Below are 144179 nucleotides of genomic sequence, written 5' to 3' on the forward strand. Positions count from 1 at the left end.
CTAGTGTAAATCCTAGTGATGATCAAATTAGTTGTTGCAATTAATTTATCTGCTTGGTGCCATTTCTTCTGGCTGCAGTTATTCACTAACAGAGTCTGAATTTTACATATTTGTTCACTATCTGTAATTGTGCATGTGGATTTTTTTTTTACACTGGAAGTTAATCATAATGATCATCCAGTTTGACCTGCTGCATAATACAGGCTGGAAGATTTTACATTTCCTTGTATAGTTTCCCTAAAATGTAAATCAACTCTTTTCTGGGAATATGGGAATCCTTATATTTCTGACATGAGAATATGTGCCCTCGGAAAAGATTGTGATATCTTAACTATTGACACATGAGATCACAGGCTGTACATTCAGAATCATAAGTGCTAAAGGAGGAACAAAAAAAAAATCAAATCTGCTGAAGTGATATAAGTAGGAAATGAAAATATTTGCCTTTCTTGTGTTTACGTGCCCAAACAAAACCTAGTTAGAGTTGTACAGTAATAATGTAGGGCCAGATCTTCATCTGTAGATTTGTAAATTTGTAAATTGTTGCAATTCTAGCGCGAGTAACATCAAGCTGTACCAAATGAGGATCTGGGGTTATGTACATTTTATATTATTTGCAAAAAGACCACAAGCAGATATATCTTACACTGCCCACATAATAATCAAAGATCTTAGTCTTACATAGGTAGGTTAAACTCAAGCAATCTCAACTGATTTTTGAAATGAAGATCTTTATTTTGAAATTTTCCAGTTATTTTCTTTTTTAATTTGTATCTTTCTGTTATCTTTTTTGAAGCAACTAAATTGTCTTGGTAGCTTGTGATGAAGAAAAGAAGGAGAGAACTTCAAACATATTTGGAGGATCCATTCAGTACATGAAAACACCAAAATGAACACAAATTCTTATTGGTTTCATATAAGCCAGGACACAAGAACCTGTGCACACACAAACTGGGTTTCCTGCACCAGATTTAGTTGGTGTTGGTCCTTCTTTGAGCAGGGGATTGGACTAGAAGACCTCCTGAGGTCTCTTCCAACCCTAATATTCTATGATTCTATGATCACTTCCTGCAACATTCCCTATTTCTGATTTATTGAGATATGTATTATACTGATCCCCCAGGACTTGTTGCTATTCTGCGGATCAGCACTTGTCCTGCTGTTCAAGCAGGCAAAGCATTAATTGTTCACATGGATGTTCTTCCATCGGCGGCCAGAGTGACACAAACTCCACAGGACTTCATTTGCCAGCATGAAACTAGTATCAATGCTTTTCTGCCACTGGCATGGTACTGAGCCTGTTTTCATAGAAATGAGCTCTGTTCTATAATAATTTTTTTGCCAGCTCCTGAAAATGATAATGAAAAGCATTTTGAAATAAATAAATCACTTTAAAACAACTGGGGAAAAAACAACAAGATGATTTCAGTAGCAGTGACCAATTCCATTTGATAAATCTGGATGAGAGCCCTTAGCTCTCTGCCTCTAATCTGAATAAACACTTCTCAGTTAAGGACAAATGGTTGGCTATGAGCTGTTTGCTTACTTTTACAGATGAATACAGGATGGGGATATAATTCAAATACTTTTTCATTTGGATTCCTTGGGACATCAATGATATTTTTGATGATCACTTTGTTTTGTTCCAAAAAAATAAAATCTGTCCTTTTCATTAGTCTAGCATTTTAAACCAACAATATCAGCACTATGAAGTAGATAAGGTTTTTTTGCAAGGTTTTATGGTCCCCATTCACCATGTTCACAAAGACTGTTGCATTTTAAAGATAAGGCACAAGGAAAATCAACAGATGTTCATGCTAACTCAACTGCCTTCCTGCTGGTGCTTTCATTTGAATCCAGCACTAATTGTCTCTTTGTACATATACAAAACAGAATCTTTTCTACAATGGCCTGAACACAATGCAGATTTGCAGCATAAAACATGATGAAAATACCTGTCTGGTTCCTCACTTCTTGGCCTGCTGATTCATAGACCTCCCTTGAAGGAAAGGGAGAAATTTCAAACTAGTTAACCCCTGATAGAGCAATAATTTAGATATTGGACCCAATAATTTGTAGTTAGGAGATTGGTTCTATGCACTTGTACTCTTAGGGTTATATTCCGTCCTTAGGCACAGCCCTAAGTAGGGTTGGTGCATAAGTTTCACCACCCCAGAAGTAGCTCTGGGAAGTAGTGTGATTGAGCATCCGCTGAAGTGAGCTGTAGCTCACGAAAACCTATGCTCAAATAAATTTGTTAGTCTCTAAGGTGCCACAAGTACTCCTTTTCTCTCTGAGGTGCAAATTCCTCCCTACTTCTCCCTTCCCCATGGGGAGTAATTTGTTGCTAGTTTATACTCACAGGAAATTGAAACATCCCGTGAGAGGTCAGCTGCACTCCCATATGTGTTGTGTGTGCAGGGGGGAATTCTACCCATTACTCATCCCAGATGGGAAATAAGTAGGCATGCCCACTAAAGACCTGATCTGCTCCCTTGAAGTCAACAGGAGTTTTGTCATTGACTTCAATAAGCACAAAATCAAGCCCATACTCCTGTGTGCCTAGGTCCAGATAGCACACACAGTGTTGTAAGATAGTGTCTGGACAGGTAGTTTAAGTCATAGTCTACCCATTAGTGATTTCAACTATAGTTTCACAGTCCATGAAACCAATTCTGCTCTCTTATGTACTGTAAATCCAAAGTAAGTCAATAGCAGCCTTTTCATGGGACCCTGATCTGGTTCTTAGTGTCTATGCTTAAAGTATTTAAGGTTTGCTTTTTATCCATCCATATAAGTTCATTTCCTTTCCTCCTGCTGGTAATAGCTCACCTTAAGTGATCACTCTGGTTACAGTGTGTATGGTAACAGCCATTGTTTCATGTTCTCTATGTATATAAATTTCCCCACTGTATTTTCCACTTTCCACTAAAATTCCATTTTGCAGTCGAAGACAGCTGCCTTTATTATCTGTTCACTCATCTTTAATGTAGTTACAAACATGAGTCTCTCTTTAGGGTGCACTTCTTGACAAAACATGCAGAATCTCCAGTTCATAGTTTTCATAGAACTTGACTGTCTTGTATTATGGACCCTGATGTGTTTATTGGGATCACAACAGTTTGCTAAGTGTGATACATCAGCTGCAAATGCTCTAGGTTTCTGTAACCTCTGTATTTGCCTTTGTCAGTGTATTGGGTGCCATAGTTTCTGTGCCACATGACTGATACTGTCCGTTAATGAAAGATGGACTCGATTCTGTCAACTCTGTATTTGACACCTTGTAGTTTCTTTCTAATGGTGATTAACTCCCTTATTCTATGTAATCCTTGTGCACGAAACAGGTGAACACCTTCTTTACTTGATTCTTGGCAAATAATGCAGAGACAGTAGGAAATTGGTGTGGATCTCTTGAGATTTACTTTCGTTTCCATGATACACCTGTAACTGTAAACCAATTATAGCGTCGCAAGCTGCCACCTTATCTAACTACTGTTGCTCTCTCTATTTGTAAAAAAAAATACTATCATGACCACTTCTATGTTAAGTCTACTCTAACTACAACATATTATGTACTATAAAACAAATACTAAGCACGCAAGAAAATGATTTGACATATTGCAGCAAAAATAACTATTATGATTAACTTATTTTGAATATTACAATATATGGATGACTAAACAAAATAAAAAGTTGAATATTAGGGTGCAGTACGTGTTAATGCCATAATATGGGACTTCTTATTTCTGTTTTAAATGGACTGAAAAGGAATTATGCTAAACAGTTGGATTTTCTTGACAAGTTCATGCACATGCTGTTGGTATATCAAATATTTCTGGTGAATTTTGGCAGCCATATTTATTCGCAAGTTTGATCATCTAAATGTCAAAACTCAGGTTGGCAACAGCCATTTCTGAAGTCAGCAGTTTCAAACTATGTTGTGACCAAAATTAACAAAAAATGCCTCTAGGCCCTTCATAAAGGATTGATTCTGTCTATATAATTCATGGAACTTCCACAAAAAAATACAGATATATGCAACTCCAGGAGTCTGCAATTGCAAATGGGGGCAAACCTGGCTGTGTCCCACCATTTGAATAGAGCGGTGACAGGCAGCCGAGATGATCCCAGACAAGGGTGTGCACCAGGGTGCAAGCAGGGGCAGAACCCCCACAAAGAATTGGCATGGGCATAGAACTCCTCTGGCCCTGGGGCTAGAGCGGGGGCATAGAACTCTTCCGGCCCCTGGGCCAGGGCAGGGAGAGTGAACTCCTCCAGCCCTGAGGTGGGGAGACCAAGCTTCTCAGATCCTGGGACCATGGTGGGAGATGACAGTTCCTCCAGCACTAGGGCCACAGAAGGTGCACAGAACATACCCCTCCAAAAGCAGTGAAATTTAAATTCCTCCACATGTTTCTGACCCCAGAGCAGTAGAGGCTACACAGGTAAGCAGACAGGTTGGTTCTGATGTGAAACAATGCAATGTGGGATAGATGTTGGAGGACTATCAAATCACTGTGAAATAAGATGCATCTACATGAACCTTACTCTGCACAAACTCATTCCGCAACTGATTTAATCCACTTTCAAAGCGGATTATCCAATTCACAATAACTGGCCAGTTAATTCTCAAGAATTAAGAGCTTTTGATATGGCCTTAATCATTAAATGTCACATGTGGATGCAGGTCATTTTAATTTGAAAAATACAAAAGTTATTGTGAGGGGGAAAAAATTGTAAACAAACCTTAAGTTGCTTGAATCACATGCAAACAAAACACAACATTGAGAGTGTAATTTTTCATGTCCACTTCGTATGGAACTCCCTAGTCATTTAGAGGAGCTATTTTGGGAGAGGGGGGAAACAGTTATTTCAACAGTAGTCCTGTTACAGAAAATACAACATGGATGTAAGTAAAGTGCCCAGTAAACCATTTTATGGATGCATAGTGTCTCTTTGTCTTTATTTGTCAGTGCTATTCATGCCAATCCAATATTTGTTGGGATTAATTCAGTGTTGCAGCTAATTCAGCATAAAAGAGCATGCTGGGTTTTGATTATTTTATAGTTTTGCAACAGCCCTGTGACGTACATGTTATTATACCAGTTTGAAACTAACTAAAGTTTCCAGATCACAGGCCCTGGTTCTAATGGGGGACTTCAATCACCCTGACATCTGCTGGGAGAGCAATACAGAAATGCACAGACAATCTAGGAACTTTTGGAGAGTGTTGGGGACAACTTCCTGGTACAAGTACTGGAGGAACTAACTAGGGGCTGTGATCCTCTTGACCTGCTGTTTACAAACAGGGAAGAATTGGTAGGGGGAGTAGAAGTGGGTGGCAACCTAGGCACCAGTGACCATGAGATGGTTGAGTTCAGGATCCTAACAAAAGAAAGAAAGGAGAGTAGCAAAATATGGACTCTGGACCTCAGAAAAGCAGACTTTGACTCCCTTAGGGCAGGATGGGCAGGATCCTCTGGGAGGCTAATATGAGGGGGAAAGGAGTCCAGGAAAGCTGGCTGTATTTTAAAGAAGCCTTATTTAGGGCACAGGAATAAACCATCCTGATGTGCAGAAAGAATAGCAAATATGGCAGGCGACCAGCTAGGCTTAACAGAGAAATCTTCGGTGAGCTTCAACTCAAAAAGGAAGCTTACAAGAAGTGGAAATTTGGACGGATGACTAGGGAGGAGTATAAAGATATTGCTAGAGCATGCAGGGGTGTAACCAGGAATGCCAAAGCACAACTGGAGTTGCAGCTAGCAAGGGAAGTGAAGGGTAACAAGAAGGGTCTCTTCAGGTATGTTAGCAACAAGAAGAAGGTCAGGGAAAGTGTGGGACCCTTACTCAATGTGGGGGGCAACATAGTGACAGATGATGTGGAAAAAGCTGAAGTACTCGATGCTTTTTTTGCCTCGGTCTTCTCAGACAAGGTCAGCTCCGAGGCTGCTGCACTGGGCAACACAGTATGTGGATCAGGTGAGCAGCCCTTAGTGGTGAAAGAACAGGTTAAGGACTATTTTGAAAATCTGGACATGCACAAATCCATGGGTCCAGATCTTATGCATCCAAGGGTGTTGAGGGAGTTGGCTGTTGTGATTGCAGAGCCATTGGCCATTATCTTTGAAAACTCATGGCGATTGGGGGAGATCCCAGATGACTGGAAAAAGGCAAATATAGTGCCCATATTTTAAAAAGGGAAGAAAGAAAACCTGGAGGACTACAGACCAGTCAGCCTCACTTCAGTCCCTGGAAAAATCATGGAGCAAGTCCTCAAGGAATCTATTTTGAAGCACTTGGAGGAGAGGAAGGTGATCAGGAATAGTCAACATGGATTCACCAAAGGCAAGTCATGCCTGACCAACCTGATTGCCTTCTATGATAAGACAACTGGCTCTGTGGATATGGGGAAAGTGGTGGATGTGATATATCTTGACTTTAGCAAAGCTTTTGATATGGTCTCCCACAGTATTCTTGCCCGCAAGTTAAAGAAGTATGGATTAGATGAATGGACTATAAGGTGGATAGAAAGCTGGCTAGATGGTCGGGTTCAACGGGTAGTGATCCATGGCTCAATGTCTAGTTGGCAGACAGTATCAAGCGGAGTGCCCCACGGGTCGGTCCTGGGGCCGGTTTTGTTCAACATATTTATTAATGATCTGGATGTTGAATGACTTGCACCCTCAGTAAGTTCTCAGATGACACTAAGCTGGATGGGGAGAGGTAGATATGCTGGAGGGTAGGGATAGGGTCCAGAGTGACCTAGACAAATTGGAGGATTGGGCCAAAAGAAATCTGATGAGGTTCAACAAGAACAAGTGCAGAGTCCTGGACTTAGGGAGGAAGAATCCCATGCACCGCTACAGGCTGGGAACCAACTGGCGAAGCAGCAGTTCTGAAAAAAAGGACTTGGGGTTTACAGTGGATGAGAAGCTGGATATGAGTCAACAGTGTGCCCTTGTTGCCAATAAGATCAATGGCATTTTGGGCTGTATTAGTAGGAGCATTGTCAGCAGACAGAGGGAAGTGATTATTCCCCTCTATTTGGCACTGGTGAGGCTACACCTGGAGTATTGTGTCCAGTTTTCATCCCCCCACTACAGAAAGGATGTGGACAAATTGGAGAGAGTCCAAAGGAGGGCAACAAAAATGATTAGGGGGCTGGGGCACATGACTTACGAGGAGAGGCTGAGGGAACTGGGGTTATTTAGTCCGCAGAAGAGAAGAGTAAGGGAAGATTTGATAGCAGCCTTCAACTACCTCAAGAGGGGTTCCCAAGAGGATGGAGCTCGGCTGTTCTCAGTGGTGGCAGATGACAGAACAAGAAGCAATGGTCTCAAGTTGCAGTGGGGGAGGTCTAGGTTGGATATTAGGAAACGCTATTTCACTAAGAGGGTGGTGAAGCACTGGAATGGGTTACCTAGGGAGGTGGTGGAATCTCCATCCTTAGAGGTTTTTAAGGCCTGTCTTGACAAAGCCCTGGCTGGGATGATTTAGTTGGTGCTGGTCTTGCTTTGAGCAGGGGGTTGGACTAGATGACCTCCTGAGGTCTCTTCCAACCCTAATATTCTGTGATTCTATGATTCTGTGATTGACAAACTGGAGGACAGAGAGTTAAAAGACTTGACTGAGGCCACTTAGCAAAGTGATAAATTGAGTAATAGAACCAAAGAGATAAACATATTTAAAAAATGGGGGTCTAAGGAAGGACCAGAAGTGAAAATTCACAAGCTGCATTAAAGGTTAGACATCAAGAGGACAGTAAACATTTGAGGAGGTTCAAATCTCCCTTATTCCTTAAAATGGCTGTGCCCATGGATAAAACACAGAGATCTTGGTCATCTGTCTCCTCCCTGAGCCACTAAACCACACCATAAATCCACAAATGTCGTATCAAATTACAGCCTCATGGTCTTGGGAGAAAACTGTTTCCTTTTGGATTTGACCAGTCAACATGCACTCCAATACACTTCAAAAGTATTGTCTGTGTCATTGCTTGACCCGAGTTTATGGTGGATAGCAGGACTTAACAGTGGTCGCTTCTCAAGCCAAACAACACCTTATAGCCAGTGATGAGCTGCCAAAATCTTAACAACCGGTTCCCTATAAAAAGTTCTGATTTAAGGGATGTGCCCCAGTATGTATTTTTTGTACCAACAGGGTTACCATATGTCCGTATTTTCCCAGGAGTTTTAAAAATTCCTCCCGGACGGTGATTTAAGAACCAAAAAGCCTGACCTGTCCGGGAAAATATGGATGTATGTTAACCCTGCCTAAAGTTTTTTTTAAAAAGATGGGCCTGAACTAGAAATGAGCTCCGTTTCCCATGTGTGGGTCCCCACCACTCCCTGGGGGTGTGCTAGGGTGACCAGATGTCCTGATTTTATAGGGACAGTCCCGATTTTGGGGTCTTTTTCTTATATAGGCTCCTATTACCCCCCACCCCCGTCCTGATTTTTCGTACTTGCTGTCTGGTCACCCTAGGGTGTGCACATGTGTGGGTCCCAGCTGCTCCCTGCCCCCCTCATTGAAGCAGGTGTGCAGGGTTACTGCCCTGGAAACTGCAGGGCACCAGTGGACATGGGGCTAGCTGCAGACAGGGGCATGAGGCAGGGCTAGCAGGAGGCAGGGGGTGTGGGGCTGGCTGCAGGCAGGGCAGGGGGTGCGGGGGTGGCTGGAGACAGGGGCTGGCTGCGGGCAGGGAGTGCGGGGGTGGCTGGAGACAGGGGCTGACTGTGGGCAGGGTGGTGGTTGCTCACGGGGAGAGTGGCTCGGAGCAGCCCGAGCAGCAGGATGCAGCCCAGGCCCAGCAGAACAGCCGGGGACCCACCAGGCAGCAGCGGGAACCCCAGGGCCAGGGGTTGGGGCAGCAGCAGCAGCACCAGGGCTTGTGTCCAGGACCAGGTGGCAGCCCGCAGTGCAGTGCCCCTGGTGGCTAGAGGAGGAATTACATCACTTCCCGGCTGGAGCCCATCAAAGCCTCAGCGCCCCCTGCAGGGAAGTAGGTTAACAAACAGTTCTAAAACTACTTCAAAATTTAACAACTGGTTCGCGCGAACCAGCTCCAGCTCACCATTGCTTATACCACAGAAGGTCCCATGTTGGATCAAGAAAGGCAATTCCTGTTCCAGGCAGTCTCTAACTATAAGTAAACAAAGGGTAAATCTAGAATGTATTTCATACTATTCAATTATTACTCTGCATAGTGGAGGCTGGTGATTGCCTTTGTGGTGAGTGATGATGACCTACAGGATTTGTTACAGGGTCTTTGAGTTTAGTGCTTGCTTCAGACCTGAGGTTGAGATGCATCCTCAAGGTCCTCATTAGGATTGATTTGTAGCCTTTGATACTTCTGCTTGAAGCACAGAGGTTACCTCAAAGAACAGGGGCAGATAGAAACTGGGAGTGAAAATATGGCTCAACCGAAGTCAAAGGGAGTTTTGTCATTGACTTGAGTGATGTCCTGGATGTTCAATATGATCTAATGCCAATATACGGTGGCATACTAGAATTTATGTTGGATCCACCCGATTACCACTATTAAGCCAACCACGACACAATTGTAGGTATTAAGTTCCATTGCTGGCAAGAACTGAACAAATACAATATTCAAAAGCAAGTAAAACATTAAAATGTTCAGCTTGGCTCCACATACACACATAATTTTCCTTGAAGAGCTGTGCCACATGCTTTTAAATGAAGAATCTTGTTGCCATTTATTTATCTTTTTGACAAGGAATTGTTTCCCAGACTTACAGTATATGTGCAATCAGACCTTTTTTATGCTTAAATTGTGTACTGCACTGTTGTTTGATTTCTATATATTTTGCCTAAAAGGTAATGAAAATGATTGACATTAATTTAGTTTTAATTGGGCCAAAGTTAATTAAGCACTTTGCAATGGGAAATGTTAAATTTTAATTTAGTGATTTAATTTTGTAAAATCTCTTGGAAATATACTATCCTGATGGGAAATCTATAAAGCCTTCTGGTGTAAAAGAATGCAATGAAGTAAATTACCAACCTTATGTTCTGAAGTAGTCATTTTCTTGCTTTACTATAGACCTTAGAATGATAGTGTAGTGGGGCAGCTGCCCCACTCCTGCAGAACTGGGGGGTTTTTTTTTTGAAGCAGAAAAGAATTTTATTTGTGTAACACTTACAAAGAATCACCAAAGGGGATAAAGCAAAAGTATGCAACAAAACAAAAGCAAACAGAAGGTATGACACAACAGCCTTCAGGAGGGAGAAGTGTTCAGGCTAGCCTGGGCCCAGAGCTGGGGGGCTTCCTCGACACTCGTGGTCTTCCACCATCCTGAGTTACCTGGTGGCCTAGAGCGGGGGGGCTTCCTCGACACTCGTGGTCTTCCACCCCCTCGAGTTACCTAGTGCCACGCCCAGTGTCACCGATTATTCCTCTCCTGAGAGTGCCCGACAAGATGGGCATGGCTGCGGGGTGGGCGGTTTGGGGGTGGGGAGACGTACATCCACGTGTGATAGGACCCCTCCTAGGTGACAATGATGATGGTATCCACAGCGGCAACGGCTGGGGCTGGGGTCTCTCGCTCTTCCCCTCAATCAAAGGGTCAGACGGAGGGAACCGGATGGGGTCACTGAGCAGAGAACCTCGGACAGCGCCCACCACTCCTCGAAGGTGTCAAGGGAGTCGGTGGACGCCGCCCAGAGGAACTCTGCCCGGATACGTGAATGTACTGAGGATCGGAAAACGGCCCTACAATCGCAGGACGCTTCATTAGCCAACCTCCCCTCTCTGGTTTTATAAATTGCTGTTTTAGCTAGGGCTAGGAGGAGGTTAACCAGGAGATCTCGCGATTTTGTGGGGCCACGGATGGGGAGTGTGTAGATAAAAAGGTGAGGGGAAAAGTGGAGCCAAAAGCGTAATAAAATATTCGTGAGGAGCCGGAAAAGGGGCTGCAATCTGGCACACTCTAAATATATGTGCGCTAGGGTTTCCCTCACGTTGCAAAAAGGGCAAGTATCCGGGATGGGGGTGAACCGTGTCAAAAACACGCCCGTGCTCACAGCTCCGTGAAGGAGACGCCAATTAATCTCCCCGATGGGCCTTGGGACCAAGGTGGAATACCGGCTGGCCCACCGAGGTTGCTCACCCTCCAAAGGTGGCAGGAGGTCCCGCCACTTTGTATCAGGGCGGGACCCCAGGGTGTGGGCATGAAGGGTGTGAAGCATGAGTGTGTATAAATATTTCCGTGGCGTGATTTGGAAGCTGACCGGCTGCAGTTCATGCAGCCGGCTTGCAGTGAAAGGGTGAGGGGTTTGTTGGGATCTACGGGGTAGGGGCCCAATTGAAAGGTCCGGCGGGCCTGGGGTAGAGGGTGGGCGGGGTGCGCCCTCGCACAGGGCTCGATTGAGATAAGCCCGAGCAGCGGGCGTCAAGGCGACCTTCACCTCCTGAAGTACGCGCCGGGGAGTACGGGGGCTGGAGAACCCCATGCGCCGAGCGAGCGTCAGAGGATCCAGCCAGTCTCTCCGGTCGTAGTCCAGGAGGTCTCCGACCCTCGTGACTTCCGCCAGGACCAACCTCTGGCGCACCGAGCGGGACTCCGCCACCTGCACACGGAGTTGGGGGTTGTGTAGCAGGGGCTCCGTGAGGAGATCTGCTCCCACGGTGGCCGCCACGGACCTGGTCGTTAGAAACAGTTTCCAGGTCCGGAGGAGGTCCTGGTAGAAGACCGGCAGCCTGGAGAGGTCTCGCGGAAAACCTCTCGGACAAAGGTAAAAGAGCTGCCGGTCATATCGGAGCCCTTGGAAGCGGCGCAGGAAGGCGTGCACCAATATGCTCCACGTCGAACTACCTGCACTGTAAAGGAGCCTCTGCAGGGCCTGGAGGCGGAAAACGCGGACCTGAGTGTACAGACACTTCAGGCCCTGCCCTCCTTCCTTCAGGGGTAAATGAAGAACTCCAACAGGGGCCCAGTGCATTCCTGACCAAAAGAACTCTAGAATCAATCTCCGGAGGTGGGTCAGGAAACCCGGGGCCGGAGCCAGGGTGTTGAGCCGGTACCAGAGCGTGGACAGGACTAGTTGGTTAAGCACCAGTGCTCTCCCTCGGAGGGAGAGACATCGGAGTAGCCTCGTCCATTTCCGGATCCACTCTATCACCCCGCCCTCTAAATTTTGCCAGTTCTCCGGCGGGGAAGGGTGCGTGGCGGAAAGGTAAACGCCGAGATAGAGCAGAGGACCCGCGCTCCACCGGATGGTCTGAAGCGCGGGTGGGAGGGAGCTTACCTGCCACCAGTCCCCCACCGCCAAGCCAGAGCTCTTGACCCAGTTGACTCGGGCGGAGGAGGCTGCCGAATAGATGGCCTGGCATGCCTCCACTCGCGCCAGGTCGCCCGGGTCCTGGACCACAAGAAGTACGTCATCGGCGTACGCCGACAGGACCAGCCGCAGCTCCAGCTCCCGCAGCACCAACCCCGTCAACCTCCTGCGGAGGAGACAGAGGAAAGGCTCGATCGCCAGAGCGTACAGCTGGCCCGAGAAGGGGCACCCCTCCTGCACTCCTCGCCCGAAGCTGACCGGTTCGGTCAGGGTCCAGTTGAGCCTAACCAGACACTCCGCGAAGGCGTACAGCACCCGGATAAGACTCACAAACTGAGGTCCGAATCCAAACGTCTGCAGAGTGCTCAGGAGGTACCCATGGTCTACTCTATCGAATGCCTTCTCCTGATCAAGAGACAGGAGGGCGAACGACAGACCGTCTCTACGCCCGAGTTCCAAAAGGCCTCGGACTAGAAATAGGTTGTCAAAAATGCTGCGACCCAGGACTGCAGAACTGGGGTTAAAAGTAGCCCTGGAGAGGCTAAGGAAAAGGAGTGAAAGCAGCAAATGTAGGCTGATTAGGGAAGCAGCCACAGCTGTGACCACCTCAATCAGGGCCCAGCTGACCTTTATAAAAGGGCTGTAGGCCAAGAGCTAAAGGAGTCTCACTCTAGCCCTGGAATTGGAAGGGCTAGCTGCCTGAGAGCGAGGTACCTGAAGTGAAGCAGTGCTGGCGAAGGGCAAAGGGAACTGGGGAGCTCTAGTTTGGTAAAGCCCTAGGCTGCAAAGGCCTACAAAAGTACTGGGGTCAGGCAAAGGCAGCAGGTCCTAACCCCTTGCCAATGATGAGTGGCCACTACAGACTGCAGTTTGCCCCAGTGAGTGGGGGCTAGATGATGACAGGCAGTAGCCACTGAGGCAAGGTGGGTTTAGAGGGTTGGGGGTTCCCCTGGGGACGGGAGACCCAGAGTGTGGAGGTACTGCTGGGGCAGAACCCTGAGGTAAAGGGGCACCGGGGTCTGGGTCGAACACAGTGTCAGTGCCAGGCGAGACACTGGCCTGCAGAGGGTGCTCCGGAGTTGGTGAAGAGCTAAATCCCAAGATGACCAGTAGGAGGTGCCACACCAGTGAGTCTTTGCTTTGCTACAGATGGCTATGATCAACATGATGCTGACACAGCCATCTTTTTCACTGTGTTTTTTTTTTTTAAATAGAGGATTTGTTCATTTCTTCATGTACTAAACTGTCACTTTAGAACAGTCTGTCTAAACTTTTGTATGCTTATTTGTCTAAACATATTTAAAATTCTCCTTTGGGTGGTTTAAAATCTATCATATTGCATAATGTTTATTCTTTGCTGTTTATATCGTTGATTCAATCTTTTAAAACAGTCTCTGGAGAATTTCAGAACCTGGAAACTCCTAACTTTCATTTAAACACCACATTCATTTACTTGTGCGGTGCACTGAATTATCATAACTAAACACTGCTCCATAGATGCTACACCTTAGCACCCATTTATGATTCTTTTAAAAATTAGTTCTCAACTTCTAGGACATTTTTAACAAGATATTGCAACTTTATTCAAACCAGCAAACTTTCTAGGCTAAGCCATAAAACTGTAAGGAAATTCTACAGAAATAGAAGATTCAGTGTGGCACAATTTAAACACTATTACTTTTCATATGAGACATCACCGGATGATTCCCAAAGACTCTAAGTTAATCACATGTTTAAGTGCTTTGCTGGATAGGGAGTGTAAGACTTTGCATTCCCTTATGTCATGGGACCATTTGCAGTTAAGTACAACTCAATGTGGGGAAGCACCAGAATCTGGTCCTCTGAAAGGATGTTGGTGCTCCCTATTGCGCTTTTGTCAAGGTTCCTCCCCCACTCTGAACTCTAGGGTACAGATGTGGGGACCTGCATGGAAAACCTCCTAAGCTTATCTTTACCAGCTTAGGTCAAAACTTCCCCAAGGTACAAAATATTCCACCCTTTTTGTCCTTGGATTGGCCGCTACCACCACCAAACAAATACTGGTTACTGGGGAAGAGCTGTTTGGACACGTCTTTCCCCCCAAAATACTTCCCAAAACCTTGCACCCCACTTCCTGGACAAGGTTTGGTAAAAAGCCTCACCAATTTGCATAGGTGACCACAGACCCAAACCCTTGGATCTGAGAACAATGAAAAAGCATTCAGTTTTCTTACAAAAAGACTTTTAATAGAAATAGAAGTAAATAGAAATTAAAAAAAAATCCCCCCTGTAAAATCAGGATGGTAAATACCTTACAGGGTAATTAGATTCAAAACATAGAGAACCCCTCTAGGCAAAAAACCTTAAGTTACAAAACAGATACACAGACAGAAATAGTTATTCTATTCAGCACAATTCTTTTCTCAGCCATTTAAAGAAATCATAATCTAACACGTACCTAGCTAGATTACTTACTAAAAGTTCTAAGGCTTCATTCCTGGTCTATCCCCGGCAGAGACAAAATATAGACAGACCCACATACCCTTTGTTTCTCTCCCTCCTCCCAGCTTTTGAAAGTATCTTGTCTCCTCATTGGTCATTTTGGTCAGGTGCCAGCGAGGTTACCTTTAGCTTCTTAACCTTTTACAGGTGAGAGGAGATTTCCTCTGGCCAGGAGGATTTTAAAGGGGTTTACCCTTCCCTTTATATTTATGACACGCCCCCCAAATCTCAGCTAGGGTGAAACACTGGCTGGGATTTCTTCCTGGAGCTCTAGGAAAAACAGAGTTAATAAGACACTTGCATCTCTAAATATACTACCAAGTACATAAAGACTAACAATATTTTCCACATCTCAAGGACAATTTTAACCAGTTGATTCTGGGAAACTTTCACGTGAGAGTGCATCAGCCACTTTGTTAGAAGCTCCTGAGATGTGTTGGATGTCAAAATCAAAATCTTGGAGAGCTAAACTCCACCGAAGAAGTTTTTTGTTAGTTTCTTTGACGGTGTGAAGCCACTTCAGTGCAGCATGGTCGGTTTGCAGGTGGAAACGCCGTCCCCAAACATATGGGCGTAGCTTTTCCAGAGCGTAGACAATGGCGTAACATTCTTTTTCAGTGATTGACCAGTTGCTTTCCCTCTCAGACAGTTTTTTGCTGAGAAACACTACAGGGTGGAATTCTTGATCAGGTCCTTTCTGCATTAAAACTGCTCCCACACCACGCTCGGATGCATCTGTGGTTACTAGGAACGGTTTGTCAAAGTCTGGGGCCCTTAGTACAGGGTCAGACATGAGTGTCGCTTTAAGCTTGTTAAAGGCCTTCTGACACTTTTCGGTCCACTGCACAGCATTTGGCTGTTTCTTTTTGGTTAGGTCTGTCAGTGGGGCGGCGATTTGGCTGTAGTGCGGTACAAATCGTCTGTAATAACCGGCCAAGCCTAAGAAGGATTGAACCTGTTTCTTTGACTTTGGGACAGGCCACTTCTGGATAGCATCCACTTTGGCCTGTAGGGGTCTGATAGTTCCTTGACCCACCTGGTGTCCAAGGTAAGTCACTCTGTTTAGGCCTATTTGACACTTCTTAGCCTTAACAGTTAGTCCTGCCTCCCTTATGCGCTCAAGGACTTTTTGTAGATGTTCCAGGTGGTCTGCCCAGGAATCCGAAAATATGGCCACATCGTCAAGGTAGGCGACTGCATATTCTCCTAATCCCGCTAGGAGACCATCTACAAGTCTTTGGAAGGTGGCGGGTGCATTTCGCAGCCCGAAAGGGAGTACATTAAATTCATACAGCCCGAGATGTGTGGTGAAGGCTGACCTTTCCTTGGCAGACTCATCTAGCGGTACCTGCCAGTACCCCTTGGTTAAGTCCAAGGTAGAGATGAACTGGGCCCGTCCCAGTTTCTCTAATAGTTCATCTGTGCGTGGCATTGGATAGTTGTCTGGGCGAGTTACAGCATTTAGCTTACGGTAGTCCACACAAAAACGTATTTCCCCATCTGGTTTGGGAACTAGAACCACTGGAGATGCCCATGCACTTTCAGAGGGGCGGATTACCCCCATCTGTAACATATCCCGGATCTCCCGTTCTATAGCAGTTTTAGCTTGAGGAGACACTTGGTAAGGTTGGACTCTAATTGGGCGAGCATTACCTGTGTCAATGGAGTGGTATGCCCGTTCAGTCAGTCCTGGGGTGGCTGAGAACGTTGGCGCGTAGCTAGTGCACAGCTCCTGGATCTGCTGTTGCTGCATACACCCAAGGGTCATGGAGAGGTTCACCTCTTCCACACCACCAGCACATTTCCCTTCGTAGTAGACTCCTTCAGGCCACTCAGCGTCGTCTCCTCCCTGGGCTGTAAACTGACAAACCTTTAATTCTCTGGAATAAAAGGGCTTTAGAGAATTAATATGGTACACCTTAGGCTTTCGGTTGGAGGTGGGGAATGCTATGAGATAATTAACAGCTCCCAGGCGCTCCTGGACCATGAATGGCCCTTCCCACGATGCTTCCATTTTATGGGCCTGGAGCGCCTTTAAGACCATGACCTGGTCCCCTACTTTGAAGGAACGCTCTCTGGCATGTTTATCATACCAGGCTTTTTGCTCTTTTTGAGCATCCTGTAAGTTTTCTTTAGCAAGGGCTAAAGAGGTTCGGAGGGTGTTTTGTAGGTTGGTTACAAAGTCCAGAATGTTAGTTCCTGGAGAAGGTGTAAATCCCTCCCATTGCTGCTTCACCAACTGCAATGGCCCCTTAACCTCACGGCCATATACAAGTTCAAATGGGGAAAACCCTAAACTGGGGTGTGGTACAGCTCTGTAGGCAAAGAGCAACTGCTGCAACACTAGGGGTCCCAATCATTGGAGTGCTCATTTACGAATTTACGTATCATGGCCCCCAAAGTTCCATTAAACTTCTCCACCATGCCATTTGTTTGATGGTGGTAAGGAGTGGCAACCAAGTGATTTACCCCATGAGCTTCCCAAAGGTTTTTCATAGTTCCTGCCAGGAAATTAGTCCCTGCATCTGTGAGGATGTCGGAGGACTGCTAGTGCCTGGCACACACTTTTAGCCCTGGTGTTGCTTAGAGCTACTGCTTCCGGCCATCGGGTGGCAAAATCCATGAAAGTCAGTATGTACTGCTTTTCTCTGGGTGTCTTTTTCGGAAAAGGACCCAGAATATCCACAGCTACTCGCTGAAATGGAACTTCAATGATGGGGAGTGGCTGGAGAGGGGCTTTGACCTGGTCTTGGGGCTTTCCCACTCTTTGGCACACCTCACAAGACTGGACATAGGTAGAAACATCCTTGCCCATTCCCTCCCAGTGGAATGACCCCCCCCAAACGGTCTTTGGTCCTGTTCACCCCAGCATGGCCACTAGGGTGATCATGGGCTAAGCTCAAGAGCTTGGCCCGGTATTTAGTTGGAACTACCAACTGTCTCTGAGGATGCCAGTCTTCCTGGTGTCCACCAGAAAGAGTTTCCTTGTATAAAAGTCCTCTTTCTACAACAAACCTGGATCGATTAGAAGAGCTGAGAGGCGGTGGGTTGCTCCGTGCCGCCGTCCAAGCTCTCTGGAGGCTTTCATCTGCTTCCTGTTCGGTCTGGAACTGTTCCCTTGATGCTGGAGACATCAGTTCCTCATTGGATTGTGGACCTAGGCTTGGTCCCTCTGGAAGCGATATAGGGGATGGAGCTGTTTCTGCTGACTGTGAACCGCTCTCCGCTGGTGCACTATGTTGGGATTCAGGCTCCGGCTGAGCCTCTTGTGTCGGGTTATCGGCTGCTGCCAGTTCAGGGTCGGTGGGGCCCTCTGGTGTTGAGGTTGCAAGTACTGGATTCAGTGCTGACAATGGGTCTGGTGTTGGTTGTTCAGTTGGTTCCGGTTCTGGGACTGGTTCCATCTGGGTCTCTGGGACTGGATCCACTACTGCTGTTGCAGACATTGGCCTGGGGTCCGGGTCCATCACCTCTGACCAGGTCCTGAAAGAAGTTTCCGGAACAGAGCTAGGCCTCACGGCTTGTTTAGCCTGGCTGCGGGTGACCGTTCCCACCCTCTTGGCCTGCTTCACATGATTGGCCAAGTCTTCCCCCAACAGCATGGGGATGGGATAATCATCATAGACTACAAAAGTCCACATTCCTGACCAGCCCTTGTACTGGACAGGCAACTTGGCTGTAGGCAAATCGAAAGAGTTGGACTTGAAGGGTTGAATCGTCACTTGGATCTCTGGGTTGATTAAATTGGGGTCCACTAAGGAAGCATGGATAGCTGACACTTGTGCTCCGGTGTCCCTCCACGCGGTGACCTTCTTCCCGCCCACACTCACAGTTTCCCTCCGCTCCAAGGGTATCTGGGAGGTATCTGGGCCTGTGGACCTCTGGTGTGATTCCGGTGCAATGAACTGTAATCTGTTGGGGTTCTTGGGGCAGTTGGCCTTTACATGCCCCAGCTCGTTACATTTAAAACATCGTCCAGCTGACGGGTCACTGGGGCGAGGAGGGTTGCTGGAGAACGGGGTGGTGGGACGATAAGGGGTCTGGAGGGTTCTTTGGGAGGTAGGTGGGGCTTTGGGCGGCCCCCGGTAATAGGGTGTGGTCTGGGGTTGTCCCTTCTGGTCTCCGCTCCAACTGCGACCAGTTTTCTTCTTCTCTGCCACCTCCACCCATCTGGCTCCAATCTCTCCTGCCTCGATTACAGTTTTGGGCTTCCCATCTAGGATGTATCTTTCTATTTCCTCAGGAACACCCTCTAAGAATTGTTCCATTTGCATTAGGAAGGGCAAATTTACTGGAGATTCAACACTTGCTCCTGATATCCAGGCATCCCAGTGTTTCACAATGTGGTAGGCATGTCGGGTAAATGACACGTCTGGTTTCCACCTTAGGGCTCTGAACCTCCGACGAGACTGCTCGGGTGTTATCCCCATTCTGACTCTCGCCTTGGATTTAAACAGTTCGTACTTGTTCATGTGTTCTTTAGGCATTTCAGCTGCCACCTCAGCTAAGGGTCCACTGAGCTGCGGCCTCAGCTCTACCATATATTGGTCAGTAGAGATGTTGTACCCAAGGCAAGCCCTTTCGAAGTTTTCTAGGAAGGTCTCAGTATCATCGCCTGCCTTGTAGGTGGGGAACTTTCTGGGATGGGAAGTGGTACTTGGAGAAGGATTGCTAGGGTTTGTTGGGATATTCTGCTGAGCCTTTATCTTCTCTATCTCCTCCACATACTTCCTCTTTTTTTCCTTCTCCTCCAGTTCTTTGTCCCTTGCTTCCATAGCTCTCCTGTGAGCAGCCGCTTGGTGTTGTTCTGCCTCCTTCGCTGCCTCCCTTTCTTGTTCCTTCTCCTCCTTCAGCCGCATGGGTTCTATCTGTCTTTCATGTTCCCTTTGTCTTTCCTCAGCCTGAAATCTGGCTAATTCCAGCTGTAGTCGAGCCGCGGGTTTTGTCATTCTAACCTCTCTGTTTTTAACTAACTTTACACCCGAAGTTTAGAAATAAACAAACAAAACTTGGCTGTAAAATTTTGCTGTGCTGGAATAGAATACCTATTCTCTGATAGTGATTGTCAGCCTACAGAAAAAGACAATTCCCTTGTCTCTGCTCTGGGCCCAAATCAAAGCAAAAAACTTCCAGCTACTTGGAAACCTGTTTACCCAGCCCAAAGAAAAAACAAGTTTCCTTTTTAAACTTGTGCTCCTTGTAAAAAATCAAAATCCAAAAAAAAAAAAAAAAAACCCTGCCACTTTTGTCTCCAGGCAAATGGGTAGAACACCCCCCCTTCTATTTACTTTTAGGGAAAAAAAAAACTCTGGGTTGGAAGACTGTGAATTTCCCTGCAGGAATTAAGTACCCTGCCTCCAGGCAAAGAACCTGCAATTCACAAAGATAATCCCCTTTTGTCTCTGCTTGGCCACAAAGCAGAGAAAAACAAGCTGCTTTCTGGATTTCCTTTCCAAAGGAAAAAAAAATCTCCTTTTTTAAAATCTGTATTTCTAGTTCAAAAAATCTCAACTGGATCTCAAAATGATTTCAGGTTAATCCCACCACTATGCCACCATGTCAAGGTTCCTCCCCCACTCTGAACTCTAGGGTACAGATGTGGGGACCTGCATGAAAAACCTCCTAAGCTTATCTTTACCAGCTTAGGTCAAAACTTCCCCAAGGTACAAAATATTCCACCCTTTTTGTCCTTGGATTGGCCGCTACCACCACCAAACAAATACTGGTTACTGGGGAAGAGCTGTTTGGACACGTCTTTCCCCCCAAAATACTTCCCAAAACCTTGCACCCCACTTCCTGGACAAGGTTTGGTAAAAAGCCTCACCAATTTGCCTAGGTGACTACAGACCCAGACCCTTGGATCTTAAGAACAATGAACAATCCTCCCAACACTTGCACCCCCCCCTTTCCAGGGAAATGTTGGATAAAAAGCCTCACCAATTTGCATAGGTGACCACAGACCCAAACCCTTGGATCTGAGAACAATGAAAAAGCATTCAGTTTTCTTACAAAAAGACTTTTAATAGAAATAGAAGTAAATAGAAATAAAAAAAAATCCCCCCTGTAAAATCAGGATGGTAAATACCTTACAGGGTAATTAGATTCAAAACATAGAGAACCCCTCTAGGCAAAACCTTAAGTTACAAAACAGATACACAGACAGAAATAGTTATTCTATTCAGCACAATTCTTTTCTCAGCCATTTAAAGAAATCATAATCTAACACGTACCTAGCTAGATTACTTACTAAAAGTTCTAAGGCTTCATTCCTGGTCTATCCCCGGCAGAGACAAAATATAGACAGACCCACATACCCTTTGTTTCTCTCCCTCCTCCCAGCTTTTGAAAGTATCTTGTCTCCTCATTGGTCATTTTGGTCAGGTGCCAGCGAGGTTACCTTTAGCTTCTTAACCCTTTACAGGTGAGAGGAGATTTCCTCTGGCCAGGAGGATTTTAAAGGGGTTTACCCTTCCCTTTATATTTATGACAGCTTTATTGGCCATCCCTTACATTACATTGTATTTCTCTATGGGGAAACTCTATTTTTAACTTATCCAAGACTATCCTTAGATTCTGATATGACACAGATTCTTTGTTCCTCATTCAATGTCCCCCACGCTAGAATAATCCAACATTTCACTCTAGTGAACTTCAGTCACCTTTGGAAATCACATGTCATTTTCCCTACAAATGACCTGACTGTAGTCTAGTAAAGATATTGTCCCTTTCACAATTTAAAAGCAAATGGCAACTGCAAGACTCTCAGCATTTGTTATATAAATTAATACCATTTATGGAAAAGCTCCTAAGGCAGTATGTGGAACTTTATCACTTCTAAAAATATATAATTAACATTTTTAAAGCTAAGCCTCACTTGGGCAGGTTATTCTTATAGCTGGCTAAATATTTTCTCTGTTACGCTTCCCTTAAAGTGAAGGAAATAGAAAACAAAGCTTCACTCTGTCAAAGGAAGAATGATCAAATATGTAGCTCAATGTTAATTTAACTTTATCTACACCCTCTGTCCACACCATGCATAATTTCAAAAAGATGGATTTCCAAAATCTCACTAAACTAAATTATCTCATTCTGCTGAATTGGTGTTGCCAGCAGTCTCCACCTTTGTCCACATGTTCTCTGATCTGCAAAACAATTTTTCTTCTTTGCTGTTGCTAATGATAATAACATGCTTCCCTAAAAAGTCTCTGGACACCACTGAAGGAAGAAGAATGGTGAACAAAGCCTGTTGAGATCCATGTCAACAGGGAAGGGGAAGGAGGTAGCTTCAATAACCAGTCCAGGAATCACTCCATAGAAGTCAGTTCTCTCAACATCTAGCACAGCTCTTCAGAAAGGAGTTGCAAGATGCTGTCACAATGTGTTAGCAGCTCAGTGTTGCTCACATCTAGTTCACACCACATGTTCCCCTCAAATCAAACATTTGCAAGACTTTAATTAAAACTTTTACTGTTCTCTTTTTGATCCACAAATCATAATAACAAAATGCTAGGGAAACAGGCACCGTGATAAAAACCGGTCTGTGTTATGGAAGATTTGTAATCTTTCCACTGCTGTCCGAGCAAAAAAAAATTCTCTCTGATTCAAAGAATCACTCAGCTGTTATCAGAACAGGCTTATACTTAAAGCAAATTCTGTAACTTGTGAAACGTAAACCATGACAGGTTTATAATCACTAGGTCAAGGGGCCATGTCAAAGATATGGAAATATGGGACTGTTAAATCCTTCAAATATGTTGGAAAATCTCCAGCAAGCAATACATTTTATGTTCTACCCTTTCCCGGCATTTTCTTCCTTTGTGTTGTGACTGATCTTTGGCATGGCCTATCTTACTTTTTTTCTAGTTGATATACCTTTGTTGGAAAACATTCAAAAGCCGCAGCAAGACACACACATTGTGAGAAATTTTGGAAATATCAAGAGACCTTTTAAAAATATTTTCACATTCCTATCTTAGATTTTAGACACAACAAATCCTGCATCTTAGCAGGGGTTAGACTAGATGACTCTTGGGTCCCTTCCAAACCTATGGTTCTATGATTCCATGACTTTTTTGCCTATTTTGAGTCACCTTTTTTTAAAAGTCTAATTGGAACGGAATTGCACAAGAAGTGAAAGCTAATCTACCTGAAATGCAATTTCTAGGGGTTGCTAAAGAATTCTAATACATACTCTAACATTTCCAACTTCACCAGTGCCTGATGAAGCTACTATATTAAATAGGATATAATACTATCTTAATTATTAAAGAAAGCACCTGCAACATTCTGATGACTAGTAACCTCTCTCAGGGGAATATGGTCAACATGTAATAAGCTTGTTCTGGAATGCTTTATTGATATGTTCAAATTCTCTGTACAAAAACATGGTCCTTTTGGTGGAGAGTTAACCACATGAATCATCACATTGTATTCAATGAGCCTATTCTAAAAGTAAAGTGCTACTCAGTGTAAATAATGGTACTCTGAAACTCAAAATTTGCCTTTTTATCTGGCCTTTTTGAGTATCAAAGAGATCTAACTATAAGTAGATACAAAATGAATGCTTTATACAATATGCTGTTTACCAGATTACCATGGATTGGTACAAAAGTGACACTGGATTTTGTTTTAACTATTTCCCTTACTTTTGCATTCTTTTATTCCTAATCCTGAATTCCATGCATTTGTTTGCTATTCTGATATGACTAAAGAATGAAACTGCTCAAATAAACTGATGTACATTGTATCAATTCTCCTAAAAAGTAGTTGGGTCAAAATTGTCAAACTTGGATGCCTAAAACTACATATCTAATACTTAGGCACTTAGGTGACAATGCTAAAGAATCAAAGAAAGAACTTGCTTTCTTCTAACAGTGAACAACAAACTTTATTTGAATAATGAAAATATTCTAATAACTGTGCCTGTATTCCCCCCTAGTGAATCATCAAGGGGACCCATGCTTAGGCTTTCAGCTCCCCAGCCATAACCTTTCTTGGGTGGAGACCGGTGTCTCTCTTCCTCCTCACTGGGGTTTTTCCAGGCTGCATCACACCCTAAACTGTGTTATTCCCAGCAAGTCAAATGGCCTAAAGCAACAGTGTCTGTGCTTTGCTTTCTCTGCAGAAGCTATAAACAGAATAATTGCCCACAGTTATAAGTTACCGCATCACTCTTTCTAAGCAAGCACATTTATTTTTTAAGGCAAAATCATTACAGAGAAAACCTATTAAAACCAATGAAAGAAACTACACTCATGCTAATACGCTTACCAATGTCAAAATTGCTAGGCAGCTGGCTGAGGCAGGGGCTAGCTAGCGTGGAAATGGGCTTGGGCTACAGCAGGAGCTAGTTGTAGCAGGAGTAAGGGCAATCTGTTGAAAATACTGCCAATGGGAATGTTCCTGACTAGGTAGTGATGTTAAGCCTATATGCCTGCTTTGGGATCATCTCAGTGGGTCTTCATCTGGGGGTTGGCTGAACCCTGCTTGAATGGCATGAGGCCTATCACAAGACCTACAGGTAATAGCCTCTGGCCACTCACCATACCATCTGGCTGAGGGAGGACTCATCAGACTTAAGCAGGCTCAGGCTCAGAGGTAACTCAGATATGACTCATTGGGTTTAAGCACACTCAGGCTCAGAGGTAATTCAAGCTTAGCCAGGCTTAGCGATAAATCTTCACATCACCCCTCTAAAAAGACACTTTCCTGGTATCTTTGGGCCTGGATTGTTGGGGTATGACCAATGGAATTCCCAAAGTATGTTCAGTGTATGTATGTTGTTGGCTGGCTCCCATGAGCAATCAGTTGAATCACAGCTGTCCCAACCAATGAGGTGCATGAGCTTCCCTCCAAGAACCTTGGAGTCCAAGATCTGCCTCCCCAGATACTCTTCTTGCCCCTGGATCATGAGGAGGAGGCTATATCCATCCAGGAAATGAGTTGTCAATGTACTTCAGCGGAGAAACATGGAACACTGATTGCACCTTCAATGTATTGGGTAGCTGGAATTTGAAGACCACCTGGTTAATCTGTGGGACGACTGGGAATGGGCCAAAATAGCAGCAGTCCAACTACCTTGAAGGATAAGCAATGTCCAGGTATTGTGTTGAGAGCCATACCCGATCTCCAACACAATGTGAGGGGGAGTCCTGCAGATAGAGGTTAATATATCTTTTGTAATCCCTCTTGGATAATTCTAGGTGGGTTTTCAATTCTTTGTAGATATGGTGCAGATGCTTAGCCAGGTTGCAGGCTGTGGGAAATTGGTGATATGGACAGATGAAACCAAGTCTCTAAACCACAATAAGCGGGGGGGGGGGGGGGGAGGGAAGGACTCTGGTGGATTGATTTGAAGTCAGAATTACTGTGTGTGAATTCAGCAAAAGGAAGAAGTACCACCCATCATTATGATGGTCTGTCATAAATATAAAGGGAAGGGTAACCACCTTTCTGTATACAGTGCTATAAAATCCCTCCTGGCCAGAGGCAACATCCTGTTACCTGTAAAGGGTTAAGAAGCTCAGCTAACCTGGCTGGCAGCTGACCCAAATAAGGGAACAAGATACTTTCAAATCTTGCGGGGAGAAGGCTTTTGTTTGTGCTCTTTGTTTACATGTTTGTTCTCTCTTGGGACTGAGAGAGGCCAGACAGGAAATCCATCTTCTCCAACCCATCCTAATTCAAGTCTCCAATATTGCAACAAGTATAGGTAAGCCAGGCAAGGCAGATTCGTTTATCTTTTCTTTTATGTGAATTTTCCCTGTGTTAAGAAGGAGGTTTATTCCTGTTTTCTGTAACTTTAAGGCTTTGCCCAGAGGGGGATCTTCTGTGTTTTGAATCTGAATACCCTGTAAAGTATTTTCCGTCCTGATTTTATAGAGGTGATTCTTTTACCTTTTCTTTAATTAAAATTCTTCTTTTAAGAACCTGATTGATTTTTCATTGTTCTTAAGATCCAAGGGTTTGGGTCTGTGTTCACCTGTACCAATTGGTGAGGATTATTATCAAGCCTTTCCCAGGAGGGCTTGGGGGGGATATTTTGGGGAAAGATGTCTCCAAGTGGGCTCTTTCCCTGTTCTTTGTTTAAAACGCTTGGTGGTGGCAGCATACTGTTGAAGGACAAGGCAAAGTTTGTACCTTGGGGAAGTTTTTAACCTAAGCTGGTAAGAATAAGTTTAGGGGGTCTTTCATGCAGGTCCCCACATCTGTACCCTAGAGTTCAGAGTGGGGAAGGAATTGTGACACCCCTAGAGACTGGTTTCATGAGGAAAGATGGAGTTGCACACAGCTGTTAAAGCCATGTCCCCTGTTTGCAAAAAAAAAAAAAAAAAAAAAAAAGTTTTATCCTTTAATTAAAGTGAAGACTTTGAAATAAAATGAGTCTTTATTTGTGTCATGCACATGGTAGTTGCTGCTAAAATTTAAACACAGTGGCTGTAGGCAAGAACATTTGCTCACCACAATTAAAGCTCAGGAAGCGAGCATTACAGGGGTCATTCCAGGTGGCAAGTAAACATTGCCTGGACAAATGCATCACATCAAGGCACATTACTGGGGCTCATTGTCAAAATGCTCCTTCAAAGCTTCCCTGATTTGAATAACCCCGTGATGAGCCCCTCTAATTGCCCTGGTATCTCACTGCTCAAAATCAGCAGCTAGCTGATCCACCTCAGTGCTCCAAACCTGAGGAAACATTTCCCTCTTTGCTTTGCACATGTTATGCAGCACCCAGCAGGCTGCTATGACTAACAGAATATTTTCTACACTGAGGTCTAACCTGCCAAAAAGGCAGTGCCAGCGATCTTTAAATCAACCAAAGGCACATTCAATGGTCATTCAGCACCTGCTGAATCTGTTGTTGAAACAATCTTTGCTGCTGTCTAGGTTCCTGGTGTATGGTTTCATAAGCCGAGGGAGCAAGGGGTAGTCAGGGTTTTGCAGGATCACTATGGGCACTTACACATCCCCAGTTGGAATCTTCTGGTCTGGAAAGAAAGTCCCATATACCTTTCTACACAGTCCAATATTCCTAAAGATGAGCCTTCCCTGACCATCTTGCATTGATGTCAGTGAAAAGGCCCCAGTGACCACCACCACCTTCAATACCATAGGTAAGTAGCACTTTCAGTTGATGTACTCCTTCACAAGATGGTCTGGGGCCAAAATGGGGATATGCGTGCCCTGTATCGCCTCACTGCAGTTCGGGAATCACATTGCCGCAAAGCCATCAAGTATTTCCTGCACATTGCCCAGAGTCAGTCCTTCATATGAAGAGGTGATTAATGATCCTGACTGCTTGCATCTGTATTCACCACAACCCCCACTGTGGACTTTCCAACTCCAAACTGATTTGCAACAGACCGGTAGCAGTCTGGAGTTTCCAGCTTCCACACAGCGATCACCACTCACTTTTCCACAATGAGGGCAGCTCTCATTCTGGTGTCCTTGCTCCACGGGACAGGGGTGAGTTCAGCACACAGTTCCAGAAAGGTCAATTAGCACATCTGAAAGTTCTGCTGCCAACGCTCATCATCCCATGCATGCATCACGCTGTGATCCCACTGCTCAGTGCTTGTTTCCTGAACCCAAAATCAACGGTTCACTGTGTGTGCAGCTTCTCTGTGAATGCCAGCAGCAATCTTGAATTGTTTCTTTCCATTGTACACAGCAGGGCAGGCACCACAAATTCATTTTCTGTTTCACATCTCATGAAATACCCCAGGACCATCCACGTGGTGTTCATAATGCTCCTCACCAGACTGGTTAGCAGTTCAGGATCCATGCCTTCAGGCAGAGATGGCAGGCACACAGTTTACGGAGCTGTTCAAAAACAGCTTGAAATGAAGTTGGAAGCCCATGGAATAATGGGACAGAAAAGAACTGCATCATGGGATGGTGACCATGGCCCCATGAGGCACTGTGATCCATTCCCAGAGCTCCCAGTAGCAGAGGGTGACAAGTTGCACAATGGGATAGCTACCCATGATGCAATACTTTCTCTGTTGATGCAAGAGCACCAACTGTGGATGAACTCTATTGGCACAAGGAGTGTTATGTGGACATTCACAATCCATGTTATTAAAGCAACATATGGTCATCGATGTAACTTAAGTTGACTGTAGTGTAGATGTGGCCTCAAAAATAACTCATCACCACCTGAGATCACCCCCAGCTCCAACAAGGATTCTGGTAGGTGATCAGTCCTTCAAACACTACACAGGGTTTTTTGTGTGGTTACAAGTTCATAACAGCTTTTGCTCAGAAGAAACACATCCATGAATAAGTGAGTCTCTCCTTTATATAGCCTGGTCCTTTGATTTTTCAAATTTAGAAACTAGGTAATCAGCAAACAATGGCTCTCTCCTCAGGGCATAGCTTCAAAAGTTTGGGTCCAGAGATGGGAATCTGTATTCACCTCTCCCCTGGTATTTCCCAGGAAACTCACTGAACTTGTTCCCAAAAGTTCCTTCTTGTCTGGCACATTATTTGAAATAGTCCTTTGAAGCTCATAAGACTTCCCAAGATTTACATTGGCCATATCTCCCCCATCCAAATTTGAACTTACATCCAAATCCACAATAATACACAAACTTTGCATTCAAAACGATGGACTCCAGAGATACTTAAATGTAATTCAATAAGGTTTTTAATGCCTGATGCCTTATACGCTGTCTGCTTTCTCCTACTCAGGTTTCTGCTACATATTGAAGAAGTAGTACCTATATCTTTACAGGCTATGGATTTAGGTACCTACTTTTAAGGACACAAGTATGAAAATATTGGTCTAAGTAACTGTAAGGTGGTCACAGCTGTCCCTCCATTCATCTCCGAGGGAGGCCATGCCCCCTTGCTACAAGGCCTCAGGGAGAGCACAGTTCAGGAACTGTGAATGCTGAACACTCATTTGATCAACTTGTGTGATATTTCTTTTATATTTTGGTAGGGTGGAAGTCAAAAATATCATCGGTTACTGTATGATAATGAGGATGACAATGATGATGATTTATTATTTATTTATATTATGAAAGTGCCTAAAGAGCCCAATTGGGCCTAGAAGTCCATTGTACTAGGCATTGTACAAACACAGAACAAAAATACAGTCCCTGCCGCAAAATGCTTATAATCTAAGTACAAGACATGAGACAACAGATGGATATAGACAGACTGACAAGGAGAGTACAAGGAAACAATATTACTCAGCATAATAGGCAGTTGGCTCAGCATACCAGTAGCCTAACCTACATGCACTTCAATACCCCTACATCACACTCAGAACACCACTCCTAGGATTTCTTGGTTTACACTCAGATGGTTCCTGTCTGTACAGTCTTCAAATCTCTTTGATGGAGCCCTGAGTGAGAAGTACAGATATGTTATCAGTACTGGTGGCAACTGAGCAGTTCTGCTCACATCAAGACAGAAACCTTCCTTAACTCAACCTACAACGTTGTGATAGCTTCCGCTACACATTAGCACAGTGCTTCTGTGAGTAGGTTGCATGCTATTTGCCTACCTCACCTGTTCATTTCTTGTAATCAAGGAAAAGACAGCACTGAATGAATGATTACATGCCATTAGTAAGTTACAGAGAGTACAATTATAGTTTTATTATTTGCATTAAAGACCAAAGATGGAAATCCATTTTTCTCTACACATTAGCAGCTGGAGATATTTGCCTTTTGTAAAGTGAAACAGATGCGTAAATGTTTTCAGGAATGGGGTCTATAGCTTCAGTAAGGCTAATAAACAAAACTTTAATATAAAGTTCACATTTTAAAAATATTGCTTACAGGAAAATTGGAATGAAAAGGGTACCCATTTCTCCCATACAAAATCAATGGAGACATAAAGGGAAAAGGGTAATACTGGTTAAAGAATAGTCATTAATACGATCTTTTGGACCAGCTTCTTACATATATCACACTGTTATAGAAAACTATTTTGAAGAATTGTTTCAGCACTATCGTACTCCAGCAAACCTCAGGCAAAATTCTAAATCAGACAGTGACCAGTTTTGAAGAGGGCACAAAAATATGGGAAAATGTATTTATATCTGGTGGAATTACCCAGAGGCACAAGATTATTGGGGACAGAATTATGGATCAAAGCTGGATGTAGTTTTCAAAAGGACCCAGTTGTGAGCCTTTTAATCTAAGAATTAACTGTGTGGTCTTTTGAGAACATTAATCTTTCTTAGCATACTTATTAGTATGAATATTACTTTTATTAGTAGGGAACTAGAAAAAAGGAAAGAGTCCCCTTTGTTAGCACATGGTACAATGGAGTTTGGAACAAAGTCATAATTAGAAGTTAACATTGAATTAAAATTTGACAGATGAGAAAAAAATCTTAAAAATCTAGATTGCGGGATTACTTTCACTGAATTTTCAAATAAGGTTCAATCTCTATAAAATCAAATGGAACCCCAGCCCTCAAAGTGTGGCTCTGGCCTTCTCCCTTTTGCAGTGGCAGATTAATGCATGGGTCCACGTGGCCTGTGCCCAGGGACCCGGTCAATTTGGGGGTCCCCACAGGAGCACCAGAACCCATGTAGAAGTGGAGGGGACACCAGCACTGGAACTGTGGTCCCGCCCCTGCTTCCTCTCTTCCCCCGGGCCAGGCTGGAAGCTGGAGCCAGGCATGGTAAGAGACACACATGGAGTCTGGGCTGCTGTGGAGAACTCCTGGCCCTTCACCTGCCCTAGGCTGGAGGGTTGATATGCCTGAGAGCAGGCCATGTCCCTGCCCCATGGGGTGCAGAACTTAGGGTAGGTGGAGGGTCCAGGGCTCCCCACAACAGCCCAGACTCCCTGGAAAGCTCTTACTACTTCCTTACTCTGGCTTCTGGTCTGGCCAGAGGATGGGGCTTCTGGGGGGAGAGGAGAAGTAAGGGGCAGGGCCCTGTGGCGAGAGGGATGTGGAGGACCCAAATGTTCTTTGTGCCCAGGGCCCAATAAATTTAATCCACCTCTGCTTTGCCTGCTGCTTAGAACAGCTTCTCTCCTCTCACCTCAGGGGTATGAGTCTTGGGGGTACTTTATCTTGGCACCTGGTGCCTCCACCCAAGGATAACCCCTCCTAGTGCATGGAACACAAGAGGTGCTGGTCCCTGGGAAATGTCTACTACCAAATAATATACTAGGAGTGTAGCCCAATACACAAGAAATAAAATAATTATCACAATCCTCAAAGTAACAGTGCAACAGGGGGAACTTTATTAGGTTCGAGGAATAAAGGATAATGGATAAGGAAAGAATAGGTGTAACTAGAATAATAAAATAGCAATAATACCTTAATCCCTCCCCCCGCAATATTTACAACAGGTCCAAATCACTCAGCTCCCTCCCACAACCTGCCAAGGCAGATAGTGAGGTGAGAATCAGTTCTTTCCTGGGTGATGCAGCACTGTAATCATTGTCCGACGTAAAACTCATAAACAACATAATTAGACATGGGATTTCTGACAATGTCTTCACCCAAAAAGGAGTGTATCCTGAGGCTCCCTGGTTGTGACATGCTGTACCCCAAGGTAGCACCCTGAAATCCTCATATTCATCATTCATATATGGTTGTGATATTTTATACAAAGCATGCTATGTACGATATCATGATCTTCTGAAACACATTGTTCTGTCAAAATATGTATATCATTAGTGTGTATGAAGTTCTGAGATTTTGTTGTATGGTTGTTATTGGAATATGTTGTAAATTTGGGAGTCCACATTGCTAGTTCTCCAGTGACAACAAAGTGGGTAATCCACACCCAGGCGAGTGTTACATGACCATTAATCAGCAAGGGTATTGTAAACAAGGGATTTACAATTCTGTAAGAGAAGCACCATAAAATGGGGATTACTCAATCCTGTGACTCAGCAAGGCCCACCAGAACATGTCTGGGATAGTTTCTTTCCAGGGACATGGATCAAGAGTATAAATTAAGGGACAGTGGCATCATTTGGGCACCTTTCTCCTCCCCCTCACTGGAAGCAACAAGAACGCTGGGAAGACAAAGGGGGGAGGGATAGCTCAGTGGTTAGAGCATTGGCCTGCTAAATCCAGGGTTGTGACTTCAATCCTTGAGGGGACCGTTTAGGAATCTGGGGCAATAATTGGGGATTGGTCCTGCTTTGAGCAGGGGGTTAGACTAGATGACCTTCCGAGGTCCCTTCCAACCCTGATATTCTATGATCTGAGGAGACTGGACCCAGGCTTAAAGGGGAAGCCTGTGTATTAAACTATAACCTATCTGCAACATCCAGTGGGGTGAGAAAAACTGCTTGATTCAAATACTGCCTAGTCTAATAAGGTTTAAGATTTAGACTCTGTGCTTACCTTTTATTTTCTTTGATAACTATTTTGGACCTTTTGTGCCTGTCACTTATAATCACTTAAAACCTGTCTCTGTAGTTAATAAATCTGTTTTATATTTCACTTAAAACAGTGTGTTTTGGGTAAAGTACTTGGGAAATCTCAGCTCAGTTTAGAGATGTGCCCTCTCCATATCAAGGGAGGGGCAGACTGAGTAATAAACTTACAGTGGTCAGGCTTCAGATCAGGGCAAGACGGTTCAGTTCTGGGGTGCAAGGCTGGTGCATTTCTCTGTGTGATTCATGAGTAGCTCAGGGAGCATTCATGCAATCTAGCTGAGTGTGGGGCTCTACATGCTATTGCATTGAGTGATAACAGCGCCTGGAGGGGTTTGCTGCCTGTCACTAGCAAAGAATTGTGAGAGATAGCCCTGGCTGGAGAGTTAAGGGAGCACAGTAGTACCCTAGTTCCAGGTTGTACCCTGGGGATCCCATCACACTGTTCTGGAGTATAGGTAATTAGTCTGGCTCTTGCTACCCTGACTTGGCCTCCCCTGTTGCTGGTCTCCGCCAGGCTGACACCCTTCAATGACCCAGTAACCACCAACAGAGTTCAAAGTTTCCCTTTGGGTAGAAATGGGAAGCTTAATGGGGACCTCCCAGGCCGTGATGCTTCTCTCCCCTTTCCAGTCTCCTCTCCACTGCAACAACAACCAAAGCCCAAAATAAAAACAAACCATTTGTCTCTGAGTTCTGGCTTATGACTGATTCTGGTAGTAGCTTCCAGCTTGTTCTGTCGCCTCCCTGTAAGTGAAGCTATCTGGGAAACTGAGTCCTGAGCCTCTGTAGCCATTGCTGCTGTACTCCAGGGGCAAGTCCCTGAGCGGCTTAGGGTAATATGTCAGGAACAACCAACTCCAGAGAGGGTTACAAAAACATGTACATAATTTGTTTGATAATTAAATTAGATGTGGATTGTGGAAATCTTTAGTGAGGAGGGCCATCAACAACAGCAAAAAATACAGAAAACCTTCATGACAACCTCTTGTTGGAAAATGAGGTAAGAAAATTGACTTAAGTTTCCATTCAAACATTCTGACCAACACAGTACCCCTGAAACAGCAACTTTATAATCCTTTTCAATGAAAAATATTTCACTAGTTCTTGCATTGTAAAAATACTAAAAAAAAAAAAAAAATGTTTTTGGTGTTTTTGTTTTAATTTGTAAGTCACTTTGCAAAATAAAAGTTATAAAAGGAGAGTTAGAGATAGAGAAAAAATGCCTCTGAGGATATTTTCAAAAATAGAATAAAGAAGATTCCACTTAGAGAAAACATAGCACTGTATACGTTAGGTTTAAGTAGCTGCAATAATTATGCACACAGACACACACGCTATAGGCAGCCCTTTCTAAATGTCATTAAGATTGTCCAACATTTCCCACCATACGATCCTGTTTTCTGTTGTTTATAACTTTGTCAAACATAAAGCGTTCACACTGAAGTCTTCCAAGCCAGGTATGTGCCCCAGGCTGAATATTTCGGGAGAATTTCAGACAAAGTGGTTCAGATTTTTCCGAGAACAATGGCTGAGAAAATCATATTATTTTCCCCATGTTAAAAACGTCTGGCAATCTTTTTTAAAAAATGCTCTAGAGCTCCTTGTTTTGGAGCATGTTTTTAATTTTGGCAGTGGGGTCTCCTTTCTGTCATGGATGTGCTTGTTGCTGTACCCATGAAAATCTGTCCAAATTTGGCCAAGTTATAAGCATTTGAAAAATCACAGTTTGCATATGCTCAGTAGAGACTGGTTGGAGCTTATCAGTTAAAATCTCAGAAGATTCCACCCTCTCTGAACATGCTTCAGCCTCTCACAACATAAAGTGGTGACCAAACTATGCATGTGCTATTCCCACACAGTAACTGAGCATGTTCCATGCCCTCACAGCTCCTATGTTTGACCAGACTGCACATGCGCTGTCCTCACAGAGTGACTGATCATGCTTTCTCCAGCCCAGGGCTATAACGGCTCAGAGTAGCCATACCTGTGAAAGCTGCTCCCAGCTGCTCAGGGCCAGTGTCGGGCCGGGCATTAGAACTGAGAGCAGGAACGTGTTTCTCCTGTGCTCTCAATGATCCACCTGCTGCCACACTGGATGGAGGAGGAAACTGACTCAAATGCACCTGGGACAAAAACTGGACCGGGGAAAAGGAAAGGAGTAGACTGGAACAAGGAGTCTGGTGAGACTGGGACTGGAGGTAGGGGTGGGGGAGTGAAACTGTGGGATTTGGCGGGGTGGAGACTAACAGCTGGAGGGAAGAGAGGGTGAAACCAGTTGGGCAAGGAGACAGGGACTGGGAGACAGTGAGTAAAACAAGACTGGGAGCCAGTTGGCTGTTGTTGGTGGGAACTCTGAGATTGGATGAGAGCTGGAGGGAGCACGAGAGACTGGAACCAGGAATCAGTGGGAGAGGGAAAGGGAAAGGAGGAGGAGCAACATATTTGACACAGAGAAGAGGTGTGGGTTAATTGGGATTGAGTAGGACAAGGATCCAGGAAGGCGTTGAGGGGGAAGTTGAGATCAGATGAGGAGCTCAAGGACAGAGACTGGGACTGTGAGCCACTGAGATGGAAGATGAGAGACAGATTGGATGAGGAGCCAGATGGAGGAACTGGTACTGGCTGGACAAGGAGACTAGGGACGAGGTGTTCGGATGGGAGGGGGAAATTGGGACTAAGTGTGGGGAGGGGTAGAGACTTGGACTCTGACAGCGAGCTGAAAGGGGGAGACTAGGACTGACCAAGCAAGGAGACTGGGTCTGGTTTGAGAAGCCTGAGGAGTGAAGACTAGACTAGGTGGACAATGAGAATGGGCCTGTTATAAGGATCCTGGGGTAGAAGACAGTCAGGACTAGGAAAGGGACAAGTTAGAGGGGATGGAGCAGAAGGGGTCGAGCTTAGGGGAAATGGTCAGAAGAATCTGTGAACACTGGAGCACATTCCCCTCCAAAGCTTGGAATGAAAGCCAAGATTCTTGAGTCTCATCATTCCTCCATTGTCAGTGAAACCTACAGGCACAGTATGTGTCTCACTCCCAACTTGTGCTAGTTCATATAAAGGATGACCACATACTATTGCTATTAGTTGCTCAGTTAGCTCAAGTGGCAGAGGTAAAGTTTCCAACCCTGCTGATGTGGGTGTCAATATGATGCCACACAATGCAATTTCTATTTTTTCAATATGATTTTTTAAAAACCTAGGAAATTACACAGAAAAACTATGTTAAAAACACAATTAAGGTTGCAAAGTCAAGCACTCAAAAGTTAGGAAATGCTAGATTTAAAGTTGTCTGTATTACCTTGATTCATCCCCTTTGTGTTTATGCCTTGTGATAGTCTTTAGTAACATGATCACATATGATTTTTTTCCACAGGACTCCTGCCTTATTCAGTGTATAGAATTGTCTTGCTGCAAGGATGAATCAGGGTTATGTAATAAAGGAGGTTGTCGCTTGTAAGCCCTCTCCTCATTTGTTGCAGAAATTGAAGGGTGTGTAGTGAATAAAGCAGGGATTAAGAGAAGAGAAATGATGGTTTCATGGCCAAAGCAGTTGGATACTGCCCTGGAGAACTGGATTCTGTCCCTGCCTCTGCCACTCCTGTGTGATGTTAAACAAGTCATTTAACCCAAGCTTTTCAGAGGTGGTCACTACCTATGTGCTCCTCATTTTCTGGATGCCTGACTTGAGATCCTGAGGTCTGACTTTTGCAGAAGTGCTGTGTGCTCACAAATGCAACTGCAGTAATTGAGAGCTGTGCTTCAAAGTGCTATATAATGCTAAGTACTCTGAAAAGTCGAGTCTTAGGTGTCTCAAATTGCACACCCAAAATTAATGGATATATTTACCTTAATCTCTGTGTGCCTCAGCTCCCATCTGTAAAATGGGGGTACCACCCTATCACTTTACAGGGGTGTTGTGAAGATAAATTAATTGTGGAACACTCAGATACTATACTGAAAAACACCATTAAAAGCCCATGAGGAAATTAATAATTTGATCTTCATAACAGAGTTTGAATAGTGTACAGTAGATAAGGCCCAGGACAACACACTGAACAGTGATGAAAAAACAAAATATTCCATAACTGCTCATTAAGTGAACACAGTCTGTCCTGTGTACTGAATGAAGCAAAGCGTCCTGTGGGAAAAACAGTATGTGATCACATAATTAAAAACTGTATTATAATGCGTATGCGCAAGAGGACAGAATTAAGGTTGCACAGGGAAATGTCTCCTCTCCAAACTTCTGCAGTCCTTTCGAAGTCACCCACAGCATGGCTGCAGGACTCATGCATTGTTACTCCTGATCTCAATTTTTCAAATGTATGCTCTTCATGATCAGATCCTCATTCCCAGGCCTCCATCTCACTAATTTCCCAAATCACCTCCTCACGTCCACTCTTCCATCTTCCTACTCTCCCATCCCTCAGAGATCTCTTCTTCCTCACTCCTCCATTAACTGTCCTGCCCCCAACTCCCAGCACAACTCCTCACCCCTGAACCCTCCATCCTATCCAATTCTACAGAATACAGCTGGGCTCCTCACCTGCTCCTGGGCTCCTGCACCACCCAGCTCAGCTCCTCCACATCCTCTTTCCCTTCTGTGTACTTTTTAGCTCCTCACTCCTGAGTTTCTACACCCCTGGGTGCCCACCCTTCCTCTATCAGCATGTCAACCACAAAACACACACAAATACACACACCCCTCCCACCCATTGCCTTATAGATCCCAACTCTCCATCCCGCCGGGCTGCAGTGGAAGCGCTGGGCCTGGGCCAAGGGCATGGTAAGAGCGGTAACTGCTTCACTTTCCCACAACCCTTGGGCAGACAGATACCTCGCACGCGTGCGCTAGGGGTGCAGTGGTGGTAGCAGAGGGGAAGAGGGTGGAAAAAGGCGCCTCTTGCCTTTGTGAGGCAGGGCAAGGAGCATACTGCGGATGCCACGGGCCGTTCCAGCGCAGGAGCCAGGGTGGGGCCTGACTGGGGGCTGCTGATGGTTCTTGAACACAAAGCTGAAGCAAAGCCTTAAACAAACAGGGCTAAAGACCACCAGGCAGCGGCACGCTTCTGGAATGGAGCCCTGGGCCCCGGCTCCACCGCTCCGCTCCCCACACCCATCACCCCCATCGCTGGCTGAGCCAGGATGCAACCGCGGGCGGGTGTCGCAGAGTTTCCTCTGCGTCAAGGGAGGTGCGGCTCCCCCTGCTCAGCCCTGCCCTCCCTCCTTCCACCGGCGCCGCCCCCCCCCCCCCGTTTTTTTTTTTTTTTTTTTTTTTTTGTTGTGTCCGCCTTTAAGCCGCCGCTGCATAGAGGGCTGGGCACATGTGCGCCTGCATCTCGCTCTCCATCACGCACACAAGCCCTACGACAAACACGCTCATTCATTCACTCCAAGCACACAGGGCGAAGCCAGCCTCCGCCGCAGGGCCTCGCCCCGGGGGACGCCCCAAAGAAAGGTCGGTAAGGGGGCCGCACCGCCGGGCAAGGGGGCATGTCTGGGGCGCGGGGAGCGGGATGGAGAGGGATCAGCAGGATGCCCCACAGGATGCTCTCGGCTTTCGTGCTCCCAAGCCATCTTGTGCGGGTCCTGGTCTGGCAGAGCGGGATGGAAGGAAACGCAGAATCGGGAGGCACCGTTTGCCGGTGGTGGGGTTCGTGGGCACCGGAGAGCTCACGCTGGGGGTGTAAAGAGAGACCCGCCTGCTTATCTGTGTGTGCTGGGAGGGGAAGTGGTTTCTCTCCGCCCGGTGTTTCCCCTCTCGTAGAAGCCAGGGGCATTGTCACTGAACATCGCCTGTTCGGAGGGAAGCGTGTTTGGGGAAACAACAGTATGGCCAGATGGAAAGAGCCGCCTGGTGCTTCGATTCGGTGGGGTTGGGTTTCTTTCTTCCTTTCTTTCTCTTTGGCGGGCAGTTCCTCTCCTGGTGTGGATCAAAAGCATTTCGTTCAGGTCCCGCGGGTTGTGTAAAACGCCTTCATTGCATGTGTGTCTGCAGCGCAGGGAAGGGAGCATTTAATCTGGAGATCTGCCTTTCTGGATGGAGCTATTTCGGTGGCTTCAAGGCTTATTAAGAGGAAACTGCCTGATCTTAATCGTTTAAGCTATTTGGGGGATGAAAGAGGATGAATAGCGCCGGTTGCGCCTGTAGCCGTGCCCAAATCTGCATCTCTCTCTCTCTCTCTAACTGGAGGGCGGCGAACGGAGGAGAGGTTTAGGGAAATATCTTCAGAAGGCAGGATCTGCTCAGCTGAGGCTACTGGCATATTATTTTGGAGACGGGGTCGAGGGGCCTGGATCTAAGATCATTTTAGCGGTGGTGGGGAGGAAGAGGTCCGGATGCTGTCTCATTCTGTGTATTCAATGGTCATGGCCAGTGCGTGTTCCTCCTTCTCCCCCGCCTTCCGAATCCCAGTCTGGCTGGAGTAACTCTGGGGGGGGGAAGGGGGGGCGAGGCTGGTCTACTGTGATGTCAGCCATGTTTGGGTGGGTATGTTAATGAGGATTTCTCCCCAGCCTTGTTCGGTCTTGGGTCCCCCCCCCCCCCTCATTTTAAGGCTCATCCCCTCTCTCCAGCACTCATGTACAAAATATTATCTCAGAGAGAGGGGAGATTCACGCCTGTAATTTTAATGCTGTGTTTGGACTCTGCGCTATCGGATTCCTTTGATAATCCTCCTCATTGCCTACATGCTCCTGTAGTATTTTCCTTTGGGGCTTGCTAGGATGAGAATGAACTGCCAGCCAGGCAGAGAGGTTCAGCATTTCTCTGCCATACTTTGTTTCGGTTGAGGAAGCACATAGGATTTTTAAAAGGTATCATCGCCTCCCTGCCCTTAGGGATGCAAAGGAATGTAGATTTCTATTGCAGAGAATTGAATGCTATTTGTTAAATTTTGCAGTCAAAGTTTTATATTACCGTGTGGATCAGCCATTTTAGACCATCTCGTATTTAGTATTGCTACATATCAATCACAGTGAGTGTAGTAGCATTGGTTTATAGGAGACCCTAACTATTTTCAAAACACGGTCTTCCTCTTAGGAGGCAATTATTATTTTTAATAGAGAATATAAATGCTGGTTTCTCCCAATTTCTTTTCCCCTCAAAAATGCATAAATTAGCACTAGTGATTTCATAAGAGTCAGGTGTTACATCAGCCGTTATGCATGTGCACACAGATATGTTCTCCAGACAACTTTCTCCCTTTGATAAAAATGACACAATTTCCCCCAAATCCTTCTGTGTTGCAACTTACTTCCCAGACAACCATTTGTATTGATCTTTTCTGCATTAAAAAGAAAATTTAGTTAACTAAATGTTAGAAAACCCAAATCAGAGTTTCTCCATTTTGGACTCCATTATTGAAGGATTGAATTTATGCATTGGCGCTATTAAGAAAATAGCTCCTTACACACACACAAATCCCTAGGAGCTCAATGTTACACTCCAAATACAAGGGGAGGGGAGCCTTCCTGTTGATTTAGGTCTTAGAATCCAAAATTGGGTCCACTCATAGAAGTTCAGATGTGCCACCAACAGTGGAATTAAGAAGTTGCTGATGCAATTCCAAGTTACTTTTTCAGAATACAGCTGATTCATAGATTCCAAGGCCAGAAGGGACAATTGGGACCATCCAGTCTGACCTACTGTATAACATAGATCATAGAACTTCCCCAAAATAATTCATTTTAGAAAAATAACCAGTATTGATTTAAAAATTGTTGGTGATGAAGAATCAACCACAACCCTTGGTAAGTTGTTCAAATGGTTAATTACTCTGATTGTAAAAAATGTATGCCTTATTTCCTGTCTGAATTTTTGTTCTCTGTATTTTAAATTATTTTAAAATGTTGGTATCCTTTAATATTAAAGTAAAATATTTTCCTTCATGTTCCTTCCTATCAGGCTTCTCTTTGTCATCCTCTTCTTTTGGTAATTATCTCATGACATAAGTATCAGTAGCAATTTTTCAGGCAAGCGATTTGGCAACTACATAGTTTCCTGAAGGTGCTGTCATGTTGTTAAATTATTTTTGGTTAGTTACAGAGACTATTTTGTCCACACTTACTACATTTTTCATTTTAATCTCCTCTAACGCAAAAGAATATCTGAACGTTTCACCAATTAAATATTAAGTTCTATAAAATCTACTATGAAGTTACTTACAGTTGAGTGAATTAAGATGGCTGACAAAACTGCTTTACTTAATGCAAGCTTTTAGCACTTTTGGTCCTTATATGCAGACTTGGTAACAATCCTTATATTTACATGGCCTAGTAGCTTCTGTTATAAAAGATTCTTGTGAGCTTTTTTTAGAAACGCTAACACATCCACTGTTTGCAGCAGGTCTTTGAAGTTTTGCACAGAGAAGCACCCAGGCTAGAGAAGTACATTTTTCTTTTGTCCTCTGAAATTTCATACAGATTTAACTCCTTTTCCCTTTTTCACTTGTATTCCTCAGGGAAAATTTAGCAAACTGCCATAATAATAACTGAATACCAACGTTCTAAAGACCTGGGCCCACACCACCAAATAGCAGCAGAACTCACTGTACTTGGTATGCCACATCTCAGGTGAGTACCCTAAACACTGGGCTAAAAGTTAGGAGGGAAGTCATCTTGTGTGGAACTGCACACCTACAGGATCGGACCCCCCAGGTGAGTAAGACGGAGGAGGTCGTTAGTGCATCACACTGGGGCTTAAGAATCTGGATGTCTAGAATAAGGCAGCAGTGCACATGCTCAAAGGCAGGGACATAGGTGTTTAGGGAAGTTTTGCTGGAAAAACATAGGTGATGAGTGAGGTTAGATTGCAGCTGAAAAAGGGGTTTGGGAATAGTAGTGGTACCTAAATCTGGGATTTAGGTGCCTAAAGTGGCAGTTAGGAAGCTAGATCCCTTTGTGAATCTGGCCCTTTGTAATATTTAAAATATCTTTATATCCTCTGCCACCTTAAGTAAGACTTAAGGAGTAAGGGTTTTTGATAAATTCTTGATCATAATGTAATGGCAAATACATGATTAGGGCAGACAAAGGAAAATCTCTGTGAATTTGCTTACCTTTGTGCCTTGTGTTGGCCTGGTGGATGTTTTCACTATTGCTTATCCATTGCCTCCTCCCAGTTATAACTGGAGCTATGGGGACTTAAGCAGGGGTGCTGGAACAATTTGTATAGTGGGGGTGCTGAAAGTCACTGAACTGAACTGTAAACCCTGTATATGATGGAAACCACTTCAAGCCAGGGGGGTGCAGCAGCAACCCTAGTTCCAGCATCTATGAATTTATGGTAGTAAACAATTGGCCCTGACTGACATACCCATAGAAAATAATCACAAAGCAAGTGAAGTCTTCACTGCATCTAAAGTGGAAATATCTGTAACTACCCCCATGTAAAACTTTAAAAGATTGTGTCCAGAAAAAATGGACATGGTGCACGACTCATTCAGTAACACTGCGTTGTGGGTCACTGATGGGGTCTATCAGGTCTTCTCTCCCTCCTACTGTGGCATCAGAGCCCTAACATTCTCCACCAAAGGAAAATCCACTCAGACTGGGTAACCAACAAGACAGTTCTCCAGCGGCCTGAAAGGACCAGAAGGAAATACAATCAGGAACCAGCAGATCAGTTAAGAAGGCTAGCTTGCTTTTGCTCAAGGGCAGAGCTGGGTGAGATTGGGACAGAGGAGGAGCTCATCAGGGCAAACCGGGAAACCAGGCCAAGACCTTGCCCTAAGCACTGCAACTAAGCATTTGCATTTTGAAGGAATTTTCCCCCTCCTTGTTTAAAGGTGCAGACAGCCAAATCATGAGTTGCTGTTTTTGTTTAGAGCTTGATGCCAAGCTTACAGCCCCAAGTAAGTGGCCAACTTTGCAGACTAAGGTTGGAGTAGCTGCAGTACCACATGCAGCCCTGCCTGCCACACCTTGGACCCAGAAGTGGGACTGACTTTTTTAGTAAAGGGGAACCATGGAGCAGATCATACAACTCCTAGCTCAGCAGCAGCAGGTCCAGGCAGAGGCCCAGCAGGAGACTCGGCGAGCCACCCAATAGCAGCAAGCAAGCAATAACGGCAGTAACAGTTTTAGGAGGCAACACTGGAATGGATCACCAGCTGCTCCCACTCTGAAGTGACTCAGCCAGCCCCAGTATTGTCCTTTCCAAATTGGGACCTGCTGCTAACCCTGAGACATATCTTGTTATGTTTGAGTGCATAGGCACTGCCACACAATGGGAGAAGGCCACATGAGCCACACGACTAGTCCCTTTTCTGGCTGGGGAAGCCCAGGTGGCCTACATGGCCTTAGATGATGAAGCTGCAAAGGATTCTGATACCCTGAAAGCTACTGTTCTCGACCAACAAGGGGCATCGCCTAAGACGATTCTAGACAGAACATTTCCCACTGGGGGCACAACCCCAGGCTGTGGCTTAGTGGTTAAAGGATTGAGATGCCCACCAGCTCCAGCTGGTATCCCACCCTCCAGCCAAGATTCTGGAGGTGTTGGTGCTCAAACATTCTGCCAACTGTCATCCAAACCTGAGTATGCTGATACAATCTCAGCACGGTGACAGTTCAACTCACAGAGGACTTTATGGCAGCAGGTTGGTCCAGCCAGAGTGAATGGCCCTTGTCTGGTGAAGCCTGGCCCCAACCTCCTGAGGAGTCAACTTGAGGTACTAGAAAAGGCCCAGGTGGCTCCCAGAGAAGTCCCCAAATGAGGGGTACCCTCCAAATGAAACCCAGAAGGCACCCCTTAAATGGTGGCAGTCAATGAAAGACACTAAACCTTGCATTACTTGATGGTATCTGGAGTTAGAACGCTATGCCTTTTGTGTACACCAGCCAGGTTCACAGCATCAGAATGCAGATTTCTTTTCTTGGGAGGGTGGCATTATTGCAGAGGAGAGAGATTGGGTCAATAGGCCCATTCTTCAGGGTGGAGGTGTGTGATGGGGTTTATTAGGCCTTCTCTGCCCCCTGCTGGAGGCATCAGTGCCCAAAACTCCTAGCCCAAGGAAAATCTTCTAAGAACAGACGATCAACAAGCCAGTCCTCCAAGGGCCAGGAGAAAATATTGACTGCTCAGGAACCAGCAGGCCAGTTAAGAACTTTGCAGACTAAGGTGGGGAGAAGTCCTGAAGGGGGCACTACAGAGCATCTCTGCATGTCACAGTGACAAGTGATGAGAAGTCTATAGAATCTGATGAGAAGATTAGAGGCACAAGAGATAAAATTAGGATCTGTTCAGGCCACAATTGAGATGATTATTAGAGACAACCTACAAATGCAGAACAAAAATGACACTCAAGAATTCCAAAATAAAATAATCTTAGATATTCCCCAGATGTGGGATTGGAGATCCCCTAATATAAGTCCCAGCTGTGCCACTGATTTGCAAGGAGAAAGTTGTCATTGAGTTAATGAACCAACTGTCAACAAATATTTACTGAAGTCTGACGATTCTGTGAAGAATAGTTTCTACCCCTAGCTAAGCCATATTGTTTGTCCAAAAGTTTCAGAATCCTCCAATGGACCTGAGTGTCGGGATGAGAGAACAGGAGGGAGAAATGAAGGACTTATTTGGCTTGTATTTGAGATTGTGAAAGAAGTCCTTGTTCTAAGAGAGATCCCAGGAAGAGCATTTATTAGGAATTGAGGGCTATATTCACTTTTAAAATAAGAAAGCATAACTTCATTGAAGTCAAAAGATATGCACATACTTTCATGAGTGGTAAATTTGGTCCTGAGTCTTTAAATTATTTTCCCAGGGTCAAAACATGTAATTGGGGTTGGGGCATTTCAGGGGGAGACACTCATTGTTTCTCATGCCTCCAAACCAAAGGTCCATTTCTGAGCCTATAAGCAAGATTGTAATGTCACATTTTCTATGTTATGTTCCTGCACATCTCAGGTAGAATCACAAGGGAACACATAGAACTGGGTCCCTCTTTATATGGATGAGTTCAGATCTTTCCTAAGGGAAAGTTCAAGTCAGATGCAGCTTGAGTCCTCGTCTGTTTCTACCACACTGGTCGATAATTTTTTGGAGTCGAGCCTTAGAGACAATATGGATGAAACTGAGAACACCATGTTTTCCTAACAGATTTAAAGTTCTTAATGTACACTTGTATAACCGTTTTATAATGGGAAACTTGTATTAACTTTTTGGTATGCATAACTACATTAATTAACTAGGGCAAAATGCTATAACATGCAGCTCCTACTGAGGAGCAGTGTAATGGCCACTCCTATACTTTTCCATCTTATAGGGTGCAGAAGGGTAACAATAGGCTTCACTTGGCTGGAAGAAGACAGTGCAAGGAATATGCTGCTGCATTGCAGCAATAGTTCATGTCTATTAAACAGAGTATGGTAACATAGTGTAGCTCTTCCTCTCAGCTGCCTGCAAATAGGTCTTCACCAACCTTAGCCATTCTTCACAATCACAGTCTGCCTCCAAAACTTGGATCAATCCTACTACCTTTCCCCACCCATTCCTATTTCCCAGTCAGAACTGATGTCCTTCAGATCTTCCCCCAGGTCCTATCAGCAGCACTGGTCTACTTCTTCTCAGATCAGCAAGGCCCTCTGCTCCTGCTCTTTTTCTTTTCCTCTCCCAGCATCAGCTTCCACTGTCCTGCTCTATATTTGAATCAACTCCTGCAATGTTCCTGTAAGGTGCTGAGCATCCTCATCTTAGTTTTGCAGCTTTTTGCACATAAATCTCAGGGATGGGTAAGCATCATCATCATTTTACAGATGGGAAAACTGAAGCATGAAGATGTGACTTGACCAAGGTCAGAAAGCCACTCAGTGGCAGAATGAGGATAGAATCTTGACGACTTGTCTAGTATCTTATCTCCTGAACTACACAATCCTTCATGGGAGTCAATGGGACATTTTGTGAATGGGAGAAGAAGGCACTTAACACCTTGCAGACTGGACTTTAAACTGTTCTGGCACTTTCTCACAAAGTTAGGTGAATATGGCATGAAGTCCATAAATCCTTTCACACCATGCATTCCACCTTTTCCTAACTCTTCAAAGTTATGAATAGAGCTACTCCTGAAAGGAATATTGAGCTCTGAGAACATGAATCTCTTACTTCTGTTAGTGAGTAATCTTGAATTTAAAAGGAAATTAATTCCATTTTTCTTTTTTCTATTTTGAATGTGTAGGAATAGTGTATTATATTATAATTGAGACTTTTCAAACTAACGAGAAATTCTGCTCTATTTGGTGTTTGTTGCTAGTCTTTTATAAAGCTTTAAAATGTGATGTCTTCATTTTGTCTTTGTTTCCTTTATGTAAATGTCCAAATGAGGGCTGAAACCAAATAAATAGAATGTATTAATTAGTGTATTTAGACTCTTTCACATTCTTTTTGATGAATGCTTTTAATTTTGATTAAATACAAAATAAACTATAAAAATAAAATAAAAAAGAAATAAAATACATTACAATATACCTTCCATTAAAGGTGTGTTGGGATCTGTATATTTTCAGATGATAGTATGTTCCCTTTTGAAAGCTATGAATCTAAAAACAATTATGTTTTACTTTATGTCAAAATAGATCTTTTCTATGGCTCTTTGCTGTTGAGTTACATCAATCAGTGTAATAATATTCTACTGTACTTTATAAACTAAAATTGCCTTACATATATATTTGCATATAGACTGATGCTGTGATTACAGCTATAGGATTTCTTGGTCAGCTATGTTTATTTTACTTTCAAATTTGTATGCAAGTCTACATAAGTTTTGTGCATGTTTTTCCCTATTGATTGTGAAAATCTCCAGCACCATCACTTTTTAATTATTTATTCATACTACATAATTGACAGCGCTTGGAAAACAGTGCATATCCAGAAAGTTGCACTCATATATTAATATATACATCTTAGCGGATAAGCCTGAAAAGGATTGTTGAGCCAGATTCAAGTTTAAATGCTAAAAAAAGGATTTAAGTATTGGTGATGGTCTCTGGTATGGTGGAAGACAGTGCAAAGCTGCTACAACTCTTAATGAAAGAGCAGGAATGGGTGGCAGTGAACCCCCCCTAAGTGGGCAGGACCAGCAGAAAAAAGCTGTCTAGCGAGGCTGCTTAGAGAATGTATCTATTCAGAAAAAAGAAAAGGAGTACTTGTGGCACCTTAGAGACTAACCAGTTTATTTGAGCATAAGCTTTCGTGAGCTACAGCTCACTTCATCGGATGCATACTGTGGAAAGTGTAGAAGATCTTTTTATACACACAAAGCATGAAAAAATACCTCCCCCCACCCCACTCTCCTGCTGGTAATAGCTTATCTAAAGTGATCACTCTCCTTACAATGTGTATGATAATCAAGGTGGGCCATTTCCAGCACAAATCCAGGTTTTCTCTTCCCCCCCACACTCAAACCCACTCTCCTGTTGGTAATAGCTTATCTAAAGTGACCACTCTCCTTACTCCCACGGGGGGAGAGGGGGAGCTTGGCTGAAGGTGGGTGCTAAGTACAATCTAATTTTTCTCTGTGGGTGCTCCAGCCATGGAGCATCCATGGAGTTGGTGCCTATGATACAGGTAGTACACAGATTTGATAGGCCCTGGATTTTGTCTCAGTGCAAAGATGTTTTTGGGTCCGTAAGCGAGACTTGTACCCCAAAAGCAATGTAGTTTGGTGAAGGATTTAAAATGGTTATAGGGAAATGTTGGGTCTATTATAGTATCTTGTGTTGGAATGTCATTACCTCCTAACTACATTTGTAATGGTATTATTATTGGGGAACTATTGGGGAATTATTTGTAATGGTATTATTATTGGGGAACTATTATTGGGGAATTATTTTTCCTTAATGCTAGATAACATATAAGTGACATGGTCTAAATTTACCTATCAGTCAGTACTATATGACTTTATCAGCCTTCTTAGAAGGTAACCAGGAATGGGCCTAATGTGGCTGAACAGCAGATTATCTGGCAGTAATGCCAAATTCAGGAGTTTACTACTTGGAAGATAAACCAAAAATAAGCCTATGAGATTTATTTCCAACATATAATGCAAACACAGTCCATTTCTAGATTAGGCACTTGTGACAGGTTCGCCCTGGGGTGCCACCTGGAACTGGGATATCACTGAGCCCTCTGACTCACCAGCCTGGTCTCTCTCTCTCTCACACTGCGTTGCTGTGACAAGTTGCAAAGGCCTGTAACCTTGCACTTTCACCAGCATTCACACAGATAGGGACACACCCAGCTGCAGTCACAGCAGGCTCTTTAATAACCAGCCTCCCATCCTGGGTCCCCAGAGCAGTACCTTCCTGCCCTGGTCAAATCTGGCCAGTATATGGGTTTAACACCCGGTCCCTCAATGTGAAGAGGAGCATGCACACTTGTGGTAACCAAGCTGAGATTTTCCCCCAGACACTTTAGTCGACCGCATACTGGTTTGGATTAAAACATAAAATAAGTTCATTAACTACAAAAGATAGATTTTAAGTGATTATAAGATCAAAGCATATTACAGAGCAAATAAACAAAAACACAACCTAAGCTTAATATACTAAAGAAATTGGATATGAGTAGTAAATTCTCTCCCTAAATGTTGATTCAAGCAGGCTGCAGAGATTCTTAAGGGGCTAGCTGCACTTGCTTGCAGCTTAAAAGCCCCAGGTGTTACTTTCACAGGCTAAAAATTGCTTTTAGCCTAAGTCCAGCACTTTCTCCCAGTTCAGTCCTTGTTCCTCAGGTGTTTCCAAGAGTCTCGTTGAGGTGGGGAGTCAGTGAAGACCCTCGATGATTTCACTTCCCTCCCTTAAATATCTTTTGCATATGGCGGGAACCGTTTGTCTCCACGCTTCCTTCCCTTGCCAGTCAGTGGAAAATCATTGGTATTCCAAGATGGAGTCCCGTACCAGGTGACCTGGTCACCTGTCCCTGTAGGGTCTTGGCAGCCATGAGTCAGAGGCTGTTTACAGTGTCCTCAGAAAAGCTCCAAGGTGGGAGATAAGCTTTTCCTAAGGTCTATTGTTCTTCCTAATGGTTCATTAACTTCCCAGCCAGCCATCTAGACTGAGTGCATTCTGCCTAGTGGGCATTCCCCATGTGTAAACACATTTGTAATTTATACATAGACAATATTCCTAACTTCAGATAAAAAAGGCACATGCATGCAAATAGTATAAACATAGTCAGTAAATCATAACCTTTCCAAAGATATCTCACATGACCCTATCTTGCATAAAATACATCATAGTTATGCTATAATCATATCATAAATATATCACTGTCAAGAATATGGGGTGCAGAGTTACAGCATTACAGTACCATCCCAAGGAAACTTAAAGGAAAATACCCTAGGGTTGGGATGGGCAATACCATGTTCCCTGTTTGTCCATCAGGAGCCATGTTTTGTATTTTGCCATATCACTACCTCCTCATCAGTAACCAACCCACTCCAAGTAAACAGAAGGCCTGCGTTACACAGGAGGTCAGACTAGATGATCACAATGTTCCCTTCTGGCCTTAGAATCTAGTAAAACTCATGTTAGAGTGCTTAGTAGTTTTGGCTATATCCATGACTCCAGGTAATAAAGCCCAACATTTAGTACAACACAGAGGTTCTTTGTATTCAGCCTTATGAAAATCACTGGTTTAAAGTACTCTTTGTTTTATTTTATCATTTTAGGGACAAGGTCTGTCTTCTATTCCAGCGGTTCTCAAACTTTAGCAAACCAAAGACCTCCACATTTTGATTTAAAACAGACAGAACAGAATGGAAATGGCTCATACAAAATGTGAAGGGGTGATAGGATTTCATTACAAATGCCTATTGTCTCAGATAAGTAAAGAGAAAAGACACCCCACCTTTTTTGTTGTGGCATGTTATTGCTGGTTGTCATATGCCTTTCGCTTTATGGACGTGCTATAATACATATCACATTATGCTGAAACTTTCACTGTTTTTGTTGGGAACTTAACTGCTTGGTGAAAGAAAATCTAACTTGACACAGGGTCCAGGACATGATTTACCATAATATTTGCCCTATTGTGACAGGTAACATTCTTGGCATATGTTCTCTCCTAAATGACCCATTCTGGAATAAATCACATAAATCATTGGGGTAATCTGATTTTTCTTTAGAAAATTAGTTATGTCGCATATAATGCTCTGTCCGTTTGCTTAAGTGGACAATAAGGTGCTGAGGAAATGAGGCAGCAATTCAGGTTGTTTTATAAAGGGAAGAAATAATGCATAGTTTACAATGAGATACATGGGGTGAACGTGAAATTATATAAGGGCAAAAGTGGCCGGCAATTTGATCATATTGAGCTTGGATTGAACATAGCATATATGAAAAAAGCATTCCCATTACTATATGTATAAGAGCTGAAAAGCAAGAAATAATAATAATAAAAATAAAAAAGAAGTAGCAGAAGCTAGGACACGTCATAATTCCTGTATGCCCCAACAGTGCATAGAAATACTTCAGAAATGAACATTTATGAATCTTCCTCTTCAAATTTGTTCCTTAAGATTAAAAGTATATGAGAGATTAATTTAAATTATAGGCTAATTTATATGGAGCCAAGATAGTGAGGCTAGGAATTATTTTGCTTTCATTACAAGATAACAGTTAAACATGTGGTCATGATCCAATTTTAGAAGATATTGATTTAGGTTAGATATTAGGCAAAAATTTTCCCAAAGGCTTAGGGGGTAAAGAGAATCTGATCTGGGAACCTGTAGAAGTTACAAGCATCTGAGAATTCACAACAATTTGAATATGACATGTTGGTCATTCAGTGAAGTAGTGAAATGGACTAGATGGACCGATTATACTTAGTACTGTCTTTTTTTAATGTTTTAATTTCCCTTCCGTTCAGTTACCAGAGGTTTTTGAAAATAATTCTATTCTAGTTTTTTAGTCTTTGGGAAAGATTGCTTGTTCCATCATTCACATTTCTTGCTAGAAGAAATTACTCTTATAGGTTACATTTTAAAATTGACAGGTTTCAGAGTAACAGCCGTGTCAGTCTGTATTCGCAAAAAGAAAAGGAGTACTTGTGGCACCTTAGAGACTAACCAATTTATCTGAGTATAAGCTTTCGTGAGCTACAGCTCACTTCATCGGATGCATACTGTGGAAAGTACAGAAGATCTTGAAAGTCTTGTCTAAGAAGTCTATTTCATTCTCTGGAAGCTTAAAATATAGTTCAAGGGTATACTACTGAAAAATCAGTGGAAACACCTATGTCTCTAAGGATTACGGTTGTGACTTCAATGGAATGACTCATGTATTTAAAATATTATTATTTATATCCTGAGAGCGCCTGAAGATTCCAGTCAGGGTTGGGACCGCATTGTGCTAGGCACTGTACACACAATAGAATAGAACAGCATTTCTCAAACTGGAGTCGGCGGATACCTGGGGGTCTCTGAGGGTACTCCAGGGGCCCCACGGGCTCCGCTGATCAACTCCTCCCCCTTCCTCCTAAGCACCTTCTGCATGCTGGAAAACAGCAGTTCAGCAGTGTGCAGAAGGTGCTGGGAGGGAGGAGAAGGAGCGGGGACAGAACGTGCTTGGAGGAGGGAGTGGAATAATTTTCGGGTGCTGCCGGCCCCATTGATCAACTCTTCCCCCTACCTCCCACTGCCTCCTGCTTTGCTGAACAGCTGTTCCCCAGCATGCAGGAGGCACTGGGAGGGAGGGGGAGGAGAGGGTCGAGGTGCGCTTGTGGGAGGGGATGGAAAGGGGTGCGGAAGAGGAGGGGGAGAGGTGGATCAGGGATGGGAAGAAGTGGGGTGGGGTGGGCCTTGGGGAAGGGGTGGGGTGGAGTGGGGGGCAGGGCCTGGGGCTGAGCAGGATGCTTGGGAGTCTGTGACATTTTTTAAAATCAAAATGGGGGTCTTCGGGTTGCTAAAGTTTGAGAACCGCTGGAATAGAAGACACACCCTCTCCCTAAAAGGCAAGGTAAACATACAGAGATAAACAACAAAAAGTATGATACTATTTCTTGTCACTTTTCCCTTTATATAACACCCCCACTCTCCCACCAATCTCTGCTCTCTTCCGCTGCTAGTTCATTATGTGCTTAAGTACTTCTCAGAACTGGTGCCTTTGTAGGCCCCATTTCTAGTTCAACACATGCCAGAATGCCCCTTAACTGATGCACATGTACAGTACGCTGCACAAACAGTATTAAAGTGTGGAAAAAATTCTACTCAGCAGTCACCCCATGTACAGTTTTTGTCACCCATTTGCAGATTATTCTGTCAAAGTAGAAATTAAGGAGTTAATATGGATTGTGCATGGGAGCCAATTTCAGGCCTGGAGGCATACATGCACCAATGGTATCTTCAAGACCCTGCTCCAGGATGCTCCTCTGGGGCATGTGACCCAGAAGGCCTGCAGAGCAACCTTGCTGCCACTTTTAGGGAAGCCAAAATAGGAGTGGAAAACTTTTGTGCCTGGGAGTCTGGTGGATGCCTTGTCAGGATGTGAATCTTGGAATATAGAGTAATGTAGTCATTAATGCTAATTTAAAAGGGCTTTTTGAGGCCAATTTATAGTCTACAGTATCCTCTAGAGACTTGAAAACAGATACTCTTGATTTTCCCTTTTTCTACTTAACAAGTGTTTATTTTATGTTTTTCTATCAAGGCAAGCATACAAATAGGTTTTGTTTATTTCTCTTCCAATGCATGGGCTTTATTACATAATCTATGATAAAAATAGATATGTGCACATCATTGGCAATGCTGCTTTGTACCATGGTAACAAACAGATATGTATGACCCATTCTTATTTTACCTCTTTAAGAGTCAACATCCGTTTCAGAGCAGTAGGTTCATCTCAGGTAGCAAAGTAGGCAGTGCACACATTGACCTAGCTTCACTGAGAAACTGCATTTTCTAATGCTGCTGAAATGAGCTCTGGATTTCTATTGCTGCATTTATTTCCCTTGGCCCACCCTTTTGCATTCACAAACCTATATGCATTGTCAGTTACAGTGAATGGTGTTGTGTGTTGCCTTTATACTAACATGGCAAGTACAGTTATAAGTGTATTGCGTCTAATATTATTTAGTTGTTATTCAGAAAAAAACTTTCTTTGTCTACATGGGAACTTGTTCTTAAAAAAAAAGATCCAATTGTCCAGTCAGAATGACCATATTAGAGGAAGGGAATCTGTGTAAGTAACAATCACAAACAGGCATGACTCATGGAAGATGTGGTGGAGATATGTGCTAATGTGCTCATCCCTCCTATCCTGAAGCATTCAGGAGCTCTCCTACATTTTGGATTCCATGGATGAAGAGGGATGGGAAATTTCTGATGGGCAGGAGGTGAGACACCTGGGTCATACCACTTTCCATGGCATTATCTCCCTCTAATCTTGCAGGCTTTCCCCACTCAAGATGATAGCACTTACAATGACAGTGAATCCAGCTCTGTTTCTGCAAACACTCCCCTTGATTAGCTGCAGGATGAGGACTGGGGCAAAATAACTCCCTTCATTGCTGTCATCTGGCATTAAGACCTGGAAAATAGCCTAGCTGACCTCTGTACAGATAATCTGCCCCTCTATAATTAGTTTGAAATTCTTAAAACCACCCTGCAGATCTCAAACTGTCCAGGGGTTTGGCAGAGCACTACCACTACAGTGTAGCCCTACCACTAGAGGCCAGATGCTGCTACAGAAACTTAGAAGTCTAAAGGCTAGAGGAGTTTTCATGCATCACGTAAAACATCAATTGGGACTTCAAGATTAGGCGTTTGGGGTAAATTTACTTACTTCAGAGGGCCTGCACTAAGCTCTCCACATCACTTAAGCCTGAATTATAAGACCTCTGTCAGGGGTTTAAATTGTCCAGATGGCTTCATACCAGTCCTCTGCAGTAGGCTGAACTTCGCCCGATGAGAAGATGAAAAATTCCTTCCAAAGCACTTCCCCAGAAATCGGATAGCTACTCAGATATATCTACAATACTTTATGAGCAGTTGCAAGCAAGCCCAAGTGTCTTTTGTGTCTATTGTGTTTTGTGTCTATTGTGTTAAAAGAAAGCATAATTATATACACTTTTTATGTCTGTGCTAATATATATATGTTCAAAAGGGAAGGGTTTTTAAAAACACAGGTTGTCAGACATTTCAGCCTATGTTCAGATATCCTCTTTTTCCACAATAATTGTATCTAAAGCACCATTTCATCTCACTCCTAATAAATGGAAAGCCCTACCCTGAAAATGTGTTTGGGGGCTCTTACATTTCTCGTGCTATATAGTCATGCACACAATATAGGCTGTCCACACTATTAAAGCAACAGCACTTCTCTGTATATTAAATTTGAAAATCTTACTGATGTCTGAGTTTCAGGAAACAATTTCAGGACATTTAGGCTGCCCCTTTTAAAGATTCTTAATAAATAAATTCCAGAAAAAAATTAAAAAATAATTTCAAGTTTTTAGACACAAGTCAAATAGAAATTCTGAACTGAGATTTTTAATTTTATTTTACACATGTACCCAATGGTACAATATATGTAGGTATGACTACATCAAAATATTAGCAGTTGGCATGCTGGTTTGTAAAGACTTGTTAAGAACATAAGAATGGCCACTGTGTCCATTGATTATCCTCATTCCACCAAGTTTCTGTGATGCCTATTATATCAATATACTCATTTAATATGAGGCACTCTAGTTTACCCATCTTATTATTTAGACTTCTAGCATTGGTATATAAGCACTTCAAAAACTTGCCACTTTTTAGCTGTCTGCCATGATGTAATTGAATGGGACTTTTAAAATCTGTTTTTCATCAGATCCTACCTGTATTTTATCATCTTTCTTCCTCTCCTCCTTACTAGGACATGCAGCATCTCCATTAATAGATCCTCCCCTAAGGGATGTTGCTGTCCGAACCATGTGGCTCCTCCGCACCTGTCAGCTCTCCCCCCAGTCCTTAGTTTAAAAACTGCTCAATGACCTTTTTAATTTTAAGTGCCAGCAATCTGGTTCTGTTTTGGTTTAGGTGGAGCCCATCCTTCCTGTATAGGCTCCCCTTTCCCAAAAGTCTTCCCAGTTCCTAATAAATCTAAACCCCTCCTCTCTACACCATCATCTCATCCACACATTGAGGCCCACCCTGCGTGTGGAACTGGAAGCATTTCAGGGAATGCTACCATGGAGATCCTGGACTTCAATCTCTTACCTAAATTTGACCTCCAAGACCACTCTCCTATCCTTCCCTATGTCACTGGTACCTACATGTACCACGACCACCGGTTCCTCCCCAGCACTACATATAAGTCTATCTAGATGTCTTGAGAGATCCTCAACCTTTGCACCAGGCAGGCAAGTCACCATGAGGTTCTCCTGGTCATTGCAAACCCAGCTGTCCATGTTTCTAATGATCGAATCCCCCATGACTATTACCTGTCTCTTCCTAATAACTGGAGTTCCCTCCCCCAGAGAGGTATCCTCAGTGCGAGAGGATACGACAACATCAGCTGGAAGGAAGGTCCCAACTATGGGATCATTTTCCTCTGCTCCAGTTGGATGTTCTCCTTCCCTGAAAAAAGAAAAGGAGTACTTGTGGCACCTTAGAGACTATCAAATGTATTAGAGCATAAGCTTTCATGGGCTACTGCCCACTTCATCGGATGCACAGAATGGAACATATAGTAAAAAGATATATAGACATACAGGGAAGGTGGAAGTTGCCATACAAACTGTGAGAGGCTAATTAGTTAAGATGAGTTCTTATCAGCAGGAGAAAAAAACTTTTTTAGTGATAATCAAGATGGTCCATTTAGACAGTTGACAAGAAGGTGTGAGGATACTTAACTTTAGGGAAATAGAATCAATATGTGTAATGACCCAGCCACTCCCAGTCTCTATTCAAACCCAAGTTAATGGTATCTAGTTTGCATATTAATTCAAGCTCAGCAGTTTCTCATTGGATTCTGTTTTTGAAGCTTTTCTGTTGCAAAATTGCCACCCTTAAATCTTTTACTGAGTGGCCAGAGAGGTTGAAGTGTTCTCCTACCAGGTTTTTGAATGTTATGATTCCTGATGGCAGATTTGTGTCCATTTATTCTTTTGCATAGAGACTGTCCGGTTTGGCCAATGTACATGGCAGAGGGGCATTGCTGGCACATGATGGCATATATCACATTGGTAGATATGTAGGTGAATGAGCCCCTGATGGTGTGGCTAATGTGATTAGGCCCTATGATGGTGTCACTTGAATAACTGTGTGGATAGGATTGTCATTGGGCTTTGTTGCAAGGATAGGTTCCTACGTTAGTGTTTTTGTTGTGTGGTGTGTGGTTGCTGGAGACTATTTGCTTCAGGTTGGGAGGCTGTCTGTAAGCGAGGACTGGTCTGTCTCCCAAGATCTGTGAGAATGAGGGATAATTTTTCAGGATAGGTTGTAAATCTTTGATGATGCGCTGGAGAGGTTTTTGTTGGGGGCTGAAGGTGACAGCTAGTGGCGTTCTGTTATTTTCTTTGTTGGGCCTGTCCTGTAGTAGGTGACTTCTGGGTACTCTTCTGGCTCTGTCAATCTGCTTTTTCACTTCAGCAGGTGGGTATTGTAGTTTTAAGAATGCTTGATAGAGATCCTTCCCTGAGACTTTCATCCTCCTCAACAGCACAGAGGCTGTCAAACCAGGGGTGGGACCATTCTACTGTGTCCCGGAAAGTCTCATCTATATACCTCTGTCTCCCTTAGCTCCTCCAGTTCAGCCACTCTAGTCTTCAAAGCCTGTACATGGTCTCTAAGGGCCAGGAGCTTGCATCGAATGCACACATACACCACCTGCCCATGGGGCAGGTAATCATACGTGCTGCACTGAGTGCAGTAAACTGGGTAGCCCCCACTCTATTGCTGGACTTCTGCCTGCATTATCTTTTTACTCCTGCAGCTCGTTCCTTTGCTGTTTTGTTTTTATCAGGGGGTGTTTGGCTTTATGTTTAAAGAATGTTAAGTGTATCTAGCCCCCTGGCTCACACTCCCTCATCTAAACTCCCTCACGAAACTCCTGTTAACTGCTCCTGATGGGTGGTAAAGTGCTTAGAGATTAAAGCCTCATTACGAAGCTCTCAGCCTTGCCTAGCAGGCCGCTAGGCTTACCACACACACGGTCAGCTCACGGTCCCCCAGACAGACCACACGGTATATTTCAGTCAGGCAGCAAGCACACCACAGACACAAACACACTCACACTACAGACAATCAACTTACCCCAAGGGTCACATAATCGCTCCTCATTCACCTGGAGAATTCCCTCGTGAAACTCCCCTGTTAGCTGCTCCTGTTCGCTAGTTCCTCTGGTTGCTTAGGAGTAGGCTTTTGAAAGCCCTGGTCTTCCGGAGTAGCCCCAGCACCTAGTTAAGGGTTGATGGGTGCTAAAGGGCTTAGGGATCAAAGCCTCATTAAGAAGCTCTCAGCCTTGCCTAGCAGGCCACTAGGCTCATGACACACACAGTAGTTCTTAGCAGTTGAGTAAAGCATATTTTAAATAGATGCTTGAAATCTGAAAGGTAGAGTTAAGTGGATTATCATAATTTAGTGTAAATCAGAATTTGGACCTCCACATATTGATGGTGTCTCTCTGACATTTTATTTATAAGGAGAGGAATATGACTTTCAATGTAGTCTACAAGCAAATTAAAACAACCATCTAAAAGATGAGTTAGAAGTTTTCTTGTAACCTAATGTGAAAATAAACTGAAATAGATAAATGGGCAAATAACTTTCCTAATTACATTTTCTTGTATAATTTAATAATGTATTCTTTTTTTAATTTCACAGATATATATAGTTCAAACATTTAGAACCAGAAATCTTCTTTCTTCTGAACACTCTGTATGAAGGACTAATCTGACATCCTCTTCAGTCTAACTGTTCAGTGAATTACCAACATTTTTGGTTTAGCCAAAGGAAAGCTTTCTTTGAGGCTTGTCAGCTTGCCTGAACTGAATCTGACCCACTTACACCTTTTCCTTATTGCAAATGCCTAAGAACAGCAAGGTGGTAAAAAGAGAACTAGATGATGAAGTTATTGAGTCAGTTAAGGATCTTCTCTCTAATGAAGACTCTGCAGATGATGCCTTTAAGAAGAGTGAACTGCTGGTTGATGATCAAGAAAATAAAGATGTAGATGTTGAAGAGGGGTCAGACGTAGAAGATGAAAGACCAGCTTGGAACAGCAAACTTCAGTATATTCTGGCACAAGTTGGATTTTCTGTAGGGTTGGGAAATGTGTGGCGATTCCCATACCTGTGTCAGAAAAATGGTGGAGGTAAGGGTCAGTGTTTACTAACTTGCCTTGCTGATTTCATTGTAAAAACCCGATACATTTCTCCAGGATCTCAAATTTATCTTAATTTTGGCAAGTGTTTATGAGAAGAAAGCACCCCCATCTTTATTTTAAAGAGCCAGATCTGCTGAAGGAAGCAATACATTAACCTGATAAGCTTCTTTGGCCTTGTGTTTTTTGGTAGAATTTCCCTGTTCACGTGACTGTTTTATATTAACTTAAATATTTGCTAAGCAAGGTCCTCTCACTTGTTATTTTCGTGGGCAGATTATGGTATGTGAAATAGTTAGGGCCTGATTCTTAGTCAGACTAGGCCTCTTTACATCATTCAGACAGTGTAAAGGGGCATTAAAATGGACATAAATTTAATGTACACTCACTTTAAGGACTAAAGCAGTTTAATGGGGACTTAGCATAATTGAGCATCAAGTCCTTTTTCATTAGATCACTACTTCCTAGATAGTTTGATCATGACTAGGTCTTTGCCAGAACAAAATATTATGGGAATGCAATGGTGGTTCTATAGGTAATGAATAACTTTAATCATACAGTGTATAATATGAGACAAAAAGGAGCTAATCTAGATGTTAGAAGAACATATTATGCTAGGATATAAATTTGCTTCACTTTTTCTTAATACCTTTCACATAAAAAGGAAACCACATCAAGTTGCATATTACTTGTCTGTTGATTCATGTCTTAGATACATGAGCTGGGGCCTTCCTTCAAGATATGCAACAATAGCCTATTAATCCACTCCCTGGTACGGCTGAATGCTCAGCTGAGTTGAAAAAGAGTCTGTCCATATTTGCTGAACAAAAAATGAGACGGTTCTAGAGAATTGAAAACAAACAAGAACTTTTATTCATGGTGGACATTAAGGGCCAGATCCTTCAAAATGTACAGACTGGGAAAACAGATGCCATTAAAGGCTACCGAATCAGGCCTAAAATAGTTATTTGAATTCCAACCTGTGGTCACAATGGCCCACATTCCATAGCTGCATAGTTTTCATTCATTTCAAACCCTTCCACCCTTCGTTTAGCTTTAATTTGTACCTTTATTCTGGGCTAGAACCATTAAATTGTTGGGTCCCTGTGGAATCTGACTCATTTCCTTGTCTCTGTGCTAAATAGGAAGTTCTGATCCAGAAAGTGGAAATTGGATATAGTGTTCTTGAAAGCCATATATTCTTTCTGTTTAAGGGCTTTTGTAGGCAGTATATGGGTAGGGTAGGGCTGATCATGTATCCTTATTGGCTAACACAAACAAATTAAACTAATTCACATTCATCAAACTTATAGTTATTTTGTGAAGCTTTGGTTAGTGCTAATCAGTTATGAATTTTGCAAACTCATTTCTTAATTCTGTGAACCAGCAGCACCAGTCTATCAGCTGCTTTCCTTAGACCAAGGAAAGATTGTTTTGACATGGTCAGGCATCTTTACAAGTACTGTGTCAGCTTGAGCTTGCCAAATTAATCCAGATGAAACACAAATTTATTAATAAAATAAATAATGTATATATAATTAAATTAATTAACAATACAAATCTAGGGTTGTTCTGTGGTCTGGGAAAATAAATCTACAGTGGTTGACATTAAGAGCTCAATATTTGTCCTTCCAAAGTGACCGCAGTATCATGGTATCTCCTATTCTAAGTATAGGTAGATCAGTGGTGAGCTGGAGCCGGTTCGCACCGGTTCACTGGAACCGGTTGTTAAATTTAAAAGCCCTTTTAGAACCAGTTGTCCCGCGAGGGACAACTGGTACTAAAAGGGCTTCTAAATATAACAACTGGCCAAAAGTGGCGCCTTAGGCACCGTATGCGTGGGTGCTCCGGGGCTGGAGCATCCACGGGGAAAATTTGGTGGGTGCAGAGCACCCACTGGCAGCTCCCCGCCCCGCCCTGCACCCGGCCCCAGCTCACCTCTGCTCCGCCTCCTCCCCTGAATGCACCGCCCCGCTCTGCTTCTCCGCCCCCTCCCGGTTTCCCGCAAATCAGCTATTTGCGCGGGAAGCCTGGGAGGGCTGAGAAGCAAGCGGTGGCTTCGCGCTCAGGCCCAAGGAGGCGGAGCGGAGGGGAGCTGGGGTGGGGGTGGGGCGCGAGGAGGGCCGCCCGCGCCACAGCAGGTAACCCGGGGGTGGGGGGACACACAGGGGAAACGCTCCCCGCTCCAGCTCGCCTCCGCCTCCCTGGCCTGAGCATGAAGCCGCCGCCTGCTTCTCAGCACTCCAAAGTTTCCCGTGCGAACAGCTGATTCGCGGGAAACCGGGGGTGGGGGGTGGACGGAGAAGCAGAGCGGGGTGGTGCATTCAGGGGAGGAGGCAGAACGGAGGTGAGCTGGGGCCGGGCGCAGGGCAGGGCGGGAAACTGCCAGTGGGTGCTCTGCACCCACCAAATTTTCCCCGCGGATGCTCCAGCCCCGGAGCACCCACGGAGTCGGTGCCTAAGGCGCCACTTTTCAAGTGATCAGTGGGGGGAGTGGCCGCTACCCTGCCCCTAGGAGCCCTGGGAGCCGCCCCAGGTAAGCACTGCCGGGACTCCCCACCTCGCCCCCTTGCAGGTCCCTCTGGCTTCTAGGGGCAGGGTGGGATGGGCACCCACTATGGCAGCCCACGAGACTCTCCTGCCCGCTTCTGTGGGCAGTCAGGGGACAGGGGAGGGGGGTGGATGGGACAGGGGTCCCGGGGCGGGGTGCGTCAAGGAACACAGGGGGTTGGATGGGCCAGGAGTCCCGGGGGGCAGGGGCAGGCCATGACCCCCTCGTGGGGTGAGGAGGGAACCGGTTGTTAAGATTTTGGCAGCTCATCGCTGAGGTAGATGCTGTGTTTATTGCAGGGTGCTGGGCCAGTGAATGCATGGCTTAATAGTGCCTACTGCAGTCTGTTTTCTTTACTTATTTTATATTATTTTGGGGACAAGGTCAGCTTCTGACTGGTTGAGAAGAATGAAAAATGTATTGCTCTGTTTCCTGGTGATTTAAAATAACAAAGCAAGATGGGGAGACTTTGATATAAATGGACACTCAAACATAGGTTTTGATTCTTCTCTTTTTGCACACTCCACATTTTAAGACTGTTCAATCTATTTTGTATTGCAATTAGAGTGCTTTTGCATAAATTTCACAAAGCCTGTTCTAAATGTCTTTGTTAGAACTGCTCTACAATCTTGCATTGAGATCATTTGATTAAAATGTCTGTATGAGTCCTGATTATATAGCAAAGCACCTTCATGTAGATTTTCCAATAGAACAGCTTTTCCAATATGATAACTCTAATCTAATCCAAACTTTTATTCTTTAACTATAAACTACTTATACTTGACAAATAATTGCAGACAATGAAAAGCCCCGTGAGTATTTTTAGAAGTAAACCAATCAATTTCCAGCTACCAAAAAACAATATATTGACTAAAAAGCTTTCCACTACAACAATAAATTTACTATATTTCCTTCTATATAATGTGTTCTAAAATCATTAATAGCATGTAAACTTTTATGATGGGCTAACCTTCAACATTTTTATCTTTGACACTTGTGACTTTAAAGATGCAAATAACTATAGAAAAGAATTGTAGACTTGAGGCTGAATTGGTTACAGATAATTTCTCTAGTGAAAATATTGGTCTTATCCCAGTTCCTTAATGGGACGTGGCTAGACTGGCGGTAGGACTTGGGTGCCTCCAAACCCTTTTCCTTTCTCTGGTTCCAGATCTCCCTATTCACTTTGACTCCCTAGTTTAATAGCTTTCTCTCTCTGACCTTGGGATTTGAGACCCTTTTTTGCTTGCTCCCTCCTTGCACTCTTCCACAGAAACTTATCAGTATTTTGATTCATATTTAGTATTGGACATATTGTTGACATACAGAGCACACCATGGTATCCACAGATTGGTATGGAGACAGTTCTAATGTTTGTTTTTTCATTATAGTCTGAGAAAGAAAGAAAATGGAAATTGGTTGGGGGGAGTGATATCATGGTTACACGGATAAAATAATGTCAGAGTGTCAATTAAGGATACCTTACTTACTGTGACCGGGGCCCTAGTGGGGAGCCAGCTATGGTCACTCAATTAGGGTGAACTGCAAAGAATGGAGGAGATAATCCCCATAAAGCTGGTGGATATTCCAATACTTAGATTTACCAAGACAGCATAAAACAGCTTCTTTATTACCTTACTGGTTACTCAGAAGTCCAAACAACACAGTTCCCTTAAAGTGATCCAGCCTCAGGCCTCCATTCAGGTACCCACGTCAGATAGGATGAAAATTTCTGTTAATCTTATTTCATCATATAAAAGAAAAGGTTTTACCAATCCCAAAGGATTGGACACATTACCTCCCAGGTTAATGAATGTGTCAGATCTTACCCAAGTAAACGCTACAGCCAATTCTTATTAACTAAAGTAAAATTTATTATAAAACAAAAGAGAGAGTATGGTTAAATGATCAGTGTACATACAGAGTTAGAGTTCAATTCATTGAGGTTCAGATTCATAGCAGAGATGGTGAGCTTTGTAGTTGCAAAGAGTTCTTTCAGAAATAGTTTATAGGTTATAGTTCAATGTCCAAATCTCATATTCAGGGCGTACCAGCATAACTGGGACCTCAGTCTTGGGACTCAAACTTCCCTTGATGAAGCCTAAGCAGATCTGAGATGACAGAATCAGGATCCAAGGATCTTTTATACAATTTCATGTCTTTTGACAAGTTGGAGTTCCTCAGGGAACAACAGGTAATTAGGGTGACTTTGAAGGAGATCCAACACCGGTACTTAGCTATACGAATTAACATAAGGCCATTTGTTTGTTCCTCCACCATTCACAGTACATTTCAAAGAGAGATGAATACTGAGATATCCTGTGTTTACAATTCATTTAAATGATAGGATGTTCTTTTGACCTCTGAATTATCAGAATACAGCATAGACAGGGACTGTTGATTACATCATTGACCCTACTCATACATATGTAAATACACAAAACCACAAACATTATCTCCCCACTTGTATTTTGACGGTTATTTATTTTGCAGGCTGTTTAACCCTTTCTAGCCATGCATCACACTTACATACAGCATGGCTCTGTAAATCAGTGGTTCTCAAAGCCGGTCCGCCGCTTGTTCAGGGAAAGCCCCTGGCACGCTGGACCGGTTTGTTTACCTGCCACACTTGCAGGTTCGGCCAGTCGTTGCTCCCATTGGCCGTGGTTCGCCGCTCCAGGCCAAAGGGGACTGCGGGAAGGGCGGCCAGCACGTCCCTTGGCCCGTGCCGCTTCCCGCAGCGCCCATTGGCCTGGAGCAGTGAACCATGGCCAGTGGGAGCCGCGATTGGCCGAACCTGCAGACGCAGCAGGTAAACAAACTGGTCCGGCGCGCCAGGGGCTTTCCCTGAACAAGGGGTGGACCGGCTTTGAGAACCACTGGTGTAAATGATGTCTAACCAGATTTGCAATACTGGCCCACAAGGCAGACTTGCTGGGTCATATATTTACATTAGGAACTCCACAAAATACAGATCTAGGAAACTGTTAAATATTGTCAACAGTATTTTTCTACCTAGAGCTCTTTGGGAGTTGATTATTTCCATGCACATATTTGATTGTGATACATTTTATTTAATCACACATCATTTATATTGCAGTTCACAGCTTTCTCTAATGTGCTGAGTCATGCACAGCTTTAATCCAAGCATTCTGAAATTGATAGTTTGGGATGTCAGGTCAGAAAATATGACAGTAACATCATATTACAATAGATAATTTTATTAGAGGACAAATTATTTTATATACAGATCTGAACTATAAAGCTATATTAACACATATTTTAATGTTACAACTTGCACCTTCAAAAGGAAAAATATTTTTAAGATATAGAACAGAACTGTGGCATGAAAATACAGAAATCATACCAAGCTGTGACACTCAAAAGGGCTATCTTGATAGTTGGCATGCGGAGCCACTTTTACCTGTGTGCTCTGCTAATTTAGGATGCTGTTAGGAAATATGGCCAAATGTTGCCCAAATTGAATAGGAATTATCCTAATTTGTCATGTACACTAGAACACCCATGTGCCAATTTTTCATGCATTGGAAAGAATGCTTTCATATAATTCCCATTTGTGACAGTGTGAGGATGACACTGCAAGAAGCTGAAACAAAACATATTTGTTCTGATTCTGTGCTGACTAGGGTGATCAGATAGTAAATGTGAAAAATTAAGATGGGGTAGGGGGAATAGGCACCTATATAAGACAAAGCCCTGAATATCAGGGACTGTTCCTCTAAAATCGGGACATCTGGACACCCTGCTGCTGATCTATACCTGTGCACTGAAAATAACAGAGTTGTACAGAATCATAGAATATCAGGGTTGGAAGGGACCTCAGGAGGTCATCTAGTCCAATCCCCTGCTCAAAGCAGGACCAATCCCCAATTTTTGCCCCAGATCCCAAATGGCCCCCTCAAGGATTGAACTCACAACCCTGGGTTTAGCAGGCCAATGCTCAAACCACTGAACTATCCCTCCACCCCAAAGGTATAAGGGTATAAGACAATGCAGAATTATGCAAGGGTAAATTTGGCCCATTGGTTTAATTGATAAATCTTGCAACCTACAACTGGTGTACAAGAGGGCCCCAATTCCACACAGGAGTTAAGTATGTGCTTAACTTTAGACCCTTGTGGTTAAGCTTGTAGGTTGAGATGTTGAAGACATGGGTTCAGTTCTTGCTCTAGTACAGACATCCTGGGTAACATTAGTCAGTTAAGTCCAGTTTTTAAAGGTATTTAAGCACTGCTCCACTCACCATTACAAGGCCCAAGAAATTTAGACAGCTAAGTCTCATTTTCAAAAGTGACTTAGGTACTTAGGAGCCTAAATCTCACTGAAAGTTTTTTGCAACATCACACAATCCCTTTATAGGTCAAAAATGTGCACTTTTGCTGCTCTGGTGGCAGTTAACACACACAGTGTCTGAAGGTAGGTTGATTTAGCATGTGATTATATCACTACTATTCTGATGAGTGTGATTATATGCACACAAAATCTAGCACAATCAAGTAGCCAGATCAGAGAGGCTCACTCCTTGGGAAGGTTTGGCTCGAAATGATATACATTTACTTAACAGAAAGCGCTTTGTAAACATGAGATTTCTTGTTTTTTCTAATTTTAAAAGATGCATGAGCATTTTCCGATGAATACTACACTATCTGTATGATGGAAAACCATTTCTACAAGTGACAGGCAGAGATTAAAACTGGAAGGGTATCAACTGCTTTAATAGAATCATAGAACTATGGGGCTGAAAGGGACACTGAGCGATCATCTTGTCTATCCCCAGAAGCTGAGACATGATTAGTATGCCTAGACTATTTCTGATAGGTGTTTGTCTAACCTGTTCTTAAAATCCTCAGTGACAGGGATTCTGTAACCTCCTAGATAACCTGTTCCAGTGCTTAACTATCCTTATAGTTAGAAAGTATTTCCTAATATCTAACCTAAATCTCCCTTGCTTCAAATTAACCCCATTACTTCTTGTTCTACCGTTGGTGGACATGGAGAACAATTAATCACAACAATCTGTTACATATTTGAAAATTACATATTTGCTATCATGACCAAACCCTCTCCCCCCCTCCCTCAGTTTTTCTTGTCAAGAATAAACATGGCCAATTCTTTCAATCTTCCTTTGCAGGTGATGTTTTCTAAACCTCTTATTTTTGTTGTGCTCCTCTGGACTCTCCCTTTTTTCCACAACTTCCACAACAAGTGTGGTGTCCAAAACTGGACTCAGTACTCCAGCTGAGTCTGCACCAATGCCAACTAGAGCGAGACAGTTGTCTCCCTTGCTCTAGATATGACACAACTGTTTATACACCCCAGAATGATATTTGCTTTTTTTGCAGCAGCATCACATTCTTGGCCCATATTCAGTCTGTGATCTGCTATAACCCCCAGCTCTTTTTCTGCAGTACTACTGCCTCACCATTTATTTCCCATTTTGTTTTTGTGCACTTGATTTTTCCTTTCTAACTGCAATACTTTGCCCTCGTCTATATTGAATTTCATCTTTTTGATTTCTGACCAATTCTCCAATGTAATCAAGATAAATTAAAATTCCAATCTGACCTTCCAAAGTGCTTGCAACCTCTTTAAGCTTGGTGTTGTCTGTACATTTTTCAAGTGTACTCTCTACATTCAATGAAATTAATGACAATGTTTAATAGTACCAGACCCAGGAGTGACTGCTGTGAGACCCCACTTGATATGTCTTCCCAATTTGACAGTGAACTACAGATAACTATTCTCTGAGTATGTTTTTTCAACCTGTTGGGCACCCACTGTATAATAATTTCATCTAGACCACATTTCCCTCATTTGCTTATGAGACTGTCATGTGGGACTGTGTCAAAAGCCTCACTAAAGTCCAGATATATCATATCTACTGCTTCCCCCTATCCATTAGGCCATGTATCCTGTCAAAGAAAAATAAGAAAATTAGAGTAGTTTAGAATGATTTATACTTGGTAGTCCATGTTGGCTATTCCTTATCACCTTATTGTCCTCTAGCTGCTTACTAATGTATTATTTAATAATTTGTTCTGGTATCTTTTTGGGTATCAAGGTTAGGATGACTGCTCTATAATTCCCCAGGACCTTTTTATTCCCCTTTTTAAAGACAGGTACTAATGTGTGCTCTTCTCCAGGACCTCATCTGTCCTCTAAAAGTTCTCTGAGATAATTGCTAATGGTTCACCTTGCTTCAGCTAGTTCCTTAAGTGGTCTTGGGTAAGTTTCATCTGGCCCTGCTGACTTGAAGATATCTAACTTATTTAAATGTTCTTTAACCTGTTCTTACCCTATTCTGGTCTGTAATCTTTCTCACTTGTTAATATTGTGTTAAGCATCTAGTCACAATTAATTTTTTCAATGGAGCCTGAAGGAAAAAAAAACCACACACACACACTTTAAACATTTCAGCCATTTGTGTCATCCATTATTTGTTCTCCTTTCAGAAATTTACACCAGCCCCTGACTTAGAAGACTCTTCCTCATCCTAATAGTGATTGATGTCCTCTTGTTTTCATAGGTGCATATCTTTTGCCATACTTAATTTTGCTGATGATAATAGGGATTCCACTTTTTTTCCTGGAGCTTTCTGTGGGCCAGAGAATCCGACGAGGAAGCATTGGCGTATGGAATTACATCAGCCCCACGCTCGGTGGAATTGGTTTTGCAAGCTGTGTGGTAAGTTCGTAATTTACATAGTTTGATGTTCTCCAGAGCATCACAATGAAATACATTGGGACTTTCTGCTCAGTTTTAACCAAAGGTTAATAATTTTTGTTCTAGCTCCAAAGTCAATTCACAATGTTTACAGAATCCGTAAAGCTCATATTCTAATATATAAAAATATTAGTCTTTTTGGAGGAAGAGAATCTGCTAAAATATTAGCAAGGTATGCATGATAAACACAGGGAAAAGAAACCAAGAATTTGGAAAGTATTGGACTTTAAATATATCCACAAGGGCCAAATCACGGAGCCTTTATTCATTCCTTACTTAGGCAAAATTCTCATTAATTTCAGTAGCAATTTTATGTAGTGCTGGATTTAGCTCATTGTTTTATTTACTTTATCTTATGATATGCAGTTGTTCAATAAAGCTTTTAAAATATCTTGTTTTATACTTCAGGTATGTTTCTTTGTGGCCCTCTACTACAATGTCATCATTGGATGGAGTTTGTTTTACTTTTCTCAGTCGTTTCAGCACCCCTTGCCATGGGATCAGTGTCCTTTGGTGAAAAATACTTCTCATACCTGTAAGTCTTGGATACATTCATTTTTTTTTTAAAGTCACGTTGGGCTTGATCCAAAATCCACTGAAGTCAAGGGCAGTCTTTCCACTGATTTCAGTGGGCTTTGAGTTAGACCCTTTATTTGGATATCACCATTTAAAAAAACAACTTTTTTTAAGGCTGTCAAACAATTAAAAAAATTAATCACGATTAATCGTGCAATTAAAAAAAAATAATTGTGATTAATCACATGATTAATCGCACTGTTAAACAATTTATTTAATTTTTTGGATGTTTTTTACATTTTCAAATATATTGATTTCAATTACAACACAGAATACAAAGTATACAGTGCTCACTTTATATTTATTTTTTATTATAAATCTTTGCACTGTAAAAAACAAAAGAGTATTTTTCAATTCACCTAATACAAGTACTGTAGTACAATCTCTTTATCATGAAAGTTGAACTTACAAATTTAGAGTTATGTAAAAAAAAAACTACATTCAAAAACAAAACAATGTAAAACTTCAGAGCCTACAAGTCCACTCAGTACTATTTCTTATTCAGCCAATCGCTCAGACAAACAAGTTTGGTTACAATTTGCAAGAGATAATGCTGCCCGCTTCTTGTTTACAATGTCACCTGAAAGTGAGAACAGGCTTTCGCATGGCACTGTTGTAACCTGCATCGCAAGATGTGCCAGATGCGCTAAAGATTCATATGTCTCTTCGTGCTTCAACCACCATTCCAAAGGACATGGGTCCATGCGTCCATGCTGATGACGGTTCTGCTCGATAACAATACAAAGAAAAGCAGACCTACACATGTTCATTTTCATCATCTGAATCTGATGCCACTGGCAGAAGGTTGATTTCCTTTTTTGGTGGTTCGGGTTCTGTAGTTTCCGCATCTGAGTGTTGCTCTTTTAAGACTTCTGAAAGCATGCTCCACACCTCGTCCCTCTCAGATTCTTAAACCTTGGGTCCAATGCTGTAACTGATTTTAGAAATCTCACAATGGTATCTTTTTTGCATTTTGTCAAATCTGCTGTGAAACTGTTCTTAAAACGAACATGTGCTGTGTCATCAACTGCGAATGCTGTAACATGAAATATATGGCAGAATGTGAGTAAAACAGAACAGGGGACATACAATTCTCCCCCAAGAATGTCAGTCACAAATTTAATTAATGCATTATTTTTTTAATGAGTATCATCATAATGGAGGCATATCCTCTGGAATGGTGGCTGAAGCATGAAGGGGGCATATGAATGTTTAGCATATCTGGCACATAAATAACTTGCAACGATGGCTACAAAAGTGCCATGTGAAGGCCTGTTCTCACTTGCAGGTGACATTGTAAATAAGAAGCAGGCAGCAGTATTCCCCATAACTGTAAACAAACTTGTTTGTCTTCGTGATTGGTTGAACAAGAAGTAGGACTGAGTGGAGGTGTAGGCTCTAAAGTTTTATGTTGTTTTGTTTCTGAGTGCAGTTATGTAACAAAAAAAATCTGCATTTGTAAATTACACTGTCACAATAAAGAGATTGCTCTACAGTACTTGTATGAGGTGAATTGAAAAATACTACAGTAAAAGCTGTTTTATCCGGCACTTCACCAGCTGGAAAGCTCTATAAATTGGCATTTCTGATCTTCATTGAAATTCCAGTTTATAGTCCAGTTGGCGTGAGGCCAGCAGGGGGTTGGGGTTTGGGAGGGAGTGTGGAGCGCAGGCTCTGGGAGGGAGTTTGGGAGCGGGAGGGAGCTTGGGGCGTGAGAGGGAGTGCAGGGTACTGGATACGGGGCTCCTGTCCTGGCTGCTCCTAGGCGTAGGCATGGTAGGTGGCTCTCGGCGCCGTGCCTGCCCCACCCCAAGCACTAGCAACGCAGCTCCCATTGGCTGGCAACCATGGCCAATGGGAGCTGTGGGGGCAGCGCCTGTGGGAGGCGGCTCAGGCAGTGCGCAGAGCTGCCTGCCACGCCTACACATAAGAGCAGCTAGGATGGTCACCGCTTGCAGGGAGCCACTTGAGGTGAGTGGCTCCCAGATCCGGCACCCCGCACTCCCTCCCGGCCCCCAAGCCACTGCCCTGAGCCCCCTCCTGCACCCAAACTCCCTCCCTCTTATTTAACCAGAATTTTTCACTTACTGGCACCCCCTATTCTCCCAACATGCTGGACAAAACAGCTTTTCCTGTATTTTTTTTTATAATTTTTACAGTGCAAATATTTGTAATAAGAAATAATAATATAAAGTGAGCACTGTACACTTTGTATTCTGTGCTTTAATAGAAATCAATATTTTTAAAAATGTAGAAAAACATCCACAAATATTTATTACATTTCAGTTGGTATTCTATTGTCTATTAATCACGGCTAATTTTTTTTTAATCGCGTGAGTTAACTGCGATTAATCGACAGCCGTACTTTTTTTTTTAACCTACTATTCTTTAAGTAACACCTAAGATTAATGTAACTGAAAGAGACTAGAGGAAAAGATATATTTTCTGTGTATTTTCTAGTTTTTTGCTTTGCATATTTGATAGCATGCCATGTATAGTCCATTTCTATGGATGGTAGGTGGAGCCCCCCTTTGGGGAGGCTAGCCCCTGGCTCTGCCTCTTCCACCTGCTCCCCAACCCCTGTGGCCAGAGCCCCGAGCCCCCCGGCACCTGGAGCCCTGAGACCCCCTGTCCCCCCTCAGGGTAGCCAACCCTGCCCTCCCCCCGGAGGAGCCCCGAGTCCCACCCCCCCACCTGGAGGAGCCCCCAGACCCCCCCTTTCTGCCGGAGGAGCTTTGGGCCAGCCGAAGCCCTAAACCCCCCACCCACACACCTGCCTGGAGGAGTCCCGGGCTCGCCGGAGTCCCAAGCCCCTCACTGCCAGAGGAGCCCAGCGTCAACCAGAGCCATTACTGCCATGCCATGCCTCCCCTCCCCAGACTCCAAGCCATCCCACAGGAAACGTGTCTCTCCTGGAAGAACAACGTGAGCTTTTGATATGCCCTATGCAGGTTCCGGGGCAACTGAGGAGGCGGTATGTGCTACTCAACTTTCTGGGTTCATCAGTAATATCCCTGGACTCCGGAGTGATTACTGATGATCCCGGGAACCCTAGTAGCAGATACTACCTTCTCAGCCACCCCAGAACCTGCATGGGGCATAATAACAAGCAAAAACTTCCTCCACCAAACCCACAACAGGGCTTCCGGAGGCAGTGGCTGTGCCATGGGAGGCTGAGCTGGCATATTATACTCGCCGCCCATGTCCATTTCCCTCTTTCCCCTATATAATGCTTCACTTATCGCTTTGCCTTTGTCTGAGATTTTTAAACAGCACAAGGGGAGAGAGAAAAAAAACACATTTCAAACCACAAATATTGACAGGAGGATTCAGGGACAGGTTTCTGGTCTGTACAGGCATCAGTACTGTCCCGAGACTACCTTTACCTCATTGAAAAAACCACTGACTAGATTTTAAACCTAAAATAAGGCAGATATGGTGTTAAGATGCATAAAAAGAAAAATAACCCACCTGACGTCTAAGAAAAATAGGCAGAATTTGGAAAAGGCCTAATAATGTAAAAAGGTCATTTGAAGGGTAACCGGGCTGATTGAATGCTAACCTCTTAGGAAATATTTTGATGAGGAAAGTTATAGGCTAAACTATAAATATACTTTTCTAATTTTAATCATGAGTTGTATATTTACTTTGACTTGGCCACAAATGGAAGATGTAATCACAGAGGAAACTTTTCTATATTTAATACTGTATGTCAAAGCTCCCTGTGGCTACATTAAGATGTTTTCTTTGAGGACATAGTTGTACGCTGATAACATCTGGATTATATTTTCCCTTAGTGATTTCAGTGGCATGTTTGTTCAGTGTCCTAATGAAAACACGTTAGACAACAGAAAGCCCAAAAGAATCAGTGAAATACCTGTGAATTAAATACCTGTCTGACTCATAAATAAGTAGGAATTGGAGAATTAGCGATTGGTTTATAGTCATAATGCGATAATCCTATCCTGGCACATCATGAAGCACAACTAAGTGCTTCTTATACCTAGGATTTGATTACCTCATGATGACTGACCATACACCTAGAAGTAGGAAACATTTCTTTTGATTTTTTTATTTTTATCTTAAATATTCAGTGTGTGCTGTTTGTTTGTTTTCTGCATGAAGAAGACGACCAATTTGAAATGTTGCAAATAATTTCTTTATGAAGTCTTTTCCCAGTTTTGATTGCTTTTTCAATACCCGGAGGCAGATTTCCAGCTCATAGAAGTTGTCATAGCTTCATAATTGCCAGGAAAATGCGTACTAGCCATAATGGAGCTAGGACAATTTATAACAGCTGAAGATCTGCCCTTTGTATTAATTAGACTTTAAAATAAACCTCTTTCCTCCATAAGCTATTTTGATTCAAGAGCTAGATTAGAAATGCTATTATTTAAAAATGTAAGTGAATTTTATGTGTCTTTTTAAAAAAAAATCCTTTAAAATACATTTTAAAATACATTAACTGTTTGATAAGTATAAGATTATTGGAAAACTCATGGTAGCATTACAGTACTATAAAATATCACTACTGTAATACACATAACCACTTTCAGTTCAACATAACAATATAAGGACCCTGTTTTCAAGTGCTTTAACACTTTGGTATCATTAAATCATTATTTTGACTTGTAAAATAGTCATTTATGTGCCTACCTGCCAGACTGAGTGTGTGTATGGAGGATCTGGATAGTCTTTTGAGGCACCCTGTAAAAGGGCACTCACCTCTTGAGCACCTCCTAGTGGCTGAACCCCTGCATGCTGGTGGCCAACTTTGCTGTGTCTTCAGTAGCTTGGCCATGTGGCCAAGTCAAAAAGTCCAAAAGAATTCCTTCCAGGTATTAAAGAGTCCAATAACTAAACAGTCTATTTCACCTCAGTAGGGTCTTCAGCCCTGGCTCTTGGCCCTTTAAATATGGTGCATTGTTTGGGCTCCCAGATAAGGCCTCTCCTCTTCCTGGCATTTATGCCATTTTACAAATGGCCCATAAGGGAACCTGGGCCCATCCCCTCCTCTGGGGGCCCACCTAAGGACTCTATACACAGCAGCCACATACTGCTTACTCCAATCCTCTGTTGCTGTTTCCCTGGGCCTCTTCCTTCCAGGCCCTTTTATTTCCAGCTCTATCTCAGGGCCAATATCTGCAGTCTCAGAGTAAGTGCAGCTAGTCTTAAACTCTAGCTACTTGTCAGGCTCCTTTGGCCAGAGAGGCACCCCCTCCCTCACTCCTCTGGTCCCAGCCAGCAATTGATCTGCTAAGGCCCTGCAGCTCCTTTTATCTAAGCCTGCTGGGCTCTGATTGGCTGTTGCTTGTCCTTCTAGCCATTGGAGGACAAGTCTCTCTAGCTTCCAAGATGGCTTCTACAGTGAGGCCTCTTTAGGTAGGCCTGGAGGACTCACTTTTTCTACCTTTTCCTCCCACCGTGCTGCTTCCTGGGATAGGGTGTGGCAGAGCAGTGGGGCCTCCAGAGGCGGGCCATGAAGGCCTAGTACATCCCATCACACACACTTGTTTGAAAATGGCTTCACCGTATTTATTCCAAAATTAATATCATCCACATGTCCGAATAACTTTACAGTACATTATTTTCCCTAATGATAATGGAAAACCTGGAATTCAGCTTTGTGCAGAAAACTATGTACAAGACGTGCACGACTCAAAGCTCTATTTTGAGGGCTTACATGGGATTTAGGTGATTCATAGGCTTTGGGTTGGTGTTCTGTGCACGAATGGATTTCATTTCCAGGACGTAGAGTTGGGTATTTTTTCAAGGGCTGTATACAAAACTTTCCATTCAGTGGCCTCAAATTCCATCTTTGAACTGTGATATTTTCATATTAATAGACTTTAATCATTTTGTGTGTGTGGATTTACTTTTTCAGTAAAATGATGCCACCATGGTAATAAAATATATCAGAACTAATTCCAGGTTGCTGTGATGATTTGCTGGAAGACTGTGAAGGTACTTTCTACCCAATGTCCAAAGATCAATAATGATTTATTAACTTTTTTGCCAGTTGTGGAGCCTGAGTGTGAAAAAAGCTCTGCTACCACCTATTACTGGTACAGAGAAGCACTGAACATTTCCAACTCTCTCTCAGAGAGTGGGGGTCTGAACTGGAAAATGACTCTGTGCTTGCTGGCTGCCTGGGTTCTGGTTTGCCTGGCAATGATCAAAGGCATTCAGTCTTCAGGCAAAGTGAGTATATTCTTTATCTTAATTACAGTGTTTTACTTCTCTGTACATTCTTACTTGCCACTTCCTTTGCCTGCCCTCTCATAAAATCTGCACGGTCAGACTAAAGGTTGTGACTCATCTAGCATTTCTATAATCTCAAGTAGAGAACTGTTGGTACCTATGCATTAAAACTGTAGACATAACGTTTGGTTATAAAGAAAGAGGGAGGGCTGAAGTCTGAGAACCCTTTTTGTTTTCATTCAACATAAATAATGCAGGTAATTTCACCTCTGTTTTATTGCATCACTGATACATGTGCATATGTTTCTATGTATCAGATAAAGAGGTGAGGTGCTCTTACCACATCCATGTCTATTTACAGCAAGGTAGATTGGGTCCTTATGATTCATTATCATTTTGATCCCCTGTCTCACAGGCGTCCATGCTGCTGTAACATCCTTTATCATGAGGGCTGGATACAGCTCCCTTTGGAAGCCGGGATTGTTCCTTTTTTATCAGCCATCCCCTTTTGCTGCTGACGAAGAGGAGGACAGCAATAGATGCTACAGAGTAATTCTCATGCTTGTACTCTCTCATGCACTCTGTGTGTGTCAAAGAGTCATTTGGGCCAGCAAGAGAGTAAAAGAGAGCACAAACATGAAAATGACTCCATAGTCCAGTGGTTAGAGCACTGAGGACCCAGCCCTCCTGTGCCAATGACTAATTATCCAGAGTGTGCAGCTTCAGCAGGAGAGAACTCCCACAACAGAATATGCCATAGCCCAGTGGCAGATCCCTGCTCAAATCCCTTCACCTCCTCAGGTCTTGAACTGTGAGTCTCCCATGTTCCAGGAGAATACCCTAACCACTGGGCTAAATGTTATGAGGGAAGTTGTCCTCTTCCTCCTTCTCCTGTCTGTTTTGTGTAAACTCGCCTGAGGGGCCCAATCCATTAGCTGTGTTTGGAGGCTGTCCACAATCTGGCCCCACACATGACTGAGGTGACAAAAAGTCTTCCCCGGATCTGTGAATTGCTCTGGGGATTAGGCAGGAGATAGGCGTGCAGGCGCCTAGAGTGAGGCAGCAGTGTACATTCTCAGAGGCAGAATCATAGGTCCCTAGGGAAATTTTAAAGGAAAATCTTAGGTGCCAAGTGAGTTTAGGCACCTACAGGGTTCAGTGGAAATTTTATGCATCACAGTAAAGCCTAAAACTGGGACAGTCAATAAAGTTACATGTGCGTGTAAATATTTACAGGGTTGGGTCGTAAGTAGGGCTGGCTCAACTAGCATTTAGAAAGGAGACACCTGAGGTATGCTGCAGGAAGGTCTGAAGTTGTGGAGGGGCATTTTGGGATGGACCTAGAAGGTGGCAATGGCAATAATCCTCTCCCCAGGTTCATCCTCCAGTTATTCCTGATCCTAAGTGAGTCTGCAAAATTTGTATTTAACATGACTGCAAGTACTCACCTAGAACTTCCACCCATAATCTCCTGCCCTGGAGGCAAGAGGACTGAGTCATGCCAGGCTGTATTATAAAATACTAGCCAAATTTAAGGGAATTCATCTTTCCTCCACATACAGCCCCAGATAAGAAAAAAAAAGTTGCCCTTAAGACTGGCTGGTTCTGATGCCTCATGGTTGACAGCATCATCTGCCCCGTTCTTTGCAATCAGAAAATCTTGTGATAGGATGTTACATCAGATCATTGGGAATTATCACATGCCTCTTTAGCATATTCCAGTAACAGAAATGATTTAAGTGTGGCCTGTTTTGACACATTACAAAACGACTGAGCTTTTCAAGCACCAAATTAATTTACTGGCCTTTTCAAGAACAGTTAAGGAATGACAGATAGCATTTCACTTACTGGATACTGTTTTCTTTCCGCTATGAGATCAGATAAGTTAACAGTAAAGCAAAAAGATATTTATCACCAGGGGTGGCAAGTATCTCAGAAAATTAAGCTTTATGCGTTTAAAACCAAATGAAGTCAGGCCTCAAGTGTAAGGTAAAAACCTGGTCCTTAGCTGCATGGGTGCTGTAGCATCTATGAGTAGGGTTCTCCTGGCTCAGAAGGTTGACCAGGATTGTATTCTAGGGCTCTAAAGTGTACTAACTTCTGTGCCTACTAGCCCAGTGAAATGTTATCTTCAGGTGAGGGGGAATGGTCCAATCCCTATGGAACATGGCTCAAACCCCATGGATCTTGGGGCATTTGCACACTGTTTTGGACTCCCCTTCCTTCTTGGCAGTACAAATTATTTGGTGGGGTGTACCCACTGGGCTACCTGTTATCCCCCTCCCAAAGAGTGTACAAGTTGCAGATTATAACAATACTGCAAGAAGCAGACACATTCTTCATCATGATTTCTGCCTGAAACAGAGTAAATTTAGAAGCGGAAGCAAAGTGCTTAAGAATGGCTGCTCCCCCAAGAATGGCTGCTCATCAGGACTGACATACCCATTGGATTTCCATGGAACCCCAATTCTGTGTTGTTCAACCAACCAGACCAGATATTGTACTATAACTGTTTCTGCAATTTGGGGAATGATTTGAGTAACATTATCTTGCTTTTGCTCCTTTCTGCACCATAGAGAGGAACAGAGAGTCTGTCCTGCAATTTAATCTTGGTCATGCAATTGTACCATGAAAAGGCACTGACTATAGAAAATGAAACTCTGAGAAAATAAAGGCCATAAATGTCTTTTAAATGATCTTTTAATGTTTTTCAGATCATGTATTTTAGTTCCCTTTTCCCTTATGTGGTACTTATATGCTTTCTAGTCAGAGGACTGCTCTTAAATGGTTCCATGGATGGAATTCGTCACATGTTTACACCTAAGGTATGTGCTTAGTTTCCATTGAATGTACACTTACGGCTTCAATGGCAAATTGTTCATTTATGAATTCTTTGAATAATAAAACACTGGACTCAGCAGCCTTCTTTCAGTGCCTGCTCCTGCTCCCATTGTAATTAATGGGAATTTTTCCATTGACTTCAGTGGCACAGGATCAAGCCCTTAGAGCCTACCTGCTCAGAAATACATACGGGATCTGTTCCTGTTTCTGTATAAGTCAGTTCTACAGCTGAGTTCAGTGGAAGCAGGACTGGCCTTCACAGATAAATGTTAAATAATATATGATAAAACTGAAGGGGCCATAGTGGCCAGAGAAAAATAACAAGAATGTTACCCCTTGTTTGAATGTAAGGAGCACCATTGATAGGTTAAAATGACCTGCGTTAGCAATCATATTATTTTTTACTTTCATGATAGTAATGCTTAGAGTCCCTAACTGAGATCCAGGCCCATTGAGTTAGGCCCTGTACAAACACATAGTAAGAGACAGTCCATGCCCTAAATTAGCTTACCATCTAAATAGGCAAGACAGTTGCCAGGTGGTTGTGAGGAAGTCTTATTCCAATTTCTACAGATGGAAAACCAAGGCACAGAGATATTAGGTGACTTGCCCACGGTCATACAGGAAACCTGTAGCAGAGGCAGGAATTGAACTGAGAGCTCCTGAGTTGTAGTTCAGTGCTTCACCTGAGAGCTTCTGATTTACATTTCAGTGCTTCAAACACAAGACTATCTTTCTTTTAATCATAAAAACACTCTGGGGCCAGATCCTGAAGGACGCTAAGCTCCACAACTCCCACTGAGTAAAAGGGACTCAGCATCTCTCAGGATTTGGCCCATCATGATTTAAATATAGTCGTGAGTACATTACAAATAATGTTTTATTTAAAATACTGATAATTTTTTAATTAAAAGAGTTTAGTAATAAAATTGTTCAAATAAATAATGTTTAAAGAAAAATTGTATTCTTAATATTTTCTATTGGTCTCGAGAAGTGTGTCTCAAAACCTGATTTTCTTTACTATCAAGTGATGGTGTAAATACAGGAGGGGATCATGTTGTTTGCAGTGTATATAACCAGAAGATTGTCAATTGAACATTGGCTTGATGTAGATAGAGTAGCAAACGAAATACATGTGGGCCTGATTCAAAACCTATTAAAGTCAGTTACTAGGGCAGAAATATCACAGTATGTGGAGAAATGTTTCCTTTTACTGCACAAAAACTGAAATGAAAATGCTTTATATTAACAGAGTGAATAAAAATGTGAAAAAAATGTTCTGACATGCTGGTAGGAATTAAGAGTGTATGTTTAGCTCCATCTAGTGAGCAAGCACTAGAAATGATTGTGTGATAGATACACACAACATTTGAAGTATCAGTAGAGTATATCTGTTTGTATCATTTGTAATTACAGTACTGTGCATCTTTACAGAAAAATATATATTTCCACCTTCACACTAAAGATCTGTTTGTCAGGACTTCCAGGACCAGAATTAGCTTTATGAAAATAGCTCCTTTACTGTTTACATGCGATATATATAATCTTTCAGCTTTTCCAGGAAGTTGGAAACTTTTCTAAAATTGTATTAAAGTAACTTGAGGCATATTTTGCTTAAAGTAAGGAAAAACAATTCATATTTTGATGCTTTTATTTTCTTATAAAACTAATGACATTTAAATACAAAGTATGTCATCAAAATTAAGGTCTTTTAATGTTATATATAATTTCATAACATATTTATGAAGGTATGATTCAGTTTGATCTCAGTAGACAAATCTAATATGACCACCTTAACCATCAACTTCTGATCTTCTTTGAGATCTATGGAAGAAAAACAACATATAAGAACTAGACAGTGTTGTTATTCTGTTGTGATCTACTAATTGGGTAGATACAAGATAAACAGGGGATGGAGTATAAATTATCTAGTTTCACCAAAGGCATTCATTGAAATTGGATTGGCTGAAGAAGCAATGCAAATGGAATTTACAATCAATTTTCAGTGCAGGGCCAAAATTTTCACTTGGATATGTGATCTATTTAAGTCAGCAAGAGGTTTATGTGTATATCTGAAGACAGAAATTGACCCACAAATATCAGCACAGGTTATAGTGGCCAGAGTTTACTCTGCTCAGTGAATCTTTCTGCACAGACTAGAACGTAAGTGCATTCACAGAACTCTCTCTTTTTTATACAACAAAATTCCACATGATGCTTCATGTAATTCATTTTTGCTATTCAAACAATCTTCAACATACTTTATTTTAATTTTATAAAGGAAATGTACCCCAAAATATCTTAACAATTGCAGCTCAAATCAATTAATCCACAGTTAAACTGGAAACGTACTACAATGTGGCCTCCAATACCGGGGTACAACTAGCTACCATTTTAATAATGATCTTAACTGGCCAATGGTGCCTCATTGTGTTCCTCTTGCACCATGTGTAAAGCCAGTAGAAATCTTGGCCCATACTTTCCTCCAATGGTATAATTAATATTCGGCTTTGTTCTAATACTGTATAAATAATTTTACATTTGTGCTTTAGCATTTTAGTTGGTGTGGGTTATTTTACAGGATTATATGTTGTCTATCCATACAAAAGAAGTACTGTATTTTGTAGCTGACGTATATTGTGTCTAATTTCAAACAGCTTGAAATAATGCTGGAGCCCAAGGTCTGGAGAGAAGCTGCTACTCAGGTGTTCTTTGCCTTAGGGCTTGGATTTGGTGGAGTCATTGCCTTTTCAAGCTACAACAAGAGAGACAACAACTGCCATTTCGATGCTGTTCTGGTGTCCTTCATCAATTTTTTCACTTCTGTGCTGGCAACTTTGGTGGTGTTTGCTGTTCTGGGCTTCAAAGCAAATATCATAAATGAGATATGCATTACCCAGTATGAATATTCATTTCTTTTCTTCATTTTTATGTTATATTTCACTTAGGAATTCACACAAGAAATCCTCTGATTTATTATCACTATTTCATTATGTTTTACAGAAATTCAGAAAAGATTTTAAAACTTTTGAAAATAGGCAATCTGAGCCAGGATATGATCCCCCATCATATCAATTTCTCTAGCATTACAGCAGATGATTACAATTTAGTTTATGACATCATTCAGAAAGTTAAAGAAGAAGAATTTCCTGCTCTTGACCTGAAATCCTGTCTGATTGAAGATGAACTTAATAAGGTTAGAATGATGTTTGTGTCTTCAATGCAAAGATTTTGAATGATTGGGTATTTTATTAGCCATCTGTTATTGTGAAATATAAAGAATGCAATATTTTATACTAGGGATTGGCAACCTTTGGCATGCAGCCTGTCAGGGAAATCTTCTGGCGGGCCGGGACGGTTTGTTTACCTGCAGCATCCGCAGGTTTGGCCGATCGCAGCTCCCACTGGCCGCGGTTCACCATTCCATGCCAACTGGGGCTGTGGGAAGTGGCGGCCAGCACATCCTGCGGCCTGCTCCACTTCCCGCAGCCCTCATTGGCCTGGAACAGCCACGGCCAGTTGGAGCTGTGATTGGCCTAACCTGCGGACGCTGCAGGGAAACAAACCGTCCTGGCACACCAACGAATTTCCCCTATGGGCTGCATGCCAAAGGTTACCGATCCCTGTTGTATACCTAAAAGTTGCTTTATTTTCTGAACAGCCTCATCTGTAAACAGATGGGCCTGATCTAAAGTCCCAATCAGATTTTTTGGATCAGGCCCCTAATCAATGTCTCTGCACTGAGTGACTGTATGCTATGGTCATAGAATCATAGAATATCAGGGTTGGAAGGGACCTCAGGAGGTCATCTAGTCCAACCCCCTGCTCAAAGCAGGACCAATCCCCAATTAAATCATCCCAGCCAGGGCTTTGTCAAGCCTGACCTTAAAAACTTCTAAGGAAGGAGATTCTACCACCTCCCTAGGTAACGCATTCCAGTGTTTCACCACCCTCCTAGTGAAAAAGTTTTTCCTAATATCCAACCTAAACCTCCCCCACTGCAACTTGAGACCATTACTCCTTGTCCTGTCCTCTTCTACCACTGAGAATAGTCTAGAACCATCCTCTTTGGAACCACCTCTCAGGTAGTTGAAAGCAGCTATCAAATCCCCCCTCATTCTTCTCTTCTGCAGACTAAACAATCCCAGTTCCCTCAGCCTCTCCTCATAAGTCATGTGTTCCAGATCCCTAATAATTTTTGTTGCCCTTCTCTGGACTATCTCCAATTTATCCACATCCTTCTTGTAGTGCGGGGCCCAAAACTGGACACAGTACTCCAGATGAGGCCTCACCAATGTCGAATAGAGGGGAACGATCACGTCCCTCGATCTGCTGGCTGTGCCCCTACTTATACATCCCAAAATGCCATTGGCCTTCTTGGCAACAAGGGCACACTGTTGACTCATATCCAGCTTCTTGTCCACTGTCACCCCTAGGTCCTTTTCCGCAGAACTGCTGCCTAGCCATTCGGTCCCTAGTCTGTAGCGGTGCATTGGGTTCTTCCGTCCTAAGTGCAGGACACTGCACTTATCCTTGTTGAACCTCATCAGATTTCTTTTGGCCCAATCCTCCAATTTGTCTAGGTCCTTCTGTATCCTATCCCTGCCCTCCAGCGTATCTACCACTCCTCCTAGTTTAGTATCATCTGCAAATTTGCTGAGAGTGCAATCCACACCATCCTCCAGATCATTTATGAAGATATTGAACAAAACCGGCCCCAGGACCGACCCTTGGAGCACTCCACTTGATACTGGCTGCCAACTAGACATGGAGCCATTGATCACTACCTGTTGAGCCCGACAATCTAGCCAACTTTCTACCCACCTTATAGTGCATTCATCCAGCCCATACTTCTTTAACTTGCAGGCAAGAATACTGTGGGAGACCGTGTCAAAAGCTTTGCTAAAGTCAAGAAACAATACATCCACTGCTTTCCCTTCATCCACAGAACCAGTAATCTCATCATAGAAGGCGATTAGATTAGTCAGGCATGACCTAGCCTTGGTGAATCCATGCTGACTGTTCCTGATCACTTTCCTCTTGTGTAAGTGCTTCAGGATTGATTCCTTGAGGACCTGCTCCATGATTTTTCCTGGGACTGAGGTGAGGCTGACTGGCCTGTAGTTCCCAGGATCCTCCTTCTTCCCTTTTTTAAAGATTGGCACTACATTAGCCTTTTTTCCAGTCATCCGGGACGTCCCCCGTTCGCCACGAGTTTTCAAAGATAATGGCCAATGGCTCTGCAATCACAGCCGCCAATTCCTTTAGCACACTCGGATGCAACGCGTCCGGCCCCATGGACTTGTGCACGTCCAGCTTTTCTAAATAGTCCCTAACCACCTCTTTCTCCACAGAGGGCTGGCCACCTACTCCCCATGCAGTGATGCCCAGCGCAGCAGTCTGGGAGCTGACCTTGTTCATGAAGACAGAGGCAAAAAAAGCATTGAGTACATTAGCTTTTTCCACATCCTCTGTCACTAGGTTGCCTCCCTCATTCAGTAAGGGGCCCACACTTTCCTTGGCTTTCTTCTTGTTGCCAACATACCTGAAGAAACCCTTCTTGTTACTCTTAACATCTCTTGCTAGCTGCAGCTCCAGGTGTGATTTGGCCCTCCTGATTTCATTCCTACATGCCCGAGCAATATTTTTATACTCTTCCCTGGTCATTTGTCCAATCTTCCAATCTGGTCAAGATATACTGATCCTGAAATCATAAAATATAATGAGCCTGATTTTCAGAATTTCTGAGCATGCAATATTATGAGTGGGAGGCAGAATTTGTGAACGCAAGCTTACAAAAATATGTAAATAAATACTGACCTACTATTATTTCGACTCACAGTTTGCGCTGTTGTTTCCATTAATCATCTTATGTGGATTTCTTATTGACAGGCTGTTCAAGGCACCGGTTTAGCTTTTATTGCCTTTACAGAAGCAATGACCCACTTCCCTGCTTCTCCTTTCTGGTCAGTGATGTTCTTCCTCATGCTGGTAAATTTGGGACTTGGCAGTATGTTTGGAACCATTGAAGGAATCATCACACCTATTGTTGATACTTTCAAAGTGAGGAAAGAAATTCTTACTGGTGAGTTTTACAAGTTTTCATCTCTCGTTAGCCCCGTAAAATAGGTCTCCTCCTTACAGATGGAAAAGTCTTTGGAGAAGAATAAGAGGTATTTTATGTTTTTGTTGGCATGAGGAGGTGCACCATGGAATATAGCATAGTGTTATTTAACTGCAGTCCAGTCTGTACTCTCTATCTCCCCCGACATACATAGCTCCATAAAGAATTTTTCTTGTTTGCAATTCAAGTTGTATAATAGTTTCCACTGTGAGCTCCTTTATAGTCAGTCATTCTTAAGTCTCCCAAAATGTTGGCCATTCAAGCATGGACAAGTATGACAATGTAAACAAAAAAGAATGAAAAAAATAAATATAAGATGCTAAAAGTTATGCACAAAGAGGAATGGAAGTTTCACATGCAGCCTTAATAGTGAGTGGCTTGTCCTGATTTATGAGTGATTAATGGGGCATCCTTAACCATCTTTTACTAATCTTTTCTTTGGATAGAGAAAAAAATGAGGTAAAGAAATAAACAGTGAGATGAAATTTGCAGTTCAAAAAGTCTATAGAACTACCACAGTGGACCAAGGAAATTGCCCATTCACTCTGATAGCCTACCGCCAAAAATGGCCTATGTCAGACATTTATGAAGAAGATAGCATCCCTGCACCCACCATTCATAAAAAATACATTTTTACTGAGAGTCAGGCCGAGCCAGCAATGCACTAGGCTCCTATGGGTTCCTATGCAATTTTGAAAATCCCACTAGGCGCCTGTCTAAATCTTAGGTGCCTGAATATCTTTAAAAATCTGGCCTTGGAGAACTTAGTTAACAAAAAGAACAGGAGTACTTGTGACATCTTAGAGACTAACAAATTTATTAGAGCATAACATTTTGGGGGCTACAGCCCACTTCATCGGATGCATAGAATGGAACATATAGTAAGCAGATATATATATATACATACAGAGAAGGTGGAAGTTGCCATACAAACTGTAAGAGGCTAATTAATTTAATTTAATTTAATGAGCCTCTTACAGTTTGTCTGGCAACTTCCACCTTCTCTGTATGTGTATATGTATCGTCTTACTATATGTTCCATTCTATGCATCCGATGAAGTGGGCTGTCGCCCACAAAATGTTATGCTCTAATAAATTTGTTAGTCTCTAAGGTGCCACAAGTACTCCTGTTCTTTTTGCGAATACTGACTGACATGGTTGCTGCTCTGAAACCTGTCAGTATGTAAGCCACTTAGTTAACAAGTGGTGTTTAAAAGGAAACATGTGCTTCAGTTGTTTGCTGGATCAGGGCCTGACCATTTGCACAAAGGCTAATCAGCAGGTATTCATGAGTGCTGAGCCATTGAGTAGAAATGCTCACCACTTCTGAAAAACAGCCCTTACGTTCTTTTGCTTCTTTAAAACCCTATCAAATAACTCATGTAACATTAACATAGTTTGAAAATTAGCTACTTGTTCTGAATGTGTATATGAATGCCCTGTTGCCACGGAATACAATTTCAACACTTCACAATAAACCTTTGTTATGATTTAGGAATTTAAATTATAAAAAACAAAATAAAGTTCCATGACACTACTTTAATCTAACACTTTTTCTGAGTGCTGTGCATTGGTTTTACCTCCATGATTCCATTTATGTCAGTTGGACTCAAGGGATTACAATTTAGTGTAATGTTTTCAGAATTGATCTCCAATCTCCAAATTCTTCCCTGGATTATGGCAATGCAATGCCAGTTGAATTGCACAGCATAAAAACCAACAGGAGCATTTAGCGTGAAGAGTCATAGATACCCACAAATCTGCAATTTTGATTAAAGTGTTCCTGCATTAGTAACTTGCAGAATTATGGGCCTGATTCAGCAAAGCACTCAGGTATCTTCGAATCTCCATTGCCTTCATTGAGACTTATCACATGCTTAAATGCTTTGGGGTGTATGTGTTCAGTTACATTAGTGCTCTTATCAGAGTCTCCATATACAGATTGTTGCATACTCTGGCTATATACAACATGAAGGCACAGAGGGGAGAGTTAACAATTCAGGGCTAATCTAAAGTCTGAGGGTGGGATTTTCAAAAGTACACAGTATGGGTCTAAATCTGTTTCCCTGAAGTCTCTAGGATCACTCCTATTGACTTCAGGGGGAGCAATTAGGCCAGTGCTGAGCACTTTTGAAGATTCCACACTAACTTTCCCTGCTTTTGTCAATTTGTGTTGGGCCCTGAATGCTATGGTTAACATCCATTTTTTAGTTTAATAGATGTTTCTTCTGCAATGCTTTAATTCAAAACTTTTTCTCCAAAAGACATTAATAAAGTAAACAACAGCAGCTACATGATAAAAAAAGAGAAGTTTATTTTTATATGACCATATTTACAAGATTATTGTTCTCTTCCCTTACAGTACTTAAGTCAATACATATATTGGCTGGAGTATAACCAGTGGCCATTATGGAGTACTGTTACACTTTGGGGCCAATCCTAATTTTTTCCAGAATTTGTCTCACTGTATTACTGTTGTAGGGCCCAGTCCTGCTCCCACTGAAGCCAATGGCAGAAATCCCATTGACTTTCATCATTGAATTTCATTGACTTTGGGACGGAGATTTCCAGCTGGACTTTAGAAGAAGAAAAGGTTGTGATGCTCTTGCTTTGAAAGCAAGTAAATGCAGATAGTTCTCATGGCAAGTGAATGCAATCTGAATTGAAGTGGCAGTGAATGATTCTACCTAGTAAACCTATATAGCTGTTTGGTTTTGAAAAGTCTGGTCTAAAACTTTGACCCACTTAACTTTCTTTGATGGAAAGAGAGAACTAAGCATGCACTGCATTAAATGTTCTGTTTTCCTGGATTCTACCCTTACATTCACTTTAAATGTCTAATGATAAATAGTCCTTGGTTCAGCAAAGAATTTACTTTGCTGAGTAAGGGCTGCCTTTCATTGTAGTAATTCAAATTGTGACTGTTTGCTGCGTAGGGAACGGCTAAGATTCCTTTTATGGCTTTACTGTGCCAGTGCAAAGGTGGAAAGGAAAGAAGGGAAAACTAGTGTCAACCTAGAGTAAAGCAAAACAATAATTATTTTGATGTTTGGTAACTCTTTCTTTCTTCCTTTCTTTCTCTGATGCATGATTATGGTTACAATTCTCATTTCTGTCCTTTGTTCCAGTCATTTGCTGTCTGGTAGCATTTTCAATTGGCCTGATCTTTGTGCAGCGCTCTGGAAATTATTTTGTCACAATGTTTGATGATTACTCTGCTACTCTGCCTCTACTTATCGTGGTCATTTTGGAGAATATTGCCATTTCTCAAGTTTATGGGATAGACAAGTAAGTTCAGGAAATAGAGTTGTTCCTTTCTGTGATGGTTAATATGTTGACACTATTCATCGTTATCCTTGTTATTGTTTTAGTTGTATAGGATCAACAGCCCTCTGGATGTGGTAAAGACAGATCCCTGCCCCAAAGAGCTTTCAGATTATCTAGGCAGAATACAAAAGCAGAGAAGGGAAGGGGAATGATGAACTCAAGGGTGAAATCATGCCTTCATCTTGGGGTTGTTTTTTTCTTGTGTGCGTAGGTACATTATTTTTGGTAGGTTATGGGTATCAGGGTGGGTGAGCCTGTGCTTGTAGGACTCCTGAGTGAAGTGCATTTTTAAGGATGGATTTGGAGAATATATTGGACCAGGGTAGGAGGAGGGTTCTAAATCTATGGGGGCAGCATGGAAGAAGGCCTGCAAGCATGAGTAGTAGGGGGACACAGAGTGTTGATTAGACCAGTGCAATAGAGGAGAGGAAGTCAGTGGAAAGAGACAAGGTCAGAGAGATGGTCAGGATGAGAAAGGCCTTGAAGTCAAGGAAGAGGAGTATAAATTTGATCTAGACAGAAAGGGGAAGCCAATGGAAGGATTTCAAGAAGAGATAAACATACAGTAGTGGGTGAGGAACAATATATGATTTTTGACAGATTGAATTATTTTACATAGACTAGAGGGGGTATGAGCAGGTGTCAGGGAGGTCAACAATGAAGAAATTCCAGTAGCTGAGGTGAGAAATAATCAGGCCCTGGACAGTTTTATCAGTAACCTGGGAGAAAACATAAAGTCATCACTGATAAAGTTTGCAGATGACACAAAAATTGGGGGTGTGTAAGTAATGAAGAGGTCACTGGTACAGAGTGATCTGGATTATTTGGTAAACTGGTCTCGAGCAAACTGTATGTGTTTCAATACAGTTAAATGTAAAGGTATAAGGAACAAAGAATGTAGGCCATACTTATAGGATAGGGCTCTTTATCCTGGGAGGCGGGAAAAAGTTTTGGGGTTTGTAGTAGATAATCAGCTGAACATAAGCTCCCAATGCAATGTTGTGGCCAAAAGGGTTAATGCAGTCCTTGAATGCATAAACAAGAAAATATCAAGTAGAAGTGGAGAGGTTACTTTACCTCTGTATCTAGCACTGGTGCAACTGCTGCTGGAATGCTGTGTCCAGTTCTGGTGTACACAGTGCAAGAAGTAGGTTGATAAATTGGAGAAGATTCAGAGAAGAGCTGCAAGAATGATGAAAGTGGAAAATATTATAGTGCCTTATACTGATAGACTCAAGGAGTTCAATCTATTTAGCTCAGCAAAAAGAAGGTGAAGGAGTTACTTGACTACAGGCTGTAGGTGCCTACATGGGGAACAAATATTTGATAATGGGCTCTTCAGTCTAGCAGAGAAAGGTATAACATGATCCAATGGCTAGAAGTTGAAACTAGACAAATTCAGACTGGAAATGAGATGTAAATTTTTAACAGTGAGAGTAATTAACCACTGGAACAATTTACCAAGGGTCATGGTAGATTCTCCATCACTGGCAATTTTTAAATCAAGATTGGATGTTTCTCTAAAAGTTGTTCTCTCAGTCAAAGGTCAGGACCATACTGTAGTAGATGCTGGACAAACACAGTACAAAAAGGCAGTGCCTGCCCCATGGAGCTAATAATCTAAGTGTAAGAAAAGAGACAACAGTTGGGTACATATCAACGGGGGAATGCAAGGAAACATGAGACAATATTGATCAGCCTGGTAGACAGCGGTCTCAGCACAGCACCTAACCCTCAAGTTTTCTGTAGGCATCACAGCAAGGGAAAGTTTGAGGGAGGTGACCTTGTGGATGTTTATGTGGAGCTCCTCCCAAGCGTGAGGAGCAGCATAGGAGAACGTAAGAAAGTGTGATGGAGAAACTAAGAAAGTGGGTGATGAAGGCTGTCACCATTGGCAGGTCAGAGGCAGGAGATGGCATCTTGATAGTATATGAGAGACGATAGGTAGTATGGCGATAGGACATGAAAAATCTTAAAAGTGAAGACAAGTAGCTTACGTTTGCTGTGGTGGAGAAAGGGAGCTATATACCAAGGGTTAAAGCCATTTGTGAAATCAGTTATTTTCACTGGTTTTAACTACGTGTCTATCTCTGTCCTTTGCTCACAATGAAGTATGTTCTCAGTGGTATGTTTCCAGGAATTAGATGAGATTTTATGTCATAGTAACCTTGCATGGGACATTTCTTTCACAATGTTAATTACGGTAGAAACATTTTGTTACAGTAACATTCAAATAGGGAAATGAAACAGCAAAGGAGTTAAGATGTCATCAGAGTTTGCTGACAAAACCCAAAAGGAACCAGTTCTAAGTTAACACTCTCATTTTCTGCTGGCATTGGAGTATGTGTACTTTTTCATCAGAAAGTCCTAAAACTGTAGGCTTGGTTCAAAACATATGTTGCACTACTAAGGCACAGTGGCAGAATCAAGACCTCACACAGTCAGTCAACAACTGATAAGGTGCAAAACGGTAGCTTGTTGATAATGTAATTTATTATAATATATAGCACACTTAAATTCAAATTAATTTTGTGACACCTATTTTGTCCTTTCTGGTGCCCTACTTGTATGTGAATTCAAAAGCAATGGCACATTCCTAAATAGATATCCCAGCACAAATATAAACACTTCAGTAGGTTTTGAGTTGGTTCAGGGTAATATTTCTTTTTACACTTATACTGGTTTGGGGTAGCATATTTGAATTAGCACACAGCTGCAAGAATGGGTTGGAAAAGCTCATAACAGTGTGTGTGTGTGTGGGGGGGGGTTCTAATGTATCACACCTACACAACAGTGTTAAATCTTTCTGAGCTGAACACTGTGGTCTTTCACAATGATTCATCAACATTCAGAATATGTTTCTTACTTATTTTAAGGTAATCTAATCTATATTTGTGACACATCAGGGACTAACCATTGGTCTAACATTGTTTAGGGATCACACTCATTTCTGCTTGTGACTTAATCAGGATTCGAATCTAAGTTTTCTAGCACTCTGAGTGAACTTGATCTGAGCTGATTCAACCCATTATTAATATGGGTACTATTTGTAAACCCATACAATTGATCTAAGTTCAGATATTTCTATGTGTACACTTTATTGGTGTGCCGATTGTTGCAAATTAGCTGATATGTCTGAACTACAGACACTCAAAACCTCAGTTTCTGAACTAATAATGTGCATTTCCCCCCAGATTTATGGAGGACCTAAAGGATATGCTTGGTTTTTCTCCAAACCAATATTATTACTACATGTGGAAGTACATTTCTCCTGTAGCATTGTTATTTTTGCTGGTAGGTAGTATTGTCCAAATGGGATTAAGTCCTCCTGGTTACAATGCATGGATTGAAGAAAAGGTAAGTAATAACGTATACCATTGCCGGAATAATGTAACTTGTATTTAAAGTGCTTTTGCTAGCCTGGGAAAAGATACTTTGTAATTCATATAGTTCATTACAAATGTAAACATGGCCACTTTTGTTTCTAGTTATACTAATACAAAAACATCATTACCTTTAATATAGCATTAGTTCTTTCATTTCCAAAAAAGGTAGTCACTGGCTGACAATGGCATTTGTTTGTTTGAATTAAAGCAGAATACATGGTGGTGGCACTGAGCTAGCATCACTTGTTTCACCACTTTGTTGTCATCAGCTATCATAGAACTCAATATTCAGATTAGGCATTTCATGGCCACTCCCCTTGGAAGCTGGTACAGCATATCAGTGAACAGCTACTTTATAGAACAATCTGTGATTGTCCAGTATAGTGGGATAAGGACATTCAGTTTTTGGGAAATCTAGCTATATTGTTTTTCAGTGAAAAATTGGTAATGTTCTGTTTTCTAGGTTTTTTGCAACATTAGCACTACTCTTAGTGCTTATTTCATCTCATTTAGCAACACCAAATCTGGGGTTGACTGCTAATCAAAATTTGGGGGAAGTTAATGTGTGATATCAATAGGAGTTTCGCCTGGGTTAGGATTGCAAGCATAGGCGCTGACTCCGTCGGTGCTCTAGGGCTGGAGCACCCACTGTGAAAAATTAGTGGGTACTCTGCACCCACCAGCAGCCAAGCTCCCCTCACCTCTCATCCCCCCTGAGCACGCTGCATCCCCGCTCCTCCGCCTACTTCCCAGCGTTTCCTTTCCAGCTGCCGCCAAAGGGCTATTTGGCAGCGTTAGCACACTCCGGAAGGGAGGGGGAGGAGTGGGAATGTGGCGCTCTCAGGGGAGGAGGCGGGACAGAGGCAGTGCCGAGGAGGTGATTTGGGTAAGGAGTTGAAATATTGGCAGGGAGGGGGCGGAGTTGGGATGGGAACTTTGGGGAAGGGGTTGGAATGGGAGCGGGGCAGGAGGGGGTCGAGCACCCAAGGGAAAGAGAGGAAGTCGGCACCTATGATTGCAAGCTGTGTCTCTTATTAAGTAACAATGTATTAATTGTGTTTCTCTTGGCCCGCATAGGCTACTGAGGAGTTCCTGAGCTATCCACCATGGGGAATGATTATCTGTATATCTCTGATGATATTGGCCATACTTCCTGTCCCTATAGTCTTCATAGTCCGCCGCTGCAACCTGATTGATGATAGCTCTGGTAGTTTGGCTTCTGTATCCTACAAAAGAGGACGGATAATAAAGGAGCCTGTTAATCTAGAGGGAGATGATGCAAGTCTGATTCATGGGAAGATTCCAAGTGAGCTGCCATCTCCAAATTTTGGTAAAAACATATACCGGAAACAGACTGGATCCCCAACTCTGGATACTGCTCCCAATGGACGCTATGGTATTGGCTATCTAATGGCAGATATGCCAGATATGCCCGAGTCTGACTTGTAGCTAGAGAACAAAATTACTTTTTTTGTTGTTTATAGTGTATCACTGAACATTGGCTCTCTAAGAGAAGTTGTCCGCTTCACTTACTAGAATGTGATCTCAGGTGCCCCCTAGCTACAGTCTTTAAAATATCATGACGGTACATATAGTGTAAAAATTCCCTTTGGATTGATCTTCTGGTTTTATATTGCATTAGAACATAAGAACAGTCATATTGGGTCAGACCAAAAACCCATCCAGCCCACTATCATGTCCTCTGACAGTGACCATTTCCAGGTGCTTCAGAGGGAATGAACAGAACAGGCAATCATCAAGCGATCCATCCCCAGTTACCCAACCCCAGCCTCCGGCAAACAGCTGCCAGGGACACCACCTCTGCCTATCCTGGCTAATAGCCATTGATGGACCTATCCTCCATGAAGTTATCTAGTTCTTTTTTGAACCCTGTTATGGTCTTGGCCTTCACAACATCCTCTGGCAAAGAGTTCCACAGATTGACAGTGCGTTGTGTGAAGACATACTTCCTTTTGTTTCTTTTAAACATGCTGCCTATTAATTTCATTTGATGACCCCTAGTTCTTGTGTTATGGGAAGGAGTAAATAACACCTCTGTATTTACTTTCTCCACACCAGTCATGACTTTATAGACATCTATCATATCCCCCCTTAGTCATCTCTTTTCCAAGATGAAAAGTCCCAGTCTTATTAATCTCACCTCATATGGAAGCTGTTCCATGCCCGTAATCATTTTTGTTGCCCTTCTGTGAACCTTTTCCAAATCCAATATATTGTGTTTTTAGATGGGGTGACCACATCTGCATGCAGTATTCAAGATGTGGGCATACCATGGATTTATATAGAGTCAATATGATATTTTCTGTCTTATTATCTATCCCTTTCTTAATGATTCCCAATATTCTGTTCACTTTTTTGACTGCTGCTGCACATTGGGTGGATGTTTTCAGAGAACTATCCACAGTGACTCCAAGATCTCTTTCTTGAGTGATGACAGCTAATTTAGACCCTATCATGTTGTATGTACAGCTGGGATTATGTTTTCCAATGTGCATTGCTTTGCATTTATCCTCATAGAATTTCATCTGCCATTTTGTTGCCCCGTCACCCAGGTTTGTGAGATCCCTTTTGTAACTCTTTGCAGTCTGCTTTGGACTTGACTAGCTTGAGTGTTGAAGGGAATACACACCACACAAAAAAATCAGTGATGGCTTAGGTCTGTCAAGATAGCCAAGATTTTTTTTTTAATTTAATTTGAAAGCTTTCTGTCTATAAAGTACAGGCGTTACCTCAGTTTGCAGCAATTTCTCAAATGATGTAATATTTCTGATTTGATTTAACTGAAAATCCCTTTTTTGATGTCAGGGTAACTCCCCAGTATTAGAAGTGAGCTCCAAAGTAGTTCACCAAATCCATATTTCTGCACACATTTGTATATACATTATGTAGATACGCTGTACTTATTTTGTTAGCACTGATAATTACTTAGGCTATTAGCTGAGTACAAAATCTTGCAAACTATTTTCTTATGTAACAGCTGTATAGAAAAATAGTATTAGTAAACCAAGGAGGAGGCTTCTAATGGGAATACGAGTCCCCAGTTCACTGAGGACTGCTTAAGCTGTGGCTGTATATTTTATGTAAAATATTTTCTTTTTCAGTGTGAAAATGATGTAAGAGTGAGTCACTCCAAGACTCTTAATGATTGTGCAGATTCTGCATTTTTTCTATGCTGTGTGCCTAAAAAACCTTCTTGATATTTATTGTGGTTACAAGATTACATATATATTATATTTATATAATATACTTGTAATGTAAATATGTATATTAATACTGTATGTAATGGTTTCAAAACTTGAAGCAAGATGGCTTTTTTAATTAGTCTCTTTCTGTTTTGCTTCTGGTTTATGCAAAAATAAATCCTTGGTTTTCTTAGCGAATAATTGTTAAGAACTGTATTGCATTACATTTTAACCTATGAATAAAGAGAGTGAAAAAAGACGTTTATTTGTTATTTCCTGATATGTTTTTATAGTGTAACCCTCCTGCTTATCAGCTGGGCTAGCTGAAAGAACAATGTTCACAAACTGGAGAGAGGTGCTCAAAGCCTGTAAAAGCAAAAATATATTTAACTTGGAGGTCGTGTTTTCATTAAATTACTGCATCAGGAATAAGGATTTTTTGTTATTACTACAATAATTTATGTAGCTCTGTAAATTTACATAGCATTTTACAAATCCAGACATATTATATGCCCTGAGGAGCTTATAAACTATAGACTCAATTCTGCTTTTGCCACAAGTCCTGAGCAAAGAGTAAAGAATGGCTATGTTGCCCCAGGGGCAGAACAAGGAACCAGATTGTGTCTCTGGGAGGGGAATGCAAGGAAGTTAGAGCCACTCTCTGGTACCTTGTTCTCCTTCCACTCCCCTTCCTCTGGGATTGACTTGCACCTATCCTCATCCTATCCCTGATTGTCCCTCTTCATGTCTACATCGATAGGAGAGAAAGTTGTGAAAGCTGCTTTGTTTCTCTGTGGCTACCTGTGCTTCTGGTAGCCTACATAGGTAAGCCCTGTGTTTGCTTATGTCTTTGCACAGGTGCATAAAGTGGCTCAAAATTGAGCCTTAAGCTATACTACAACAGTGTGTGATTCAGAATAAAATACTTGCATTGAAAATAAAGGTCCAGGGCAGGGATCAGCAACCTTTGGCCCACGGCCCGCCAGGGTAAGCCCTCTGGTGGGCAGGGCCGGTTTGTTTACCTGCCGCATCTGCAGGTTCGGCCGATCGCAGCTCCCACTGGCCGCAATTCGCTGCTCCAGGCCAATGGGGGCTGCAGGAAGTGGTGGCCAGCACATCCCTCAGCCCGCGCCGCTTCCTGCAGCCCCCATTGGCCTCAAGGGGCGAACCACGGCCAGTGGGAGCTGTGTCACTGTGCCTTCTTGGGTCACAACTCAGAATACCAAATTCAGAACAAACTGCTGAGAAATTGGGCAGACACACCCCAAAACTGGTGGTTATTCTCCCATAGGATATACCAAACCAAGTAAACTGGTTTCACTGGCTAACAAGAAGTCAGAAAAGCAGTCTCCTTAGGCATTCCAGTCCTGATTCAGCATCCAGGCACTAGACTTAAAGATGAGTGGTTATTTAAAACCAATTTCATTAAACAGAAGGGTTCTTCTGATTCCAAAGGACTAGCCACATACCCAGGTCAATATATTACTCAGATCTTACCCAAAAATCGCACAGTTGCCATTCCTTTAGTATCTAAAATCTAAAGGTTTGTTTATAAAAAGAAAGGTGAGAGTTAAAATTGGTTAAAGAAATCAAATACATACTGGTTGCTTCCAAATCACTCATAGGTCCTCAGTCCTTTGGTTAGAATGCTCCCATTACTATAAGTCCATAGTCCAGAGATTTAAGCAGGAAAGAGGCAAAATGGAGACATTTCCAGAGCCTTTTATAGCTCCTCTCAAGTGAAGGGAAACCCATTTGTTCTCACTGTGGAAAATTACAGGTGACAAGATGGTGTTTGGAGTCACATGGGCAAGTCACATGTCCATGCATGATTTCGCTTAGTCACAGCAGGAAAGTCCATTAAGTGTAGATGGGCAACTTTCATTGTGAGTTAAGTGTTCTTTAATGGGCCACTCAACTCGAATAGTCCCTTCAAGATGTGCAGGCTGAATACCTTGTGGGCATTACCACAGGAGCACACATATTTAAAATACAGGTATAGAGCCAATACTCATAACTTCAAATACAAAAATGATACATGCATACAAATAGCAAAATCATATTCATCAAATCATATCCTTTCCCTAGACACCTTACTTGACATACTTTGTACAAGATTTGTTGCAATTTTATAGCAGTGGCAGCAACAATGACCTACATGGTCATATTTTATCAGATAATGTCACATTACCACAGCAGAATAGCAAGAGACGTAGAGGAAATGTGTACAAAATGTAGAGATGTGCCCAAACCTGCCACATGGAAGCAGCAGAAGTGGAGGAATGTACTATCATCTCCAGAGGGGGGCCGGGGGGAGTCAGGATGGCTCAGGGAAAGGCAGTAACGTCTAAGAGGGCACAGGCTTTGACTGCTGGCTAGAGGGTCCCTTTGAGCTGGAACCTGGAGTAGAGGGCAGACCCATGTTCCCCTGCCTGACACTGAGGGAGTGGCACTATGTGGCAGTGAATGAGAAGACTACCCAGCATTGCTGAGAGAAGACCCCAGAAGGGGAAAACACAGATGGTAACCTTGCCAGAGGGCTGAGTTACAAAGAGGCAGCTACAGCTTGTGGCGTGAGAGGGGGGCTGCAGGCACTGAGAGAGAGAGAGAGACAGAGACAGAGAGACAGCGGCAACTGCAGGATGGAGTGTCAACCTTGAAAGCTATTACCCAGAATGGGCAGGAAGAGGCATCATCCTGGCAGTGACGGGCACACCCCGTCACAGCTGAACAAATGGAGATGATCATACTAAACATCTGTCAACAGAACTACCCTTTCCCAATGGACAGCCCCTATCACAATATACCCTATGCTCAGGCCTGGTTACATTCCCTTTGCCTATTCCAGAAATATAAAAAAGACTTCAATGCAACAATAATCACAGAGTGAAGGATTGTCTCAGTATGGTAGAGGCCATGCCATCAGGAGAATCTGTTAGCTCTTTCTCCTATTTCATCTACTTTCTGTAATATTTTTATCCTTTCCTTAAAATGACCACACATTTAAACTGCTAACTCTTGATTAGTTTCATCACAAGAACCATACTTTGATTATTCTACCATACCGGTTGCATGGAATGTGGTGGGCTCCAGGAATCCCTGTGCTCTAGTGTACATCCTGTCTACTGCCACTCAAATGCTTGGTGCCTACTGCTGCTAAACATCCTCCAACGTTGAAGCTGAGTCCTTTGAAAAACAAAAGTACTGCTGGAAATGTGTAAGTAAATGTGGAGGTCTTCAAAGAGTCACCTTAAAAATAAAGAGTACAAAAGATTCTGTGCAACATCCCAGCCCTAGGAGACAAGCCAAACATGAATACATACTGCCTTTTTCAATCTCTGGTGAAAGTCCATTGAAATCTCTGTTAAATTACTACGAGTAGAAGTTTGCCTCAGCGTGTGATTTTTGTTGTGCTAGCCATTAGTGGAGATAAAATACCCTCATATGAAGTAACTATAACATGACCAGTGAGTAATTTAGTATTGTCTGCAAACTTTCCCACCTCACTGTTTACCCTCTTTTCCAGATCATTAATGAATATGTTGAACAGCACTGGTCCAAATATAGATCCCTGGGATACAGCACTATTTACCACTTTCCATTGTGAAAACAGATCATTTAATCCTACCCTTTGTTTCCTATCTTTTAACCAGGTTTCAGAGTAACAGCCGTGTTAGTCTGTATTAGCAAAAAGAAAAGGAGTACTTGTGGCACCTTAGAGACTAACCAATTTATTTGAGCATAAGCTTTCGTGAGCTACAGCTCACTTCATCGGATGCATACTGTGGAAACTGCAGAAGACATTATATACACAGAGACCATGAAACAATACCTCCTCCCACCCCACTCTCCTGCTGGTAATAGCTTATCTAAAGTGATCACTCTCCTTACAATGTGTATGATAATCAAGTTGGGCCATTTCCAGCACAAATCCAGGTTTTCTCACAGTGTTTCATGGTCTCTGTGTATCTAATGTCTTCTGCAGTTTCCACAGTATGCATCCGATGAAGTGAGCTGTAGCTCCCGAAAGCTTATGCTCAAATAAATTGGTTGGTCTCTAAGGTGCCACAAGTACTCCTTATCTTTTAACCAGTTACTGATCCATGAGAGGACCTTCTCTCTTATAACATGACTGCTTACTTTGCTTAAGAACCTTTGATGTGGGATTTCATTTCAAAGGATTTCCAAAAGCCCACACTATAGCAACTGGATCACCCTTATCCACATGTTTGTTGATACCCTCAAAGAATTCTAATAGTCTGTTGAGGCATGATTTCCCTTGACAAAAGCTGTGTTGACTCTTCCCCAACATATCATGGTCATCTATCTCTCATAATTCTGTCCTTTACCATCATTTCAACCAATGTGCCTCATTTCAAAGTTAGCTTACTGGCCTGTAATTGCCAGGATTGCCTCTAGGGCCTTTTAAAAATATCAGTATGACATTAGTTATCCTCCACTCGTCTGGTACAGTGGCTGATTTAAATGATAGATTACATACCACAGTTAGTATTTCTGCAATTCATATTTGAGTTCCTTCGGAACACTTGGGTGAATGCCATCTGGTCCTGGTGACTTACCACTGTTTAATTTATCAATTTGTTCTTAAATCTCTGTTGACAACTCAATCCGGGACAGTTCCTCAGATTTGTCATCTAAAAAGAGTGGCTCGGGTGTGGGAATCTCTATCACATCCTCTGCAGTGAAAACTGATGCAAAGAATTTACTTAGCTTCTCCACAACATTTGTCCATCTTGATTGTCCCTCAGTGCCATTGATTGTTGCCAGACTTCCTGCTTCCAATGTATTTTTAAAAAATGCTGTTAGTTTTAGTGTCTTTTGATAGTTGCTTTTCAAATCCTTTTTTGGCCTGCCTAATTATACTTTCACATTTGAGTCCTCAGTATGTATGCTCCTTTCTACATTCCTAACTAGGATTTGACTCCCAGTTCCTAAAGGATGCCTTTTTGTCTCTATACGCCCCTTTTACTTTGCTGTTTAGCCATGGTGCCACTTTTTATCCTCTTACTGTTTTTGTTTTTTTTTTATTTGGGGTATACATTTCATTTGAACCTCTATGATGGTGTTTTTAAATAGTTTCCATGCAGCTTGCAGGCATTTCACTCTTGTGACTGTTCCTTTTAATTTCCATTTAGCTAGCTTCCTTATACCTCTGTAGTCCCATTTTTTGAAGTTAAATGGTACTGTGGTGGGTTTCATTGGTATTTTTCCCCCTACAAGGATATTCAATTTAATTATATTATGGTCAGTATTACCAAGCAGTTCATCTATATTCACTTCTTGAACCAGATCTTGTGTGCCACTTAGACATAAATTACAACTTGCCTTCTCCCCTTAGGGGTTTCAGAACTAGCTGCTCCAAGAAGCAGTCATTAATTATATCTAGCAATGCTATCTCTGCATCATGTCCTGAGGTGACATATAACCAGTCAATATGACAACAGCTAAAATACACCATTATTATTGGGTTTTCTTCTTTTGTAGCCTCTCTAATCTCTCTGAGCATCTCACAATCACCATTACCATCCCTGGCTAGGTGGTCAGTAGTATATTTCTACTATTATACTCTTATTATTCAAACATGGATTCCACAGATAAATGACAACACAATGAGTGACGATTGTTTTAGATGTACTGGGGCCTTGGTCCAGTTCTCTCACATCTCCCCATTTCAGATTGCTTCAGCATTTTTAGTCACTACTTGTTCTGCCAGAAATGGAAAAAAAACATAAAGGGGCAAGGGAATATAATGGAGAAAAGGAAGGAAGACAACACAGAAAAGGCAGGCTTCAGACATTTAGCTACAAAAAAGTTGGAAGGCATGGAGTGTCATGCCAACCTATTAACTAGTAAGTCTGTTGAAAGAAAAGAGATCATCATGCAAGGCAATTATGCCCCCAATTAAAGAAAAGCTTCTTTGTATCTAATACATTTAGAAAGGGCCCAAGGACAAATCATTCATGTGGAAAGTGAAAATATATTAGCACTATAATTTATTGCAAAAGTTAAAATGGACATGCTTTCTGTGGTCTGATTGCACAAATGAAAGTTATCAAAGACCGGCATCAATATAATTAGGCTTGGCAGAATTCAATATTTGTGTATAATTTTAAATGGATGATATCAATATTCATTTTTAAGCTTTTTTAATGTTTATAAGTTTTAATTTTCAACAGTTGCAGGAAATTATGGATGGATCAGGCATTGAGGCTGTCAGACAATTATTTAATTAGAGTAGACACATAGTCAAAAAACTGAAGCTTTAGGAAAACACACAGATTGTCAACATCACACAAAATATACAAAGTAAATATCCTTAAATCAAACTCTAATGAATTCTCATGCATCATTTTTCTTACTTTGCCTTAGTAAATTTCAGTGATCATCAATGAAAATATGTTTTCTTTGTTTTTTGTGTGTATGATGAAATTGACATTTACCAACATTTACTGATAAAAATCAAATCCTTCCAAGTCTAAATATAATGTAATCGTACTCCACAACATTTCCTCCACATCTTTGGGTAGAGGGCTAATGGGCAGAGAGGGCAATGGGTCACAATCCAAGGACTGTACTATATCTGTGGCTCTGTTCCTATCCTTTCCCTGATCCCACAGAAATTTTGCCATGGATACCCCAAAGGGGTGCAGGATCCCTAGAAGGGAAGGAGGCATTTCAGTCTCACAGAGCAGGCAGTTTATGCTCAGGAAGCCCAGGGTGCATTCGGACGTAAGTTGATGATGACCTAGAATTCTCAGGCAGGTTGTGTGTGTTGTGGTGCAATCACAGAAGACATGAGTTATGTTTGTGACAGTGACAGGGGAGGGAGAGTATTTGTAAAATTGTTTCACAGCCCTGCACTAAAATGGTTCTGTAGAGAACAAATTATCACTCTGTTACTGATCATAGGAAAATGTTGGGAGAAACGTATGTTTATCATCTGAGATGCAGTAAGGTATCTAGATAAACTGAAGTTTTCTCCCTCCTTAATGCTCTTTTTGAAAGACTAATAAATTTAGCTATGTCAATTTCCAAAAAATGCACTAAATTAAAAATTATCCCTAGAATACTGGGCTAGATTTCATGGTGTGTAAAAAGCAAATATGAAATAATCAAACACATAAGGTGTGAGTCAGTTCTACTGCCACTGGAGGGTGCTGACATTCCAAAAGTGTGTTGATGAGATGCAAGGTTCATGAGATTGTTGCCAGGGAAAAACTTTTACATTCACATCCCCTATTAACCAGCAACAGCGAGCATTTCAGAGCGAAAATAGGTTTCTATAAAGCAAGAACTGGAAAAACAAACAAAAAAACCCCTTTCATTCTGTGTTCTCAAAGGCATTCATTAGTGTTAGTGTTCTCAGCTGCATTCGTTCATAAGCAACAAACCTGTAATGCTTATAAATATAGGGACAAACTATCTTTTTTTTCTGTGCCAGAATGGTCTTCCTTCAGGTTTGAAGTGCCATAGTGATCAGGTAGATAATCAGCTTCTTGCTCTGATATTTTGATTTTTTTTTAATTACCACCATGATAAGAGGTCAAATCTTAAATGGATAGTACAGAAGTCAGCAAACTAATCAGCAAACTTGAGATAACCTCTTAGATTCTAGCCAAGAACACTTCAGTATTGCTTCTCATTGCTTTCCTTCATAAAGACTGAAAGATGCAATGAGGGGGATGAGGGGAAAGGAGGGCAACACTGGGAAATAGTGCAGCGCACATAGTGATTCATCTAAACTCGGGTTACTTGCTTCAGAAGGAAGGTAGTGGTTTGAACGCTGATATACTATGGTCTTCTCCTATAATGCCTCACACCTTGTGTAGTCATTTGCACCTGTGGGTAAAGCAGGTATGAGATGTTTCCCAGTCACACAGGAGGAACAGTGCCACCTACTAAATTACCAACACCTCTTCTTTTTCAGCACATAGATGTCCCGTTAATGCCTTATGTTCACCAGTGTTCAGAATGAAAGAGATTAATAATTAAGGCCCTACTTAACTTTTGATATTGCTGAAAACTGGGGATTCCGCAATATTAGGCGTCCATTGCAATTTTGACAGCGGGAGCCCTGCTATGTATGAGGCTGAGAGTGGGAGCCCCAGCCATCCCTGGACTGAGAGCGGGGGCCCCTGTTGTCAACCCTGGCCAGCCAACAGCAGGCGCCCCCACTCTCAACCCCGAGCTCCTGCTGTTAGCCCTGCTCTCAGCCCTGGGTGGCTGACACCAGAAATTCACGGAAAAGTAATAATGGACTTTATTACCGCAAATAATAAAGTCCATTATTATGTTTCCACAATTTTCTGTGGTTTGTCCACAACTCAGCTGCAATTTTTTGACAATCATCCCACAATTCAAGTAGGGCCTCAGGTCAGCAATAAGCTCTTTCTTAATTAAACAGGGAGAGGGGCTTTGGCAAAGGACACAGCTTTAAGATGGCTGGAGCCATCCCATAATTTTAAAATTAGTCTGTTAGCATGAATTAGTCATTCAATGGAAAACCACACAAAGATACCTCTGGCTGTGTGCCAGCCCACATTTATGCCAGCTTTTGAAATGTCATCCTGGATGTCCCACAGCCAATTCAAATGCAGTGTGTTGAAAGATAAACTTCTCTTCCCTTGCTTTATTCATCATTACTGATAACTGTTCACCAGATTGTTGGTAGTGGAAGCTGTGGCAGGTTTGAGCAGGAAGACAAAGTTAGAAAACAGATGCTGAAGTTCCAAGGATAAGCACTTACTACTCCTGGGGGAATTTTCTTTCCCCCACAGAAATGGGCTGCAGTGCTGCTGGCCGCCACTCTGGCCTGCTGGATCCAGCAGAGCCAAGCTTACGCATAGAAAACACTGATGGGGAGAGGCGGAGTGGGAGGAAGAGCTGGTACATTCCTGGCAGCTGCAGTTCCCTGCACACCCTGAGGGAAGGAGGTGGTGGTGTGCAGGAAACTCCACCAGGCCTAGGACTGAGTATCAGGCTGTTTCTCCCTCTGGATCCCTGGGCTCTGAGGGTAGGGGGTGAGTGTCTGGGCTGGGGGGTGGCATGGCTGGGCTCTCAGGGGGAAGGGGATGCGGGTATGTGAGCTGGGGGGGATCCTGCAGCTGGGCTCTGGGGTGGAGTGTTTGTGGGTGTCTGGCCTTCCAGCTAGGCTCAGTGGAGGGAGAGGGCAGAGAAACAGGAACTAGGTTGTCGTAGGGGTTTCTTTAACTCTCTGCTCCTGGGGGAATTTTTGTGTGTGTCTGTATTGTTACTGACAGGCATTTTGAAATAAATTACCAAAATAATTGAAACTGGTGTGATTCTGTAGTGTTATTTTCACAAATAAAATTTGCAGAATTTTGTAGAATTTTTAATTTTTTGGTGCAGAATTTTTAATTTTTTGGCATACAATTCCCCCAGGAGTAGCACCTACCAAAGAGAAGAAGTAGAGCGGTTGAGTAACAAAAATGTCAGAGCTGGAGGAGAGAAGAAATCTATAGTGAAGGAAGCCCACTTAAGCAATGGCAGAAGGTGAAAATGTAATGGGTGATGGGAAGGGAACTCTGAGGCTGTGACATCAGAATGCGTGAATGATTTGGTGGATATGAGATTGAGAGTGTAATTAAGATAAAAGGACAAGGCTCTTAGGTCAAATAAAAAATCAAAATGTAGGGTTGGAAGGGAGCTCAAGGGGTTATCTAGTCCCTCCTCGCATGCTGAGGCAGGACCAAGGAAACCTATACCATCCCTGACAGGTGTTCGTCCAGCTAGTTCTGAAACATGTCCTGTGATGGAGATTCCACAAGTTCCCTCAAAAACTTAGTCAAGATCTTAATTACCCTTATAGTTAATGTCTAACTTTAATCTCCCTTGTTATAAATTAAGCCCATTACTTCTTGTCCTGCCTTCAATGGACATGGAGAACAATTGATCACTGTCATCTTTGTAACAGCGGTTAACAGCCAAGTAAGCGATACTCTAAATTTTAAGCCTAATGAGAGAAATAACTATATGAAAGTTCTGAAAACTTTAATGCACTTGGGAAGAGTAAAAATTAAAACATTGTCTTGGTAAAGTCCATGGGCCTGATTCACCACAACATTACTGTGATTTGACATTGGAATAAGTCTATCTCCAAAATTGTAGTGGTGCAGTGATGAATTATTATTATTATTATTATTACTACTGTAGCACCTACAAGCTCTAGTGCTAGGTGCTGTACAAACCTAGAACAAAAACATAGCCCTTCCACCAAAGCGTTTACAATCTAAGCATAAGCCAACAGATGAATACAGATTAGCCAAACTGGGGAGTACAAAAAAGCAATGAGTTGGTCAGTGGAGTTCTAAGGAAGGATTTCAAGAAGGGTAATGTGTTTGTTTTGCTGATGTTTACAAGAGCTCCTTCCAAGCATGAGGGGTAGCATGGGAGAAAGCACAAAAGTGCTTGTTTGAAAATTTAAGAAGTAGGCAATAGAGGCCAACACCGTGGGGTTACTGAAGGCAGGAGTCGACCTCTCATTAGTGAATGAGAAATGATAGGTATGCCGGAGATAGGCTAGGAAGGGTCTTGAAAGTGAAGACAAGTAGCTTATGTTTGATTCAATAGAGAAGCGGGAGCTAGTGGAGGGATTCAAAGACAAGGATGACATGTTCAAAGCAATGGGTTAGAAAACTGATCTTTTCAGCAGCATTCTGAATGGATATGAGCAGGACAAGATTGCCTCTGTCAAAGCCAGAGAGGAGTTTGTAGTAATTGAGATAAGAGATGATGACAGCCTGGATGAGAGTTTTAGCTGTGTGGATGGATAGGAAAGGCTATGTTTTAGAGAAGTTTGCGGAAAGAACCTGCAAGTTTTAGACATAGCCTGGGTCTGAGGACCTACAGAGAGGTTACAGGCCTGAGTGACAGGTGGGACGGTAGTGTTGTCCACAGTGATCAAGAAAGGAGGTAGGGAGGAAGTTTGGAAAGGTTGAGGAGTTCTGTTTTAGCCATGTTGAGCTTGAATTGATGGCTAGACATCCATGAAGAGATGTCAGAGAGACAGGCCAAGATTTTAATTTAGACAAAAAGAGACCAGGCTGGTGTAGAGAGATAGAACTGTGAGTTGTCAGCACAGAGATGGTAATTGAATTTATGTTTGTGTAACCCACACACCTCCTGGATGTGGTGTTCTGTCCCATCTAGTGGCACTGAGACCACTTAGAGAGAGAGAGAGAGAGAGAGAAAATGAGTCTGCTCTACAGCCTTAGCTAAGATCCAGTTGGCTTTTAGCTCATGCAGCAGAGGCTCATGCACTAAGCTCCAGAGGTCCCAGGTTTGATTCTGCCTGCCGACAGATGACATTAGCCAGAAATAAGGTGAAAAGGGAGAAGAGAAAGTTACCAAGGACAGAGCCCTGTTGAATCCCTACAGAAAGTTGGAGGGATGGGGTGATGATGAAGATCCTCCAAAGGACATGCTGAAGGAGCAATTAGAGAATTAGTAGGAGAACCAGGAGAGGACAGAGTTACAGAAGACAAGACTTCAAGAAGAAGAGCATGGTGGATGGGAGTCAAAGACATCTGACAGGTTGATGAGGATGGAGTATTGGTTCTCATTGCTGGCTAGGAAGAGGTGATTAGAGATTTTGGTGAGAGTGGTTTCAATCCAGTTAAAGGAGCAGAAGCCAGACTGGAGGGCATCTAGAATGGAATTGGAGGAGAAGACCTCCAGTGATTGTAAGCGGTGTTCAAGATAAAAAGGAGAAGAGAGATGGGGCAGTCGTTAGGCAAGTGGAGTCAAGGCCAGATTTTTTTTTAAGATGGGAGAGATTAAAACATGTTTGTATTCTTAAGGGAAAGAGTCAGAGCAGAGTGAGAGGTTAAGGAGAAGATTAAGAGAGGTGATGAGTGTGCATGAGGGAATTCAGGAGATGGGAACCGGTCATGGGGGTAACTGAGCCCCATACCTTTTTAGGAACATTTCCCTAAAGTTCCTGATGCTGCAAAACACTTAAGCATTTTTTTAATTTCAAATATGGGAGTAGCTTCATTCACTTCAGTTGGAGTACTCGTGTGCTTGAAGTTAGGCAAATGCTTCGTGCTTTGCTCAGCTGAGGCCTAAAATCATATCCTCCAAACCCGTTCAGTCCATGATGACCTTAAAGGAGTCTCTTTTAATAAATTGCCTTCAAGTGTACATTATCTGGGGGTTTCGCTTGCATTGTATGCATTGACAATTGAGTCCATAGTATGCCAAGTTTTCTGTTAAGACAAAATCATTTCTAGGAACTGAGCTGAGACCAAAGTTAAAGTAACAATACTCCTGGTTCTAAATTTAGATAGCATGTTTTCACACCCTCACTTTTTGTGGTTAATTGCAAGGCATTGTAGCTGAACTGACTTGGAGAAGAAATTCCTCTCTCTGTGTAAATAAATGAATGTGCTCCTGGCCTCTGATTATAATAGTCATAATATGGAATGACTACTTTTCCTTTACAAGATGGCAGCCTCTAGCTTAGGGAGCCCATTTTTCAGAGATCCATGATAAGGTCTAAATAAAACCCTGGACTTGGCTACCAACACATCAAAATATATGTCCTTTATATATATATCACCAGATGTTTTGAGCATAGTCCAAGTGAGAGACTCGTAAACGCGTCCAAAGATACATGTAACAAAAACTCACCATGTAGTGTAACAAATGTTCAGAGTAGAAGTGAATGGGCATGGGTAGTGAAAAAGTAACATTGTGATACCCCCAAGTGATTAAGGGCTTAATGAATAATCACCCATAGATATCCAGAAAATACTATTGGAAGCCTACTAAACTGTCACACTCACAACATCAGAGACTTACAGCTGTGCCAGATTTTTCAATTTCTTCTGATTGACAAATTGAAGAAAAAGGGCAGCATGCATGAAGTTGCTCTCCAGGATTTATCCACATCCTGTATCAGCAGCTTCCAGAGGATTCATCAGATAAGATTTTATACTTATCTTCATACAGTGAACTGATTTCTCAATAACACTCTATGCATGGAGAACTTGCAAATAACTGGCTGCTTGCTAGACTCAGAATAAGATCACACTGTCTGCTTCTGGCAACAATACAGGGAGCCCATGCCAGTGAAGTTAATGGGAGGTTAGCCACAGATTCAGTAGGAACAGACCAGGCCCATAGTCAGACTATGTTGACATCTGCTGCAAAATAATGCAGTCTTTTGCATAGATCCAAAACCACATAAGAAATCACTACTGAACAGTGCCAGTCCACACAGTTAAAAGGGAAACTGGGAGGATAAGACAAGAAGATGCAAAGGCAGAGGAAAAGAAGAGATCAAAATTAATAACTGATAAACTGAATATTATAATAATGAGGTCCAGAGGTAATTTGTCTTATTCTGATCATTAAGGAAATACAAAATTTCCCAAGGTTTTAAGCTTCACAAAAATTGAGAACACAGGCTGTTTTCTCTCTGGGTCTTGTTTAATTAGAAAAAAGGAAATCGATACACTGATAAAATGAAAAAGAGTGTCAATTATCCTATTACTACTATGGCAAATTGCCAGCACTACTTTGATGGGTCTCGCGCTTTCTCTTCTCGGGGAGGGTTCAGGGCACCGTTTCTCACCCCTGAACTGGGGTATTAACTGCCCCACTAGTGTCTTAGAGGAGGGGAGTGGAGAGGGAGGGACCCGGGCCCACCCTCTACTCCAGATCCCAGCCCAGGGCCCTAGGGATAGCAGTAAACCTCTTGAACTAGCGGTGCCTTCCCCTGGACTACTTCCCTCTCCAGCCCTTCAGCTTGGGGGGCTTCCTGCCTTCCCTCTGCACAAACCAGGTGTCTTGGTCTTCTTAGCCCACTACAGCACTTCTCCAAACTCTCCTCTGCTTCCCTCCAAACTGCTCTCTGCTCCAACACCAATCCACTCTGCTTCAACTCCTCCAAACTCCTCTCTGCTCGAACATCAATCCACTCTGCTTCAACTCCTCCAAACTACTCTCTACTCCAACACCAATCCACTCTGCTTCAACTTCTTTTCTTGTCTGATTGAAGCAGGTGGGTTTTATCAGGTGACTGGCTTCAGGTGCTCTAATTATAGCAAACTTTCTTCCCTCTACAGGGAATAAGGATCCCTTCTAACACTCTCCTGCTGCCCTCTAGCCTGGGCTTTCCTTGCTTTTTGCCCCTGCTTTCAGCTTCCCTCCCGACCAGGCCAGACGCTCTCCCCCCTTCTCCCCCCTTTTTTTTTGTCTTTCTGCTGTTGCTAGAGTGCTGGCCGGCTGCCGGCCGGCTGTTAGCCCCCCCCCCACTGCCCGCCCTCGGACGCTGCTGCCACTCCAGCTGAAACCCCCCCCCGAGAGAGGGGGGGAGTGGAAGGACCCAGCCCCCAGACCCAGCCGCTTGCTGTTTGTCTGCGGACCCGTTTTCGGTCGAGAGGATTCTTATCACTTACTCTGGCATTTCTGGAATGCTGTTGCTGAAAAAAAGAAAACCCGGAATAGACAGAAAAAAAGCCGTCCACCAGAGGAACACCGCCCGGGAATCTACAAATCGCCATGGAGGGGGCCTAAGACTGAGCAACTTTCGAACTGTGCTCTCGTGTGGGGGGAGGCCTTGACTGTGTCTTAATTGTGTTTGTAGGGACACAGGAGCTGCCCCCCGATCCATCTGTGTCCTCCCAACCCCCACACTATGACCTTCCTCACTGCCCCCACCCCCCCGCCATCTTTGCTGGCTATCTATCATCTGCCTCTGGACTCAGCTGCTCGCCCTGACTCCACTGCGTGGACCAGAAGCACCAGCCAACCAAACAGGACTCTCTGGACAAGCGTACGGTGGTTTATGTGCCCCCCCCACCAAATTGTCCACCCCACAGCTTGTCCCTTTCTATCTGACCCCAACTCCTGTTAACCACCTGCCACCGCCCCCGCTGGGGCACCGGCAATGGAGGGCACCGGGGTGACCTCCACCGCTGCCATGCCCATCGCCTCCCCAGACTCTAGGGAAGACCCTCCAGCCGGCGGGAAAGGCCAAGGCAAGAAGAAGGGGAAGGGCCCCGCTAAAACCACCGGGCCCTCCATGGCAGGGGCCACCCCAACTGCTGCGGCCCCGCCACCGACCACGGCATCCTCCCGCGCTGCCCCCTCCACCAGCTCTGCAGATGTCCCTCCCTCAGCCCTCAGGATGAATGTCCGGGCAGCGGCAGCTCCCCCGCCTGCCGCCTCATCATCTCTCCCACCCACCGCCTCTGCCACCATCAATAATGGCCGGGGCCCCTTTCCCACCATGACAAGGAAGCACGGTGTCCGATGCCTCCTGGTGCCCACCTCACCCCACGCGGAGACCTACGTGCGGGCGTTGGCGAGCATGGTGGGGCCCTCGGCCATTGTGGCGGCCTCCAAAATGTACGGGAAGGTTGTCTTCTTCTTAGCATAGGAGGCTGCCGCCCAGGAAGCAGTGGAGAGGGGCCTGGCAGTGGGAGGGGGGGCTAGAGCCTAGAGCCTAGAGTCCTAGAGCCGCTGGAGGACCTGGGCGTCCACCTGGTCCTGACCTCTGTCCCTCCTTTTCTCCCCAATGCTGCCCTGCTACCCGCCTTTTCCACCCTGGGGAAACCTGTTTCTGTTATCAGCCCTCTCCCGTTGGGCTGCAAAGACCCCACCCTCCGTCACATTTTTTCCTACCACCGGCAAGTGCAGCCTTTATTGCCATCGGCGGCGCATGATGGAGTGGCGCTCGAAGGGTCCTTCCTAGTCCCCCACCAGAGGACCCATTACCGGGTGTATTTTTCCATGGGGGAAGCCCGGTGCTACCTCTGCCGGGCGTCGGGGCATGTCCGGAGGGACTGCCCCTTAGCCCAGCAAGGAGGGGCACCTGGGATCCCCGAGACCCGGCAGGAGATCGGCCCTGTCATTGCCGACACCCCTGGCCACCCGGTACCTGAACACGCCCCCCCTCCTCTTCGGACCACCGCTACTCCCGCTCAGGCCCAAGGGGCACCTCCCCTACAACACCCAGACGAGCGGGAGAGCCCCGCCCTCACTGCTGACAATCTAGCGGGGCCTATGGAGGAGGGTGTGGCAGCAATACCTCCAGGCATGGGAGAGAGCCTGCCCCAGGGAGAATCCTCCCTCCCTTATGCTGCCCCACCATTCCCCCCCCAAGTCCCTGAGACATCGCCTTTACCCCCTGACATGACCCCTGCTAACCAGCCCCCAGATGATGCCATGGAGGACTGGGCCCTAGTCCAGGGGAAGTGAGGCAAGCGGAAGGCTCAAGCTCCGCCTCATCTACCTGAGGCAGAAGGCCCCCGGAAGACCAGGAATGGGGGCACCGATGACGAACCTTCCGCTTTGCCCACGAGTACGTCCCATCCACCGTTGTCAGCCAGGAAAGACGTGGCAGCACCAGAGGGTAGTGTCTCCCCTCCACAGGAGACCCTCCCCTCCAAGACCCTCGAGGAAGCCCCTTCTGTCCTGACACTACCCGAAGCCCCCGTGAACCCCAAGACAACCGTCGTGGCGGGTGCCAGCGGGGAGAACCCATTTTAGAACTTAGAAGCCATTTTAACCTCCCCCTGCTTCCCTGCCCCCCAAAGTTGTCAATTCTGTGCTGTACATTTTAGGAATCTATTACTGTCCTCTACCTAGGTATTCAGTGGCCCCCATTATAGTGGTATCTGAGCATATACCTACCTATGAGATAAGATGGGGACATGAGGTACAGGATACATTAAATGACTTTCCCAAGGTCACACAGGAAGTCTGTGTCAGAGATAGGAATTAATCCCAGATTGCACCAGCATCAGAACAAGGGGAAGAAGCTGTGTCCTTGGGAAGCTGGGTCCTTGCTTCAATAGCTTTGCAGTGGGGTGGAATCTCTAAAACACTTGCAATCCTTGAGGGCTGCTTCAGATGTGGTGCAGAGCTGACCAGGCACTGGAGCCCCCTGTGCCAGAGGTTCTCTTCAGGTACTCACTTCACCCCTCACTACTCTATGGCCTTTTTGTACCAGCCTAGCTGGGTTGCAGAGGAATGATGAATTATAACCACAAATCCCTAATCTAGTGTGTTAACCACCTGGCCATCCTTCTTCCCCTTTGACCTTGCTCTTAAGATCAAGAAGTTCTTTGCTCTTTGATAACAGGAGACTTACACGTATGTTTATATCCTCGATTATGGTGATTACACATAGCACCTGATGGTTGCTCCCTGTCTGCACTTTATCATACAGATGCCATATGATGAATGTACATATGAAAAAGTGACATAAGGCTGAGACCTCTTTTAAATGGATGATAACCATGATAATTTCACTATACTGAATGGTTTCATAGTATGCATCCAATGAAGCGAGCTGTAGCTCACGAAAGCTTATGCTCAAATAAATGTGTTAGTCTCTAAGGTGCCACAAGTACTCCTTTTCTTTTTACTATACTGAATGGAATTCAGTTTTGCACACAGATAAACAAACAGAAAGCTTTCATTTGTCTTGTGATGCAAATAGCACAGCAACGAGGTTTGTTTTAGCCTTTGTTATAGAAGAAAGGTTATAGTACAGAACTAGGAGGATAGGTCCATCACAGAGGATAGGTCCATCAATGGCTATTAGCCAAGATGGTCAGGGATGCAAAGCCATGCTCTGGGTGTTCCTAGTCTCTGTTTGACAGAAGCTGGGAGTGGATGACAGGGGATGGATCACTCAGTGAATTCCTGTTCTGTTTATTCCCTGTGAAGCACCTGGCATTAACCACTATTGGAAGACAGGATACTGGGCTACATGGACCCAGTATGGCTATTCTTGTGTTAGGAGAATATTGGTTCTATTCCAGCTTTTCTATCGGCTCCTTATGTTACCTTGGACAAATAAATTAACCTCTCTGTGCCTCAGTTTCCTCAGCTATAAAATGGGGATAAAAACCCATCTCACAAGGCTGTGGGATGACCAAATTCTTTATTGTTTTTTGGTATGGAAATGTAACATGAGTCCCCTAAGGGAGACAACATAAATGCCAAGTATTGTTATGTGCAGCATTTCAACATGCCCACTGATTTTTTAAAAGTGATCTCTATTCTTGTTTATTGCTATCATCCCCTCCCCTCCACAGAAGGGTTAAGGAAGAGCAGCTGCAGCTACACTAGAGTGAAAAGTTTTGCTTTTAGACTATCCCCCCCCCACACACACACATAATGATCTTTGTGGTGAGGCATGGTGGAAGGAGAGTACATTGGATCAGCAATGGTATAGCAGGCTGCGTGGGCCATCTTGACAACAGAAAAAATGGTGTGTGGGAGGAAAGGGGGATGGATTAGTCCAATTTAGTTTAAGAAAAAGAAGGAGAGTTTACCACATATTTTTGACATGTTGTGGGAGTTGTTTATCTGTGTTGTCTAGTTAGACTGTAAGCCTTATCATATTCTGAGGCCCTGATTTACCACTGCATTATTCCAATTTCATGCTTATTGAAATTAGAGCAGCGGTTCTCAAACTGTGGGTCAGGACCCCAATGGGGGCTGCGACCCTGTTTTAATGGGGTCACCAAGGCTGGTGTAGACTTGCTGAGGCCTGGGGCCAAAGCCCAAGCCCCACCACCCTGGGCTGAAGACCAAGCTGAGGGCTTCAGCCATGGACCGCAGGGCACAGGTTACAGAGGGAAAGGCAGGTATGTATTGGGGTCTATGTAAAGTCTATGCTGCGAGATGCAATACAACTATCAAATGAAAAAATATTGCATATTAATTTCTTATGGATAGGTTCAACAAAGTCAAAAGGGGTGTCAATTTTCCTCCATGTCTGTACAGTGCTGCTGCTATAATGCTAGTTTCCAGGATTTTTCCCAAATGTTCATAATCAGCATTGATTCTAGTCTATACTCTCACATCTGACAAAATACCACACAGCTGCTGGGCAGTAGGACAAGGAAGACAGGCCTGGTCCAGTACTTGCTTTCATCAAGCAGTAGACACCACTGTATGCTTGACAATTATCCTTATCCATTATGTCCTCTTAGTGTTAGCCAAAACCCACATAATACAAATAACTTGGTTCCTGGGGTTTTAGTTGCATAAAAAGAAGATTGAAGCAAGCAGAGATAAAAGGAATGTTGCATAACACTATCCCATAACATAATGGGAGTCTGGGAAAGCAACCATCGGGGCATTATTTGGGGTTTTCTTCTTGAGCAGTTTACCACAGTAAATTGGCACTGTTACTCCCAGATTTGGTTCAAATTCAATGGAACATCTACAGAAGCACAATGAGAACACTGCAAAGGATTTATTCATTTAGCTGACTACGGACCAAAGAGAAAGCTTTGAATTTCTCTCTGCATCAGGGTCAGAAAAGGGTTTTTTTTAATTATTTTATTTTTTTAATGTAGTCATTTTTTAAAAAGGCATAAACTAGGAGCTGACAGAGAATTTCAAATGCCAGTATTTTTCTGTGGAAAAAAAAGAGACGTTTTCTGCAAAAAAATGTGGCCAAAACGCTTCCAATTTTCCATCTATCTCACATACAAAACCCTTACAACTACACAGGGCTAGAGCTTCAGCTGCTATAAATTGGCATCAGTTTATCGAGGCTACCCTCTGGTTTAATTTCCAACTGTGGGATAAGATTCTCTAAGGTGATGTCTACAGTCCAAGCTAGGGATCTGATTCCCCTGCTCGTGTACACATACTCGCACTAGCTCCCTAATAACAGTGTAGCTGCAGCAGCACGGGAGTCTGAAACCGGTGGATATGTACTCGGCACCTTTCAGCCTTACCTGTGTTGCTTCTACCATGGCTATGCTGCTAATTATACTCGCGCTAGCTCAATAAGAACTAGTGTGGGTATGTGGACATGAGCAGGGGAAACACTCCCCTAGCACATTGTGTTAAAAAAAAAAGCCTTATGTAGAAAAACTCTACCCCATGAGAACGGATGCCAACGTTTTGGACTGCTCAAATCCACTGAAATCCCATCCCTGCAGTTATGACATACGGGGATGTATCAATCAGCAGTATCTTACCCATGTTATGACATACGGGGATGTATCAATCTGACACAATCTTACCCATGTGAGGCCTAACTTTGATGTTACGACTACGAAGTCAGCAGCAGCTGCAAGAACAAAGCCCTTCTGAAAATCAGGTCAGTTATTTCCCTCACAGGGTTGTGACTAATGGACCTATTTAGACACAGGCAGGACACAGGGAGAAAAATTAGACTTGTTTTGGCAGCTGGGTTTTTTGCGGGCTCCTGGGAAGATGTTTGCTGATAGCTTTCCTCGACTAGCTACAGAGGAAACTTAGTCAATCCTCATGAAAGCCAAGTGTCTCCATGAGAGACACACTGCAGAGTGGGGAGTGTTCACTAGGTTAAATTTCATTTAAAAATAAGTTTTCTCTGTCCTTGTAGAATAAGTTTGTTCCTCGGACTGATTTAATTGTAACGGATGGAAAACCTCCTTGAACTTCAAATAAAAGTATCCATACATTAGTAATATGGCTGTAGCTGCCTTGTCAAATGACCACCCACATTTACTGAATATGAGTCATGGGGAATGGCTTGGAGTCATCATGAGCCACAGCCGATATTGCAGGTTGCCATTTCTGCTGCCTGTGCACTTTCATAGGGCTCTTTTGAACCAGACTCGCAGACTTTGTAAATGTCTTGCCATGGACACAAAGAGACACAGTCTCTCTACTACAGTATATTCACAGAGTTGCTGAAAATGAAAAGTCCTGACAGCCAAAGAGGTTATGCTGACAAAATGATATGTGGGTTGGTGGTCTGTCATTCTGTCTGATTACATCAGATTAAAGAAACTGCTCATAACAAAAAAGGGGAGAAAAGTGAATTATAATTGTATGCTCATCTCTTAAAGGGGAATATTTTCTGTTTACCTTAAAAAGAAAACACACAATGCTAAGAAATGTAGTAATGTAATTTACATTTCTAGTGCAGCTATGCAAAGCTACTAGTTTTGGCTGTGTAGGTATTTTCACAAGATACCTGAGAGCTTTGCAGATATGTATGTAACAATTCACAAGTTTAAAGCAGTGAGCAATTTAATCAAGACTGCCACTGAAGAGAATTTTGCACTAACCACTATGAGCAAAAGTGTGACTTTTCCTTTGGGCAAACTTTTGCAAATTTTGTAGCAAACAAATGCTTGTTTTTTGTTCCGAGATTGTAAAATGCCAGTTTTTCATGTTTGGAAACTGCTTTTCATTCTCACATATAACAAACCAAAGAAAAAATTCCAAATGAATTTCCCCAATACAGTCTCATCTACTCAGCATCCTGTATGTAATAAGTAGTATACAACTCCTATGCTGAAGATATTTACAAACATGGATGGGGTATTTTTTGGTGGGGAGGGGATTTTGGAGCTCAGTTTTAGGGATAGGAGCTGAATAATATGATCCCTAAAAAGTTTCACATTGTTCTGGAACAGTGTTTGGTTAATATCCTAAACAGAAACACTGATATTAAGGCTTGAAGTAGAGCTGTGTGAATAACTTATTTTTCGTTATCAGTGGCAATCCTGGAAAAAACGGGGGAAAATTTGGTTCAAGCCAAATTATATCTGAAATTTTTTAGAATTTTGGTGAATAAAAAAAGCCATTTTGGGTCTGTCCAGAGCAGGGATTCAAACCTCTGTCCCATGTGAATGCCCTAACCACTGGACTACACATAATAATGGGGATGGAGCTGACGGCAGCCACACCACCACCACCTCCTCTTCCTCTGGCCATTTTGTGAATGGCTGAAACTATTCATGTTGAATTCATGACTAGTTTCAGTTTGACTGAAGGTGCAATTTTCAGCGAATAAATGTTGTCCAAGAAATTTCTCCCAGCTCTAGCTTTGAGTATTATTTGAGTACAGTGGAGTCTGTAGCTAAGGGACAAATCTTACTCCTCCCTTTGTAGCAGTAGAGGGCACTCTTGCAGTAGAAACAGGGTAGCACCATTGTACAAGGAGCAGGATTTGGGGATCCCTCCTGTACATCACAGGCTTCACTTCCACAGGGAGGTCCCTGTGTGCTTCAATGCAGACTGGATGAGGGGCAGAGGTGAGAGACCCACCACAAGGCAGATTCACCCGGCAGCTCCACCCAGAAAAACCAAACAACAAAAGAAAAACAAACCGAAGAACACCAAATAGAGAACACTAATAGCTCTGGCTCTCCAGTTGCAGCTGTATTGACTGTGTTGCTATGCTATGACCTGGAGTTCCTTTCTCTGGCAAACCTCCCTTCTGAGGGGGAGGAAAAAAAGATGACTCATTCCTGGACTCTATCCAAGAGAAGAGAAAAGGTATGGTCACTCTGGCACCCTGACATTTGGGTGGAGAGAGAGGACACAGACAGAACATCAGTGCCAGGATGAAAGAATCCTAAACACCAAATAGCTCCAAGTGTGCATGACCTCGCTCCCAAATCTGAACAGGTTACACACTGGGGAGGGTCCATGTCTCTTATAGAATCATAGAAATGCAGGTTTGGAAGGGACATCAGGTCCAGCCCTCTGCACTGAGGCAGGACCAAGTAAACCTAGACCATCCCTGACAGGTGTCTGTCTATCCCGTTCTTACAAGCCTTTGATGATGGGATTTCCACAATCTCCCTCAGAAGCCCATTCCATTCTATTAAGGGCCAGATTATGCCTGGTTTTCACATGGGTACACAGCCTGTGGTTGGGGAGGGCACAAGGAATCTGCAGAGACTGACCCCTCTCTCCCAGTATATGGGCCCCCATGTCCTCAAGGGTGAAGGAAGGAAGTAGCTTGGGCATGGCCCATCTTCACACTGGTGGTCAGCTTTGTGGCAACACCCCTGTGTGCCCAGGAGCTCCATCAAAAGTTCTGCCTTCCTGGGGCAGCTCTGCACCATCCCATACTACTCCTACAATATAAAATCAAGCTTTAAGAGAAACAGACCAAAGTCGCTGCCAAGAAAGTCTATATTTCCATCTGAAACACAATAAGAATCACATGACACTGTATGGAACAACAGTTAATCATCAATCAGTCCTATTTTTTGAAGCTAAGATTTATTAATTCAATAATGGTACACTGTTGCTGGCTCAGTGGCTACAGCTTTATTTTTGCTGGTTCCTAGCGCTGCTTCTAAGAACAGCATAGAAAAAAGCAGTTTGCTTCTTACTGCCCCACAGGATAGTGGAAAGTACTGTAGTAGTTTCTCAGAGTGGTGTGCATTTATTCCAATGTACAATCACACAGCTTTACCTTCCAGGCTGTGAATGTCCCCTGGACTATTCACTGGAGCCTATAAACCCTGCAAGATTTGTTACTGGGAGCAGTGGGGAATCTACCAGAAAGGCCACTGGACTTTCTTGGACTCATGCTATTTTTAAAGTAGGTTTGGGAGGGGTTCTAGAAGTTATTGAGGGGCGAGAATGTCTGGGTTGGTATGTAGAGGGTCAGGCACTCGACAAAATAATTGCTCACCTTCCTTGGTATTTGTACCCTTCAGATAGTCAATTTTTAGCATGTCCCTCACTGTCCTAATCTTTCAATACAAAACAATCCCCCCTTCAATCCACCAATCAGTTTTTCCTGTTTTTCTCTGACTCCTTCCATGTTCTCATCTAGAAATCAAGTGCTCAGACTAAAACGCAGAATTCAAACAGTGGTGCCCACAGCCATATGGACAGTGTATACCATTGGCAGTGATGGAAGCTGGCCCCACAGAGTGGTGAGAAGGAGCAGCACTGACCATCCCACTGCCCACTCAGGTTTGGCCCTCCATCATGCTGAGAGGGGGCGGTGAGGCCAAAATTGAGTGAGTGGTATTGCCACCTGGTGCACGCAGGTCACAGCACCTGGTAGCAATACCAGCACTGCTCAGATTTAGCCCCACAGCTCCTTCATCATGACCTGACTGGCACTGCAACCCCTGTGCACCAGATTGCAATACCACTCACTCAATTTTGACCCCCTTGTCATGATGTAGGGCTACAAGGGCAAACCTGAGTGGGAAGCAGGGCAGCCAGCATTGCTCCTCCTCACAGTTTCTGCCCCAGGGCTCCTGACCCAGGAGCCTGCTAGGCCTTGCCCTGTTTCCAGCAGTCTGTCTCTCTCTGATCTGCCCTCAGGACTGACTCAGTGACAGCCTTCACACCTGACACAAGTATGGGAAGTTGCAGTGAGTGTCCACATGTGGGAGCTGGTTGGAAGAGCGGCGGTGGAAAGCCTATACGGGCATTCACCATGGGTTTTTTCCTAAGGTCCAGTGATGGCTCTCAGTGAGTAACTCCGTTTTGTTTCCTTGCTCCAGGTGGAAGTTTTGTTGGAAAATAAACTTTGGGCTGGAAGCCCTGGGGTGCTGTGTGTTGTGTGTACCATGTGAAAAATTTCAGGGCCGGGGGGGAGTGCCCCAACCACCAAGTTATACACTGAAGAAGGTTGGTTATCCTTCCTTTCCATAAAATGATGGTTGTGTTTACAGAGCAAATTTGCATTTGCCTTTTTTGCTGCAAATATCACACACCATATATATGTTTGCAGTGTTGTAGTAGCCATGTTGGTCTCAGGATATCAGAGAGACAAGGTAGGTGACATTATATCTTTTATTGAGCCAACTTCTGTTGGTGAAAGAGACAAGCTTTTAAGCTTACACAGAGGTCTCCTTCAGGTCGGATTACCATATTTCAAGTTCCCAAATAGGAGGAGGGAAAGCTGGAGGAGGTGGGTACAGTTTCTACTGTACAATTTCTTTCTACTTTGAATATGTAACATTTATAAATAACAAGTATGATGTCTTCAAAAATAAATGTAAGTCAAATTTAAACATACCTTGTTATACACAGTCAATCCTTTCCTACAGCACTTCTTCCTATTGTGCCCGTGCATATTTCTCTGTAGAGCATATCTTTCTCAGCAGTGGTTGATTGCTCGTCAAGTAGCCATGAAAGTCTTTGCAAGATGTGTGCCTGAAGGTGTACTGTACAAGCAGGCTCCCTTTCAGTGACTCAGCAGTCAATACCATGCTACCCTTACTTCTGTGCTGCTTCTGGCAGAGGTGCTGCCTTCAGAGCTGAGTGGCTGGCCAGCAGCCACCACTCTCCAGCCACCCAACTCTGAAGGCAGTGCCATCATCGACAGTAGTGCAGAAGTAAGGGTGGCTGTGACAGCGTGCTGGGCAAAGCATTACTGATTCAGCCCTCTGTCATGCCAGGGAGATAGATTAGAGCTGGCTGGAGACAACCTGGCCCTAATTGGGGAGGCAGAGACAGCTGCCACCTAATTAGCCTGGGGCTGTATAAAAGCCTCAGGGGAAGTAAGCTGGGGATGGGGGGAGAGCAGAAGAAAAGAGAAAAGGCAGGGAGTGGAAGCAGGGAGGTAGCTCTTCCCTCCCTCCTGCAGACGGTGAAGGGCCAACTGTACGTGATGAAACGGTGGTGGGAATAAGCCTGTGAATAAACTGCTGCAGTGGATACTAACCCCAGGGTCTCAAAGTGACTGTGGGGACTTAGCAGAGGAAGAAGCCAAGGGGGCCCAACCGTGCTCTGCTACAGTGGCAAACCAGTAAACATGCATGCCAGTATTAGGGCATGCTGGGAATTGCAGTTCCACCAGAATCAATGTTGGAAAAAAGATGAGCAAGGAAAAATCACAGACATTTGTTCATATTTCAAAAATCCACCCAGACTGAGATCGGGGGATATCAAAAAAAGGTCATGTCCAGGAAAATCCGAGCATATGATAACCCTATCTCCAGGTCCTTTCCAAGATCAGAAGAAGAGCTCTGTGTAGCTTGAAAACTTGTCTCTTTCACCAACGGAAGTTGGCCCAATAAAAGGTATTGCCTCACTCAGCTTGCCACTCTAAATATATGTCTAATTAATTGTCTAGTATCACTCCTAATCCTTTCTCCATGACTGCTTTTAAGGTGTCTGTCTTCAATATTTCTGCTTTGGCTTATTATAGATTTTAAGGCCAGAAGGGAACATTGTGATGTTCTAGTCTGACCTGCATACAGAGGCCATAGAATGTCATACTCTAATTCCTGTGTCAAGCCCATAACTTCTGTCTGTGCAAGATGGAAAGACTTCAACACATGGAGAATCCACCACGTTTCCTTCAATGGTTAATTATCGTCACTGTTTAAAAATATGTATCTTATTTCTAGTCTGAATTTGTCTAGCTGCAGCTTCCAGCCATTTGTTCTTATAATGTTACTCTGCTAGATTAAGAGCCATCTACTATTAGAAATCTCTTCCCCATATAGATACTTAGACCATGATAAAGTCCTTTCTCAACCTTCTCTTGGATAAACTACATAGACACCAGAACTGGATATAGTGTTCTAGTAATGGTTTCACTGATTTCTCGTACGGTAGTAAGAACACCTTCCTATTTCTATTCAGTGTTCCCCTTTTTATACATCCAAGATTCACATTTACTCTCTAAACCACTGCATTGTACTGGGAACTCATGTTCATTTGGTTTTCCACCATCACTTATATCCTTTTCTGCATCACTGCTTCCCAAAATACAATCCCCCATACTATAAGTGTGACCTACTTTCTTTGTTCCTACTTGTATGATTTTGCATATAAGTATAAAATTAATGTTGGTCAAATAAGCCCAGTGTATCAAGCAATCCAGTTCACTTTGTAGAATTGACCTGTCCTCATTATTTACTACTCTTCCAATTTTTGCGTCATCTACATGTTTTACCAGCAATGATTTTATATTCTCTTCCAGATCATTGATTGCGCTAAGAACAGATTCCCCAGGTGTATTATCTTCTAACTTCAATGGTCCCTTTGTATTTCTCTCTTCCCACTGGTATTTACAGCTCCCTCAACAGCAAATTTCATTAATCTTCTGTTTACACCCAATTCTAGATCTCTAAGATAGTAATGCTGATCCTTACACAAATCCCTGCTGGTCCCCAACTAGTCATCTCCCTCCAACTCAACGCATTTCTATTTTTCATAAATATTTGTTTATGGTTCCTCAACCAGTCTTCATTCCACATGACAATAATTTGATAGGAGCTAATTTGCCATAATGTTGATAAGAATAATTCCTAAACCACTATCAAAGACTTTACTAAAATCTAAATATCAGTCCAAATTGTGTCTGATAGGTTTACTGAAAGTGGGAATAGGGTGCAAAATGTCTCCCCGCCTTTCATCTCTGATCAAATGAGTATGCAGGGCTAGCCCATGGGAAAGTGCCACCTTTCAAGGACAATTTTGCCTTCTCCCATGACCTTGCAGAAGTCCTTCACTGTAAGGGCTCCTTACCATTTGGGCTCTGTGGCAGAAGGAGCTGGATAGCCTTTCTGCCAACTAGAGTCTTCCTCCCACATTCAAGGGGAAGTATCTAATAGAAAGAAATGGAATCCTGTCATGACTAGCTCAAAAAAACACCAGCATAGGCACACTTAGATTCACAAAATTTTTTAAGGCCAGAAGGAACAAGGACAATCATATAGTGTAACATCCTGCATAACACAGTCTTTAAAATTTCACCCAGTAATTCCTGCATCAGGCCCTGGGTTGCAGTAGTGATTCTTGTCCTTGCATTCTCTCACTATAGGTTCATGCCCTCATTCTTTTCTTGATCTGTTCACATCCCTCAGCCTGCACAGCTACTTTTGTATCTACTACCAACCCCATCTCTTTGGATAATGAGGGATTTGGAATTCTAATGTATGATCTCTATAGCATATCACTACCTATGTAATGAAACCGTAACAGTTCTACTGCACTGACAGTCTTTTGTATCCATGGAGTATAGGAGGATAAGAAGAATTTTGTCCTTTAATGCCTAAGGATGTTGGCCAGATCCTCAGTGGATGTAAATCTGCCTAGATCTATTGACTTATGTAAGCTCAGAATCTGGTGCTATATATTTAAGGGTATAATAATAAAAGATGGCTTACATAGGCTAGAACATTTTGTTTATGTGGAGTTAGAAAAAGTTTCCATAGTATGGAAAGTAGCTACCATCTGGTCCACGCAGGATTAGCTAATCTTTTCTATTTAAGGATATGTACTCAAATAACTACTTGTTCCATACTTTTGAGTTTTTCTGCAAAGGAAACATATGTTCACAGTTATTGCCATCAGAATGAGTTTTAGAAGAGTCTGTAACTTTAGAGTTGCTTTTTTAGAATGGTAACTAGTAATATTTTTACAAATAAAATACTCTAATGTTTAAAAAGAGTATGGTATTAGTAGTATGAAAGAAAATGTTTGGCTCATGTGATTTTATAAATATATATTCTAACGTGAGGATAAGAAATTTCAGGTACTCTATCCTTTTTTCAAAGCTGTTTTTGGAAATAATAAAAACTGGATGGGATGGTCTTTTAATTTCAGATTTTTGTCTTATTCTCGGGAACTATTTTCTCTTGGTTTGTACGATGTAATCTGAAAAAATCACACTTAAGCATGAAGTGAGACTGTTTAATACATGATTTATCTAATATAGCTTGTGGAGTCTAAAGCAAGCCAATAAATCAAACTGAGGCAGTGGTGAATTCGAAACTTTAAAAGCAGGGAGAAACACATGAACATCTAACTGTCACAGCCAAAACTCAATTCACCAGGTTCAAATGAAACAGTTTCTTATTTTTCATTGATTACAATGTGTGCTAAATAGACAGCTTCAATGCAAAGAGGAGAAGGCTAGTCTTGTGAGCAATGCCCTGGAGTGGGACATGGGAAATCTAGATGCAATTCCTTGTCCTGTTGTGAGTTTAGCTCCCATGAGACTTTCAGCAATCTATTAAAATCATTCTGTGCCTCAGTTTTCCATGTGTTCAATGAGCGCACTAATAATGCCTTCCTCTTACCTTGTCTGCCTTTTCTATTCAGGCCTTAATCCTACATTCATTGGTTATGCATGAACAGACCTCTTTGTCTGTGTGGAGGCCCAAAGAAGTCAGTGGGTCTCTGTGTGGGTGCGAGGGTCAGCCTAAGATGAGCTGCATCTCATTGTTAGCAGTAGGGACTCACTCGTATTATGTAGATGCAGAGTGCAATGAGCTCTTGCTGTCTATTGGGGTTTAGGTGCCACTGAAATATCAATAATAATACAAGATACCAGCTTTTTGAATTTGAGTTTCTTTATGATCTATGTCTGGAAACTGCAGGGGGCACGGGGGAAAGGATTGTACGGTAGTTCCAATCAAATGGTAGCATTGGATTTTGTTGGTGAAGAAGAATAGTTTCCTGTTTTGATTTAAATATTTATAATGAAGGTCAGAAGTTTTCTGCTGGGGAAGGTTTCGGAAATGAACAAATATGAGCCTTTTGTGGCTTTTCGTACCATATTTTTCTTTACACTTTGAATCAAGTACTTATTTTATTTATTTGAGGATTTATATTTCAATCATCAATAGTAATTTCTATCCTTCTTTCAGCTCTTTGCATTCTTTTAAAGTCTTTGGATATTTTTCAGACTGATATTTCCAACCACTTTATTTTTAATTATTTTTCCAGTTTTAACTGCACATCATTTCACTTAGGTCAACTTTCTTTTACATTTCAGATCCCTTTGAAGGGACTTTGGTTTTGAAGTAGATCTGCCTTTTTTATTTCCTCCTTCCCTTGTAAATTCTGTTCAATTTATTCTAGCCAGCCTGGTTCTGATTTAGGTTTCCTTTATTTACATTTCATTATTTTCACCTTTTAAACTTTTTCACCCAGTAATTTCTTATTTTCCAGTTCCTTTCAATTGCCTGGAAGTGCTTTTTCTTTATTATATTAGCTCTTTTCCTCCAATTTTGGAATACTTCTTTCTTTAAAGACCTTTTCTTATTTTTGAATACACTTTGTTTCCTTTGCAATCCCTCTGCCTGGTAAGATCACAGCTTTTTTCAAGGAGCTGAAAAACCAGTGATCCCCTTTAAAACAGAGCCTGTGGTTTCTCCTATTATGCTTAGCACCTGAGATATCTAGCTTTCTTTTTAAGTAAAGAAAACTCTTGAGCTCATTTAACTTTTAGTATTTTTTATCAACATTTGGTTTTCTAAAGAAGAGGTGGAGGGAGAATGGGACCATCAGTGTTTAGTCTGGAGTGTTTCTTTTCACTGTTTCAACTGCATATTAAAAAAAAAGGATCTGTTTTTCTCTGTGATAAGATTGGTCCCAACACGCAGAGAGAAAAAAGGGCTTTTTTTATGGGAAGGGAAAGGACTGATAATAATTGCGACAGAATATTGAAAACAACAGTAAAGGAACATTTCGGCTGTGAGGCTTTTTTCAAGCGATTAAACGAAAGAGAGAGAGAGAGAGAGAGAACAAGGACTAGTTCTGTTCTTTTATTTTTTACACATTCTGAAAAAGTCCTCTTGACTGAGACCAAAATCTTGTCTTATCTTTTATTTCTGTTTTCTAAATCTGTTTTCTATTTCCAGCCGGTATTTTGTTAACCACTTTTAAAGTCTAATAAAATTTCTATGTCTACATACTGACAATGCTAGTTTTCATTTTGCTCTCAGTTATACACAATAGCTAAGAGTAACATAAATCTTAAATTTGGGCCTGGCAAAGGACTGGAAAACATATGGTACTGAACAGCATAGTGGCCCAACCTAATGTCCACCAAAGTCAATGGAAAGACTTCCATTAACTTAAGCGGGCTTTGGATCGGGCCCTAGTTTTGTTAGGTGATCAATATAGAACTGCACCTGGAGTGTGAAGTGTATTCCATAGGGCACTTTCTTGCTCCCAGTATCCTGTCAGTTCTAGTTATTCCACAGTGCCATAATTTCGCTCTGGTGAAAACCAGGAAAATTAATTTGAAATTTAAATATCTTTACTCTTTATTGGCATGACAAGTATGTATACAGGTGTTCCCAAAGTTAATGTACACATTCCATCCTGTTGGCTGTGTGTATAGAGAATACTGTGATTGTTTTCTCAGTTTTCATGCCATGAGGCAGAGCGACTGAATGTGCCTCATTAACAACTTGTTACTTTAATTCAGTATCTTCTGGAGGAGTCTACAGTACAGTACATTGCTTTATACCAGACAATAAATCCCTATTTAATTCTGCCTTAATTGCCTTCTTTCCTCATGCCAGGAAGCAGAGATGAAGTTTGCCTCACATTATTACTCTTTGATCAGCAGGGCTTGTCTAGGCCACCCACGGAAATGTCCCTTAAGGTCAAACTACAAAGATTCTTCCTATTGTAGGATTTAATCTTTGAGTGTTTTTGTTTATAAACAGGGTGAATGCCTGGATGCCTCCTAGAGAGAGACACTTTATATACTAAATTCAGTTATTATTATTTATTACTGCTTTTACAGCAGTACATACACGTCTCAGTAAGGATCAGGGCCTAGTTGTGATAGGCATTGTGCAAACACATGATTAAGACAATCTTTAATCCAATGAGCTCACAGTCTAGGAATTTGTCTTGACTAGGATTTAAAGGTATCTTAAAATAACAGGAGTACTTGTGGCACCTTAGAGACTAACACGTTTATTTGAACATAAGCTTTTGTGGGCTACAGCCCACTTCATCGGATGCATGTAGTGGAAAATACAGTGGGGAGATTTTATATACACAGAGAACATGAAACAATGGGTGTTACCATACACACTATAACGAGAGTGATCAGGTAAGGTGAGCTGTTACCAGCAGGAGAGAAAAAAAATCTTTTGTAGTGATAATCAAGGAGGGCCATTTCCAGCAGTTGACAAATGGACACAAATCAGACGTCAAGAATTATAACATTCTAACAATAATTATAACTTTATAACAAGTCGGAGAACACTTCAGTCTCTCTGGTCACTCTCTGGTCACGATTACAGACCTAAAAGTCGCAATATTACAACAAAAAACTTCAAAAACAAACTCCAACGAGAGACTGATGAATTGGAATTAATTTGCAAACTGGACACCATGAAATTAGGCTTGAATAAAGACTGGGAGTGTATGTGTCATTACACAAAGTAAAACTATTTCCCCATGTTTATTTTTCCACCCTACTGTTCCTCACACGTTCTTGTCAACCGCTGGAAATGGCCCATCTTGATTATCACTACAAAAGGTTTTTTTTCTCTCCTGCTGGCAATAGCTCACCTTACCTGATCACTCTCGTTATAGTGTGTATGGTAACACCCATTGTTTCATATTCTCTGTATATATAAAATCGTCCCTCTGCATTTTCCACTGCATGCATCCGGTGAAGTGGGCTGTAGCCCACGAAAGCTTATGCTCAAATAAATGGGTTAGTCTCTAAGGTGCCACAAGTACTCCTGTTCTTTTTGCGGATACAGACTAACACGGCTGCTACTCCGAAAGGTATTTTAGAAAGAGTGAGCTAATACATTCTAACTGGCGTGTTCCAAAACTCTAGTATAGACAGGGCAGAAGAGACCTTTTTACATAACTTAAACTGATAAAGTTGAAGCCTAAGCTTCAATATCTATGAATAATCATAAACTTTCCACTAAACCCTTCATTATGTCTGCTTATTTTTCTTTGTATTGTTATTATATCTGCATTCCCTGTGAAAAGTGCGAATTCTTAGGGATATACATTTTGAGGAATATTTCTGAGGTACTTCAGAGACACTTTCAACCATAAATCTTAGTCTCTACTATGAAATCACAGAACACTAAATTTAACTGTCCTGATGTCCTGACCTACATTCTCACTAAAAGAAGTCCAATTTCAAGGATGCATGTGCACTGGCAATGGCAGTACAAGCCTCTTCATACTATTGTAGCATCCTGACCTGGCGTGACCAATTGTTGGGACAAAATCTAGTAGGAGCTGGTCACCTTATTGCCTTAGGTTTCTTTGAAAATCCCAGCTGTGACGTGAGTTGGTGTTCTCAGTCCCCATGGATAAGTAGCATTATTATTATTATCCTTTCTTCTGATCCCAGCATCTATTCTGACACTAGTGTCATCCCTCTGCTGAGCAATAGTAAATGTTTGGCGCCATGCAAGATGGCTTCCCAGTGGCTGAAATATCAAAGAAGCAGAATCTGGGTATATTCTAAATGTTTTATTTACACATATACCTGAATCCTGGGACAGAAGTGGTCAAGCATGATACAGCAATCCCTTCTTTCAGGAATTGCACCGATTCTCAGTTCCCAGATGACAACTCTATCTCAAGAATCCACTCTAATTAGAGATCAAGCCAGAAAGTCAACTTTCCTGCTGCTCACACAGCTCCTCTTCAAGGAACAGAACCTTGCATAATCCAAACAAACCACAACACAGCATGTCTTCTTAAAACTAAACATTTATTCACTTGCTATGAAAAAGAATTTGGAAGACTATGTTTAACAGTGCCACCTACGATAGGGGTATGCATGTTGTAAATCTCATCAGAAAGGACAAAGAACGAATGGGTATAAAGAATGAATGATCCTTTCACCTCTAAACTTGGTTGTGCCAGGTTAGGGTGGTAAACTAGTATGAGTAGGCTTACACTGCCACTGCTATACTTGTTAAGAAGAGAACTGTGATTCCAGTGATGTCCTCTCAGCTATTTTTCAAAAATATATGGGGAAAAATGCTAAGAGAAGTTTTGTAAATGACACTTTGGATACCCTTGCTTCTACAGACATTCATAAAACCCCTTTAAAGTAAACCAGGCACAAAGGCCATTGAAACAATTCATTTAGAATATGAAAGCCTGGAGATGTCTGGACTACAAACTGTATCTTTAAGCATTATGTTCTTTTAATGCTAGCAGAGCTAAGGTTAGCAGCTGAAGCCAGAAGAAAATCTTTTATACCTTTCATCTACAATTCCTATGCAAAATATGAAAAAAAGTGGAATTATTAATTGAAGACTTTGTGATGGAGCAAGTTGCGATCACAGCACAAAAGAACCCAAGGGAGTGAGTAGGAAGCCTCAAGAGTGGCTAGACCATCTACAAGGTCACACTGTAGAGATGGTTTCTTCCATTCTCTCACTCTAAGGATAATTCCCTAGTGTTCTGGATTTACCTTGGATCCAGGCACTCAGGAAAAGCCAACATTACTTGCTCAAGGGTAGTATCATGGAGTCATATCAGTGGACTTAGAAAAGGCTGCTAATTAACTGCCTGAGACAGCACCACATAGTGGCAGAAATGGGAAAACTAAAACATTTGCTTGGTTGGTATTTTTATTTTCTTCTATCTTTTGTTTGTCACAATAATTGCTGTTGGTAGCCTCTTACTTCAGTCATACTATATGAAGCCATATTCCTTCCTAAACTAAATGCATTTCTTAAGGAGAACAACAACAATACAAAGAAAGCAGGATACTTTTCCTCAGTAGAATTCATTGTGTTCCTCTTCTCTGCTTTCTAGTAGATATCACTCCCTTTCTAGAACTTTCAGAACAAAGTAGAGAACTACTGGATTAATCACACAACTCTAAGGACCAGATTTTAAAAGATATTTAGGTACCTAAAGATGTAGACAAGCACCAAGTAGCATTTTCAAAAGCACCTAACTGTCTCCCCCATTGAAATCAGTGGGGGTTAGATGCCTAGGTGCTTTTGAATATCCCACTAGGTGCCTCTCTGCATCTTGAGGCACTTAAAATACCTTTAAAAATCTTGCTCCAGGTAAATATAATCACAGCTTCCTGCTTATCAGAGGATGCTAACCAGAGCTCCACATAAGGCACTGCACAGAAGAAGCCATTTGCAGTGCTCAGTAAGAAGTTACATTGGTCTTACAAAACCAGGGCCATATTCTTGAGTGTCATCTTCTGGGTATCTTATCTATTAACTACATTTCATCAGAAATGTTTTGATCCACTCTAGTTCTTATGTTACAACTTTGGCGGAACGCTCTTAGTGGCTTTCAAGTTACAAAGCAAGTGTTGTGTTTTCATTAAAGACTTTTTATTCTAATGTGGGTGTGCCTAAACTTTTTCCCCCAAGACCCTTCTTTAATATATGCCTCCAGAGTTTCAGTTTCTATAAATATTTGATGTAATTTATTATAAATTCCTAGTACAGCATTTTATCATTAAGAACCTCTTTGCATGATATGTCAGTTGCTGCCTAACATAGCGACATCCTAATTGCTCACTGATGCCTGAAAAAATGACTTCTTCACTATCTCACAATAACTCTAATTAGCACAGATTATAAAATACTGCGTGACTTGTCTTGGAGGTAAAAGATGTTGTGCAGCCCACACACTTTGTGCCTGGCTCTTCTCTTGTCTTGCAAATCGTCCGTTGTTCCTTACATGTGAAATACATATCTGCAAGATGTGAATGTCTGACTTGGATTACGCTCTCTCATGTACTTATATCCAGGCACCTACCTAATGATTTCCCTATCACAAATGCAGACAACAAATAGCCAACCCTGTGGGATCCAATACAACGTTTCTGCTTTTCTACGACAGCTATTCCCCAACTACAGTCTAAGCTCTGTTCAGTTCTCAATCTCCAATTCTTTTAAAATCAAGATAAAGCACCCTGCCCCCTTTCAAATGAACAAGTACACTGAACTAACAGAAGATGAAAGAAAATGATACTATGAGCTCAAGACAGCACATTTATCAAAATCTGCTTGGAATAAAAACATGTACTTAGAATAGCGATTACTTTATAGTCACACAGACCCTTACCTGAATATATATATTCAGTTTCCCTGCTAGTGAACGATGTAAATAAACCTTCACAACATCAAGTAAATATATACATATTTTTAAAATGAGTGAATTCCTGCAAAAGCTATCACTCAAGACTTGTATTTCAGGGTAGACTATACTAAGGAAGCTCAGTGCTTTCAGATGATGAAAGATAAAAGCCCTGAAGTTAACTTGAAAGCTATCTGGAAAAAAAGAAGGCCCATATATTACACACAGAGACATGCATTTATAGCCACAAAAAATATACTCCCTTAAATGACCAGGCTGCCTGAGTGGTTGAAAAAAGGGTTCTCATTATTATCCACTGTAGTTTCTCAAGTGTCAAGGACTATGATGATAGAGAGATATGAGGATTGTGTAGGTGATAGGGAAATGGGTATCTATGGGTCCAAAACACAGTGTAGGAGATGCAGCAGATTATATCTACTACTTTCCCACTCCATGCTAGGTACTGATGGTAGCTGCCCTGAAGCAAGGTAGGGGCCTTAAGCTAGGGCTGAGGCTTCCTTTCCTTAGCCCAATAACTTCTAAGTATATAACACACTGGAAAACAAAGGCAGTGGAGAAAAGCATCAGGAGCAGAGATTGTACTTAAATCACACGGCAAAGGTATTATCAGTGAACATGACAAGGGCATAATGAAGACACAAAAGAGGAAAATGAAATTTTGTTATATGTTGTTGAAACCTCTCATTGGGCCAGGGCAGGAAGAGATTAATGGCCTGTCCTGAAGATGGGGAATAAAATCAGCCACCTGCATCCCCTATCAGAAGCCTGGGGGGATGATCCTGCAGCTGCAGTAAGTAGTCAGGAGGAAACAGGGAAGGAAATCTGTTTTTTATGCTTAAAAGGAGCTGGCTCTCAGGGGCTTGAGACCTACATTCAGCCTATGAGATAAATGGTTTCCTTGGTGAAAGGAAAGGTCACCCAATATACTTGGACGTGGGAGAAACAGAGCAGATCTCCCCTATGATAAGAGACAACGTAGGGACAAACTGCATGGCCTTTTTTTTTTTTTCCTGAAAAGAGACTATCTGAGCACTCTGTGAATGAGAGACATTATCCAGGACTCCCTGAATAAAAGGAATGCCTTGTTATATATGAGGGCCACGATTTGGCAAGGTACTTAAGTGAGTGCCAAATTAATTCAGGGCATTACAAATTATTGTGCTAGATTTATTAAGAACTATTCCAGTCTATGTGTACCTTTAAGAAACTCGATTAAAGATGTTACAATCTTTCAACAAATTAAAGAATGTAAAATAGCATCTCAAAAATAATCTTTCAATTAAGTCAATTTGCAACTATTTCCTGTTCTGAAACAACAGCCCTGTGAAGCTAGGAGGAATTTGAAACCAGAAAGCAGGCAGCAATAACCACAAAATAATTTCATATTCTCATCACAACCAAGATGGAGCAGAAAAATTTGCAAGGAGGGAAGGAAGCTTGAACGGTTGATTGGGGATGCAAATACATTAATCTTGACCTTTGTGGAGCTAATTCAAGTAGTTACAGACCACCAAAAAATGATTTAACTAATACCTGGAATCCCAAATATTAACTTGCCAGCAAAAATAGAAAAATGGGATTTGAGATGGCAAAGACTCTCTAACTGATTATCTGTCATTTTACCACAATGAAAAAATGAAACTTCTTATAAGAGAGAAAGCGATGAACTATGTTGTTTCAAATGCTCAGTTCAGAAAAATAACACTCCAATCCTGAAAACACTTATGCATGTGAAGTCAATGTAACTGCTCATATGCATAAATTTAAACACCTGTGTAATTGTCTGAAAAGGATTAAAGAAGCTAAATCAGACTGGATAATCTCTGCTATAACTGAATATGAAGCTGGCAAGTGGTGAGTACTCTGATAAGAATTCCACAGGACCTACTAAAATAATATTGCATCCTGGAATAACTTTGTGTCAAGGTGATTTGCCACCATGTGGAAGGTTCCATTTAATGAAAAGAGAGAATGTATCATTACTAGACAATATATGTAGTACAGACTACCGAACACTTGAGTCGTACATTGAGTGAAAACGTATGGTTCCCTGAAATGAACAAAGATATGAGGAAATGTGTAATCTTGCCCATGGTCAGCACTAAAGCAATTACATATGTTACATCAATGAAAGTGGGCATTGCTTTCATTGGCATGAGTGGAAATGTCCACTTACTGCAGTGGAGATGCCCACATTTCCATCCAGTTTACCAATTCCAGTGTGGGATGAAGTAGTGTACATTGTGTGGACTACTAGAGAATGGTCAAGTAACAACTAATTAGTAGCTAACAACTAGCTAGGAAAAGATTTCCTGCAATTGGAATGGTGTAATTCATATCTAGAAAGTCAGTCCTGTCTGCACTGGATAGTTTTCCATAATTTATGGAATTCCAGCTACAATTAAATCAGACCTTAGTGAAAATGATTAAGACTGTTATAGAAATACACTGTGAAGGCATTCTCAACTTACACCTGTTACAAATTGTTTTCTTACGAAGGTGATTTCATATCTCCTTGGCTTTTGCGGATAAACAACATCCATCATACTGTAGCTTGGGAGTTTCTCTGATGACGATTTATTTTAAAGTCATTTATTTAGTTGTGCTGGGAGCTGTGCACATCAGCTGTGAGTAATGCACCTCTGTGAATGGCAGAGTAAGTACACTTCATGAAAGTCAACTTGTGTCTCAGTTACTTTTTGTTTAATTTTCAAAGGAGACCATTGAAATGTCATTCATGACATTTCAGCAACTTGGAAGAAATAGATAATTTGAGTTGTAACAGTACACTGTCTTGCCATCTGAATGGGAAATATCTGTACTCTTTCTCTTCCCAATTTGCCAAGTAGAGCTGAGTGAAATTTGGAAATTAGGTACCCCAGGAAATTCTGACATTTCAACATTTGTTTTTGTGCCAAATAGGGAAAGAAGTTGACATTTTGAATTTTTTGTCACGTGAAGGAAAAATTCAGTGGACCCAAGTAGCCCTAAACTTCCCAAGTAGGCCTAAAACTTTGGTCAAGCTAACTGTGTATATGAAGCATAAAAAGAGAGTGTGGAAAAGTCCATTGAGGGGTGATTGCAAACAGCACAGCTTAAGAAATGTAACCATAACCGCTAGAAGTTCAAAAAACCATTAACCTCAAAGAAAACACCTGTCAATAACAGGAAAAGCTTGTTTTGCTAAACTCCAAGTAAGGCAAAGCTACTGTTGAAGCTTGCACTATATGCCAAATAAGGAAAATGCTGTTGAAGGAAGTGGGTTTGACAAATTGTGGTTTTCAACAATATAAGCTCCTGTATTTTCTGTTTATGCCAGAGCAGCTCCTTCTGACTCTCCCTGTATGCACATGTTTGAATAAAGGGATGTCAGGTTTGTTCTAATCCAAGCACAATGCGTGGTTAATTTTTCCACGACAGTCAAAATGTCAAAATACTTCATTGTGGAAAAGTTGAAATGTTTCATTTTGGATTATTGAACTGACTCAAAACCACGTGTTTCAAGTCAGTTAATAGTGAACTGCATTTTTTTCATAGCAGAGTTTTGCCTCATGAGATTGGTAGCTTGGCAGCCTGCTGCCTCCATTCTACTCTATGGGCTAGGCTGCCTGACCAGACTACATCTCCCATGATGCATTTCAAAGCATGTGACCCCTCCCCCCCATGAAGCCCCATGCAGCTCAGTCAAAGGAAAACCCACATTGCATTATAGGAGATGGAGTCCTACAGGGAGCTGGACCCATAGGAGAGAATAGGAGCCCAAACTAAAATTCCCATAAAGCAATGTGCTGCTAGAGAAATGCAGTTTAATATTATGTTGAACTGATTTGAAACAAACTGTTTCAGGTCAGTCAACAATATGAAGTATTCAGATTCAAAAATTTTCCCATAAAAAATTTCAATTTTTCAGAAACTGCATTTTCCATTAGAAAAATTAATTCCAGCAGTAAATGTTTGGTCAGCTGTAGTGTCAAGGCAAAATATACCTTTTCTTATATTATATATAGAGAATTTATCTGATCCTTTTACTTTGGGGACCAGCCTGGAAACACTCTGTAATCCAACTGAATCTTGACCACAGATTTCCATAGGATCTATGGAAAGCAGAGAATCTACCAGAGCTTTTGACAAAATTGTCACTGACAAAATGCAAAATTGTCTAGTTGGAAAAGTTTATAAGAAGCACGTTCTACTTTTTTCCCATTACTATGCACAGGTATTCTTAACATGATTCATGGTCAAGAATAATAGTGTAGCTCTTTTAATGTGAGAATTTTCCTGATGGGAGACAAGTAATCCAACAAATTCTTAAACTTTAAAATCCTTCTTCTGACTTTATGTGCCAAGGTCCTGACCCAAAACTCAGTGAAACCGACAGAAAGAGTCCCATTGACTTCAACAGGCTTTGGATCCAGCTGTAGGTGAAATGAGTGTTTTGTATGACACTAAAACTAACCTGGCTTTTTTTTTGCTTTTTTTTTTACTACATCTTGACTAACATTTGATATGCAAGCATAAGAAAAGTGAAACAGGGCAATAGCCAAGGACTGAATGTACAGATGTGACAAAATATAGCTCTTATGAAGAGTTCAATAATGTACCATAATCTCTTCTGAAATTGTTTGATCTTTATAAACTAAACAAAGAGAACATATAGAATTCTCTCCAGTTAATCTCCAATCTGTTGGAGAAGTATCAGATATTTATTTGAGCCTTACATCTGGAATATAACTGAAACTCATAATGACTAGGTTATGTTCATGGAGGGTTCTGAAATACCAAACAGTTGTAAATCTCTTACTTTGACTGCCCAGGCTGGATACAAAGATGTCAGTTTTAAAGATAATCTACCTTGGCATGAAATATAGTTAACTTCTCTTAGAAGATTCCACAGGATATTAATAATCAGCAAACTCTTTCAATTTAGGAATAACAGGATTGTTCACATTTGCTGCCCTGAAAAACATTGAATATTCAGGACCAGATTTTATCTTAGGAAATAAAGAACTCAATACAGATGAATGACTTTCTGAAGTAGAAGTCTGGAAACCAGACTTAAATCTGAATGAGAGATGATTTAAGAGCTAATGCTCTAATATTGGAAATGAGACCTCTAGGGTATGTCTACACTGCAGTTAAACACCCTCAGCTGGCCCATGTCTGCTGACTTGGACTCCTGGGGCTTGGGCTGCAGTGCTATAAAACTGCAGCAGAGAAGTTTGGGCTCGGGTTGGAAGCCTGAGCTCTGGGACCCTGAGGGAGGAGGGTCCCAGAGCCTGGGTTCCAGCCTCAGCCCAAATATCTACATTGCAGCTTTGCTGCTCAGCAGCCCGAGCCCTGTGAGTCTGAGTAAGCTGACACAAGCCAGGAGTGGGTGTTGAACTGCAGTATAGAGATACCTCTAGACTCCAGTGTACTCAGCTGGCAAAGACTCTGTGAGTTCCTGGATTCACATTTGTCTAGTGACAAAGTGCTTTATCAACGAAAGATTTCTCAAGACAAGTATGATCAGAATGGAGGATACCCCTGAGGGGACTTGAATGTCCAAATATTCTTTTACATCAGAAACTTTCTATAGAATAATTGGGAAATCTAACAGTTTAGGTATCAGAACTGGATGATTAAACTATAGAAGATTATTCAATAGAAAATTTGGAAGTGGTAGGGATCAGGAAGGGAATTTTTCCCCCAAATTTGTTCTGTTTTTTCTTCTTCTTCTTCTTTGCATGGGGTAGAGGGTGTCTCCTTTGTCTGAAGCATCAGAGAGAGCCAAAGCTGGAGATGGGACACTGGACAGGATGGGGTGGTGCTATAAGGTGGCACCACGTATTCCCTCTTCTTGCTCACATGCTCAGGATCTAATTGATCTCCATATTTGGAATTCGGAAGGGATTATTCCCCAGGTCAGATTGGCAGGGATTGGAGTTTTTGCTTTTCTCTGCAGAATCCGTAGTAGATCAGTTGCAAAGACTATCTAGTTGTAGCTACCTTAATTCATGCAATTGCAAGGGCCTCGGGAATTGGTGCACCTCATTCCTTCCTATCCTTTCTCTGGGGCACACAATCATTTAGTCTCCAGAGGACTGTAATAATTTGGTCTAGGGATAGGACTGGCTGAGTGGAGTTTTGTGACTCGTGGTATACAGGAGGTCTGACTAGATGATCTGGTGGTCCCTTCTGACCTTAAATTGTATGACTTCCCTTAGACACTAAATTTAAACAAGGAAAAGGAAAGAAGATATAATCTAATGTTATTCTCTCCACCTCACCAATTTAGATCTGAACTGTATGACTTCTAACTACTGTATCTGACTGTGTAGAGACACACAACTGTATATTCCTAGTTTACCTGCCTGTAAACAAATCCAGGATGATGGAGAAATTATGTACTTTTCAGCAATAATTCAGGAAACTCAAAATCCTATGTATATGAAGAGATAAACAATTCATAGTTTATATATGAGGAGAAATGCTCTTCACTGTGTATTTTTTCAAGTTGCTTCAGAGAGATTCCTTTCAAGTCACAAACTGGCATCTGGCTGAAAACTAAAACTTACTAGTAGTCATGAATCCTCCCGTTTTGGAATTAATGAAAGTGAAAAATAAACAGCATTGGCGGGGAAAGAAATATAATGAGTGATGTTCAAATGAGACAAGCTTAGTCAGCTCCTATTGTCTTGCTCCAAAAGAGACAGTTGCTGTTTACAGACCACAAACAAGGATTAAAGTCACGCTTGTGCTAAGGCACAAGATGCATATGATGGGCCAGATCTTCAGCTGATATAAACCAAGGTAGAGCCATTTACATTGATTTACTCCACTTGAGTATATGGTACAATAAGTTCAGCCTTCAGAGGGGGGATTCTGCTACATGGGTATATCTACTGTAGTTGTCTGGCCCCATTCGTTGCTAGACACAACTGGAACCTCAGCACTATATTGCAGCACTCTGTGCTGCTGATACATTTTTTTAATTACAGTGCAGTATCTCAGGATCTTGTGCTACTCTCACTGCAAAATTGTCATTGAAACAGTAAAATGTTGGCTTACCTTTTCTCCTTATATTGCCTAATCCGTAATTATATTTCAAATTCTGCTAACTTCACTTCTGTCTCTAAACTTCTCTACTGAGTCTCAGGAAACTATAATATTCTTAGAAATGCATAGTGTTGTCCCTTCTTCTGACTCCAAAAATTATCCCTTTGCTGAAAGATAGCAGATGTCTTCTGGAGCTTTGCAGGTTGGCTTCCCAATGGAGGAAAAATCAGTGATGTGGAATCTGCCTATATTGTGAGTAGAAAAGGAGGACTTGTGGCACCTTAGAGACTAACCAATTTATTTGAGCATGGGCTTTCGTGAACTACAGCTCACTTCATCGGATGCATATCTCCTGCTGGTAATAGCTCATCCGAAGTGCTTCGGATGAGCTATTACCAGCAGGAGATATGCATCCGATGAAGTGAGCTGTAGCTCACGAAAGCCCATGCTCAAATAAATTGGTTAGTCTCTAAGGTGCCACAAGTCCTCCTTTTCTTTTTGCGAATACAGACTAACACGGCTGTTACTCTGAAACCTGTATATTGTGAATGTAATTCACTTTATTTACACACATATACCACCCTTAAAATGAGATGGTCAAACAATATTCAGGACAATCCCTTTTTCCAGGGATCTCAGCCCAACACTAATTCTGATTGCCGGGAAGTGACAATTCCTGTAAGAACCTGGAGGACTAGACCCTGGATCTACATGGTTTTGTAGTACTGACTTTAGGAATTCAGCCTGGGTTTCTATTGAAGAACCCTGTGAAGCTGGACACCGTAGGAAGTACCACGCAGCAGGGCCTAAGTGGTGGCCCCCTGCACCCCACTGATCGGTTCATGCCAGCATACAAAAGGAAGTCATCATGGGGGAGCTGTCTGAACAATGATGTAGACTATCTGTCTGCTTCCATTCGAGACCTTGCTTTGCTGTGAACCTTAGACTCAGGCTTCTGACCCCTGTACATCTCTGACTCCACTACTTGCCTGCTGTCTGTAACCTGGTGCCTAACCCTGGCTTCCTGATATCCTGATTTGGCTTGATTCTGACTCTGCTACTTGCCTCTCACCTGAAACTTGGTGCCTCACCCTGACTTCCTGGTATCCCAATCCCACTAATAGTCTCCTGACGGCAACTTGGTAACTAGCCGGTGCACATAGGTTACCCAGGACCCAGCCCTGACACTGTCTCAAGTATTGACTCTAATCAGAGAGAAAGCTCTTCAAGTCCTTGAACAGCTTCCTCTTTCCTGAAGCTGTCTCTACACAAAAACCTGGCATAACCCCAAACCAACAATAGCCCATGATGTCTTTCCAAGTGTCAAAACTTGCTTGCATACTTAAAACCTAAACTTAGAAGACTATGCATAATAACACCACCTCGTTATACTTGCCACACTAATATTTATTATCGAGATATGATCATTTCATTAGTATTGTTGAAAAAAACTGCAAGAATTTGAAATTTCCTTCAACACTTTTTGACCATCTCTACACAACATTACATACAGTGCTTCTAGCTCTTCCAACCAATCATTATTGTAATCCTAGCTGGAGTCAACAAAGAAGCTTTCACTTCAAGATTTCTTTCCTGGGGATACTTTCCCCCAACTTTTTAAAAATTATTTTTAAAAGTTACAAACTGAAAATGCAGTGTATAAAAAGCCTCTATTCCAAAATAAGAAAATAGACTGTTTTACTAAGTTTGTTTCATAAACTGAAATGTTAAAATCCATTGTCTCTTATTTTATATTTTATCAGGCTTTTCCTCCCAACCAAGCAGTGCTATTCTATTAGTTCTGTATGACAGTTTAAGATACTATTATTTATACGGGAAACAGAATTAAGCCTGAGATTCATTTTTTAGAATTTAACCTCTGGATTTATTGTTTCCGGTGGGAATGATGTTATAAACTCATTGGGGACAGAACAGATACTATGGGTTGGACAAGAGTTGTCCATTTCCAGCTGAAATACAAAAAGAGAGCTTGTAGATTTCAGCTTAATCCTCAAACTTTCTGCCTATGAGTTTTATTGTTGTTGTGTTTTGTTGTTTCTTTTTTTAAATCAGCCTTTTTACATTGTCAGTGGCAAAACAGTAATCCAAAATATTCACAATCTATGGAGAGGAGCAATGAAGAAGATTGCACACAAGGAGTAAGGGTTATGTTTAGCCATCTACCAAACAAATTATGTTGCCTTTGATTAAGTGAAAACAGAGTAGGTTTTTTGGATAAATATCTGATTTGCTGATAATTTCTCCTGCCCTCTTTTCTTCAGTGGAAGCATATTTATTGAAAAAAATAATTATTTCCCTATGTAACAGGTTCTCTGGGGTGCAGCCTGGGACTGTGGGACCACTGTACCCCCCTGAACTCTCTCCAGCCCGGGCTGTCTCTCGCAATGCCTTGCTAGTGACCAGCAGCAAACCCCTCCAGGTGCTGTTATCGCTCAGCACAACCACATGTGGAGACCCCACACCCAGTTAGATTGCATGAATGCTCCCAGAGTCACTCATGGATCACACAGAGAAAGTCACCAGAGCCAAGCTCCCAGCACTGTACCTCAGGAATATACCATCTTGCACTGCTCAAGACAAGCAATGCAGATTTATTAATTGGCTCACCACTTCATCAATGGAAAGTAGATATACACCAGCCTTTGTTCCCTGAGCAGTTTTGCTGCACACTTCATACAAACTCACTGGTAAAGATAAACAGTTAAACAAATTTATTGACTACAAAAGATAGATTTTAAGTGACTGTAAGTGTTAGGCAAAAAGTCAGAGTTAGTTACCAAAATAAATAAAATATAAGCACACAGTCTATACTCTCAACCCTATTAGACTGGACAACAACTAGATTAAACCGTGTTTCTCACCCGACTGGATATTGCAGTTCATAGTACACAGATTTCACCCTTGAAATCTGAGCCAGTCCCCTCAGTTGGAGTCTTCAGAGTGTCCTTGTTTCTTGCAGCATAGATGGATGAAGGAGAAAGGCCAAGTCTGCCCCCCCCCATGTTCAGTTTTATACCCTCAGTCCATGTGCTTGGAAAACACAAGTCCAGGCATGCCTGGGTGGGCATTGCTGAGTCTCCAGGAAAGGTTGAACAATTCCCCTAGTGTGGCCTCATGCAGGTGAGTCATTGCACTGTAGCTCCCTTGCTGGGCAATGGTTGTTGATGGGTTGTTTGACACCCCACCCATGTGTTGGTTACTTTCCTTGCTGTTGCCTCTGGGGAGCTAATATCTAGCCGATTCCCCAACTTACAGCATATTTTAGTGACAACCATACAACACAATTCTTATAACTTCATATGCATTAATGATATACATATATGGATAGAGAAATGACTTTCAGCACATCATAACCTTTCCCCTAATACCTTACAATCCGCACTTTATATATAAGATCATGATAATGTAAAAATGAGGAATATGGGGGTTCTAGGATGCTCCCCCAAGGTATAGAATGCCACATCCAACTTGAATTTATTTTTGAGCTCCCACCCCCTTTCCATTTTACCACATGAGGCACTGGAACATAAGACATGCTGAGTCTGCAGCCCTTGCTCACAGGAGTAGTCTCTTCCCCAAATCAATTCAACAGGTTAACTCCAGAGGATGCCATAGGACACTTAATCAATTTCTCAGAACAATTTGGTCAGCAAGATCCCCTGAAGGTTTAGAAAGGGGCAAGATGCGCCGGTAAATGAGCTGTGTGCCCCTTTACTGTACATTATAATGGCTTCATTTTGTCTTACATGGGGAAAACAGAGACTACTGCAAACCAAAGAGGTAGATCCTGCACATGGATCCTCATGGCAAAGCCTTCATTAACTGTGGGGGGGGGGAAGAGATTTTTGGTCCACTAGTCCTCCTTTCTTGGCTGACACTCCATATTAAAAAATGAGATGATTCCGGCCTTTCTTCTCTTCTACATCATTACATATTGTCTTATGCTCCAGATAACCGATATTGGTTTGAGGCTGGCATTTTTCTTTCTACTAAAGGCTCAATTCTCCCACTGACCTCAACAGAAGTGGAGTCAGGCCTTATGCTTGTTGTCCTGGAAGCTTACCAGAGAATAAAATAGTTATGTGCTGTAGCAATCATAGTGGCAGATCAGAACTTCAAGTAGAACAATGACAAACAGATTCTTTATTTAGAGTTGTCATTGAATTACTATATACATGTATACAGGGCTAAATCCTGTGGTTCTTACCCCTTCTTTCTAGGGCAAAAATTACATTGATCAAGGCCCACTTTCTCATGGGTGTTCATTAATTTTAGGTGACTTGGTTTTAAGTGCCCAAAGTGTCTCGAGCTAGGCATATATGTTTTAGTGGACCTTTGAAATCAGTGGGCATTTGAAAATGTGGCCTGTCTTCAACATATATACTTGATTTAGATCTCTCTATTTTCCCCCACTGTACATAAAATAATATGGATTAAACATATGTAGAATCTATACACTACAGCCAAATATATGTGACATTGGAAATAATAATTAATAAATGTCACAGAAATGGGTTCTGTTCCACCAATCTACCCCCAAATGTATTTCTTCTACTGAATTTCTCTGCACCTAATATGTCTGTATTAAACCTGAAGCATGTTAGCCCTTCTGCAGGTTTCAGAGTTGGAATTTACAGGCCAGACAAGAATGTCATGTGAATGAAGCTAAAAATAACACTTTAATATTTGGATTATGAAAATGCTAAAATTATGAGACCAGTATCAAAAGTTTTTATCTAACCGGTTTTATTCCTTTTGAAACATGGAACCAAGTAACCAGGATTTCAAATTTTAACAAGCAGAAGTTATGAGATTTTCTCTTTCACTTTTCTTTTAGAGAGATCTTGGGAGATATATCTTTTAAACCGTATGGGCTTCCAGTCTTTTAGTTCACAGCAATATCCTCCAGGATCCTCTCTTCAACAACATTGATATATCCACTTCAGATGAATCAGCTTAAATGACAACCACCAACAGACAAAATCTGCTTTTTGGGGGGCCACTGCTGGCATTCACAATGAAGCCAAACCACTATGGATCTATGCTTATTTTTTATGTGACATTTTAAATTCAGGACACAAAGAGCCATCCATGTGACACCTAAACCAATTATTTCCTCTTAGAAGAAAGCTTATGACCATCTTAAATAAAATAAAATGTGGCTGCATTACAGGACCACAGAGGAAGTTGAAAGATACGCCCATTGTAGATTGTATCCACTGTTGTATGTCTGAAAAATCAGAGTTATCTTAGTGACTTGCAAAGGGTCCAATCCATGTTGGCATGGGGAAATAAAATCACTTGCTCGCCACATCAGTGACTTCATGTGAAGAAGATAAAAGAAAAAAATCTTTATTATTTCCCCCCTATTATTTATTTTAAGTTTATGTTCCTCACGTACTATGTCATTGTTTTTACTCCAAACACTGTTGGGCAATATACTTGAAAGTACTGTTATTGTTATCTCCAGGATATGTTTTACCTTAATTTTATTGTTGGCTGAACTTACAAAGGCCTTACTCAACTTGGTAGCTTTTCTCAGTTTTTCTGTCTGTTTGTGTGTAACATGATAACTCTTGAACACCATATCTGATCACACTTCAGGAACATTCTAGTCATCAGTGGCCAGAACCCTATTGATTTGGGGGAAAACTGGAAAACTAACGGGTAAAATGGGGGATTTGGAGCCCCTGATGTCTGATTAGCACAGCCCAGCTTCATGCACCTCTAATTGTCTATAGATCAAAGAACTGGTTGATGGCACCCCTTAACACTTCCAGAATAACAATACCAGCATGTTAACTCATCACCTTTATACATCTTAACAGACTAACCCTACAAATGAAGACTAAAGATGGGTAAGTGAGGGGAATGAGGACATGCACCCAACTTTTGGTGTAGGGTGGGAGGAAGAAAGGGGGACCCACCAGCATGTGGGGAAAGGAACAAATGTAGGCAGAGAGAGACCCTGCAATAGGGGGTAGTGACTGACCCCGATATGGGGGAAAGGAGGGGGAACAGAGAGCCCCTGCTATGTAGGATAATGAGGGACTCTGGAATAGGGGAAACAAACAGAACTTCTGGCATGGATGGAAGATTGGGGAACCCTGGTATGGAGGGGAGGAAATTGAATCCTTGGCAGGGGAGAAATTGGAGGACCCTGGCATGTGGCAGAGGGAGAAATGGTGGTGATGGTGGGGTACACAGAGCCATCGGTATGAGGGAGGGGAGTGTTTCAGGAAGTTCCTGTAACAGAGTGGGAGGGGGGGTGGCACATGGAGCTAGTGCGAGGTAGGGAGGGATAGAGGCCCTGGTAAATCAAATAAATTTGGCCTACACAAGCTAAAAAGTGTGCAACTCCCTAAAATTAAAAATGTCTAGGAACAGCAAGAAAATAATACTGAAGATACTACAAGTTTTAATATAAAATTAATATGTTTTTAAAAAAATCTAGACTGCCTTTGTGAAACAAAGTACATTGGCAATAATACAATAGCCAAGGGAACCATCATGGAAAGGCAATGGATCATCTTCCAGGCTTGCAACTTTCCTTGTCCCCCTCTTCTCCATCCCTCCACTGGCTTCCCCCTTCTCCACTGCATTAAATACAAACATATCTTCACTTTCTAAGGCTCTTCCTGGTTTGTCCATCCTGCCAGCAGAGTTACTGATCCCTGCTTCTACTCTGCTGACAATTCCAGCCTTTCCAGTTTTCCCTGCATACTTTCTCCCCTGCTGCCCCTTATGCATAGGAGGAGTGCCCTGTAAAAATTCATAAGTCTTCAAACATTATAAACCTTCCTCTTGCTCCTTAAAACTCACCTCTACCAGGAAGCTTCTAAACACTTAACAATGGCAGGGCAACTCGTGTGCGGTGATGCTTTCTATTTACACTAATCATAATTGCTCATTGTTACCTGGTGATTCCTTGTCTGTTTTCTATCCGCTCCTCTCCTCATCTCTCTCCTCATCGATTTAAACTGTCAGCTCTTTAGGGCAGGGAACCGCTTTTTTCATTGTTTATGTACAGCTACCAGCACAATGGGACCCTGATCCAAGATATGACACCACTGTAATACACATAAGCATCAGTTTTGTTGATTATCTCTGACCAAAACAAACTGTTTAACACAGACTGACTATAACTCCAGACAACTTCTTGGATTGTTACAGCGGCTGAATGGGGAAAACAAAAAGCACTAATAACAAATGATTATGAATGATCTAGGCAGGTCTATTTAAGGAAAATGATGACAAGCATTACAAATACATTTGCATAATTAGTACTTTACCACATGCTTTAGCTTCATTAAATATTCTGAAAAGAATGTAGCCGCTCAGAACACTTATGTGGTAATTCCCCCATTCCCCCTACACATGCTGAAACCCATAATCAGTACTGGAGCAACAGCATTGTAAGTGGTGTAAAATACTAGCTGCATTTTGAGTATGTGGACAGTTCTATAATTGTACTCTGTACATAATGCAATCAAATTAGTTTTGGGAGGGGGATGTTGCTGGGAGCAGCAGCAGGGTTATCTCATGAATTCCAGGCAAATAAAGTGATTTCCCCAGTTATAATGAAATAAAAATATGTTGTAAAAAGTGAAGTCTTTGCAGAAGGGATTGAGGATTTCTTCAGGAAATATTAAAATTACCCAACCTGCTTGAGACTCCTGCATAGAAACACAGTATCTGTTGGTAAATGAATAATCCAACCCACCAGGTATCCAAAGAAGTTCCAGTTGGTTTTACCTAAGGAAATTGCCTGGAAAAAGGATTCATAGATTCATAGATTCTAAGGTCAGAAGGGACCATTATGATCATCTAGTCTGACCTCCTGCACAACGCAGGCCACAGAATTTCACGCACCCACTCCTGCGAAAAACCTCTCACATATGTCTGAGCTATTGAAGTCCTCAAATCGTGGTTTAAAGACTTCAAGGAGCAGAGAATCCTCCAGCAAGTGACCCGTGCCCCATGCTACAGAGGAAGGCGAAAAACCTCCAGGGACTCTTCCAATCTGCCCTGGAGGAAAATTCCTTCCCGACCCCAAATATGGCGATCAGCTAAACCCTGAGCATATGGGCAAGATTGACCAGCCAGATACTACAGAAAATTCTTTCCTGGGTAACTCAGATCCCACCCCATCTAATATCCCATCACAGGCCATTGGGTCTATTTACCATGAATATTTAATTACCAAAACCATGTTATCCCATCATACTATCTCCTCCATAAACTTATCGAGTTTAATCTTAAAGCCAGATAGATCTTTTGCCCCCACTGCTTCCCTTGGAAGGCTATTCCAAAACTTCACTCCTCTGATGGTTAGAAACCTTCGTCTAATTTCAAGTCTAAACTTCCTGGTGATCCTTGAGGTTGCATCAGATGTTGTCTCATCAGCATTCACTGCCATTAGAAATATTATAGATTGTTTTCTGCCGTTTCTTGCGGAGAACTTGCAAAATAGCACCAAAAACCAGCCAACGAGAGCAGCTCATTCATCATACCCTTTGCCCCTAGATAAAGTATATGGAATATAGAGTTGAAAATGTGCATTTCCCATTTCTTTTCCTATAAAGCAGATAGCTAACTCTTCACAGTGATTTCCAATATATTTTATCTCACTTGCCTTCCAGATGGCTATCAGACCATCCAGAGAATGCAGAAACATTTTGCCTTCCAAATGAAGTGTATGCCTATGGCTGATGCTGAGGTAGTTTTTCAGCTTACCCTTTCTGTTGACAATTGTCACACTGATATCTAATTTTCAGAAGTGAGCCAGAAGACTGGACTAGGATAACTTTCAGCTGGACATCAAAGAGGTCTACATTTTTCATGCTGTTAAACAAGCTTATAGTGAATTATCCACCACATATTATATATTTGAAAGTACTGCAGATGTCCACTACAAGGCTGACATATAAGCTGCAGTTTATAGCTGTGGTAGCAAGATTTCTGTGTTCCTGCCATAAGTCCTATATCCTCAATGCACTTGTTTGAGAGGGAAGCCACTGAGTCTGGTTTCAGAGTGAAAGTCTAGTCTGGTACAGGATCAAGTTCCATGGCATCCGTTATGCAGGAGGTCAGACTAGATGATCA

General features: G+C 42.4%; 1 protein-coding gene across 2 annotated transcripts; it reads left to right on the top strand.

The window, feature by feature from the left end:
• Window positions 1-37440: 37440 nt before the first annotated feature.
• SLC6A15 (solute carrier family 6 member 15) lies at window positions 37441-92687 on the top strand. Of its 2 annotated transcripts, XM_074941958.1 has the most exons (13): window positions 37441-37611; window positions 40616-40727; window positions 56960-57449; window positions 66557-66714; window positions 67162-67288; window positions 73349-73530; window positions 76245-76355; window positions 79029-79270; window positions 79375-79567; window positions 82264-82456; window positions 85624-85783; window positions 89017-89179; window positions 90286-92687. In XM_074941958.1, the coding sequence occupies exons 3-13, from the start codon at window positions 57161-57163 to the stop codon at window positions 90655-90657; spliced, it is 2190 nt and encodes a 729-aa protein (XP_074798059.1). In that variant the 5' UTR covers window positions 37441-37611; window positions 40616-40727; window positions 56960-57160; the 3' UTR covers window positions 90658-92687. The 2 variants fall into 2 exon arrangements, with proteins under 2 accessions (XP_074798059.1, XP_074798057.1); XM_074941956.1 differs by lacking the exon at window positions 40616-40727.
• Window positions 92688-144179: the final 51492 nt, after the last annotated feature.

This window comes from Natator depressus, chromosome 1, assembly GCF_965152275.1.
Source record: "Natator depressus isolate rNatDep1 chromosome 1, rNatDep2.hap1, whole genome shotgun sequence".
Classification (NCBI taxonomy): Eukaryota; Metazoa; Chordata; order Testudines; family Cheloniidae; genus Natator; species Natator depressus.

Excerpts from the sequence above, each read along its gene's own strand:
- SLC6A15 (XM_074941958.1), top strand. The coding sequence starts at position 57,161 with ATGCCTAAGAACAGCAAGGTGGTAAAAAGAGAACTAGATGATGAAGTT. Across the intron at positions 76,356-79,028 it reads GTCACATGTTTACACCTAAG|CTTGAAATAATGCTGGAGCC; the intron begins GTATGTGCTTAG and ends AATTTCAAACAG. Across the intron at positions 79,568-82,263 it reads TTGAAGATGAACTTAATAAG|GCTGTTCAAGGCACCGGTTT; the intron begins GTTAGAATGATG and ends TCTTATTGACAG.